General features: G+C 39.4%; 4 protein-coding genes across 4 annotated transcripts; 3 read left to right on the top strand and 1 right to left on the bottom strand.

The window, feature by feature from the left end:
* The first annotated feature begins 5908 nt into the window (after positions 1 to 5908).
* Positions 5909 to 10191, top strand: LOC131254143 (uncharacterized). Its single transcript, XM_058255148.1, has 6 exons — positions 5909 to 6538; positions 6859 to 7018; positions 7064 to 7188; positions 7255 to 7371; positions 8186 to 8701; positions 9139 to 10191. Exons 1-6 carry the CDS (start codon positions 5909 to 5911, stop codon positions 10189 to 10191), a joined length of 2601 nt encoding a protein of 866 aa, XP_058111131.1.
* Positions 10192 to 26126: 15935 nt separating this feature from the next.
* On the top strand, positions 26127 to 50996 carry LOC131253000 (coatomer subunit zeta-1-like). The gene is made up of 7 exons (XM_058253814.1): positions 26127 to 26282; positions 26393 to 26462; positions 30559 to 30718; positions 33963 to 34110; positions 34221 to 34298; positions 50029 to 50113; positions 50570 to 50996. The coding sequence occupies exons 2-7, from the start codon at positions 26460 to 26462 to the stop codon at positions 50627 to 50629; spliced, it is 534 nt and encodes a 177-aa protein (XP_058109797.1). The 5' UTR covers positions 26127 to 26282; positions 26393 to 26459; the 3' UTR covers positions 50630 to 50996.
* A 2003-nt stretch (positions 50997 to 52999) lies between these two features.
* LOC131253001 (protein ALP1-like) lies at positions 53000 to 91850 on the bottom strand. The gene is made up of 2 exons (XM_058253815.1): positions 91348 to 91850; positions 53000 to 54327 (listed from the first exon to the last, which is right to left on the bottom strand). The coding sequence occupies exons 1-2, from the start codon at positions 91478 to 91480 to the stop codon at positions 53279 to 53281; spliced, it is 1182 nt and encodes a 393-aa protein (XP_058109798.1). The 5' UTR covers positions 91481 to 91850; the 3' UTR covers positions 53000 to 53278.
* Positions 91851 to 97895: 6045 nt separating this feature from the next.
* LOC131254144 (uncharacterized) lies at positions 97896 to 99908 on the top strand. Its single transcript, XM_058255149.1, has 4 exons — positions 97896 to 98363; positions 98443 to 98671; positions 98753 to 98928; positions 99471 to 99908. The coding sequence occupies exons 1-4, from the start codon at positions 97896 to 97898 to the stop codon at positions 99906 to 99908; spliced, it is 1311 nt and encodes a 436-aa protein (XP_058111132.1).
* The last annotated feature ends 44271 nt before the right edge of the window (positions 99909 to 144179 follow it).

A 144179-nucleotide genomic window follows, 5' to 3' on the forward strand; every position in this document is an offset into this window, starting at 1 on the left:
ATGATCAGATGGCTGAGATCATTTGATACATTTGTACTTGGATTCCCAATCCTGGATGCTAGATGCCGAATGCCTGCCACCCCCGACCGCAGGAACTAGCTAGGTGGGGCCCACTATGATGTTATGGGAAATCCACCCGGTCCATCCGTTTTCTCAGCCTATGTTAGAACATGCCACAAAAAAAGGGCGGATCCAAAACTCAAGTGGGCCACATGATAGAAATAGTGGGCCCACCTACCTTTCAACCATAGGCATTTCCGCACCCTGCCAGATGTTATGGGCTTATGTCTTAAAATGACTTGGCAAAACCAACCCCACCAGATTTTGTTCTCGTGTAGCCCACTTGAGTTTGGATCCACCTCATTTATGGGCTCATGTCTTAAAATGACCTGGCAAAACTAATGAACAGGGTGGATCTCTCACAAACATCATGGTGGGTCACGCCTAGGTTCCAATTGCAGGAACCTTGTGCTTAGGCACTCATCAAGTGAGTCACGTGTGAAAATATTGGGCTGCTAAGAAGGAACAGCAATTGCTAGACGTTTGTCATACTCATGTGGGGCCCACCTATTGATAATCCATGTGGTTCCATGCCGCGGGCCCATAGTAAATGCAAAGTACCCCAAAAATACTTATTTGGATTTAGGGCTGAAAGTCGGGCAAGTTGGGCCGTGTTGGTGCTCAATCTTAACCCAACCCCAGGTTCCTATACCTCAACCCAACCCAACCCAACCCAACCCAACCCAACCCAAGCAGGCTTGGTCGGGCTAGTTGGGTGAATACATGCTAATATTTTTGTTATTATATTTCAATACACATCTTATTTTTTGTACCTATGATTTTATTAATTATATATGTAAATACTTACCATAAAAAACTTTATTGTTTTAAAAACAAACAAGCTAGAATATAGGAGCATTACTCCTTTACAAGTCTTGTCGTGTAGCACACAATTTATTTGGGAGAGAGAAATTATGTGCATCTTGTTAGCTTGAGTCATCGGAAATGATGCAGACCAATGAGGCTTGATAGCACTGTACCTGTGCCTTCAACACTGACAATCCGCATTCAATTATAATTTATAACTTATATATAGATCGGGTGCGGGTTGGGTCAGGCAACCCGGGACCACAACCTGATCCCGACCCAAGTTTTATCGGTTTGGTGTTTGTATAGCCCAAGCTCAAAAACAAACCCGATACATCCTGCCCAAGCCCAACCCAATGTCCGGTCGGTTGTTTTGAACCCGTTAGACTTTCAGCCCTATTTGGATTATCTTATCCGTCCAATATCCTTTTTTACATTTGGACTAATGGTTGCAGTTGAACATAACATATCTCCTAATGTGGGCCACCACCGGATTAGTAGCTTTGTGGAATGAGGTATTCTTTATGCTCGATAAAATTAGGTTGGCCCGACAAAAGTACAGGTGGGCTGGGCCTGTCCATCGGTGATCAAGCCGTTCATTGGGTGGGCACTATCATAGGATGTTCAATTCCTCAAATTCTAGCCATCCAAATGCTGGAATTTAAATGGAAAATTACGACCATCGCCCACATATGTTCGTTTGTCCTAGTAGGGGCTGGAAACTGTTGATAGGCTGATCAATCCAATGGGCTTTTAAGGCCCAGCCCATATATGGAGACCGGCCAGGCTGTAATTTGGCCGTGGCTGGTAGTTCCATAAGCCCTTGGCCCTGACCTAATCGAGCTAAGAAGGCCTTAGCCCTTAGCCTATAGGGCTGAGCCATGCTAGGGCAGGCCTTGTAAGGAAAAGAGGCTTAAAAGAGTTCAATTTGAGAAACTTTTGGGTCTATGCCCTCCATTCATGTCTGATCATTGAAACGTAAATCCAACGGTGTTTTTAAATTACATATATACAATTGAATAAGAACCGTTCAAAAGTGTTTTTAAATCACCCCTTCTTCTTCTTTTTTCTTCTTCTTCTTCTTCTTCTTCTTTTTTCTTCTTCTTCTTCTTTTTTCCCGTAACAACGGCATACTTGAAAATTGGACTGGGCCATCCATTATTGGCACTGTCCCAGCTGCCCATTCCATCCGTCGGGAAATGGCAGGGGAACAATTTTTAACAGTGGACGAATTAGAGCCGCTGTTTCCTTTGTGGGCCATTTGACTGTTGTATCTTACTCATTTTTCGGATCATGCTCCAAAATGTTCTAATAAAATAGATGAATGGTACAAATATATCATATACATTACGGTGGGGGTCTATATATTGATGTCAGCACTTTTGCATCAATTTTCAAGGTGAATTACTCTCACATTTTCAAACCAGGTTGGGCCTCTAGCCCGGAAGTTTTCTGTGTGGCCCACCTTGATGTATTTTTATTTTTATTTTTTTATCAAAGCTTGTACATTTCTTTTCTTAGGTCATTTGAAGGGAAATCGGATGGCGTACTGAGTTACTCAGTATGCTATTATCGTACTGAGTAAACTCTGTTGGGCGACCTTGAATGCATGTAATTTATCCACACTGTCCATCCGTTTTTCCATATCATTTTAGGGGTTGAGCCCAAAATTAAAGCATATCCAAAGCTCAAGTGGACCATACTACAGGAAACAGTGTAAGTATTAATTTCCACTTTTGAAACCTTTCTAAAGCCCACAGTGATGTTTATATGGTGGGCCCCACAATAATGGTAACACTCACTTGGTAGCCAATTAGGCGAGACCCGGATCCGCCGAGGTTGGTGGGACGCTGACTGCGGGGGACGCGGATTGCATCCTACCCCTGCCCGTCTCTAGCCCCGAACGGTCAGTTCCATGGGAGAGCCCACCGTGATGTATCTGTTTATCCAAGCCGTCCATCCCTTTTTCTCATATCATTTTAAGGCATGAATACAAAACTGACGTAGATCCAACGCTCAAGTGGACCACACCAAATAATAAACGTTATTGCATTAAATACACAAAACATTAAATGCCAGGTACATTAAATGCGAGAGTCATTTGTTGTGTGGTCTATTTGAACGTGGGATCTACCTCAATTTTCTATTAATGCCTTAAAATGATACGAGAATAGGGATGGACGGCTTGGATAAACAGATACATCATGGTGGGCCCGCCCACATAACCGCCCATTTGGGGCCAGAGACCGGTGGGGTAGGACGCAATCCGCGTCCGACACTGTAGGCATATCGTGATTACTTTTGCACACATGTCATGAGAGTCTAATCTAGACTATCCATGTGATGCGGAATCCCATGAAACCATAAGGGACCAATTTTCATCATGATGGAAAACTCTAGTAGGCCATAGCAAAGATAAATACAAATCAAGGGACAAAACATTTTTCTTTTTTCACAGCCCACCAAAGTTTTGGTTCAAAGTAAAAGTTGGGCCTTAGGGGTTTCATGAGTGCTGCATTACTTGAACCGTTCAGATTTCATACTTACATCATGTTTGTGGGCCCACCAAAAAGTTCTCACTGTGAACTGGTGCGCATGTGAGCATTCGGCTTTTATCCTAACCCCCCAAACCGGCAGTTCTGTGGGCAGGCTCACCGTGATGTATCTATTTATCCAAGCCGTCCATATCTTTTCTAATATCATTTTAATGAAATAAAACAAAAATGGGATAGATCCAATGCTCAAATAAATCACACTACAAATAACTCTTGCATTTAATGCAACTAAGCTTATTATTTAGTGTGGTCCACTTAAGCGTTGGATCTGATTCATTTTGTTTCCACGGCTCAAAATAATCTATGAAAAGAAATGTACGGCTTAGATAAAAAGATACATCACGTTGGGCCACCCACGTAACTGTCCGTTTGAGACTAGAGACTGGCGGGGGTAGGACGCAATCCGCGTCCTGAAATTGAACGCGGATTGCCTGTTGAGTAGAGGTGGGCATCGAGCTGAGTCGAGTCGCGGTGGGCTAAGCTCGACTCGGCTTGTCCATGATAGCAGTACAAACTTAGAATACGCACTTGGACCTCCTCGTACGGAGTCGGAGTTTTAGGACGAAAATACCCCTCCTTTTAACGAAAACGGATTCGGTACTCCCCCTACCACCAGCTAATGGCGGACGGTCGGTGGTCTGTGAACCCCACCATGATGTATACTTTTCATCCATGCCATCCATATATTTTTCCAGATCATTTTATTATATGAGACCAAAATTAGGTATATCCAAATCTCAACTGTACCACATTACAGGAAACAATTTTGAATGAGCGTCAACCATTAGAAACCTTTAGGGGGCCCATTGTGATGTTTGTGAGAAATCCTCCCCATCTAAGTTCATTCATAGGGTCACAAAGACCTGGATGAAGAGGAAAAACAAATTTCATAATGATCCAAAACTTGTGTAACCCCTAAAAGGGTTGCAATGGTAGACGTTCAATTCCCCACTGCCTTTTACAGTGTGGTCCACTTGATAGCTAGATCTGTCTTATTTTTCATCTCAAGCCTTAATACGAGTTCGCCAAATAGATGGACGGTTTGGATATAACACATACCTCATAATGGGACCCACAAAAATTGGTGGGGATCACAGTAGGAAAGGAAGAAAAAAAAAAAAGGAACCAGCGAGTTGGGGTCGACCGGGTTGGGACCCGGTCGACCAGGTCAGAGATGGGCCTATGGCTACGGATTTCGCACTGGGGACCAACTGGCAGATATTTTCACTAAACCTCTTTCATGTGACCAGCATGACACAATCATTTCCAAGCTTGGCCTTTTGAATATCTTTAGACCCCGCTTGAGGGGGAGTGTTGAAGGAACGCATCCAGCCAGCTCATCTACAGCAGAAATCTCTCCTCTATAATCTTGTAATCTTTTCTGTAATCTCTGTAGATCCTAATATTTTCTTTGTAATCTCTGTAGATCCTCCCCATTCATGTATAAATACTAGTTTTGTGCGGCTCTAAGAATAGAAGCCTCTTCTTTCCCAAATCTTGTTTTACAACATGGTATCAGAGCAATTCTCGACCTGGGCCAATCTTTGAGCTTCTTTTCTTTGAGCTTCTGTTCTTTCATCCATGACCAATCTTTGACTGCATCAAAGTTCTTACATAGAATGTCAATGCAACCCTCTACAAGCAATGAACCGATGGCATCAGATGCGTAACGGCAATGCCCTACTTTTTCTTCTTTGCTGAATTGTCTCCTGCCAAGAGCCAGAGTATTACCATCGATGATTGATCATCGCATCTTCCATTGAATCCGGTAGCAACCAGAACCCCTGCAAGCACTCCATCAGATTATTTACAACGATCAGGCCTACATTGTGAGGGTCCTTGATTTGGCCATGATCTGCAGTGGGCCTGTTGTTGGTATTATCCATCACCGTTGATCAAGCTATTCAGGGCCCACCATCAAAATTATGGCCATTTGCCATTGTTGCTGGTGACGTGGTGGCCCACTGCCTGCTTTTATAATTTGACGTATGCACCACGTAACAAAGTGAGGCCCACCTACCTCATTTGCTAGGCCATCTCTGTAGCCCAGATATAATTGGGTCATTCTACTTCAGTTGACATAGTGGCCCTTGCTAATCGTCCATACTGCCATGGGCCACGGTCGGTCCATCTAATTGTTGCTTGCACATGTATTGCTGAGCGAGGATTGCTGGTTTGTCTTGTTCAAGTCCTGTGGGCCTTGCTCGCTTGGTGGTCCAGTTCGCTGTTAGATCGGTACAGACTTACTATTTGGGCATGTTTTTTTTTAGGTTCGGTTTGTTTGGGCCTAGATTGTTTCGTTTGTAGTCTTATTCGCAGGTAAGCTTGGAGCTCATATTATTGTTGGTTCTTGCTCACTGTTTGTGGGCTGTTGAATTTTTTTTTCAAAAAAGAAAAAAAAAAAAAAAAGAGAGAGAGAAGAAAAGAGAGAAAAAAAAAGGGAAAAAAAAAGGGAAGGAGATTCCCCTAAGCCTTGCTATTTCTCCATGGCATCGTCCACGGTCTTTGACAATATTTCATCCTCTCATGATGAGGATTTCAAACAATCTGAAAATCCAGGACTGAAGATCACATCATCTCCTCTCACAGGGCCTAATTTTCTCCAGTGGCAACAGGCTGTCCGCATCTTTATTGGCGGCAAATGGAAACTTGGCCACATCACTGGGACCCTTTCATGTCTAGCCGATGGAGACTCCAAGAAAGTAGAATGGGAATCTGATGACATGATTGTAATGTCATGGTTATGGAACTCTATGGCCGACAATGTCCGAAGTGGCCTTCTTTTCTTAAAAACGGTAAAAGAAATATGGGACACGGTCCATGAACTCTATAGCGATGCGCACAACATGTCACGCATCTTTCAATTAGAGAAGGAGATCGCCTCTCTCCAACAGAACGACAAAAGCCTCACAGAGTACTATGCTAAACTCCGGAGTTTATGGGAGGAGCTCGCCTATCATGATGAGGAAGATACCTATTGTTCTCGAGATGTGATTCTTATCAAGAAACGTCAGGAGCGACGCCGGATCTTCAAGTTTTTAGATGGCCTTAATAATGAGTACGAGATACTCCGACAACAAATCATCCACAACGCTGAGACGATGACCTTGAATCAGGTTTATGCTCAGCTTGCAAGAGAAGAAAAATGAAAGCAGGTTATGATTCCACATGTCTCGATCACACAGTCTGCCTTACAGGCTGATGCTCCTTTTTCTGATAATAAGGGTCGAGGTCGTGGAACTCGAGGCCGTGGTCGTGGTTCTCTTTTTTGCACTCATTGCAAACATACCAACCATATGGTTGACAATTGCTGGATCAAACATGGTAGACCTCCCATGCGGGGAGCCTTTGCTCGTGGACGTGATCGTTCGTCAAGTGGCCGATGGGCCAATTTGTCTGTTACTGAATTCGAGGAGACCCCACTCCTGTGGTACAGATTTTCCGAGAAGAATATGATAACCTGATCGCCCAGAAGGCTAGCCTTTCAGTCTCAAAATCCATGGCTACTTCTAGTTCCCCAATGTCCATTACATCCACTCCTGCCTCCTCTTCCCAACCCTGGGTCATAGACACCGGGGCCACCGATCATATGACTGGTATGTCTCACTTTTTTTCATCTTTTCATCCCAATTCTACTTTAGGTTCAGTCAAGTTAGCAAACGGAAACCTTACTCCCATTACGGGGTCAGGAACTGTTCCTCTGACCTCTACTGTCTCCCTCGACAAGACCCTTCTTGTCCCGGGTCTTGACTCCAATTTGCTTTCTGTTAGTGCACTCACCAAACAATTTAATTGTGCTGCCATTTTTCTTCCATCTCATTATATGTTTCAGGATCTCAGGACGCAGAAGATGTTCAACCTCGCACAACAGCTCATCTTCTTTCAGTCACTCAGGAGGATTTTTTTCGATGGCACTGTCGATATGGTCATCCCTCTTTTTCCATTTTACGTAATTTATTTCCTACTTTAGTTTCTCACCAAGATGTTAAGATCTTTCAGTATAGTACTTGTGCTTTATCCAAGCAGAAACGTGTTTCATTTCTTTTAGTCTTGAAAAAATACTCTGGTTCTATGTTTTCTGTCATTCAATCTGATATTTGGGGACCTGCTCCTATTCCCTCTTATATGGGATTTCGGTATTTTGTGTCTTTTATAGATTGTACTACCAAGATGACTTGGATCTATCTTCTTAAAAATAAAAGTGATGTGTTTGAAACTTTTAGATCTTTTTATATTTGGTTGATTAATCAGTTTGATGCTAAAGTCAAGGTCCTTCACTGTGATAATGGTGACGAATACCTCTCAAATGTTTTTCTTTCCTATCTTCGTCAGCACGGTATCGAGTCAAACACCACTTGTGCTTCCACTCCTCAGCAAAATGGGATGGCAGAAAGAAAAAACCAACAATTATTGAATATCACTCGTTGCCTCCTCACTGAGATGCATGTTCCCAAACGTTATTGGGGAGATGCAATTCTCACTGCATGTTACTTGGCCAATCGACTGCCTCATTCTGCTTTGAACTTTCAGACTCCGATTTCTTTATTTAAGAAAGTTCATCATGTCACCGATATTCCTCTTCGAGTCTTCGGTTGCACTGCTTATGTGCATGATTTCTCTACATCTCGAACAAAGTTATCAGATAGATCTATCTCTTGCATGTTTGTTGGGTATTCACCTACCCAAAAAGGTTATAAATTTGTGGATCCGCATACCGGTCGTCGCTATGTCACTCTAGATGCGACATTTTTTGAGTCTCTCAGTTTTTTTCTCCAACGACTTCATCTCCTCTCTTATCCCCACATGTTACTCCTATCCCTTTTCTAAACTCACCGTCCCCTACCTCACCTTCTCCGCCATCACTTTCCACAACTCCACCACCGCCACCACGCCGCTCCACTCGTCCCAACTCTCGACCTCTTCATTTACAGGACTATGTTTGCACTCAAGCCTCATCTATCTTGCAGCACCGAAAAGGACGAGCCACCACATCACTGCCTCCACCATCATCCGACGCTCCGCGATCTGCTCCTGCCTCGGCTCTTTCTGCTTCTCCTAAGAAAGGTATTCGTACTTGCACGTTTCATCCTATCCAGCATTTCGTTTCTTATCAGTCATTATCTCCATCCTATAGAACTTTTCTTGCCAATGTTGATTCTGTATCTATTGCTACACGAGTAGATTTGGCTTTGGCAAACCCTCACTGGAAGCATGCTATGCTTGAGGAGATGAATGCCTTAGAAAAAATCAAACTTGGAAGCTTGTTGATTTACCAATCGGTAAACATGCAGTGGGTTGTAAGTAGGTTTACACTGTCAAGCATATATCTAATGGTACTATTGATCGATACAAAGCAAGCCTTGTTGCAAAAGGCTTCACACAGATTTATGGCATCGACTACACAGAAACTTTTACTCCAGTTGCCAAAATAAATTTTATTTGGGTTCTCTTATCTATGACTGCAAATTTAGATTGGCCACTGTGCGCGTCAACTCAATGTCAAGAATGCTTTTTTATATGGTGACCTTCCTGAAGAAGTCTATGTCCTTACCTCCCGAGTTTCGTCATAACGGGGAGGAACATAAAGTTTGTCGCCTTTGCAAGTCCATCTATGGTCTCAAGCAGTTACCAGGGGCGTGGTTCGACATATTCACTCATGCTATGCAGGTTGCCCATTTTTGCCAGTGTAGCTCCGATCATTTTGTTTTTTTGAAAGCGCATCACTAAAGGGCTTACGGTGGTCTCGGTCTACGTTGATGACATCATTGTTACGAGCGATGATTCTACTACTATATCTGACATTAAGTCTCATCTTGTTAGTACCTTTGAGGTAAAAGATTTAGGCTCCTTGTATTACTTCCTTAGCATTGAGATTGCTCGTTCTTGCTCTGGTATTTCCTTATATCAGAGGAAATATACATTGGATTTACTCAATGAGACGGGTATGCTGGGCTGTAAGCCTGTTGCTACTCCTCTTGAGATCAATCATCAACTCACCTCTCTCCTTGGTGAGTCTCTCTCAGATCCTGGTCCGTATCAGCGACTCATTGGCCGTCTTATTTACTTAACTATTACACGACCCGATATCTCTCATGCTGTGAGTGTGCTCAGTCAGTTTATGCACTCACCACGGGCTGCCCATTTTGATGCTGCCTATCATGTTCTCCGTTATCTCAAAGGTTCTCCTGGTAAGGGCCTTCTTTATTCCAGACATGGACACTTGTCTATTTTTGCTTTTTCTGATGCAGACTGGGCCGGTGCCAAAGATGACCGGAAATCTACAACCGGTTATTGCTCGTTTGTGGGGAGCAATTTGGTTACTTGGAAAAGTAAGAAGCAGCCGGTTGTTGCTCGATCCAGTGCTGAGGCCGAATATAGGGCTATGGCCCATACAACTTATGAATTACTTTGGCTTAAGAAATTTCTGACCGAGCTTGGCTTCTCTCCATCTAGCCCTATGCCGATGATGTGTGATAATCAGGCTGCCATTCACATTTCTACTAATCCGGTTTTTCATGAGCGCACAAAGCATATTGAGGTGGATTGCCATTTTATTCGAGAGAAGATTAAATCCCATGAAATTATAACTCCACATGTTCGCACTGGGGACCAATTGGCAGATATTTTCACTAAACCTCTTTCACGTGACCAGCATGATGCTATCATTGTCAAGCTTGGCCTTTTGAATATCTTTAGACCCCGCTTGAGGGGGAGTGTTGAAGGAACGCATCCAGCCAGCTCATCTACAGCAGAAATCTCTCCTCTATAATCTTGTAATCTTTTTTGTAATCTCTGTAGATCCCAATATCTTCTTTGTAATCTCTGTAGATCCTCCCCATTCATGTATAAATACTGGTTTTGTGCGGCTCTAAGAATAGAAGCCTCTTCTTTCCCAAATCATGTTTTATGTAAATATGTATATATAAGTATATAAAAATATTTTTCTATCTTTTAATTCATTTCTTTGTCTATTTATTTAACAAGCATATCTCCTAAACTATAATAATTTACTTAACTTACCACACATGATTTTGGGGTAGGAGAAGCTAATTTAGCCAATCAACTTAGTTATTTTACAAGATTCCATCGGGACATTGGTCGAAAATCCATTTCATTCAGTTCGTGGTCAATTTCAATCACTTCGTGGTCAAACTAGAAATTCAGCGAGGCAAACATGAAATTGAGCAAGGCAAACATGAAATTTAGCAGGGAAAACTAGAAAGAACTTCATTTTTGTTATATTTCAATATAGGACTTATTACATTAGTTTATTATATTTCAATTACGTGCTAATATTTTTGTTATTACATTAGTTTGTTATTTTAATTACGTGCCAATCCATTATGTGCTAATATTTTTGTTATTACACTAGTTTATTATACTTCAATATAGGACTTATTTTTGTTATCTATGATTTTATTAATTTATACGTGATTATTCATCATAAAGAACTTCATTTTTTTCTTTAAAAAACTAAGTTAAAAATAGGACTACTCCTTTAAAAAGTCATGTAGCATAGCACGCAGTCTATTTGGGAGAGAAAAATTCGGCATATCTTGTTAGCTTGAGTCCTTGGAAATGACATTGACAAATGAGACCCGACATTTGCCCTGTTGTTTTTCTTGTTTGCCACGCTCATATTTCAGTTTGTCTCATTATTTTTCTAGTTTATCCCGCTGTTTTTCTTGTTTACCCCGCTATTTTTCTAGTTTGCCTCGCTCATATTTCAGTTTACCCTACTGTTTTTCTAGTTTGCCCCGCTCATATTTCAATTTGCCCCACTGTTTTTCTAGTTTGCCCCACTCATATTTCTAGTTTGCCCATTGCTTTTCTAGTTTGCCCGCTCATATTTCGGTTTGCCTCGCTATTTTTCCAGTTTCTCCCGCTCATATTTCAATTTGCCTCACTGTTTTTCTAGTTTGCCCGCTCATATTTCAGTTTGTTCCGTGATTTTCTAGTTTGCCCTGCTCATATTTCAATTTGCCCCATTGTTTTTCTAGTTTGCTCCGTTGTTTTTCTAGTTTGCCCATTATTTTTCTAGTTTACCCCGCTCATATTTCAATTTTCTCATTGTTTTTCTAGTTTGCCCGCTCATAATGCAGTTTGCCCAAGCATTCTAGTTTGCCCATTGTTTTCATGGTTGCCTAACTCATTTTCATGTTTGTCCATTGAATTTCTAGTTTGCCTGCTCAATTTCATGTACGGCTGAAAGTTGAGTGGGTTCAACCCGACCGACCCGACATTGGGTTGGGCTCGGGCGAAATGTATCGGGTGAGCTTGGGCTATACAAACACTAACCCGATAAACTTAGGTTGGGTTTGGTTAGTCTTGAGCACCAACCCGAACCAACCCGCCCGACTTTCAGCCTAATTTCATGTTTGCCTTGTTCAATTTCATGTTTGCCCCGCTGAATTTCTAGTTTGCCCCAGTGATTTTCAGATCGCGAAGTGAATGAAATTGACCGCGAAGTGAATGAAATGGATTTTCGACCATCGACCCAATAGAATCTTGGAAAATAACTAGGTTAGTTCGCTAAATTAGCTTCTCCTACCCCAAAATCATATGTGGTGAGTTAAGTAACTCATTCTAGTTTAGGAGATATGCTTGTTAAATAAATAGACAAAGAAATGAATTAAAAGATAGAAAAATATTTTTATATACTTATATATACATATTTACATAATTATGTACTATAGAAAAATGTAAGGGAAATGTTCTCCATGTAAAAAATAAAAATAAAAAAATAAAAAGAGAAAAGAGAAAAAAGTGCATAGCACTACAGCTATGGCTACGGTTATAATCCGTAGCGATAGGCCAAGCTTTGACCCGGTCGACCGGGTCCCAACCTGGTTGACCCCAACTTGCTGGTTTTGTTTTTAAGTAAAATATCTGTCCTTGTAAACGTAGACTGATGGCTACAGATTATAACCGTAGCCATAGGTATCGCTAATCCGTAACCAAAGGTACCATGGTCCAGGGACCCAATCGACTGGGTCAGGTAGTTGGGGTCGACTAGGTCAGTTGTCTTGCCTACTTATTTTTTAGATTTGTCTCATTTTTTGTCTTATATCATAATGAGAGTAGTCAATTCATTTTTTTAGATTTGTCTCATTTTTTGTCGTATATCATAACGAGAGTAGTCAAAATGAATTGACATGAGACCCACATATCTTTCAATAGTAAGGAATTCCTACCCTAAGTTGTTGTGGGCAATCTACATCCCTCTAGATTATAGGGAATTCATCTAACCCTAGGTTACAGGCAAGTTGCATAACTTTTAGACAATTTAGTTTGTATATGGCTCAATTGAGTTTCAAAACTCAAGATAAACTCGACTCGACTTGAACCACTAGCTCGAGTCAAAAGCTTTGGCAAACAAGCCAAGCCTCAATGTTGAGCTCGAGGGCAAGTTCGAGCTCGAGCTCAAACTCGAGTATAGCATGGACGAGTCAAGCCGAGCTTGGCCACCTCAACTCGACTCAGCTTGATGTACAGCCCTATTTACAGATAATGTGCAATAGTTAGGCCTCAAGTCCAGTTTAGGCATGATTTTACTGGCATGTGAGTGGTGTAATCATGCATCAGTGAGCTATGCCCTATTCTCGGCAATAAATACTCGAACGTGTCCTATTTCACTCGGTATTAGATAGTGACATATTTGCATGCATGCTTAGCGGGCTCATCTAGCACTACAAGCTCTAGATGTCCTGCTTGTGTAATTCAGATAAGGTATGGATACGAGGAACAAGACATGTAAACTAGACATGACCCATTCATGATGGTTTCCTCCGTATCAATGACTTGGATAAATATACAGGGTCAGGTGGAATAGATGGTTCTTGTGAACTATTTTGGATGCTTAGCTAAAAGCATAGACTTCTTTAACTTAGTCACAAAATGTTGTGGTTAGACTTCTTTCGTTCGTTGGAATTCCTGAAGAAGAGTTTTAATGGATAATTAAAGTCTAAACATTGTAGACCCCATGAAATCAGATTTTTCAAGAAATCATTTTTTAAAAATCTATTTTATTGAAAGATCAAAACATCTCATTTCCCATTTCCCATTTCCCATGAAATATGAGCGAGGCAAAGTAGAAAATCAGTGGGGGAAACTAGAAAATGAGCGGGGCAAACTAGAAGATCAGCAGGGCAAGCATGAAAATGAGTGGACCAAACTAGAAAATGAGCGGGGCAAGCATGAAAATGAGCGGGTCAATCATGAAAATGAACGGGGCAAAGTAGAAAATTAGCAGGGCAAACTGAAATATGAGCGGGGCAAACTGAATTATGAGCGGGGCAAACTAGAAGATCAGCGGGGCAAGCATGAAATTCAGCAAGGCATGAAAATGAATGGGGCAAACTAGAAAATCGAGTGGAAACATGAAATTGAGCCGGGCAAACATGGAATTGAGCGGGCAAACTAGAAATTGAGCGGGCAAACTATAAAATCGGTGGGGCAAACAAAAGCGGGGCAAGCATGAAATGCATGGAAATGACCATAAAGTGAAGCGAATTGACTATGAAATGCATGAAATGACGGTGAAGTGAGACACACCCATGCCAGTACACATCCTCCATGTTAGCCACCCCCACTAGGGATCGATACCAAGGAAAACGTACCTAAATAAGACTTTAATTTCACTACTAAACTATGGAGGTGTCCTAAAAGAATACTTTATGGATCTTTTGAGGAATGCTTTGAATCATGCTCGAAATGTTCGTTTCAATAAGCACATTGCAGCTGTCTGGCTTCAATAAATGCCCAATGTGATGAATGTTGCTCTGGTTGCTTTGGTAGTTCACATGGTTGGAGTTGGTTATAAAGAGTGCTCCATGTAGAAACCTCTGCCATGTACTTCCTAAAAGCCAACCCAAATTCTTAGGAGAAGACTAAGATAATAATGGTGATGATGATGCATTTGTAAATTCATACACATATACAAACATACATACTTATAGAAATATATAGATATGCATATGCACATACAGATACAAATACAGGCATGCGGTTTTGATTGTATATGGCGATCACACAATGCAATTCTTGAGATTCCGGAGAAGTCCATCTTTTTCATAGCCAACAATCATGGCCACCTAAGACCTATCACTTGCCATGAAAGAGAAAAAGTCCTCAATTTATTTTCAAAATTGCAACAAACCCAAGACATCATTTCAGTAGCAATAGTGTAGGATACGATGTAAAGTAAAAACCCACTACACCTCGTGAATCAATGTAATTTCAAAATGAAATTACGCATGTATTTTGAAATTACGCAGGCATATAGGATTGATTTAGATAGTGGACTCAATCCAATTCCAAACAACACATTCCATCCAATTCCATTGCAAAATTCTTTTAAAAAATTCCGAATCAAGTTGAGAAGTATTAACAATATCCACTAATCAATGCAAAAATGATACCTATCAAGTTGAGATGTGACATGCCAAAGTATGCATATTACACCATAACTCTTTCAAGTTATTTTGAATTTTCAGTAACATTCCTCCATATTATCATGCAACAAGAAAGGCTTGTTATTTGATTAGTTGCTCTTGAATTTAACAGGGACTCAACGTTTTAATCATTTTATGAACATGTTTGATCACAAACAAACATTACTGTTGGGCCTAATATGGTTTCAACGGTGGAAATCATTATGCCCACTGTTTCCCGTGGTATGATCCACTTGATCTCTTGATATGCTTCAATTTGGGGCTCAACCCTTTAAATTAGATGGAAAAATGGATGGACAACGTGGTTATACTACATACATTCAATGTGGGCCCAACTAAGTTTACTCAGTACGATGGGAGCGTAATGACTAGCTCAGTACGCAATCCGATTACGCTTGCTACGCCCCACAATGGTGTTTTATTTGTAATATATCATGTTCATCGGATTATGTAATACCCCTCCATTTTCATCGCAATAGGTATACACCAAAACCCCATACGTGGAAGGGAACCTAAACATTGAGGGAGGGAACTTAGACATTCAGCTGAACAAACATGAAATTCAACGAGGAAAACATGAAATTCAGTGGGAAAAACATGAGATTCAGTAGGGCAAATCATTAAATTCAGTGGGGCAAACAGGAAAATCAGCGGGGGAAACTAGAAGATCAGCGGGGCAAACTAGGAAATCAGCGGGGTAAACTGAAAAATCAGCAGGGTAAACTGAAAAATCAGCGGGGGAAACTGGAAAATCAGCAGGGGAAACTAGAAAATCAATGGGGCAAACTAGAAAATCAGCAGGGCAAACTGAAAAATCAGCAGGGCAAACATGAAAATGAGCGGGATAAACATCAAAATCATTCTGCCTACCGTTTCTCATAGTATGATCCACTTGATCTTTTGATATGCTTCAATTTGGGGCTCAACCCCTTAAAATAGATGGAAAAACGGATGCCTTAGATATCAAACTTATCTGCCACATAGGCTCTCGTGGGGGTGTGTTGATGGGTGGCCAAAGTACTCGTGGACTTAGGAATTAATAATACAATTGCCTCTACATACTCGATGGTTACTATGGTGTGGTGGTTAGGATTTGATCCAGCATGTAGTGTTACCTGGTTTCTACTCCCAGCAACCCCTATAACAGCAATATCGATAATTTTTATTAGTATATACTGTAAAACACTTATATATACAATATTCATATTAAACTAATCAGGTATCCAATAGGTAGCCAATTGAAGTATTGTACCTGACCAAATTTACAGTGTTCTAAAAGTGATGGACCGAAATCCGACCAGATCTTTAAGCAGGTCTAGAAAGTGGATCTAGATCTGTTTAAATTGGGTTGGGTCCTTTAGGTACTTGAGTTCAAGGTAACTGCTGACAGCTGGGCTCTCTAGCATATCCTGGGCTCAAAGGGACAAATGCATGGAGGGGGCAATTTTTTGGATGATATCCTTCTGACTATGGCTCGAAGCAAAATAGGTAAGGCTATCCCTATCTGAGTGGGAAGAAATTTCAGTGAGCTTCAAGGAGTATTTTGCTCAAATTAAACCCCCAGGACAAAGGAGGTCAGCTAGAAGACCCAAAAAGCTCAGAATTTCATCGTGTGGAGAGGAATCGAAAACAACAAAGCGTGGGCGATGCAAACAAACTGGGCATAATCGCCGGAAGTGCAAGTTTTTCATATCTGAAAAATAGCATACTTTGTAATTTATTTAGTGTTTTAATGTATAGCATACTTTGTAATCTTGGTGGACGATAAATGAATTTTCTACTTTGTAATCTCATTCACAACCTCATAAATTTCATAATATTCTTCATCAAATTAGACCAATTAATCATGGAATATCATCCAATTTCATCCAAACAACAATTGCCTATAAAATTAGATTTCTATAACTAAGTTTTCAAATTGCTTTAAAAATCCAGGAGTGGCTACCATACAGGGCCTTATTCTTTTTTTATTTAATAGAAAAAGAAGCTTTGAACAAATCTTTCTCTGTGTTTTTGCAAGTTAAAAACAAGCCCATGTCTTACCAAACCAATTTTTTTTTTAAAAAATAAAGCCCTTGTTTTATCTTGACAAAGAAATGCATTCTGCCGTAGCAACCTCAAACAGGCAATTACTAGTTTACCTCGCTCATATTTCAGTTTATCTCGCTGTTTTTCTAGTTTGCCCTGCTCATACTTCAGTTTGCTTTCCTGTTTTTCTAGTTTGCCCCGCTGTTTTTCTAGTTTGCCCCGCTCATATTTCAGTTTGCCTCGCTGTTTTTCTAGTTTGTCCTGCTCATATTTCAATTTGCCCCGCTGTTTTTCTAGTTTGCCCCGCTCATAATTCAGTTTACCCTGCTCATATTTCCATGCATTTTACGGTCATTTCGCTTCACTTCAAGGTCAATTCAATGCATTTCACGGTCAATTCCCTTCACTTCACTCTCATGTACCCAAAAATGATGTAGATCCAAAGCTCAATGGGCCACATGATAGAAAACAGTGGAGAATGAATGCCCCATACTCATGAAATTCAGTTTTGGTGGGCCCCAGACTCAATGTACATGGTTTTGGGTAATATGTGTCTTTGGGTATGGGTTTAGAAGATGAGTAAGGTTTGAAAGAATACACTCTAAATGATATATGCATTCTTACGGCATCTTTTAACATAAACATCCTCATGAACATCAAACTGTTTCTGTGTTTCAATAGAACATCGTTCCACAAATGAGAATCAAAAGAGACTCATGAAATGTTGTTAGCAAAATCTCCTTCAAAGTAGTATCCTTGTGTCATGAGCTCGTATAAGTGGAGGCTATGGTCTTATGATCTAGAATGTTAGCCAGATGGGCTTCACTGTAGATGATCCATGCCCGGAAAAATACAAATAGGATGATCATGAACCTTATGACCATCGACCCGATGGAATCTTGAAAAATAACTAGGTTGGTTGGCTAAATTAGCTTCTCCTACCCCAAAATCATATGTGGTAAGTTAAGTAAATCATTCTAGTTTAGGAGATATGCTTGTTAAATAAATAGACAAAGAAATGAATTAAAAGATAGAAAAATATTTTTATATACTTATATATACATATTTACATAATTATGTATTAGAGAAAAATGTAAGGGGGAAAAAGTTCTCCATGTGAAAAATAAAAATAAAAAAGAGAAAAAAGTGGATAGCACTACAGTTATGGCTACGGTTATAATCCGTAGCGATAGGCCAAGCTCTGACACGGTCGACCGGGTCCTAACCCGGTTGACCCCAACTCGCTGGTTTTGTTTTTAAGTAAGCCGGCATATGGCTACAGATTTAGCGGCCTCTATGGCTACGGGTTATAACCGTAGCCATAGGTACCGCGAATCCGTAGCCATAGGTATGTTGGTCCAGGGACCTGATAAACTGGGTCAGCTAGTTGGGGTTGACCAGGTCGGTTGTCTTGCCCACTTGTTTTTTTAGATTTGTCTCATTTTTTGTCTTATCTCATAATGAGAGTAGTCAATTCATTTTTTTAGATTTGTCTCATTTTTTGTCTTATATCATAACGAGAGTAGTCAAAATGAATTAACATGAGACCCACATAGCTTTCAATAGTAAGGAATTCCTACCCTAAGTTGTTGTGGGCAATCTGCATCCCTTTGGATTATAGGGAATTCATCTAACCCTAGGTTACAGGCAAGTTGCATAACTTTTAGACAATTTAGTTTGCATATGGCTCAATTGAGTTTCAAAACTCAAGATAAACTCGACTCGACTCGAACCACTAGCTCGAGTCGAACTCTACTCGAAAGCTTTAGCAAACAAGCCAAGCCTCAATGTTGAGCTCGAGGGCAAGCTCGAGCTCGAGCTCAAACTCGAGTATAGCATGGACGAGTCAAGCCGAGCTCGGCCCACCTCGACTCGACTCGGCTCGATGTACAACCCTATTTACAGATAATGTGCAATAGTTAGGCCTCAAGTCTAGTTTAGGCATGATTTTTCTGGCATATGAGTGGTGTAATTATGCATCAGTGAGCTATGCCCTATTCTCGGCAATAAATACTCAAACATGTCCTATTTCACTCGGTATTGGATAGTGGCATATTTGCATGCATGCTTAGCGGGCTTATCTAGCACTACAAGCTCTAGATGTCCTGCTTGTGTAATTCAGATAAGGTATGGATACGAGGAACAAGACATGTAAACTAGACATGACCCATTCATGATGGTTTCCTCTGTATCAATGACTTGGATAAATATACAACTGAGTTTGAATAGATGGTTCTTGTGAGCTATTTTGGATGCTTAGCTAAAAGCATAGACTTCTTTAACTTAGCCACAGAATGTTGTGATTAGACTTCTTTCGTTCGTTGGAATTCCTGAAGAAGAGTTTTAACGGATAATTGAAGTCTAAACATTGTAAACCCCATGAAATCAGATTTTTCAAGAAATCATTTTAAAAAAATCTGTTTTATTGAAAGATCAAAACATCTCATTTCCCATTTCCCATGAAATATGAGCGAGGCAAACTAGAAAATCGGCGGGGGAAACTAGAAAATGAGCGGGGCAAACTAGAAGATCAGCGGGGCAAGCATGAAAATGAGCGAGTCAATCATGAAAATGAGCGGGCTAAACTAGAAAATTAGTGGGGCAAGCATGAAAATGAGCGGGTCAACTATGCTTCAATTTGGGGGCTAAACCCCTTAAAATAAATAGAAAAACGGATGGACAGCATGGATATACTACATACATTCAATGAGGGCCCATAATGGTGAAAGATTAGCGGGGCAAGCATGAAAATGAGCAGGCCAAACTGAAAAATCAGCGGGGTAAACATGAAATTGAGCGGGGCAAACTTAACAAATAATTTCATAGCTTGAGCTGAAAAAACATATCTAATGTTCAAATGGACCACACCACATGAAATTTTGAATTGAACTTCTAATGTTGATCATTTCTTAGGGGCCACAGAAGTTTTGGATCAAGCTTATAATTGTGTTTTCTATTAATCCATATCTGTATGATCTTATGAATAGGTTTGATAACAAACAAACATCACTGTTAGGCCGACTATGGTTTCGGCGGTGGAAATCATTATTCCCACTGTTTCCCGTGGTATGATCCACTTGATCTTTTGATATGCTTCAATTTGGGGGCTAAACCTCTTAAAATAAATGGAAAAATGGATGGACGGCGTGGATATACTACATACATTCAATGTGGGCCCAATTGAGTATACTTAGTACAATGGGAGCATATTGACTAACTCAGTACGCAATCTGATTACGCCTGCTACGCTCCACAATGATGTTTTATTTGTAATACTTCATGTTCATCGGATTATGTAATACCCTTCTGTTTTCATCGGAATATGTATACACCAAAACCCCATATGTGGGAGGGAACCTAGACATTGAAGGAGGGAACCTTGACATTGAGCGGGACAAGGATGAAATTTGACAGCTTTCAATCTGCATTGTTTTCTATCACGTGGCCCATTTGAGCTTCTTATTTTGAAGTGAATTTGGAGACATCATTTTCATCAATAGAGAAAGGGCCAGTTTCATCATCTAGTGGAGGATCTGAAGGGGAGGAGGTGGGCCACCATCTTCAAATTGAGAATCTTTATTTGCATGAAGGGGGAGGAGACAATAGTGATTTAGAGGGTATATTATTCCATGGGTTGATAGAAAACGGACCACTATCATCACCTGGACAAGTATTTCACGGTCAATTCCCTTCACTTCATGGTCATTTCCACGCATGAAATTGCATTATGTTAAAAATTCAAAATTAACTATAGAGGGAAAGCATATAAAAAATAAAAGGTGTTCTTACTTGTAGAGGAAGGATGCAACCACATACAGTGTACCGATGAGAACTTGATGCGACAACGGCGGATTCGATTCCTTGCGACATTGTATAGTATCCCAAACTACCCCAGGGATACATATAGAAATCATCTAACAAGTCCACCAGGTGAATATAATCCAAGTTGCACATGGTTTTTGGTTCGGTTCCCCTAAGAAAGCACTCTACAACTAGAAATAGGGCAACCTTCACGACGTCCTCATGCTTATTGGTGTCAACTAATCTCTCAAACACATCCATTAGGTGCTTCTTTAAGATTGGATATTTTTTGAAGTATTTGTCTCTTAATATACTCGTAGTGCAACGATTCTTCGGTACAGTAAGATCTCCAGTCTTAAGATCGGTAATGAGGGCGAAGTCCATCTCCGAAAACTGCAATCGCCTTCCCCTGATCTCAAATACTGAATCACCTTTGTATCTTAATAAAAGAACGTGAAATAGAGCCCCTATAAATCTAAAGAATATAACATGCAATAAAAACGAGAAAGGGGATTGCTTAAACAGATTTAGGCGACCATTGTGCTTCTCCACTCCACCCTTCACCTTGTCAAACCACCATGTCAGTGTACATTTGGATGTTGGGTTGGAGATTACGGCAGAATATTCGTCACCCGCAGAGATGAATTGAAAAACATATCAAATATAAAATTCACAAGATAAACATAGTGTACAAAATCAGACATAATTGAAAACAATGTAGCATTTCATTAATTTGAATAAGCTTCATATGAAATAGAAATAGAAATTGAGCAGAAAAATACCGAAAATTGTACGGAGACAAACTATCAACACAAGCTATAAATTGATCGGGGCAATCTGTAAATTGTGCGGGGCAAAGTGGATATTAAATAGGGCAAGCTAGACATTGACTGCTGGAAGGGCTGTTTTCAGTTTCCTTTTATTGATTATTGGAACGGCTGTTTTCTCTCAATTAGTTGAAGATCTCTCTTCTTAGATCTGTATCCATTCATTTTTAGAGGCAAAAACTCAATTAAGTTAATTAAGTACCATCATTTGCCCTCCCTTTTTGTTGTATATCAATCCCCATCTCAGTCAGCTCGTGGATAGTGTGATCTGCGCAATTTTTTCTTGATATAGATCTAGATCTTGTTAGCTCGTGGATAGAGTCTCATTTTTTACTGGATACTGATTTAGATTGTGTTGAACTTAGATCTGTATTACATTTTTCTTGAAGAGGTTGAATCTCTTAAATTATCTTCCTCCCAACAGGTGAAAATCTTCTTTTCTCTGCTCCAACATTTGGGATTTTTTCTTTTAATGGCTGCTAGTGATTAGAGAGAATTTCTATTAAATTCTATGGCAAAAAATTCTATTCAATGGGCCTTCTGTTTTCGTCGCTTTATTAAGGCTAAGGGGTTGGGTTTCTAGGTGGTTCATTGGTTTAACCTTCTGATAAAAAAGGACCAATTGAACAAGAGCATTAACAATTCTAAGGTTATGACATGGATCCTAAACTCTGTGGATTTAAATATTGGATTTACTCTTTATCCCTTTTCTAAAGCTGCTAAGACGTGGGCTCATTTTAAAAAAAAATGGTATCAACAAACAAATAAGACCAGTAAATTTCATCTGGATTGTGAACTCTCTCAATATACTCAGAGAGAGAGAGAGAGAGAGAGAGAGAGAGAGAGAGAGCTATCTGAGAAAAATGGATTTTTGGCCCTATGGACTAGAAAAGATTCCATGTTGGTTGATTCTACCAGTAAACATCTTCTACAGATGTTATTGAAATGCAAGCAGAATTTTCACATTTTCTTCATGAAATGGTCACAATTTCTTCATCAACCTATTTCTGTGTTTCAATGGAAGAGAGTTGCCCTCTTCATCCCTTTTCTAAGGCTGCTAAGACGTGGGCCCACTACAAATTGAGGAGGGCAAACTAGAAAATCAGTGGGGCAAACTGGAAAATCAGCGGGGGAAACCAAAAAATCAACGGGGGAAACTAGAAAATCAGTGGGGCAAACTGGAAAATCAGCGGGGGAAACCAAAAAATCAACGGGGGAAACTAGAAAATGAGCGGGGCAAACATGAAATTCAGCAGGGCAAACTTAAGAGATAATTTCATGGCTTGAGCCGATAAATATAAACGTATCCAATGTTCAAATGGACCACACTAAATGAAAATTTGAATTGAACTTCTAATGTTGATAATTTCTTAGGGGCCACAAAAGTTTTGGATTAAGCTTATAATTGTTTTTTCAATTGATCCATATCTGTATGATCTTATGAATAGGTTTGATAACAAACAAATATCACTGTTGGGCCTACTATGGTTTCAACGGTGGAAATCATTATGCCCCACTACTTCCCGTGGTATGATCCACTTGATCTTTTGATATGCTTCAATTTGGCGCTAAACTGCTAAAATTAGATGGAAAAATGGATGGACATCGTGGATATACTACATACATTCAATGTGGGCCCAACTGAGTTTACTTAGTACAATGGGAGCGTACTGAAAAATCAGCGGGGCAAACTAAAAAATCAACGGAGTAAACTAGACAATTCAGTGGGGCAAACTAGACAATCAGCGGGGCAAACATAAAATTAACTGGGCAAGCTAGAAAGTCAGTGGGGCAAACTAGAAAATTAGCGGGGCATGCATGAAATTGAGCGGGGCAAACTAGATAATCAGCGGGGCAACCTAGAAATTCAGTGGGGCAAACTGAAAAATCATTATGACCATTGTTTCCCGTGGTATGGTCCACTTGATCTTTTGATATGCTTCAATTTGGGGCTCAACGCCTTTTATATATATATATACACACACACACACACGCGCGCGCGCGGGGGCATGCATGCACATGTGTCGTGTGTATATATACATGTGTGTGGGAAAAGGTTCTATATGGTCGAGCTCATGTGAACTACCCATGAGGTCGAGTTGTGTGGGCACTATCATGAAGTATGTCAAACAACTACCCCATTAGTCAGATGCACCATTCCATGGTGGGCCTAGAGCTTAAAAATCAAGTTAATCTGTGACTTTTGTAGGCCACACCACATACAAAACTTGAGAGGGGTTACCTTCCATTAAAACATTCATAATTATTTTTTTGGCCCAACGAGATGTGTTTCACAAATCCAGCCCATCCATAATGTGTCCCACTTGGATGAGGGGTTAGACAAAGTTTCAAACACATCCAAATTTCAGGTGGGCCCCACCAAGTAATTTTATATGTTTTAGACATGTCTTCGCATGATTTTAGATGGTATGGCCCACCTAAGTTCCGTATACCGCTGATTTTTCTGCTATCCCATAATTTAAAGGGGACCCATCAAATTCACGGTGTTGATGTTCGACATACATCATGGTGGGGCCGACACAGCTCAACCTCATGGGGAGTTCCCATGAGCTCAACCGTATAGAACCTTTTCCTATATATATATATATAACCAAACATACATACATTAAATGTGGGCCCAACTGAGTTTAAAATATACCTGTGTTGCGTGCTTTCTTCACTCTACCGACCATTTTTAGAAGAAGACAAAATGCGATTGAGGGGGGCCTACAAAAAGAGTTTTTCGGAGTCTTTCTACGAGAAACGCAATGAGGAAAGGGGGTGAAAGCAACGGCAGTGAAAGCAACGGTGGAAAGGGAGAGGAAAAGCAAGCAGGGGAAATGGGAGAGGAAAAGCCACAGCCATTCAAGCCAAGTCAATCCGAGTTGACTCGAGCCGAGTCGAGCGAGTTTTTCGAGCTAGTTCGACTCGTGAACAGCCCTACTACTCAGTATGCTAGAGCACTGAGTAAACTATATAGGGTCCACCGGGAGCCATGAGTATGTGTCTCATCCATGTTGTTCATCCATTTTTTCCCACCCATTTTAGGGCATGAGCTGAAAATTGAAGCATATCCAAAGCTTAAGTGGGCCACACCACCGGAAACAGTAGAAATTGAATGCCCACCGTTGAAAACTTCTTATCCAGCTGATATTTGCGTGACTTATGAACAGGTTGGACGATAAATAAACATTTCTGTGGACCCTAGGAAGGGTTCAACGGTAAATTTCATTATACCCACTGTTTCCTGTGGTGTGGTCCAATTGAGCTTTGTTTATGCTCCAATTTTGGAGTAGTCCTCTAAAATAATTTGTTAAAACGGATGGACGGTGCGGATAAGACACATACATCTTGGTGGGCCCCACATAATTTACTCAGTACGCAATCAGCGTCTCCTGTAGTTACAATTCGACAGTACAAGTGCACTTATCAGAGGAAATCCGATTATCATTTTGAGTAAACACTGTTGGGCCCATTGTAAATGCATGTTGTTTATCCACGCCGTACATTCGTTTTTCCAGATTATTTTAGGGTTTATGTAAGGGCTGGTACGATACATGTCATCCGTATCGTTGTACGGTGTGCACGAGTCTCCGGAACTGATAAGTGGGATCGTTGTCAGGTAATCCAGACCGTTGGTCTGTTATTTCTTTCCTTCGATGGACCTTGAAGTAAACAGATCATGTATTTGTATCTTATTTTTGTTGAATGTACTGTTGTTGTAGTTCTCTTCTTTAGCCGTTTCTGCAGGCCACGGATCGGAAGGTTGAGAGTGTCTTAACGCTGAGATTTTTAGAGAAGGAGAGTACGTACGTTCTTGTATGAATCATATGAATGGTCTGGATTGCCGAACCATGTGCTCCACTTGAGGATTCATCTCGTCCGTGTTCGAGGTGGGGATTGACTTTGACAAGTACACCGTGACGTTCGTGAGAAATCCACCCGCCCATGCGTTTTGCCGATCATGTCATGACAAGGAGGTAGATCCGAAACTCGAGTAGGTTCCATGGAAGGAAAAATCAAGTAAGGAAATGGGTACCAATGAAACAAGTTCCCAAGAACATCTTGATCGATGGCCCCACCTAGCTTCCCATGGTGGTGGCAGGGGACGCGGATTTCCTTCGAAAGCCTGTGTGGAGCCCATTTAGATGTTTGTGAGAAATCCAACCCCTCTATCTGTTTTAGAAGCTCATTGTATGGTGCCAGACCAAAAGTGAGGAGGATCCAAAACTCAAGTGAGGAAACAGTGAATATTTAATGACCACCATGGAAACATTTATATGGCCATAAAAGTTTTGTAACGGTATGAGTTTTTGGTGTTTTTGCTTTATCTAAGTGAAAATGACCTTATAAAGGGTTTAGATGGCATCTAAACAGCAAGGTAGAGCCTAGGAAGGTTTCAACGGTGGGCATTCCTTTCCCCACTGTTTCATCTCATATGGCCCACTTGAGATTTGGATCCTCCTCATTTTTGGTAACATGTCTTAAAATGAAGTTAAAAAATGGATGGACGGATTTGATTTCTCACAAACATCGCAGTAGGCCTCACTAGAAATCTGCGCGAAAGGCTTTGGCAGGAAATCCGCGTCCTCAGAGAAGCGGAGCTGGTTTTCTCTGAATAAGGGCATTTCCGTAATTCCTCGTTCCCCGTCTTCCTGCAACTATAACTACGTTTCCGTTCTCTTTTCGTTTTCCATTTTCGTGCTTTCAACGAAGAACAGATCTCGCTCCAAAAACCCTAACCTTCAAAGGCAAATCTCTCCCTCTCTCGCTCTCTATCATCAGCTGTTCTTGAAGCGGAAAGGCTCAGTTTTAGGAATTTTGAGTGTCTCTGATCTGATGTCTTTAATGGCGTTTGTAGAATTGCAGGATCGCATCTCGATCTTCTCAATTTCTCCGTTTCTTCTCAGTATTAAAAAGCTTCAAAGATGGTATTTCTCTCTGCCTTTACGCCTTTCCCCATTTTCCTTATTCTTCAATCTGATCCGATCTATGTATATTTATGTATCTTTTCATGCTATTGTAGTTTGAATTTTCGTTCTATAAAAAAATGAAAACAAGATCCATTTTAGAATTCTATCAGATCTGCAGATGACAATTGCTGCCGCAGTCATGCATCTGCAGTCGCAAAACCCAGGCTGCGGCCCCGCATATGTGCAATCGTGCACTGATTTGCCAGATCTGGGACATTAATCTGGTAGGGCCCCACTTCTCATGTTGACTGCCTCATTAATTGACGGGCCTGCTCATCATTTGAGATTGCATGGATCACTGAGGACAGACATTGTATGGTCAGCATTTGATGTACATGGGCAGACAATCCCTTATGATCAGACTGGCTTGGATTTCAGTCCAGGACATGTTTGCAGTAGGACCTGGCCAGATGACCAGAATGGATCTGTTATGTGTTTGCTATGTTGGTGCTTGTGGGAGCAATGAAGGTTTGGTGATTGCATATGCTTGTCTGTGTGATCTCCGTTAAAGCAAGTGTGATGTTTAGTGATTGTTTCTTTGTTAGCTAGAGAATTTAGAATTCATGTATGAAATCCGTAATGTTTAATGAGCTCTGAACTTTAAGCTAAAAGTCAGAGTTGGATTACAGCTAGAAGACAGTGTGCAATGCTGCAAAGTACTAAATTGTGGTGATTCGTCCCCATTGCATGGGTCACCCTGTTGTTCATGGATGATAACTCGCCCATATATTAGATAGATCGGATTATCCGAACCGTCTGATATGGCCCTGTGGATGTGGATCACTTACCATTTAGTTTCTTCTGTTAATGATCAACAGTCAGATGGCTAAGGCCATTCAATTGGTATGATATCTGTGCTCTGCTCCATCCACTGTTCAAACAGTTCACATTGAAAGACATTGGTCATACCAATGAACATGTTTAGTGTTGTATCACCATTACATACAAATGAGGATGAGTGTTGCCAACATGAGGATGTTGAGATGGATGAGTGGCAAGACAAGGATAAAATTAGAAATGAATGCATTCAAGGGAATTTAGGAGTGGAACCAATAGGTACTAAGATGAGGGAAAGTAGAGTTAGATGGTTTGGTGATGTGCAACGGAGACCAAGAACTGTGCTGGTAAGGAGTGAGTTGGTACAAGTTGAAGGATGTAAAAGGGCAAGGGGAAGGCCCAAAAGGACATGGGTGAAGGTAGTAAGAAAAGACTTGAGGACCTATGGTCTAATTGAAGCTATGGCCCAATGGCAGAAAATGATTCATGTAGCTAACCCCAAGTAGGAGGGATAAGGCTTAGATGATGGTGATCATCATCATCATTACATATAAAATAGAGGTTGGGTATTGTTTTTCTTCTTTTCCATCAACAATGGGGCCCACAGTTTGGTTAGTCTAGATGTGCGTGCATGTACTTCATGTATATAGGATGAATTCTGTGATTGAGCAAATTGTGTTTAACACATGTGCAGTCTAATCCTTTGGATTATTACATCCGCGAGATCGTGAGAGAGCACATCAAAAATTTAATTAGATTTATTTTATTGATGGTGCAGAAACTGATTATAATTATAAATGGAGAGAAAGTACATGCTGAATAATATGGCAAGAGATTTGCCAGGTAGACTCGCCACCTTAAGCATGGGAGGTTTTCTAGAAAGAAGATGCTAAATGAACAATGAGATTGAGTCCCAAGTTCAATGGAATGAGCACTTCGCTTCAATCTTGAGATCTTGATTCTTGACGGCTTACCTACCATTGTTATCATCATCATTGTCTAACCTTTGTCCCAGCAATTAGGGGTAGGCTTTTAAATGGTAGATTGGTGAAAGTTCGCCATCTATTGATAGAATTGAGTTGGAAAATTTTAGCAAATATAGATCAATTTACATAGGGATTAATTGAAAAGGAAGGATTTGAGATAGATAAAGAATCAAATCAGTTCACTATTTACCCAACGAGGTTTGGGTGAGCAGCCTTCACTGTGGGTTTGCTCCCTACAGGTGTGGGTTCGACTACCCTCCTCGGTATTACCTGATACACGTTGTTGTGGGTGATTGCGTGTATCCGCAGGAAATAGTCTCACCTCAAAAGGGGCAAGGACACCTTGTGTCTTAAAAAAAAATCAGTTCACTATTTTATAACTTGTATACATCATAGCTCATGCATATAGAAATTCTAACAATTTCAATTAAAGTTTTCTATTTAATCCTATTTATATATAATATATTATATATACAAATATGAATTTATAGTTGTTTTGTTTCTCCATTTTTTAGTTGAAAAGGTATTAAACCCGAATTTTTTGGCAGAGAGGGGTCGATTTATACAATTATTACTTGAAAAGGAAGGATTTGCGGGAGCCAAAGAATGATACCAACTCATAATTTGATTACTTATATACATATTTATTGCTCATGTGTATAGAAATTCTAATAATTTTAATTAAAGTATTGTATTTAATCTTAGAGTTTTTTGCATATGGTCTCCTTTTTCCTATACTGTAAAAAACCTCCCCAGTTTTGCACATCAAAAAAAAAAAAACCCTTCCTTTTATTGTATATGTACAAACTAGACCCTTAGGTTTCTTTTTTATGATGGAAAAGAGTAATGCCATTATCTGACTTTTGAAAAGACCACTTTGTCTCTTTGCATAAATGGGCAAGTAAAAAGGCAGGTTCTAGGCTCCATAAAGGGACGAGTGAAAAAGATGATTTTTCCTGCACTTGACCGAATCCTTCGTTAGTGAAGGCATCAGATTGATGTTTTTAGTTGCCAAAATGGTGGGTCCCACATGTAACTAGGGTGGCAGTGGGGGGAGAGGGGAATATTTACATTTCATCAAGATATGTAAATATTCCTCATTTCTAGTCTGTTGCCAAGAGAGGGGAATATTTACATTTCATCAAGATATGTAAATATTCCTCATTTCTAGTCTGTTGCCAAGCCTTGTAACATGATCCATTAGCCTTTTGGATGTCCTCATGCAACCACTAAGGTTCCTTATAAGAATGGCTTTTCCTTCCAGATACTCAAAAACTTCTTTTTTCACTTTCTTAATGCACTCAGCCATATCATTCCATATGATATTAGCTTCTTCCTCAACACTCTGCTCTCTCTTTCATCAGTTTATTCCCAAATAACAATACTATTTCTTCTTTTAAATTCTACCATCTGCTTTCTCTCTTTCATCCGTTTATTCCCAAATAACAATACTATTTCTTCTTTTAAATTCTACCATCTGCTTTCTTTCTTTCATCTGTTTATTCCCAAATGACAATAATATTTCTTCTTTTAAATTCTACCATCTTCTTCTTGGACACCTACTTCTTCTTGGACACCTATTGTGGTTAAACCCTCTCCTGGTATTACCTTGCATTCTTTATAAAGTGATCATTCTATCTTTCTAAGTGAAATGAAGTCCATCTGATTTTATATGATCACCTTTTGAATGTTCATCATATATTCATCTTTCTTTTTAAAGTTTGTTTTACGGTTGCAAGTTTTTTATGCCATAGCAAAATCAAGGATAGCATCCCCGTTCTCATTTATGCTCCCAAGATCATATTCCCGATCTCATTAGTGCCCTTGCCAACTGTCACCCATTTCTCACTGCACTCGAGTTTTGGTGTAGTGTGACGCCTTCAGGGAACACCTTAGCCTGACCTTGAAATGTCGTGTTAGAATTCTTGAGAAAAGGATATGAGAAAAGTTTTACGGCGGCTACCTATGTGAGGACAACTTTCCTTTATTTGGGATTAGGACTGGTAATGTGCGCAAAAACTCACGTTGGGAGAGTTTAATAAAGTATACTCACATTGGCAGAGCTTATAAAGTATAATACTTTACTATTTTAAATCTTTGTGCATGCGGATATGTGTCGGCTCTGACTTTTGAAAGCCACCATTTCCAAAGCACACAGTGTCCAAATTACCTAGATGACACCATAATCATTTAAAAATTGTAAATTTCCCCAATTTCGTACATGTAATTTGAGACACTTTATATGCATGTATGTATATCCCTTAATTTTTTAATGCTCTTGTGTTATTCAGGATTCTTGTCCTACAATAAAAAACATTCTTCTTTTGGATTCCGAAGGGAAACGTGTAGCTGTCAAGTACTATTCTGACGACTGGCCAACAATAAGTTCAAAGTTAGCTTTTGAGAAATCAGTGTTTACTAAAACTCAAAAGACAAATGCACGGACTGAAGGTAACATGCATGCGTTTCTAGTTCTCTATTTTGAGCAATTTAGATTGTTCAATGACATTTCTTTGCATTATTTTAGTCATTTCATTTTGCTTGAGTCATGCTATCATTGGCAGATTAAAATAAGTTGTATGTGTATTGCTTTTGAATGGACTGCCACTTTGCTTTGTTAGTTCATAGAGGCACTGACTTTATATAGACAACTGAATCATGTGTGGAGGTTTGCAGTTTTTTGCATGCACATTGTGAAATGAGCATGCTTATATGATACAAGTAGCATTTGTTAGATTAGCAAAAGGGATGTTTGTCCATATGTTTCGATTTGGTTGTAGCATAATCTTACATTCCAACATAATGAAATTTAGAAGCTCAGTTCCAGATGTCATGTATTTTCTAGTATGCCTTTAAATTTTGCTACTGATACTGATAATTCTTTCTTCTTCTGAATCATATTTATTTTTTCTATAAACATGCAATGCCTTGTCTTGGTAAAGATATGTGAACTTGAGCAGTGTTGTTGACCAGGACAACCTGAAGGCCATTCTTCAAGATAACTTCAGTTAATCTTGCCGTCAAAGCAGATGCTGGTCACCGAATGCATTCTTTATGAATATGGCATCTGCATCATCATCATAACCTTGCCCCAGCTATCTAGGCATCGGCTTTACCTGTTTCTCCAATTATTCCTATCTGAGGTCCCATTTCTATTTAAGGCATCTTGCTTTGAGTAAATTGAAATGTGCCTTTTGAACACGAAAGGTCCGCAAGGGCTCTGATCGTGCTTTTGATTCCCTGGCGAACACCCCCAGGGGCAGTAGTCATTTATCCTCATTTGAATCTACTTCTCTAGGTTGGTGTTCTCTTGGAAAAGTATATCCTTAAACTCAATTTCTTGAATTTGATGGCCTTCTCTTATCGCTATACAATACTCAAGTATTCAATCTCCAAGGCTGTTTAATTGGTTTTTAGTGGCAAAAAAAAAAAGAAGTTTCAGCCATATGGTTTGGTGAATATTATTTGTGCTTTACACTATAAAGAAACTGTTTCATGGTAATATAAGCACTAAATTATAATGTTTGATCGTCAAGGAGCCTTCTTCCTGTATATGTTTCGCATTTTACTTGTGCATGATCTTTATATATTGTGGGCTTGTATAAATTCTAGTGGCACTGATCAAATCGATAGGATTAGCCCTAGGCATTTCTTTTCGATCAGTAGATAAATCAAACTGATTGATGACGACCCTTTAACATGTTTCCACTTTAGCCCTGAATGTTTTGGAGAAATCAAATGTCAGACCTTTTTCAGATTCAGATAATTTCAGATGAAAATTCCAAAAAGGTCAAGATTCTCCTCGGTTCCAATTGGTTCAAAATGTGTGCTTGATGAAAATGTTTTAGACATGTTTTTACTATGAAACTTTAGCTTGTAATTCTTCTCAAAGATGCTCGTACTGCTTTACCATATGTAATTTTTATACCTGCATTATCATGACTTTGCACAAAATCCATGCCCGTGTAGTTCAAGGTGCTACTGAAGCACCCAGGCTACCCAAGCTAGCCAATGAAAGATCAAACCCATCCAAGGGTCGTGATCAAGGAGGATCTAGACTATCCACTTGTCTAGATTGAATATTTGAACAACGTTGATGGTCTAGATTGATCCGATGGAAGAACAATGGTCGCATTAGTAGTCGTCTACTTAATCACTTAGAGTTTGGTTGAATCATTTTTCCTTTATTATTTTTGTCACATATTTAGTGGGCGACTTTTAGGGTATCAAACGAACGATGTCTAGATGACATGAAATTGATCCATTTGAAAGCTTATTGGGTTAGCTTTCAAACAAGCCGAAGATCTTGCCATTTTGATACCATTTGAGTGAGCCACAACCAAGTCACATAGGCCCTTTAGGGTTATGATAGGATTCAAGGATATTTTACTTATTTTTTATATTGTGTAAATAGATGGTTAGGATGAGAAGTAAATAGATAGATATGATTATATAGGATTTTCTATTGCTTTAAGAAAGAAGGGAAAAGGTTCTATGCGGTCGAGCTCATGGGAACTTCCCATGAGGTCGAGCTGTGTGGGCCCACCGTGATGCGTGTCGAACATCTACCCCATCAGTCAGATGCACCATTCCATGGTGGGCCTAGGTCTTAAAAATCAAGTCAATCCGTGACTTTTGTGGGCCACACCACATGCAAAAGTTGAGAGGGGTTACCCTCCATTAAAACATTCATAATCATTTGTTGGGTCCACTGAGAACTGGTTCACAAATCCAGCCGATCCATTAAGTGTGTTCCACTTGGATGAGGGGTCAGACCAAGTTTCAGACCCATCCAAATTTCAGGTGGGCCCCACAAAGTGCTTTTATATGTTTTAGCCATGTCTTCACATGATTGTAGATGGTATGGCCCACCTGAGTTCTGTATACGGCTGATTTTTGGGATATCCCTTAATTTAAAGGGGGCCCATCAAATGCACGGTGTTGATGTTCGACATACATCATGATGGGGCCCACACAGCTCAACCTCATGGGAAGTTCCCATGTGCTCAACCGCATAGAACCTTTTCCCAAGAAAGAATATATATACATGTAAGGAGGGAGGGGATTGATTGTGATTACTTGCATCACGCTTGGTAGATTGGTGTATATTAATCTATAATCCTTATTTTTATCTTTTTGTTGCATCCATGAAGAAAATTAATGGTTTGATCTTCAACAAAAAGGTATCTATCCAAAAATCCAAATCGATATTCTTATTATCCCATTCGATAACCAATACGTATCTGTATCCCAAGGGTGCGATACATTGTGCGATACTGATATTTCAAACACTGGAGCTGTGTATCAGGTGGAAAATAATGCATGGATCAAGTGATTGAAGCGTCAATCCGGTTAAGTATTAGGTGGACTGTTGATAAACACAAGTTGTTTCAGACAGTCATTGTTTTTGTTCATGCGTGGCCTACCTTATGGCTGACTCAATCTGAGTTTTTTACCAGAGTTGTGTGTGGGGTGTGCATTTGGGGCTAGCAAACCTTGTGTAGTTATATAATGTCATATTAAGCATTGATGGGTTTTGCTTATGGTCTTCCATTAATGTCTAGAAGTCTTAATTGAAAACTTTGAAATAATAGCTACAAGCTCCTGGTATGTTTTCTATTAGTTGCATGGAAAATGGCTAAGACTTTATCATTATTTGTACGTTGTTGACTGTGATGGTTATCGCCATTTTCAGCGGAGATAGCGATGTTCGAAAATTATATTGTTGTCTATAAGTTCATCCAGGACCTGCATTTTTTTGTTACCGGGGGCGATGATGAAAATGAACTCATCTTAGCTACAGTTCTTCAGGGATTTTTTGATGCAGTTGGCCTCCTCCTCAGGTCTTGCCAATCATACATTCAGCTTTTTGTGTTCTTTCATCACTGAAATCTTAATTCAAATCTTGAGACTTAATATGTCTATGCTATTTTTTGTGCATGCCCTTGTCCAGGGACCACACTGACAAAAGAAGTGCGCTGGAGAATTTAGATCTCATCCTGTTATGCCTTGATGAAATTGTTGATGGAGGGTATGGAGAAGATCCTTTTTGCATACTTCTAGTGCACAGCTAAGCCTTTACTTTTTGTCTGTCATATGATTTTTTTAATACTTTGCATGGATATCTTTACATTGGTGGTTAGAAAAGAGTTATGGGAAGATTGATAATTTAAGGACAATTGAACCCTTAAGAAAGAGTGTGTCTATAAGCTGTTAATAAACACATTCTCTTATCCTACTTGTGAAAATCACATTACCATGTGCTTAGGAACAATTTCCATATATGTAGGGAATTACCACCACATCACCACTGAGTGAAATAGGTACACGTCAGTATTGTATTTATCTGTTTCCTTTAACTTGAGGACCAACATGTTGTTCTATGCTTGCTAGTGAGGAAGTGAATCTCAATAGCTTATCTTGAGAATGAGTGTGTCTATAAGCTGTTAATGAACACATTCTCTCATACTACTAGTGAAAATCACCTTACCATGTGCTAGGAACAAATTCCATATATGTAGTGAAATTACCATCACATTACCATAGAGTAAAATAGATACATGTCAGTACTGCATTTATCTTTTTCCTTTAACTAGCGGACCAACATGTTGTTCTATGCTTGCTAGTGAGGAAGTGAAGCTCAGTAGCTCATTGTCCAAGCACTTTGGGGAAGATGCCAATGTCCTGATCATCAGTACCTTGATAAGTGGTTCTTATAATCTTGAGTTGACTCCATAAAGAAAGTGTGAGGCAATTTTGACTTATGGTTTTTTTTTTTTTTTTTTTCATAAAAGGAGTGGATAAAGGTAGCAATCATACGCTTCTTCTCTAAGTTATACTGTTTTGGAGTGATTGCCTAGCTTCCCAGTTATGCAAGATGCAGGGTGTAAGGAGTAGTTTTTTCACTGTTCGAGAGGTCAAAGAGACAGCTTTAGCTTCCATTAGGATAAGGTGCTTGGATGTGACGGTTTGGCCATGGCTTTGATTTGAGTTTGGGTGGAAATTTTTTAATCCAACCTTGTACTGGTCATGGACGAGACGAGTTTTACATTTGATACAACCCAGAAGCCATGGATTCTTTGATCATTAATCTTGTAGTTAGGATCTCTATTACAATGGACATGGTAACTCTTGATACCCAATATGGTCTTGGTTGGGCATTTGCGAGAATTGATGGATGCTTCATTCATTACTCCCATAGTGGGTTTGTAGACAGATTTAGGATGGGGTTGTGGTGAAAGAGACTATTGACTATTTGAGAGTGAGTTTTGAATGGTTTCTCCTTTTACTCAATCTGGTGGGTGCTGGAATTAGTTGGCTTCAGTGTCTTGGGGATTAATGGATGTTGCATTGGTGCATATTGATAGTTGTAGACACCCCAGATGACTCTAAGGGTCACTGAAACCATCTAATCAGTTTGGATAAGGAGGGTCTGTGATGTAAATCCGGTCTTTGAAGTATCGGTATCGCTACAAATTTCGCTGGCCGAGGATATAGAAACAATATTGATATCGTTGATAATATTGCCGATTACCGGAAATGCGGGGAAACATGGGAAAACGGTGGAAAGTTTCAGTGAAAGTGAAACTTCAGGAGATGCTAAAATACACATATTTGAATATTTAGGAATAAAAAATTATAAAAGGAATGCATATATAATAAGTTTCCATTTAATGGGGGGCTTAAAAGCATGTGTTATTGTAAGAAATTAGTCCAACCATCCCATCAATCTCATCTATCCATCCAACCATTCTCTACCTTCCATCCAAACATCCATCAGTATTTCATAATATTGAAAACATACCATATTTCAATGAGAAATCATCGACAATTGAAAAGGAGACGAAAGAATGTGGTCTCGATATTGGCCATAAAAAATTTGAAATGGAATTTTTTTAAAATTTTTTTTTTTTTGGCGACATCGATACATTGGCGATATTATTGAAATATCACTGATACACTGGCGATACAAGCAACACGTAGAATATGCACAGTAAAAAATATCGGCAATACATTGGAGATATCGATACATTGGCAATACAAGCGACACCTAGAATTTACATAGTTGAAAATATTGGTGATACATTGCCACTACCTGAAATTTTTTTATATTACCGGTGTTACCAGTATCTCTAAGATAGAGATAGAGATAATATCAGAGATATTTCGATAATATCGGGGATAATTTGAACAATAATCCAGGGTGGGATGCAAATGGAGCAAAGATAAGAAGAACAATATTGTGGGACTAAACCCAACAATCCTCTTGACGGATGTTAGAGATCACATAACCCCTCTCCAAGTCTCTACTGAATCAAAGAAACACCAAAGAAATGTTATTTCAAATCATCATATTAATCATCATAATAATGCATTACACATCCATAACAAAGACTTATATACTCTTAAAACAAATAGAGAAGCCCTAATAACAGAAAATGACCAAACTACCACTGAATCTCGTTAGTAACATATGGGCCTTGTGTAAATGGACCCTTACTCAAACGGCCTCGTAATTGCATGATCTTGGACTAGTTTAAAAGCTTACTCATGAGGCTATCAAAAGGGACCAATTTCGTGTCATTCAGACATTGTTTAGTGCCCCAAATACAAAAGAGAAATTTATTAACTAAATCATGACTAAATCTTACCCCAAAAACTAATTAAAAAAATAAACTCTATGAAATTGATGACTATACGATTGATCCCATGGGCCCCACAGTGCAAGTCGACTATTGATCCGATCCAATTGATCATCATAATGTTGATTTGGTCCAGATCATCATCCAAGACAATCTAACAATCGGGTTGAATAGGGTGCTCCTGGGCTCAATAGATATATTTTCTGCTATCTTGGCAAGGTGGGGGTAATGGAAAATCAGAGGAGAGGTTATGGAGGATGAGTGGTTTAGGCGGGGCTTTGGGTGTTATTGTTAGAAAGAAATGATTGATGATTCAAGAACAAGAAGGGGAAAGCGTCAGATGTCTTTAGGAGGGGTAAATCTTTTGTAAAAGAATGGGTTTTGGGTTCAGATAGGGTGTTTCCAATATTCGTTGGGTTGGTAGCTGTGTTGTTGCCTCTTGTTTTTTTTCCCTTCATTCTTTTTTTTTTTTTTTTTTGCTGCAACCTTTTAATGAAATTATCACCGTTCAAAAAAAAAAAAACAAAAACAGTCGGATTGAATAGATCTTAGATCAACCAACTTGTGTGGTCATTTGGTTGCATCAGTCGACCCCAACTCCTACTTCACAGGTATCTAAGCCAACCAGACCAACCTACCCAAATTTTTAAGTAAAAAGACTTCTTGTTCTTAAAAGATGCTGCTTTATCAGGCTACTAGGGCAAAAAGAAAAGTAAAAAAGAGCAGAGAATATATAAGCAAAAGAAAGAAAGAAAATACAAAGAAGCCATTAAGGCACCCATACTGATGAATTTTACAAATGAAGCCCAGAGCCGAACTACTTCCGTTACGATAACTTCGAGAATTTCTCTTCCCAAATTGCCTAAAAAACAGCGATAAGCATAACTCTCCACCTAGGTAGCTCCTTTTTCCCTAGACTGCCAAAATGCTAGGATCAGAAGAGGTCAGCTGTGGAGGCAGGCATGACCCAGAAGGTACTGAAGCCAACGAAAACACTAGCCCAGATTTCCCTAACAAAACCACAATGGATGAAAATATGGTCAACTGACTCCACGTCCTGATGACATAGAAGACATATTTGGCAACATCATACCCCTTTTGCGCAGATTATCAACTGTGAGGATCTTGTTTCAACCAGCCAACCACCTGAAAGTAGTGACTTTGGGTGGGGCCCCATAAAACCATTGCCAGCCAGTGGGGCTGCAAGACTTCAAAATTCAATTCCAACATAATAAAAGGGATGGGGACTGTTGTGATGCAACCTGGCCACACCTCAACCCCTTCTTTCTTTTTTTTTTCACAAAAGAGAGGTGGGTGGAAATCTGATGTTCATCACCACGTGTCAGCAGCCAGTTATCATCATCTAGCGAATGCAATTTTGTCAGTATTTCGTTTTTTTCCCTTACTCATAGCCTTTTTTATTCTCAAATTTTATCAGAAAATGCCATGTTGCTCCCCTTAGATTCCTACCCTCCAAACTTCCCAAAATTATCAAAAAACCATACAAGATCCTATGATGTTGTGCCATATGTCCCCCATGGATCTTTATCCTTCAAGCCTTCTATAAATTACCAAAAGGCCACCCAAACTCTATAAAATAAGCCTCTTTGCCTCATTGCAAGGGGCCTTTGGACTCTCAACCTCTTTTTACTCCCTCCCTCTCGCCTTGCTTCCATGAAAAGACTTAGAAAACCCCCATTCCCCAAGAGTTTGCACCTTGTGAGGAAGGAGAAGAGGAACAACTAAGCTTCAAGAAAGAGGAAGGAATCAATCTAAGATTTTAACACCCCGAACTTTTAAATACCCTAGTATTGAAAGTTCTCGAGTGTTATCATAAAATTTAACTTATTATGTACATGTGTACGATACCAATCTAGCTATCCTAACCTTACATCTGTTCTCTAACTCGAATCTGACCGTTGGGAATAATCTCCATCTATAGATCAAGCCATCTGACCGTTGATTTTGAGATAGGATCATTATATACCCAAGTATTCTCACTTGTCCATCATAACCAACCATTCAGTCAACTATCCACCGATAGGTAAAAATATCTGATCATCCACTTTGAGTTTGGGCCCCACATTTAAAGGGATACTCAATAGTGGTCCACCGAAGATTTAGATCTACCTGAATTTTTGGACCATGCCTTAAAATGAGTTGGCAAAACGGATTGATGGCATGGATATACAAATACATCGAGGTGGCCCACCTGGCCCACTAGTGGTCCACCTGAGATCTGGAATTACCTCATTTTTTTACCATGCCCTTAAACAAGTAGCCAAAACGGATGGATGACATGGATATATAATACATAATCGAGTGGACCCCACGCAGTGTTTAAATTGTCGGCGATATTATCGAAATATCACCGATAATATCGGTGTCACTGCAGTGGCGACACCGAAACCCCATTTATTTTCAAAATCTCGTCGGATTGTCGGTATTTTCAAAATCTCACTGATATTTCGTTGTTCCCACCAACCATGGGTGGGAACTGTAGCCAACAACCCACCTTTATCAATAAAAGGGGGTAGTTGTCGGTGATAAAATCACAAAAAACACAAAAAAAAATACATGTTTTTCGCCTGGATCAGGAGGAAGACGCGAATTCACGGCTGTTGAGTGCAGATCGGCAATTTCCGGTAAGATTCAACCCCAAAAATTTCTTTTTTCCATCAAAAAATCCTCTGCAACTTCTCGAATCCGCTTGCAGGCCGAGATCTTGTTGGAAAATAGAGTGTTTTTTTTTTGGAGGAAGACATGAACAACCTTGAGTGCAGATCGACAATTTTCATTAAGATTCAACCCCAAATTTTTTTTTTTTAAATTTCCGTCGAAAAATTCTCTACAACTTCTCAAATCCCCTTGCGGGCCGAAATCTTGTTGGAAAATAGAGGGTTTTTTTTTTTTAAAAAATTTTTTATTTGGGGTGAGGGAGAGGGATTTTCGAGTTGAAAATCTAGAGAAATTGGTGGGAAGGAGATGAAAATTTGAAATTTCTGGATGGGGAGAGGGATTTTCAAGGTTTTACGTAAATTAGGGATTGGGCGGGCGTGAAATGGGATTGCGTACTGAGTTACTCAGTACGCGCAGATCGTACTGAGTAAACTCCGTTGGGCCCACCTCGAACGTATATGGTCTATCCACGCCGTCCATCCGTTTTTCCATCTTATTTTAGGGGTTGAGGCCAAAATTTAAGCATACTCAAAGATCAAGTGGACCATACCATTGGAAACAGTTGGAATAATGACTTCCACTGTTGAAACCTTTCTAGGGTCCACGGTGATGTTTATTTCTCATCCAACCTGTTCATAAGATCACACAGACATGGATGAAGGGACAAAACAAATACAAGTTTGATCCAAAACTTTCATGGCCCTCAAGAAATTTTCAATGGTAGATGTTTAATTCACACGGTTTCCTATGGTGTGTTCCACTTGAAGTTTAGATTTACTTTGTTTTTAGGCTCAAGAACTAAAATTATCTGTTAAAATGTATGGACAGAGCGGATAAAGTACATAAATCAATTTGGACCCCACGGAGTTTACTCAGTACGCTTAGTGTACTGAGTTACTCAGTACGCAATCGGCTTGTGGGGCTTTGATGGTGCAGGTTGGTGCTCCATGGGACCCACCATGATGCATTTGTTGTATCCATGTTGTCCATTAATTTTAAAATATTATTTTAGAGCTTGATCTAAAAAATGAGGTAGATCTAAAACTCAGGTGGACCACACTACGGGAAAACAGTAGTGATTGGATATCCACCATTTAAATCCCCCTAAGGCCCACTGTACTATTTATTGGACATCTAATTTGTTAATTAGGTCATACAAACCTAGATGAAGGGAAAAAACAAAGATCAGGTTGTTCTTGGACCTTTATGGCCCCCAAAAAGTTTTTAATAGTCAAAGTTTATTCAACATTGTTTCTTATAATGTGGTCCAATTGAGATTGGGATATACCTCGTTTTTTTTTTTTTTTTTTCATATCATAAAATTATCTATAAAAATAGATGGACGGCACGGAAGAAACACATACCTCGTGGTGGGGCCCATAGAGCACGGTAGGGGGGAGTAGCCAATCCGTTTTCGCAGCGCGGATTAGGGACGCCGATTTCTTGCGGAAGCCTTTCCCAGTACTCCTGCGCTGCAAGCTTAGGTGGGGCCCACTGTGATGTTTGTGAGAAATCTTACCCGTCCATCCGTTTTGTGATTTCATTTTAGGACATGTTGCCAAAAATGAACCGTATCCAAAGCTTAAGTGAGTCGTACTAAAGGAAAATGTGGTTAGGAAAATTCCTACCGTTGAAACCTTCCTGGGTTCAACAGTGATGTTTAGATGCAATCCATATTGTTAATAACGTCATTACTATTGGGATTAACTGAAAACAAAAATATTGGCATGAATCAAAACTTCTGTGGCCCCACGAATATTTCAACTGTGGATGTTTAATTATCACGTTTTAGGCTCACTTGAGCTTTAGATACAACTCATTTTTGGCATCATGTCCTAAAATGAACTCAAAAAACGGATGGACGGGGAGGATTTTTCACAAACGTCACAGTGGACCCCACCTGAGCTTGCAGCGCAGGAAGGAAATCTGAGTCCCGCGGATGGAAGCGGATTGCGTACTGAGTAAACTCCGTGGGGCCCACCATCATTCATAAGTTGTATCAACTCCATCCATCTGTTTTATCATATAATTTTAGTGCGTTAAAATAAAAATTAATCATCTCCGAAGCTCTACTGGACCACACCACTTGAAACAGCGTGAATTGAAGTCTGCCGTTGAAAAGTTCTTGGGGCCCACATAAGTTTTAGATCAAGATGATATGTATGTTTTCCCTTCATCCATGTCTGTGTGATCTTGTGAACAGTTTGGATGACAAATAAACATCACTGGGGCCTTAGAAAGGTTTCAACGGTGGAAATCAATATTTCCACTGTTTCCTTTGGTATGGTCTACTTGAGATTTTGATATACTTCAATTTTACGCTCAACCCTCGAAATGATCTGAAAAAACGGATGGACGGTGTGGATAAACCACATGATTTCACAGTGGGCCCAACAGAGTTTACTCAGTACGATAAGAGCGTACTGAGTAACAAAAATATCAGCTTCTTCGGAAACTACTGTGGCCCCTAAGAAGTTTTGAACGGTGGATGTCACTGTCCCCACTATTTTCTATGGTGGGGTCCACCTGAACTTTATTATGGGCCACAAAAGTTTTGTATAAAGCTTATATTTGTTTTTTCACTTCATCCAGATTTATGTAACCTTTTCAATGGGTTGGATGGAAAATAAACATTATGGACACATTACGGTGGGTCCTAATAAGTGTTTAACGGTGGACCGTACAATCACAACTATTTCCTTTTGCATTGTCCACCTGAGACTATATTTGTTTCATTTTTTATCTAGTACTCTATAATTAAATACAAAAACAGATGAACGGCATGGATATAGAATAAATACATCAAGGTGGGCCCCACAATAAGGACCGCACTGTCGTAGACCGCAATGTGTATTTTTTTCAATTCATTTACTTTTACATGTCTTAATTGTTGTAAGCTTGCATTTATATTATATAAACTCATTTTGGTTACTATTTGAGTGATTTCTTATGACAACGCATGCCTTTTGGCCCCCATTAAATGGAAACTTCTAATTTAATGCATTCTTTTTGCAAATTTTTCATTCCTGAATATGTAAATATGTGTATTTAGGCATGTCCTAAAGTTTCACTAAAAAATTCCACCATTTTCTCCATGTTTCCCCCTTTTTCCCTCATCCATGGATCAAGCCATCCAACCATTAATTTTAAGATGATATCATCATACGTCCAGGTAAAACCACTTGCGATCATTTGTTTACAAAATTAACCATACACCCACCTATATATATATATATATGCCTAGATTACTAACCATCAATTTTTCCTATTTTAAACATGTCATATGACCATCCATTGTATGGTTTGAGATATGTACATTCTCTAATTAATTTGATGAATAACTCTTTATTCATAATGATTTAAACATAAGTTATTTTGTAAGAATTACTTAAAAACATGCTTATAACCATGTAGAACCATTAGATTTCCTAAAACTCTCATATTAGTAATAATTACGAAAATGCCATTAACCTAGACCCCTGAATTCTAAATCGCATGGTCCCCACAATTCGTTTGATGTGAAATTTTATACCATACCTATGTATTATAAATAAATTATACATGTCAAATTTTAGCCTTTAGATCATTGTAAAAGTGACCCAATTGACAAATTAGCCCCTTAACCGTTGATTTTGGTGTCCAATAAGTGAAGAAACCTCATGGGGAGTCATGGTAGGATATTTTCCTTCATATGAACAACTTGAATTTTCCATAATATAGACCAAGTGTGAAATATGAAAACCTCACTTTGGTATGCTTTTCCTTAGGCACGAAGTTATCCTTTCAAGGCTTATCAACTCCTTATAAATCTTATAAATCAGGTTTTTTATGAATTATATTCCACATTGTGATGATTACTACGTACGATGAGCCTAGCAAGGCTTATCAACTCCTTATAAATCTTATAAATCAAGTTTTTTATGAATTATATTCCATATTGTGATGATTACTACGTACGATGAGCCGCACACAGTTTGCTAGGCATGCATTCATATATATTGGTTGCGCATACTGATACCTCTCATAGTGGTGGAGTATGAGGCATATCAGAACCCTTACAATACTCTTATGAATCTCTTGAATTATTGTAAGTCTTAAAGGATAATGATGGGGACATCAGAGGACCTACTTGGATATATTAGAGACGGAAGATCTCACCTTGGGATGATGCATGTGGGCTGCTTAGGAGATTATTTTAGTCATACGATTTATATTTCGTGTCGATCCAACTGCTGGATCTTGTCAATTAGGCCATTGGACCACCATATCTTTTAGATCTGGGCCCTTTGGACTATGATATTGCTTTCTTTATTTTTTTGTTATTTTTAGGAGTTATTTGATGGTTGATATTGATCTTTTAGATCTGGGCCCCTTGGACTATGATATTGTTTTATTTATGTTTTTTGTTATTTTTAGGAGTTATTTGATGGTTCAGATTGATAATAAATGTTTTAGTTTTCTTATTTTGGATGATAGACAGCCTCACTAAATGAGTGACATAGTTGTAATTATGCTGGATTTTAATTCCGAATTTTTAATTATAAAAGCACAAAGGGGGTGAAATTCCAACCCTAGTGATGTTATTGAGAAGGAAAAAAAGAAAAGAAAAGAAGAGGGGAGCTCTCTTGTGTGAAGAAATTTTTCTCATTATTTTCTAGGGTTTTTTTGAAAAAACTCTCCCTTCCAATTAAATTGTGGAAGGATAGAAGCTTGTTTGGTGGTGGATTCCAATAAGAAGATAGTTTTACGACTTAGTTTTATTTATATTTCCGCTGCGAAATCGATAATGTAATAAAAGGGCATTTGATAATTTGTTGGATTCTTTTACTCTAATGAAATAATAAATACAGTCGATTTTATTCTCATGAATGGCTACCTTCATGAATGTAACTGGATGTGATCTAATAATAATAATAAAAAAGTTGCGATTTTTAAAGCATCTAACAATTATTAACACCCAGTTTTCTCGGGCACGAGTATAAACTCTGGCCGTGAAAATTTCGAGATGTTAACCCTTTCAATCTGCTTTAGAGCAATTGGCAAAAGGTACACGCCTCGACCTCTTGGGTCTTTAGAAATGGTTCCCAAACCATTCTAGTAGGAAGATACGAGAGTTCCCTAGATAGTCTCTGGCCATTCAATTGTTACATTTCCATCCTCTTTAAACCCCCTTGCTTACTCGCATTACTTACTTTAGAAGAGGAGTTTTTGCTTGGAGCTCTAGTCTCATAAATACTAAATCTTGCCAAGTAGAGAGCATGCAGATATGTGGGTGAAGAGCACTTCTCCATAACCAAGGCCCTTGATTGGAATCTTTAGAAAGCAAGACCACGTGGAGTTATCTAAACAAAATGTCTAAGCTTTAGCCTTGGGTTTTTTGTTCTATGGTAACTAGCCTTTTGTTGATCCGAGGTTTTTGGCTAGTGGTGACTTTAATTTTGCTTAAACTTTTCTGGCAATTTGCCTCTCTACCATAGTAGCTAACATTTTGATTATGATCAACGGGGTCCTCAAGAACTTTTTCTTGTCTCATGATCTTCACGATAGTCCTTTCCTCCCTTCCCCTTCAACCGCATGGAAAATGCACCTTGCATGATCCTCTAGTGACTTTCTTTTAGTAGTTTTCTTAAGGGAAATATTGTCGTGGATATTACACCATTTGTTGACAATGCGATTAGCTTTGCTGAAGCTTTGTTCAAGAAAGTTCAACTAGTAAGGTTCATTAACAACCCCTTTTTAGCTTGTCTTGCGGCAGTGTATTAGCCCCAACAAAGGACACTTTGCAAAATGAATGTAGATTGCCTTTTAGAAGTGGAGCTGGTTAAAGTGTTTTACTGCCTAGTGGATTGGTCATTCTTAGATTATATGTTGGGCAGGTTAGGATGTGGCCCAAAATGATGATTTTGGATTCAGACATGTATAAGTTCAGCAAAGTTCTCCATATTGGTGAATGGCTTACCAAAAGGTTTCTTTGCTGCTTCCTATGGATTGCAACATGGCGATCCTTTGTCGCCTTTCCTTTTTGTCACAGTGATGGAGGCCCTTAGTAAAATGTTACATAGAGGGGTTCAGGTGGGATTGGTAAAAGGTTTTGGTGTGGATAATACAAAATTTCAGATTTCTCATATACAGTATGCGGATGACACACTCTTATTGTGTAAGGGGGGTGATTTTTATTTTTATTTTGTAGAAAATCTCCGGTCGATTATAGTAAGCTTTGAGGTGGTTTCAGGTTTGAAAATTAATATATCCAAAAGTGAGATTTTAGGGTAGGCATCTCCAAAGAGAGTAACATACTTGGGGCTAACGTTATGATTAGGAAGGCTTTTGCAGAAGTGTTCGGGTGGTGTAGGGATGCTGCTTTTCCAACAACATACTTGGGGCTACCATTATGTTTAGGAAGGTCGGTGAAGCACGTGGGATGGAGTAATTGAAAGGTGTGAAAGCAAGATCTCTAAATGGCAGTCAATGTACTTATCTATGGGTGGGAGGTTGGTTATGATTAAATCATCTATGTTGAATCTTCCGGTCTATTTTATGTCTCTTTACAAGTGCCCAAAATCCATTTTGAATGCATTGGAAAGGCGAAGAAGGGATTTTTTATCGGAATGGTCGGGGGAGAAGCACAAGTTCCATCTCTAATGAAATGGGATGAGGTTTGTAAACCAACGGTAGGAGTGGGGATCTTAAAGTTGGAGGAGATAAACCTAGCTCTATTGGGAAAATGGGTCTGGAGGTTTGGGTCAGAGGGAGAGGCTAGGTGGAGGGAGGTAATAGCGAAAAAATATGGGTAGAGGAATGGGGGTGGTGGACGAAGGCTTCATCCTTGTATCAATGTTTTTATTTGTGGAAATCGGTGGCGCCTTTGAAAGAGAGGATGTGGGAGGGTTTAATATTTCATTTGGGGGATGGTAAGAGAATTAGATTTTGGGTTGATAGATGGGTGGGAGAGGTGCCGTTTCACGAGAGATTTCCATCTTTAGCAAGGCTAGCTAGGAAAGAGGGGGAAATGGTGAGCAATTCTTATTCAATAAGAGGGGAGGAAGTCACATGGATGCCGAGTTTTAAAAGAAATCTTTTGGATGAGGAATTCGAAGAGAGTTATTATTAAAGTTCTCTCCTCTTCTTACAGAAGCAGACTCCTTGAGATGGTTCAAGTCTAAGACAGGTTCTTTCTCAGTTAGATCATTCTTTCGTCTCCTGAGTGTGTTCGTCGAAAATGCAGAGGTAGCGGCAACAACTTTCCTATGGCACTACGGTGCTCCTTTGAAGGTGGCGGCGTTTGGTTTGCTAGTGAGCAGTAACAAAGTGCTAACGATAGACAATCTTGGGAAGCAGAACATGTGTCTCCCAAACGTTTGCTTGATGTGTTACAAAGACGCGGAATCTGCGGATCACTTATTCACTACGTATTTTCTAGGGAGGTGTGGGGTTTGCTCCTCCAATCTTTCGAGGTTTTATGGGTGTTCCTGAAGTCGATGAAGGAACTTCTCATAGCCTGGCATGACGGGGGGATATGGAAAGAAGGGAAAATGGAGTTGCAATTAAGTTTTTTAGCATCCCTATGGGCGATATGGTGGGAAAGAAACCAACGTTGCTTCAGGCTTCAGCAACAAAATGAGTGGACTAGTGCAAGTGTTCAATTGGGCAATTCTTAATATGAAGGATTGGGGGGCAGCTTAGATCTTTCAATCTTCCCTTTTGGCTTTTGAGGGGATTTTGTTTGGGTGTTGTACTTTTGTAATTTGTATATCTGTAGGTTCTAGCTTCAGCCTTTTATATTATATCATCATTGTTTAAAAAAAAGTTGAAGGCATATAATTGGGAGTAAGTGATGGAGAGCATTGGGAACTATTTGGCCTCGGATTTAAGGCTATGATGCATCTAGGTGACACAAGCTGGCTGATGAAGGATCGGGCCCATCAAAGGGTCGTGCTCAAGGAGGATTTAGACCATCTAATCATCTAGATTGAAGATGTGATTATTTGAATAACTTTTGAGGGTATAGGTTGATATAATGGAAGATCAGTTGTCCTAATGTGTTATGAACCGCATTAGTAGTCATCTGCTCAGTTGCTAGAGTTGGTTAAACCAATTTTACTTTATTATTCTTGTCGCATATTTGGTGGGCCATTTTTTGGGTGTTGAAAGATGTCTTAATGACATGAAGTTGGTCCCATTTGGGATCCTATTGAGTTAGCTTTCAAACAAGCGCAGGATCTTGTGATTCTGTTACTGTTTGAGTTGCAACCAATTTATATAGATAATGTAGGGTTGTGATGAGATTCTAAGGTATTTTGGTAAATTTTTAATATTTTAGTGAAATAGATGGTTAGGATTAGAAGCAATGGAAGGTTAGAATTGTAATAGGGTTTCCTTTGCCTTGAGGACGGGCATATATGCGTGTAAAGACTCTTTTCTAGAGAGTGATGTTGGTTATTTAAATACAAGTATTTTCCTTGGTATAAAGCATGAGTCGCGTGTTTTTTTTTTTTTTTTTGGGCAATATATTGCCTATGGTAGAAGAACAGAGGGGGACCATGATTACTAGTATAGTGGCTAGTAGACTGTTGGATATTGATCTATAGTTCTTTAACTTTGTTTTCTATTGCATGTGAAGAAACTTTGTGCTTTGATATACAGGAAACAGTTATTTGAATTGAGATTCTCCCTTTTTGATTTGGTTGTGTCAATTCTCGTATGGTAGCAAGTTCCATTCCTTGGGATTTGTTTTCTTTTCAGTTCCCTTTTATTCCCCAATTCTTCCCTGTCATCACCAAAACCTAAATTATTTCCAATTCCCTAACCCTTGGTTTACAAATTTTCCCAATTTCCTTCACCCAAAACCCTAATTTAGCTGAAACCTTCATATTTCCTCATTCCCAAACCCTAATTTTCTCAATTTCCCCACCCGACATCGCAAATCTACTAAAATCCCCAAAATTTCCAAATGCTAAAAAATTGATTTTGCAAAATCCCCAATTCTCTCAATTTCAACTCCCAGTATGTCAAACCCCTAAATTCCTATCTTCCCCGATTTAGAAAACCAATTTGAACCATAAATCCAAATAAACCCTTTACCCTCAAACCCAATTTTTAGAAAATCAAGTGACATGACCAAGAAGCTCTAACAGACAATAGAAGAATTGGATGTCGCAATGGGTCGGTAAGTGATATATTTAAAACAGAAGTAGCGGTGGATGGGAACGTTATTCAGATGATAACTGGTGCAAAAGGTCATGAAAACTTCGTATTAGAGAGAGGGATTACTATTTTCCGGAGTATGAAGAATACTTTTTTCAACAATAATCTTTTTACCTATTCCTTCCGAGAAAAGTGTTCTAAAGATGTATGGTGTAGAGTCACTCCAATGCCATCCACGATGAGCAAAGGAATACATGTAAATTCCTTAAGGATGGAAGAAAATTCGCAACTCCTGCTCTAAAAGATGATAGAAGAGTTGGATGTGAGTTGGATGTTGTGCCTCCTGAAACACCCTAAGTGATATATTTAAAACAGAAATAGCGGTGGATGGGAATGTTATTCAGATGATAATAGGTGGAAAAGGTCATGAAAACTTCGTATTAGAGAGAGGGATTACGAAATTGTTGCAATTGAGATATTTTCCGGAGTATGAAGAACGCTTTTTTCAACAATAATCTTTTAACCTATTCCTTCCAAGAAAAGTGTTCTAAAGGTGTATGGTGTAGAGTCACTCCAATGCCATCCACGATGAGTAAAGAAATACATTCAAATTCCTTAAGGATGGAAGAAAATTCACAACTCTAAAAGATGATAGAAGAGTTGGATATTGTGATGGATTGGGTGCCTGCTAAAACACCTCTAAGTGATATATTTAAAACAAAAATAGCAGTGGGTGGAAACTTGTTCAGATGATAATAGATGGGGAATAGTGATGAAAACTTTGTATCAGAGAGTGACTGAAAAATTTTCTCTTGAGATATTTTCTACGTATGAAGAACACTTTTGACAAGAATCTTTTTAACCTATTCCTCCTGAGAAAAATATTGTGAAGAGGTATGATGTAGAGTCACTCCTGTGGACCAATTTTACTTAGAAAACCATGGATACAACAGTGAAAGGTCATCCGCGATGAGAAAAGAAATACATGTAAATTCGTGAAGGATGGTAGAAAATTCACAATCAACCAGACCCATTTGCACCCCTCCTTGGACCAGGGTGATCTCTGCCATGGGTTATATCCATGTCAAGGCCCACCAGATGTAGAGGCCTGAGCGATTGACCATGCTACCACATTTATAGCAATGCAATGGACTGGGAATGGCATCTTATATTATTACTTTATGAAGATGAACTGTAGAGATGTCAAAATTCAGAAATTATTTGATCATATGAACTGTAGAGATGTCAAATTTCAGATATTATCTAACCATGATTCATGTCTTTCCTGCTCGATAGGAACATTCTTGAAACTGAAGCAAGTGTTATTGCTGGAAAAATTGTGACACATGGTGCAGAAGGTGCTGCCCCCTTGTCTGAGCAGGTGATTTACTACCCTCCATTTTCCCGACTGAGTTTATTGGCTTTATGAGCATTACTAAAGAGGTTATGAAATGTTCAGACAGAATATGCATTGCATGCTCTGCTTTCAGCTTGTACAAGAAAGGCTCATGGTTCATTGATCCAAACGGTTGATATTATGGGCCTCACTGAGGATTCCTTGTGCACTAAAAATATCATAGATTGGAAGTTCACAGCCGTCCTTTCTTGGGTTGAATGCATACCTCCAACGGAAAGGTTGACTACCTCATATTTCCACAGTTCTATGGATCATACAATGCTGTGCAGTGCAGTCCATTTATCATCTTGTTTGGATTATCGAACCATGGGCCTCACATGCATAAATACTCTGGTCTGAGTATTGTATGTACCTCTTCGTGGTGAAAACCACAACACAAGACATTCTCTGAAACTTGTTGATGCAATCTCTTTCTTGCAGACCATAACTCAAGCGCTCGCCACTGCACGGGAACATTTAGCTAGATCTCTTCTCCAATGATTGTCCTTAGAATTTTTTTTTTATTATTATTATTTTAAACAATTATCTTTTGTGCAACCAGTGAAAGAGTTTTGCATTCGTTTATTTCCTTAAATTTGATTGATGATGTTAAATTTCTACTGAGAAGACCTATCTTTGGGCATGGCTAGAATTGGATGAGCATCGGCTCTCGTCTTTAGATGGAGTCGTTATCCGTTGTTTATCATTTGGTGGGTGAGCTATAGTTCAACAATGGTCTTACTGCAGCCATCATAATATTTTATAATGGACACGGGGAGTAGCAGCGATGACCTAATGTATGACATTGGTAGATATATGTAATCGCAATTATGCAATTGTAGCTGGGCTGCAATGTCATTACATATGATAGGCAGGCACTGTTTGTATGTAGCGCTAAATGGCGTTTTGATGTCATTTGATGTAATTCAAATGGTGCTGCGAGCTTGATGTGGTTTGGATACTTCCCACCATATGGGACTGATTTTTTACTGGAAAATGAAACCTACTGTGGTGAATGACATTCAGCCCATGCCTATACATAAACACAATGCTACTTAAACTTGCTGCGACATTGGCCCACTCATAAACATCATTACATCCAATAGCCAGGCAGGTACCATTCTTCAGGTTGGTCACGTCCTCGGAAATGCCCCCCCTCCCCTCTTTTGTACATGTGTGGTCCTCATAATCAGCAGATAAGCCTGGATTTTGGACCCAGAAATCTACAATGGGACCCACCAGCTGTGTAGATTGTATCTCTCATGTGTCATGCTTCTCAAGTATCATAAGGCAAGTGCAAAAATAGCATACTATATTCGAGTGCAGCATATTCTGCCATAAGTAAATCTGGTTTGTAACTGCTACGACAGGCATTCTAACATGTTAAATTGGAAGATGGCATGGGAGAGCTGTAAGAACCGGAATATGGAGTCCATTCCACCCACCTAATAGGTTGCCGCCTGACGGCCACAATGAAAAGACTACCAATCATTTTTCTTCAGTCCCATCTTTTTTCACCTGTTGTGAATAGGTGATTTTCAAAATAAGCATACCGATTGGATGATCGTAGTAATCTGATCAGTAGCCTTTTCAAGAAAAGAAGTCGCAACCATCCAGTGTGGAAAGTGAAGAAAGCTGATTTAATGGTTTGTCCCAAGCGTTTAGGATGTAATTAAGATTTTGGTTAGTCCAAATTGATCCCTAACGTTTCAGTATAGACTAACGCCATGGAGATGTGAATTTCATGGATTCATCAACTGAGTATGCGTGATGTATAAGTCATTTATCAGGGATTGTAATTTCGATTGGTCAGAAGTGGATTGATTATTGAAAAAAGAAATCTCAGTAAACCCACTAAATAGTGAGGAACCAATGGGCCAGGCCGGACCAGTTTTCCTTGACAGATCCAGACGCTAATTGACTATTAAAAATAAAAAATAAAAAATAAAAATCCCTGAAAACCAATGAATAGTACCCAACTGGTTCAAAATCTCCTTACAGATACAGACCCTTTGATTGTTTTAAAAAAGAAAACAGCTGAATAATGACCCAACATGCCCAATCGGGCCAAAATCCAGGCAGAAGCCCACAACAGTAGGCCCAGTCCTTCAACAGTCCTGTGTACCATTGAACAATGAGGGCCTACTTGTACACTAAAAGATTGGAATTATCAGGCCAAGCATTTTTTTGTTTTTTGTTTTTTGTTTTTTTTTTGGTTTTGGGTTAGCTTGTTAGTACACACTCCACTGTTAGCCACCCCCACTACGGAATTGATACCAAGGCCTGAGTATTGAAACGAGGTACCTTCACTTAGTCTACCACTTGAGCTATGGAATTATCAGGCCAAAAGCATTGTATCATCATAACCTTGTCCCAGCTATTTGAGATCAATGGCCATACGTTTCTTGAATTGACCAAACTTTGAAGATCCTAATCTTCGGTGAGTGAACTCTCAACCAAACATGTGTTCTACTACCTTTTTTTAAGAGTGGGTCCTGAACTTACAAAGCCACTCCCTCTGAAGCGTGAAAAGTGCACAGATGAGAGCACACACATGCTTGTGCGAGCCCATGTTTTCTTTTCCACTGCTGTTTAGCCACCTCGCCGTGGATGGCGGCCCATTCAGAAAAAAACCTGGGAGATGGTGGCCCTAGCCCTTCACCAGGTGGAACACAGTTGGTATGTGCCACGGCCCAGAAAGAAAAAAAGCCGGTATGCACATCAGATGGGATGTATGTTGATTGTGGACTATCTTTCATACGTGCGGCCCACCTGATGACTTCACCGGCCTTATTTTTAGGCCAGTGCACATACAAAGTGGATCCCACCAGATGAACAACATCCATCCTCCCAGATGCCTACTCTCACGAGTGGCCAAGAATTACTTGAATATATAAAGCAATTCCATAGAGGTTACATCTCATTTCTCGAAGCCATTGCCTTTTCAACTGCACGAAGCCAATGCCGCCGTTGAATTCTATACATGCAGAGGAGATCACATCTCAACTGTCCCCCTCCCACAAAATCATCAAACAGTTTCCTTAAAAAACAGTTACCCAACAATCTATTTGTTACCCAACTCAATCGTTTGGACGATTGACTGCTGATCGATCTCCAGGGACCAGAAGTAACAGGCCGTACAGATTCATTTCAAGGTGGCAGCAATCTGCCTGACAAGTACTGCGAGAGTCTATCTCTCAAGAACACATTCTCCTTGTTGACGTCATCACAAATCTGCTGCCTGTAACCAACATCATGGTGGTGAGACAGGGGCATCTCGTCCTGAACTTCATCTTCCATATCGATGATGATGTTGTGCAGCAAACAGCAGACCAGAATTATCCTCGGTAGCTTGTGCTTGTCAGGCCGCCACATCACCCCTTGGACGATCTTCCACATCTCTTTCAATCTTGCCAGCGCCCTCCCAGCCACCATCCTAGTGGCAAAATGCCTCTTGTTGAATTCGGCTCTGGGCCCCACAAGGTCTTTCCCTTGGTAAGGGGTGAGGAGCCAAGGAAGCGGAGGAAAACCAACATCTCCGATTATGTATTCTCTCACCTCTGACCCTTCGGACAGCTTCAACTTCTTCCCATTCAACCTCTTCCCGTTCTCACAGAGTTTGAAAAATCCAGAGTTCCTGAGCACATCTGAGTCGTTCATGCTGCCAGGCCACCCAGTAACAACATCCCGGAACCTCATATCAGGGTCCACAATCGCCTGCAAGAGCATGCTGTGGTTCTTCTCTCGATCAAACCATACATTGTTTGATGGGTCCACTGATGGCAAACACATCATGATGTGTGTTGTGTCAATTGCACCACAGCAATTTGGGAGCCCCCGGATTCTCTCAAACTTAGATTTGATCTCCTTCATATCATCTTCTGTGGTGGGCCATCTCAGGTGGTGAAGCCCTCTTTCTTCCATCGCTTCCACAAATCGCCAAGTCACATGGGAAACGGTTGATTGGTTCATGCCAAATGATTCTCCTATGGTCACTAGTGACTCGCCAGAGCTCAACCTTCTCAGAGCAACAGCCACCTGATCGTTCACGGACAGCACCTTGCCATTTGAAGAGGTGAAGCTTGATTGTCTCGCCATCAGATCTTCCTTCACAAGCGAACATATGTAGTTGAAGGTCTTCCTCGAAACCTTGAAGACAGACGCGAACTTATCCGGACCATTGGATAGTGACAAGGGCCCTGCAAGGGAATAAAACAAGGCAATGTATCACTTGCCAAAAACAATCCTACGGATAACACTACTGTTGTATATTGTTTTGAGATATTGGAAGAAAAGAGAAGAATGGAAGTGTTCCTAAGAAAATGCATCTCCACAATCTCAACGTTAATCCATAAAAACAGATGAAATGAACTGAAAGAGTGTAAACAAGAACATAATCACTACTAAGCAAATAGAGAAATGTGAACCGGTGTCATGTAAGAGTGAACCACCATGGGATTCATGTCACGTGTCATGCATGTGTGAAATCCAAGCTGCTCATCAAGGGATACCCACCACCTAGATGCCCTCACACAAAAATCAGGTCGATCACCTCATCTAGCATGCCTTGTTGTGAAATTGAATGTGAACTGTTGTACAATACTATTTCACTAGTCCATTTCTTTTATATGAATATAGCCCCACATACTGAGCAAAACAGCTTCTTCTTTTTCTTTTTTGAACATTGGATCGTTTTATTACCAAAGGCCGCATCCAAACTATACAAATATACAAGGATACAGAACAGAGCCAAGAAAATACAGTTACAACCCAAGCCAACTATCAAGAAAATGAACTATTGCCTTCAATACAATTGCCCAAAAACAGCTTTTTTTTGGGCTAGCGAATCTACAATTTGGGTCCTGCCAGACAAGTGGTTTAGATCTCACATGCATCGCAGAAGGGGCAAGCCTCCAAGACCTATGAAAGTTCACTCGAATTGACCAGATGGTGGCCAATTCTTTTGACCAGCCCAGTCCATTTCTTTTGTACGGAGTACGCTTATGGGACACATGGTAAGCAAAATGGCTTGTTTTTGGACCAGCACATCTGCAATGCAGGGCCTGCCAGGTGAGTTGCTGGGATCTCACATGTGCCACGGAGATTTTGGGCCTCCAAGACCTGTTAAGATTCTTTTGAATGGACCCCATTAGCGGTGCTAAAGCAAATATGATGAAACCACAATCACAACGCACAAGGTGCACCCATCCATTTTCAAGAAATCAGTGACATGGTGCTATAATGTGCAACCCTTGATGTTCTATTAAGGAGAAATGCAAAGCCCCGTAATCTCAAATTTTCATATAACTGGTCCAACAAATTTACTATTGATTTTCATGTATTGACCACAATTTGGATGGTCTGGTATTGAGTGTGAAATATTACATATTTCCCCCTATTTATACCTTGGTTTTATAAACATGATAGTGCTTAATCGATTTAATTATGCATGTTTTCATGTACGAGGTGATTTTGAAAGCTTAAGGTGAAATTGATGTCAAAAGGAAGATTTATATTCAAAAAATTACTAAATGAAGATTTGAAGATTTGGAAGTCATTAATGAAGAATTCACATGCCAAAGATCCAAGAAAACTAAGTGAGGAATGAAGATAATAAAAATTTTGAAGTGAAGAAAATGAATCTTGAAATCGTCCTGAAAACAAACATATTCCTGAAATTGTCCCCAAAAAGCATATTCTGAAACTCTGAACCTATTTTAGAAAATTACACAGAGTGCATAAATTTGAGGCATTTTAAACTCCAAGTCTATTTTGAAAAATTACGCAGAGTGCATAAATTTGAGGCAGTTTCTAGATTTTTCCAACTCGGTGTGAAAGTTGGTGTTGCACAACTATAAATAGGACTCCCTAGAATACTCCAAAGCATCTTCTAGGGTTTTAAAAGGTCTCAAGAAGCATAGCATAAGGGTGAAGCAGCCGCCAAAGAGTTTTTCTTCTTTCCTAGTTTATTTTTCATGCTTTATTTAAGAGATGGTTTCAATCATGTCTATGGTTGCCTAAACCTCTTAGCTAGGGCTAAGAGGTAAAGCTTGTATCGTGTTTGGATGTTTATTTTTCTTTGATTCGTGTTCTTATTGAACTTCATTGATTTCTAGTTTGATATTAATGGAATATTTTCAACTTTCTATGATTTATTGTGACTCAAATTACAATAAATGTTGTGATAGCTTTAGATATCTTCTTTTCCTGTTTTGAGATAGTGAGATTGGTAAATCCCATTGTTCACCATCGTCTCCAGGGCATGGTAGGGTGATGGAATCCCTTCCAATCATCACAATTCTCCTCCATTGAGAATTGGGTTAATTAAAAGTTCAGTTTTGATTTAAATTGCTTTATCTTCCAATTGGATAGGATAGGACTCCAATTCCAATTGTGTTCCTTGAATCAAGTAAGGCAGCATCTTGATAGCTACAAGTGGATCCTTGGGCAAAACAGATCCGATCCGGTGGATCCGACCCGATCAGAACCAAACCGACGGTCTAAATCGGTTCTGATCGGGTAGCCCCATCCAGATCCGAAATCTTTTCGAGTCGGGTTTGAATTAGTTCTGATCCGACCCGATCCGGAATCCGATTCAAATGGATCCGATTCGGACCGTTTTGATCCGGACCGTGCCCAATCACCATGTGTCTGGTTTCGTTCAAGTGCATGGAACTAAAAATCCAAGCAGCAAAAGTTTTCAGAAAACATAAAAAGAACTTCAATTCCTCCTAACAGTCCCTCCAATATATCCTTTTACTCTGCGACCCTCTTCCATTCTCCTTCAAGTGTCATCGACAGGATGCCAAAAAAATAAAAAATAAAAACAAGGGCCCAACCGCACAAGAGACAAGCCACTAAATAGAAATCATATTAGCATATCATTGGAGAGAGGAGGCCTCGGCATAAGGCCGCCGAAACCTTTCAACCTGACCGATCTCACAAAGTGAATTCATGCAAATATGGCAAAGATGAGCACACCACTTTGATAGTAGGGTATGTACTTCAGTTCTCTGGAGGGTGGTACTGAAAAGTACCCAATTCTTTTTTTCGAAAGAGAGTACTTCTTTTATCCCTTTTCAAGAAGACAAAAGACTCGAAATGATGCCAACCGATCATTTTTGGCTGAGTGATGGATTCGTAAAAAATATAGAAGTCAGCAATTTTCACGTTTTGTGTGAGAAGCTCCACTGATTGTAGACAAAGTTTCATTTTGCACAGATGCTCCTTTAGGGTCACATCATCATTGATTTTGACTTGAAGTCTTTTTGTTACATGTACAAGATCACCCTATCAGTAATATATTTAATTATGACCGTCCATCTGGATTAATACTAGATGAATGGTGCCGATCACGGCCATCTGGCCATTTATAGCTGTGGGACCCGAGGACCATATTCGAATGTGGATGCGCGGGCTACTAAATTGTCCTTTCCTTCCTCTTTAGTTTCTTGTGTAGGTATTGGCTCATGTGCACGATCCGACACTCCACCGCCACAAGACCCAAGCATAGGTTTTCTAAACTCACTCTCGCGCATAGGGCTGATGCATATGTTAGCACAAGAACGGGATGGAATATATATCGAAATCCACACATCATGATGGCCCAAATATATTTTTATAATTAAAAAGAATAAAGTTCGGTCCACTTTTCATATGATCAAATTTTTTAGAAAGAAATCTAAATATTAAAATACATGGGGAAAGTTTTTAAGCTGTCCACATTTCTTAAACAATCGGGGCCCACCTGAAGTTTCAAAAACTATTTATAGATTAAATATATGGATTCAGTTGATTGACGGCTTGGATATTTCATATCCATACCACTCTGGCGTAGAGATGGTGTAGAATGGTGGGTTTTGTACACGCGTGTGGCAATCCTACCTCCATCAACAACAGTCAGTTTTAAATTATTCAAAAAGAAATATTTGATGCTCTCTTGGAGCGTGATAGATGATACTTACGCAATTAGAAATTACTCAAAATTGCTTAATTAGGATGCAAATAATTCAAATTAAACCGTCCAAATTACTGGAATTAATTGACATGTCCCATAAGGTCAGGATTTATTTCAATGTTTTTATCTCTATAATAGAATTCTCTATATTTATTGGACAGTTAGAAAATAGAAATATTCAATGCTCTTATTGCCAAAAAAATGTATCCACGAATCTAAAGTTACAATTATTAAAAAAAAATAATAATTTAAATTTAACTTAAATACAACAAGTATTATAATTTTAACGGTTTAATTTGTGTTAAATTACACCTCGTATGCCATTTCTAACTGCCTACGTATCAAGTGTCATACTCAGCTGGAGTATGAAATAACCCTCCTTATTTTAACCACAGTTGATCGTATATCTTTAATCGTATATCTTTAACTGAATCACAATTACTTTAACTAACCATAGTTAACCTGAGCAGTTTTTATTCACGACATCTCCTTCCAGCTTTCTTCTAAACGAGGAGATCAATAAATTTACCAGTTTGATAGAAATATTTGCATAATCATGGCAGCACTATGACAGAAGAGGATGGATATGTCTGGAACCTAGCAATTTTGGGACTTCTGCGGTTAAGTCCTTCTCTATGGTCAGAGAGCTTTTTTATCAGATGCAGCATTTCAGCCAACCAGGAAGGAAGAAAAGGACTATGGCCTCTTGTTCTCGTGGCTATTTTATTTTGGACCGACCCAAACCATGTCCAATCCGATCCGACTCGGTTTTCTTAACCGAATCGAGCTCGGATCGGATCAGGTAGAGTACATTTCGGATAGGTCCGGATAAGGTGACCCGGATTTGGTTCCGGATCGGATCAAGTTCGGGTCCGACGATTGAGATTTCGAATGTTCCTTGAATCAAGTAAGGTAGCATCTTGATAGCTACAATTGGATCGTTGGAAACATAATTCTCACATTTAAACTCATAAGTTTTAATAAATATTATTCACTATTACTCTCAATTATTTAGATTTCAATTTAGATCTTTTTGTAGTTATAGTTATAGTTATTTTCAGAATACATATACGTTTAGTCCCTGTGGATTCGACCTCGGTCTTACCGAGTTATTACTACATCGCAACCCTACACTTAGGGTTGTGAACATCTGGATTAATCTAATGTAGTGTCACGTGTGATGGGGATGAGTCACCACTATTTTAAATAGGTATTGAACTAACATAGTAGAAACAGTATAAAAAAAAAGAAGAGAGATTTCAGGTAGCATACGCTACTTGCACTACATGTTATGCAACACTACAAGCCCTGTAGCTTAAGCTACTAGGGAGCTATGCTTATGCAACATAGCGTTTTAGTTACGCTACGCAATAAGCACTACTGAAAACACTTCTCTGCCATTGAAGCTCACAATGAAGCTGATAGAAATGAGCTTCATCGAACATTACATGGCAGGGCACATATACAATGTGAAGTAGTGCCATAAGAAGTATATTATTCATGTTTGTCACTGTACCTTGCCAAAGAGATTTCCCATGACTATAGGCATAAGTTTCTTTTGATGGCTTTTATGAGTGTGAACATAAAAAATGCAGGCAACGCATCCAAGCCACATATCACACATGTCTATACACGTAGGGTCATAGGTAGGCCCTACTCTTTTTTTTTTTTTTTTTTTGAGAGGCAGGTAGGCCCCACTTGTTGTCCAATATATGATCTTTGGCCAAGGAGTTGTTCGATTGGACTCTAGGAGCCTAGTTAGTGGTCAAGTTGTATCGTGGGCATGGCAGTCCCCATCTGATGGCCTAAATAGTGGTCCAATTCAATTGGGGACAATAGTCCCCACCCAATTGCATGGTGTAGAGGCATGGTTGTTTTGGCAAAACTCTTTTTTAAATACCAATTATGGGTTCGTATTATATTTTGATGCTTCAAAAAACTAGTGGTGCAATGCCCTGGTTTTATCCTTTATCCAGTGTTATGATTCCTAGATTTATTCATCCATCTTTTCCAATTTCCTTTCTTCTTTAATTCATACAAGTTAATTTTCGCATTAGAGATTGCTACTTCATCATGTGCCAATTTTGGCTGATTGCTCTCTCTCTCTCTCTCTCTCTAAAGAGTGTTAGTGTATAGTGTGTGTGTGTGTGTGTGTGTGTGTGTGTGTTTAGTGACTCTTTTAATGGAAGTGCATGTGCACACTTTCTTCTTCTCCTGTAATGTACTATATGTTCTATTCTAATAAAACATTGTGTTAGGGCATGTTGGTCAACAAAACATTTTTCGAACTTTTTTCTTTTTTCTTCTCTCTCACTCCTATTTTCTCCACACCCTAATCATCTAATCATCTTCTACTTGGTATCAGATCCTATATCAGGCCATTCCGCATCATACAAGTTGAGAGGCGACACGTCAACTTGCTTACGTCAGTAGCCGTATGGCTAACGTCGGCGTTGTATGGACGCATGGACCCCATTTGAGCTAAAAGTTAAGAGGTTTGATAGATCTTGATTTTAAAAGATTTGCCTTGATTTTTTGAAAGTTTTTTAGACCTTTTATAGTGTTTTGGCGGAAATAGAGAGATTTGAAAACTAGCCTTCTAATTAAATTTTCTTCAATCCATCTTAAATCGGTAAATTTTTTTTCTAGTGTCTTTGCTCAAGATGGACCAAAATCTTCCTCCCAAGCTAACCATGGAAGATTTTTTTTATTTTTTTATTTTTGCTATAATTCGTGTTTAACTAGGTTTAACCCCCAAATGGACGTGCGGCCAAGCCGTTTTTCACTTGTTTGAGTCAGATCTGACTGCTTTTGTTGTTGTTTTGGAGGATCGCTAGTTGATTGGGGTTTATTTCTCATTCACTTGAAGGATTGAGTGAGAGAGAGTTATTTGAGTCGGTTTTTCTTTCTTGAAGTCCCCTATGGACGACAAAAGGCCCTCATCTCTAGGCATGGGCTCTCTTGAATCCACCCCCCTGCAGATTACCTCTATTAAGTTGAATGGTAACAACTATCTTAAATGGGTGCAATCTATAAAAGTGTTCTTAGGAGCCCGTGAGAAGGTATCGTATATTTTGGATAACCTTCCAAGATCTACAAATGCCACCTACAAGTCTTGGACAAAGGAGAACTATCAAGTTATTGCATGGTGGATTGGTTCCATATCTCTTTCTCCTTCCTTGTCATTGTCATCAGTCTTGCATGTGCCTTGTTTTTCATTAAACTTGTTGTCTGTTAGCTTTCTTACTAAATCATTGAATTGTTCCATTACTTTCTTCCCTTCTCATTGTCTTTTTCATGACCTACAGACGAAGGGAGTGATCGGTGAGGGGCATGAATGAGGAGGCGTTTATCTTCTCAATGATACACCCGTTGCTGCTTTTAGTACACTTTCTCTAGATTAAGAGTCCATGGCACGGTGACACTATCGCTTAGGTCACCCATCATTAGCTAGATTGAGACTTTTGTTTCCCTCCTTATTTGTCACTAAACTTTTATGTTGTGATATTTGTGAATTGTCTAAACATCGTCGCACTACGTTTTCTCCTAGCTCTTTTGGAAGGAAACCTCACCCTTTTAAACTGGTTCACTCGGATGTCTAGGGATCAGCCCCAGTTTCCTCCACTTTTGGATTTAAATATTGTCACCTTTATAGATGATTATTCACGCATAACTTGGGTTTATCTTTTGAAATCTATGAGTGAGTGTTTGATGTGTTTAAAGTGTTTTATCATGAAGTGTGTACTCAGCTTCAATATTCAATTAAAACCCTCCATTCTGATAATAGAGGGAAATACATGTCCACTGCTTTTGTATCCTTATAGGAGCATGGTATTTTGTCTCGAAAGTCGTCCATCCGCACACCTCAACAAAATGGTATCGCAAAACAAAAGAATTGTCATCTCCTTGAAGTTGCTCGGACCCTTCTCCTTGGCAGTGTTCGAAATATCGATATATCGGCCGATATTATCAGTATCGGGCCCTAGCGAGACGAAACTCATCCGATAACCCCCGGAAGATACCGAAAATCCAAAACTTCAGATATCGGCCGATATTATCGTCGATATCGCACCTAGGAGAGCATCATTATCCGAAAAAAATGAAAAAATAAAAAATAAAAGAAAAAAGAAAAACTTTCAACGGTAAATTTCGGTACCTGTAAAGAATATCGCCTGATCGGAAGCTGTGTTTGATGGGCCATTTGAATCGAAGCCTCTGATTTGGAGAGATTTGGCCGCAAAATCCACCGAAATTGTCGAAATAATCGGCATTTGGGAGAGATTTTAGGGTTCCAGACGCCAGAACCCTCTCTGCTTCGAAAAAAAAGGGCCCCGAGCCCTTATGCAGAAGAAGCGGACGGGCTGGTGCATCGCACGTCACCGACGTGTTGACGTCACCAAGTTGTGGGTCCCATCATGAGGTACATATTATATCCAAACCGTTCGTCCATTTGGCGAGCTCCTCGTAAGGCTTTATCCGAAAAATAAGACAGATCCAAATATCAAGTGGACCACACTGGAAAAAAGCTGCGGGATATTGAACATCCACCATTGAAACCCCTTTGGGGTCGCAAAAGTTTTGGATCGTATGATATTTGTTTTTCCTATTCATCAAGGTCTTTGTGACCTCATGAACAGATTGGATGGAAAACAAACGTTATGGTGGACCCTACGAATGTTATAACGGTGAGAATCATTGTCCTCACTGCTATTTGTGTTGTGGTCCAATTGAGGTTTGGATGTCACTCATTTTTGGGTTCGTGATCTCAAATGATCTCTCCAAATGGATGAACGGTGTGGATATAATAAATACATTATTGGTGGGGCCATGTAACTCTGATCTCCTATGAACTGTTTGTACAACGCGGACTACGGAAGCGGATTGCGTACTGAGTAACTCAGTACCCCTAGTGTACTGAGTAAACTGTGTGGGGTCCACTGTTATTTTTTTATTTTATCCACTCCACTAATCAAGGTGTCCCGTATCGGTATCGGTTGGCGTAACGGTGACCTGCAAAACCGATACGGATACGGGGGCGTAACGGCGCAAAAATTTTTTTTTGCTAAAAAAATATGAAAAAATATGGATTAAATCCGGAATATTCTAAGCATTCCAAATATGCATTCATTTATAAATTGGAACATGTTTGTGGTGGTGTAACGGTCCACTCTTTGGTGAGAAGTTGTATCGGACTGTCTGATGAATTTATGAACCAGATAACCTGAATTTGATTACAAAATTCATATATTTAATTTTCTAACTATCTACTATCAATGATAGATATATTAGAATGAATGTAATATGAAAATATCTTACATTTAGGTGTTTGCAATTATTTTTTAGGACCAAAATTCATGCGTAAATAGAAAAAAATATGAAAATATATATAAAATGGTACCCCAAATATGTAAAATGCACATTAACATGTTCTACTATGATTAACATATCATATGGCATCATTAAAACAGCAAAAGAATCATTAAAAAATGATTTTTCGAATTTTCAAAAAAAGGGCCGAAATAAATGCGTAAATAGAAAAAAATATAAAATGGCACCCCAAATCTGTAAAATGCATATTAACATGTTCTACTATGATTAACACATTATATGGCATCATTAAAACAACAAAAGAATCATTAAAAAATGATTTTTCGAATTTTCAAAAAAAGGGCCAAAATAAATGCGTAAATAGAAAAAATATATAAAATATATAAAATGGCACCCCAAATCTGTAAAATGCACATTAACATGTTCTACTATGATTAACACATCATATGGCATCATTAAAACAGCAAAAGAATAATTAAAAAATGATTTTTCGAATTTTCAAAAAAAGGGCCAAAATAAATGCGTAAACAGAAAAAAATATTAAAAAAATATAAAATGGCACCCCAAATCTGTAAAATGCACATTAACATGTTCTACTATGATTAACACATCAAATGGCATGATTAAAACAGCAAAACAACCATTAAAAATTGATTTTTCGAATTTTAAAAAAAAGGGCCAAAATTCATGCGTAAATAGAAAAAAATATAAAAAAATTATTAAATGGCACCCCAAATCTGTAAAATGCACATTAACATGTTCTACTATGATTAACACATCATATGACATGATTAAAACAGCAAAACATATTAAAAAAAGTATAAATACCTATTTTTGATGAATTTCTGAAAAATGGCCCACCGAGCTTTGATTCAAAAAAATCTATAATATAATGTGTTTTTATCTCAAATACCTAGCCAAAGTTGGTCGAAATTAGTAGTAGAAGGCGTGAGAAACAGTTTGGAAGCAATAGGTTTCAAAAAAATAGCAAAAATAGAGCTTAAAATGAAAAAAAAAAAAAAGTTACCATTATGGGCCCATTACGGCCGTTACACCCCGTAACGGGCCTGTATCGGCCGATACGGGTACAAAATCTCGTAACGGCCGATACGAGCCTGAAACGCATAACGGTTCCCACCGTTACCGTTACGTATCGGCCGTTACGGCCGATACGTAACCGTTTTGGCACACCTTGCCACTAATCCATGTTAAAAGATAATTTTATGGCTTGATCCCAAAAATGAAGCAAATTAAAATCTCAACTGGACCACACCACAGGAAACATTTTGATTGAACCTCTACCATTGAAAATTTTTTGGAGGCCAAAGAAGTTTTGGATCAAGCTGATGTTTGTGGTTTCTCTTCATCCATGTCTTTGTCATCTTATGAACAGGTTGGATGACAAATAAAAATTACTTTGGACCTAGGAAGGTTTCACCGGTGGAAATCATTATTGCACACTGTTTCCTGTGTAATGGTCCACTTGAGCTTTGGATTTACTTCAATTTTGGTATAAACCTCTAAAATTAGCAGTAAAAGTGGATGGACGGTGTGGATAAGCCACATACATTCACAGTGGGTCCAACTGAGTTTACTCAGTACAATAAAAGCACATAGTGACTTAGTACGCAATCTGATTTCGTGGACGTTGGGCTTCGCATGAGTTCATGCGTTGAAAACTTAGGTAGGGTCCACCGTGATGTTTGTGAGAAATCCACTCCGTCCATCCGTTTTTTGAACACATTTTACGACAAAGGGCCAAAAATGAGCCGGATCCAAGACTAAAGTAGGCCGAAAACGTGAGGATTGAAGGTCCACAATTGAAATATTCGTGGGGCCACAGGTTTTGAATCAGTCTAATATTTGGGTATTCAATTCATCCCAGTAGTGATGACGTAATGAACGGTATGGATGGAATGTAAACATCACTGTCAACCCAGGAAGGTTTCAACGGTAGGAATTTCCCTACCCACCTTTTTCTTTATTGCGACCCACTTGAGTCTTGGATCCTACTCAATTTTTTCCTCAAGTCTTAAAATAATCTCACAAAACTGATGGATGGAGTAGATTTCTCACAAACATCACGGTGTGCCCCACTCCTGCGAAAGGATTTAGTAGGAAATCCGCGTCCCATCTTGGCACGACACATGCCCATACTTTGTATGGTACACCAGCCAATCCACACCCTCTATCCATTTTCATAAGTAATTTTAAGGCATGAGTCCAAAAAGGAGATAGATGAAAGATCAAGTGTACCATACTACAAGAAAATGTGGTGGCAATGATGTCCACCATTGAAGCTTTTTAGGGCCCACCGTAATGTTTATTTGCCATCCAATCTATCCATGAGGTTTGACAAACCTGGAAGGGAAAAAATATTAGCTTTATCCAAAAAAATTATAGGCCCAAAATAGTTCAATGGTAATCATTCAATGAACACTATTTTTTGTGTTGTGGTCCACCTCAGATTTAGATCTACCTTATTTTTCGGCCCATGCCCTAAAATGACATGTTAAAATGAATTCCAATTGATGTTTGGATGTGACTCATTTTCATACATATCTTTATACATTTATAAATGGTATGCATCATATTTAAATATATTTACCTTAGTTTAATCAGATAACACATAACTTAGTACCTTATACAAAGGAAATTTATTATGTGCACTTCTTTTTTGATATTTTATGATTTAAAAGTGTGCATTAAGGTCTTTTTAAATAATCCCCAAAGTTTCATAAAAAAATTCAACCATTTTGCTAATGTTTCCCCATGTTTCCCAAAAAGTGCGATAAACTATGCGATACAAACGATATATCCCGTGCGATAACCGATACGTATCTGTATCCCAAGGGTGCGATACATTGCGCGATACCCCAATCTATTGATAACCAGCAAACAATCAACGATGGTCATTAAATGGTCAAAAATACGTACGGATCGGGCCGACCTAAATAGAAAGTATTCTCAAACCTAGCCTGGCCATTGCCTCAAGCGTCTACTTAGTTTGTGGTGGGGGGGGTCTTTGTACATTTTGCAGTTCTTCATCGACTCCCCATCATTTTCGTTTCCCCCCCACCCGGAATTTTCTCCCTAAATCTTGTTCTTCTCTTTCTTTTTTAATTTTTTTAATATTCTCTTCCTTTTTTCGAGGGGGGAGGTTTACCTTTTTTTACGGTGCCTTTTTTTCCCTTTAATTTTTATAATTTCTTTGAGAACCCTTTAAGTGGGTTCCTTGTTAATCTTTTATGGTTTTTAAATTTTAATTTAGTATATAAATATGTATCTAAATTGCTAACCGATACGTATCTGTATCCCAAGGGTGCGATACATTGTGCGATACCGATATTTCGAACACTGCTCCTTGGTATGCACCTACCTAAACTTTTTTGGGTTGATGCCCTTCTAACAGTCACTTTCCTTATTAATCGTATACCCTCACATATCATTTCTTACAAATCTTCATTTACTATGTTGTATTCTCATGACAATCCCTTTCCTCTACAACCTAAAGTTTTTTGTTGCACGCGCTTTATTCAAATTTTGGATGAAAGTAATGAAAAACTTAGCCCCATGACAACTAAACATGTCTTCTTGGGGTACACTCAGAGTCAGAAAGGATATAAATGTTATGACCCATCGATTCGCAAGAAATATGTCTCTGCCGATGTAACCTTCTTTGAGAATGTTCCACTTTTCTCAGCTCAAGGTTGATCCCTCTGTGATCCTCTTGCGAGTCAGGGGAAGAATGACTCTTATCCTCTCTCTTCCCACTAGTGATCACGGAGAAACTCCTCTCCCCTCCGTTCAGTATTCTATTGGTGATTTAGGTGACCCTAAACCTCTGCGGGTGTATCATCGTCGAAATAAATCTTCGCACGCTCAACCGTCCACCCTTTCACTCACTTTGGATGTTGGCTCAGGTGATTCTCCTACCTCGAGTCTAGATCTCCCCATTGCCTTGTGCAAAGGGTCACGATCTTGTACTAAACACCCTATTAGCAATTTCATTTCATATAATCATCTTTCATCATCCTTTCAGTCATTTGCAGCTTCCATTTCGTCACAGACTATTCCTCAGTCTCTCTCACATGCTCTTCAATATCCTGACTAGACGAAGGTAATGATGGAAGAAATGTTAGCTCTTGAGAAGAATCATACTTGGGAGCTAGTTCCTCTTCCTTTAGGGCACAAACCTGTTGGATGTCGATGGGTTTACATATTCAAGTTCCTTCCAGATGGCTCCATTGATCATTATAAAGCCTGTCTTGTTGCTAGGGGCTATACACAGACTTGTGGCGTAGATTACTTCAAGACATTCTCTCTCGTAGCTAAGCTTTATTTAATTCCCATTGTGATCACCTTGGCCGTCAATTTACCCTGGCCCTTTGATGCAGGACGGATGCATGAACTAAGTAACATGTGAGATTAGATAACCGAATTAAGATATTTAACAAAAAAAACACAAACGTTGCTATATCCATCACAAATATCATGAAAATCAAAAGAAAATCATGCGTAATCCTGGCCTAAGCTACGAACATTGTAACATAAGATCATTTAAAAAAAAAAAAAAAGGAAACTAGGATCTAATGGATGTAAGGACATCCAATTAGCATAGAATATAGTCTATTTCAAAATAGGAAACCTCAAACAACTTAGGGTGAAAATTAGGGCTTTGGTAATTTGGGAAAGTAGGAAATTTAGGTTTAGGGTCAGGGTTTTGGTGATGGAATAAAGGGGTTTTGATATAATGATGGTGGGAAACCAAAATGGGCAGGTGGGTTTCACACGTGTGGCCGTACAGTCACACGTGTGGCATAGGAGGATGGGTTTAGATTGGTTAGGGTTTGAATTGTTGATGGGTATGGAAAAGTTGGGTTTGAAAGAAGACGAAGATTTGGGATGGGAGAGATAAGAATTTGAAGAAAATATCTGGATGGGGAAGAAAAGAAAAGATGGTGTGGGGATAGATGGAGACCTCGCACCTCCATTGATGAAGTTAGCCTCACACCAATCTTCCTTCTAAATCGCATGAAAGTATCTTCAAATCGCATGAAGATGGGAAAGGAAAGCAAGAGCTTTTCTCTTTTTTTATCACGAAATTCAATGAGGGCGAGGTCACACACCCTTCTCTTTTTATAGATCCAAAAAGTTTCAAAAATTACAAAAATCCCCGTCTTGTGAGCTTTAACGAAAATAGCCCTAGTCTAAATAAAACCAACCAAAACATTCATAATGTGTCCAAATATAAAATAATCAAAAGATAAATCCTAAAATATGATAAAATTTAAAACTGACATGGACGATCAACGATCAATGGCCCGATCATGTGATCCATGCGATCCAATGGTCCGATCGTCGCATCCCTCCAATCCAACAATCTAAATAACTCCGTAAAGCAGCCCATGTGCATCTTCCCAATGTGGGGTCTTCCAAATGCTCGCACATGCACATGGGGTCTTCAACACGATCACGGGTACTCGCCTAGTAATAGGGAAAGTCGTGCGGCCTGCCTCCTCTAATACGTACGTAAGGGTGTATGTGACGTGACGTCCTCATCACCCTTGTTTCAACTTGATGTTAAGAATGCATTCCTTCAAGGAGACCTTGCAAAGGAAGTCTACGTGAATCAACTTCCTGGCTTTATTGCTTCCCACAATCCTACACTTGTATATTGGTTGAAGAAGGCTTTTTATGGACTCAAACAGTCCCCACGTATATGGTTCGAAAAACTTAGTCAAGCTCTCATGGATTTCGGCTTTGTTCGTAGTAATGCCAATCATTCCCTCTTTATATGTCATCGATCAACAGGCATCATGGTTCTCATTGTATATGTGGATGATATTGTTCTGTCCGGCAGTGATTCAGTTGGAATGTTCTCATTGTATATGTGGATGATATTGTTCTGTCCGGCAGTGATTCAGTTGGAATGGGAGATGTCAAAGAATTTTTGAAGACTAAGTTTGAGATCAAGGATCTTGGTCTTCTTCGCTACTTCCTAGGAATTGAGGTTGGTCGCTCCTCATCCGGGGTGGTCTCATCCCAACGAAAATATGCGTTTGATCTTCTCATGGAGACTGGCATGTTAGGATACAATCTTGTTACCACCCCCACAGATATTTCGCAGAAGCTTCAGCCAGATGATGGTGCTCTCCTTTCTGATATCGGGATGTATCGACGCCTTGTAAGCCGGCTCATTTACTTGACTATTACTTGCTCAGATCTCTCCTTTACGGTGGGCGTTGTTAGCCAATTCATGCAAGCTCCCCATTCTTCACATCTCACGGCTGTATATCACATACTTCAATATCTAAAATCGGCCTTGGGCTTTGAACTCCGCTTTCAGTCTCATGGTCATCTTCATCTTTCTAGTTATTTTGATGTCAATTTGTAGATTGTACCTATGATTGCCGCTCTAAGTCCGGCTTTTGTACCTTCTTAGGTAGCAATCTTGTCACGTGGAAGAGCAAGAAGCAACAGGTTGTTGCTCGGTCCTCGACTGAAGCAGAATATGATGCTATGGCTCATGCGACGGGTGAGCTCGTGTGGCTTCACACCCTTCTTGACAAACTTGGCTATTCTCCTTCGGCTCCTATTCCTCTTCATTGCGACAACCAAGCAGCCATCCATATTGCTTGTAACCTAATTTTCCATGAGCGCACCAAGCACATTGAGGTTGACTGTCACTTTATTCGGGAGAGTTGCTTCTATGGAAATCATCACCCATTTTCTTCAATTCAGGGATCAGCTTGCTGATGTTCTTACAAAGTCTTTAAGTCGAGATGCTCTTCATCATGTTTGTGACAAGTTGGGCATGATCAACATCTATGCTCCAACTTGAGGGAGAGTTTTAGTGTATAGTGTGTGTTTAGTGGCTCTTTTAATGTAAGTGCATGTGCACAGTGTTGTCATGTGCGATCGCACATTCACATATCTGGATCCATAGGGGCTAATATAGTCTTCCGGCCGTCCTTGACGAAGATATATATATATATATATATATATATATATATATATATATATATATATATATATATATATATATATATATAAAATGAGAGTCTAAACACTCCTACATCCACTCAAAGTTCAAACTCTCTCTCTCTATCTCTATTTTCTACTCTCTTACATAATTTCAAGCCTCAAGCTCCACTCCATCCATATTTCTTTCAAGTTTGAAGTTTCAATCAAGGGACAACTACAACTACAACTACAAGGATTCAATAATCAATATTCAAGAGACAAGACAACCAAGCTCCATCCATTGAACTCTCTTTCTAATTTTTCCAAGTTCTAAAGATCATAAATTCGTAATCATATTCATAATCTATTAACTTAGGAAAATCCCCCCTACTTGCTTATATTTTATTCATTTTTTTCTTAATTTCTCCCCATTTTTCTGATTTTTTTTATTTTTCAAAATTAATATATATATATATATGCGATTGTGCGATTGCATATCGCATATGCGATTTGACGACATTGCATGTGCACACTTTCTTCTTCTCCTACAGTGTACTGTACGTTTTATTCTAAAAAAAATTGTGCGTTAGGACATGTTGGTCAACACACAACATTTTCCAAACTCTCTTCTTTTCTCTTCTTCTCTTTCTCACTCTTCTCCATCTAATCTTCTACTCTCTCTCTCTCAATATGAATTCTTCAAAATTAGAATATACTTAATATTCTTGTCAAAGTATTCTCTGATGGAAGAACGTAATTATTGAAAAAGACATTACTTTGAATTGTGTTTTTTTAAAAATTAATAAAAAACTCATTTTTCTCAGATTTTTTAGGAAAATATCTTGGCAGGAAGCAGCAGGCACATGTATTTTTGCTTTTTATTTTTTATGTTTTGGGACGTATTGCTTGTGTTTTGGTACTTGTATTGTATGATGAATAATATGAACTCTTTTTAGATATAGTTGCATCACTTCTGTCATAAAAGCATATGGTTTAGGACCCTATACAAAAGAAACTTATTATGCATCTTCTTTTCTGCAATGTTTTGAGTTGTGTGTACATGCCCCTTTTAACGTCTCCTAAAGTTCCATTGAAAAATAACATCATATTCCCAATGTTTCCCTCAAAAGGGATACATGCTTCCCTTGTGATGCCGATATGTTTTTGCATCCCAAGGGTGCAATACATGCATCGATATGCAAATTGAAAACGGCAGTAGGATTGTCATCAAAGGTGACAAAATTTTGTTGAGGAAAAAAAAAAAAGAAAAAAGAGAGAGAAAAGAAGAGGTTGGTAGAAGGTGTTCAACTATGATAACCAAAACCAAATACTTCAAAATGGATGAAGTATCGGCACATCCTTGGTAATTTTAATATTGAAGTTGTCCTCACACCATATCCATGCAGTATGCATACCATACCTGGGTATGATTTTTATTTTTATTTTATTTTTTTATTTTTTTTATTATTTTGAAAGGTATCATAACTGGGTATGATAGGGTTTGGAATGTTAATGTGAGGTGGAGTTCTTTTAATCATAAGAAGAGCAGTTTTATTTATGGGAATATCTTGAAAGGACGAGAAGGTAGCTGAAAAAAAACTACATGACAAACAAAAAATAAAATAAAAAATTCAAAGTTTGGTAGGATGGAGTTTAAAGTGGCATATGTGAGTACAACCATTTCTTTTTGGTACAAGTGTTTCTCTATACGGGAATTTTCTCCAAAAAGAAACATTCAATTTTGAGAAAGGTATCCACTTGGGAAAGTTCATATGCCAGTAGAGTATCATTTGGGGGAAGTTTTAAATTGGAAAGTTTAGGTCAGCTAAGCAAGTTATGGTCGTGATTTTTGTGTGCATAAGGTTATGTAGTAGGATTTAAAGGAAATACATAGAAGAGGATTGGGATTTTGAAGTACATTTTATCAGTTTTTTTTTTTTTTTTTTGGTTTCAGTGGGCGTATTATGTCGGGATCAAAATTAGTAGGATTTGACTAAAGATATGTAATGATCAGGTTCATGATCTATCATCAATCTAAGGAATGTTTGGGCTTTCACATATACCCTAAACATAAAAAGTAACAGGTAATAAACAGCAGGTGACATTCTCTAATACAACCATACAAATAAAAGTATGCGAAAATTAAAATAACTAAATCTATAATATATAAACAATTTTAGATTGTAAATTCATCAAGAATCCTCTTAAAGAAAAAATCATCATCATTATCATCCTTCCAATATCCTCCCAACTCCAAAATCACACCACTGACGTCCTCTTGATCCCCCTCTACTTATCTCTTGCATTTCCTTCAAGTCCTTTGGATCAGTTTCTTCAACCTCTATAATGCAGGGGCATTTTCACACTTGGCTCAAGTGAGGTTGCTTGTGGGATGCATGGGCACACTCGGGGTGGGTGGCTTGTGTGAGGCAGTACCCATGTGATGTGGGGCCCACGAGGGGGGTTCGGCCGAGGTCCTAACCCATGAGATGTGGGGCCTGGGCTATGAGATAAAGAGATTAATTCGTCATGCTTTATCAGTTCGAGCTTTTAGAGTAAGTGGTTAATTGTCCTACATCAAAGTGGTATCAGAGCAAGACGTCTCGTGTTTGAGACTCCTCACTGGGGGTAATTAATGCAGGGGCATTTTCACACCGAGCTCGAGTGGGGTTGCCTGTGGGATGCAGGGGCACACTCGAGGTGCGCGGCCCGTGTGAGGCGGGCCCCATCCGTGTGAGGTGGTACCTATGTGATGTGGGGCCCACGAGGGGGGTTCGGGCGAGGTCCTAACCCATGTGATGTGGGGCCTGGGCTATGAGATAAATGGATTAATTCGCCATGTTTTATCAGTTCGAGCTTTTAGAGCAAGTGGTTAATTGTCCTTCCTCAGTCTCCCTTGTCTCTATCTTTCCAACTACTTGGTTTTTTAAGTTGTCCTAGGAATACCAACATCTAGCAGGGTTAGATAATCACCTTGAAGACTTGCTTCAACTCTGTCATCCACTAGCTTGTCTCATCTAGCTCATCAAGGAAAATGGAACACGGCTTCATGAATTTCACAAACACAGATTTATTCAGCCTCATTTGCTCAAGCCTATTCATTTCCTTTGCATAGATAAAAGCAAACAAAGATATGAATGAATAGATTTCTATATAAACTAATACAATGTTCACGACAATTGCATGCTTGCTTATTTGAATTTAAGACGAAGAAATAGACTAGAATGTCTAGTTGGAAGCAAAAACTTACAAGATTGCATGTGCTTTAGAATGTTCGTTTTTTTTTTTTTTTTTTTTTGTTTTAAATGTATTACAAGCCCTTGGATCTTAAAATCTAGGACAATATTGGGAGCAATCACTGTTCCACCAATCAGCTAAAAGTGAAAACATGTTCTAAGAGAATATATGCATGTCACTATTTGACCCAAGTCAAACTTAGTCATTAACAAAAAAGGGATGTGACGGCAAAAGAAAACTTCTGCCATCACTTCTTTGTGCTTTGTTGATAGCAATCTCCTTGCCAAATGCTCTCAAGAGATTTTCTAGGGCTCCATCTCTCTTGAAATTCTTTATAGGAGATTTTAGTCTTTAAACTATCTTCTCTAAGCAATCAATGAACCCAACTTAAATCCATAATCATTATCATCAAGATGGCTTTCTTGGGTAGAAAGTGCGAAAAAGAAAGAAATCCACGTGGATGTAAGGTTAGTAGAGTTACATTTCCAAAATCTATCAACAATCTCCTATAACAATTTCTTCTTCATCATCATCATCATAAGCTTTGTCCCAGCTATTTGGGGTCAGCCTTTTCATGATTTTATTGGCAAAGATTTAACTGCTGTAGTGTTGTACACCTGGGTTAGGAACTGGTTGACGTGCCACAACTGAGTCGGGTTATGTAATCTCAAATAACAGTTTGTCCCTTCTTCTTCTTCTTTTTTTTTTTTTTTGTTTCTAAAGGCGGGGTCCATATCCAGTCCTTGTCCGGACCATTACCTCATAATCCAAGACAAACTTCTCATTGCTACCAAACCAGTCGTAGTTGAAGTGGTCGGACCTCCTTGAGTGCAAGAACCCTCCTTTTCAAAACTGGTGCTTCCTTACTCCAACAAAATCCTTGCCCATGTAGCATAACAAAAAAGCCTAATAGCAAGGATTATTTACAAGGGCATGCACCACAAGCTCCTCTCTATTCTCCACCGCCAACTCGTCAGGTAACTGAAATAACACTCATACTTCATGTCTGTTAGCCTATTTATTATATTTAAAAAAGGATTTTGATTATCTTTCAAAAAAAAAAAAAAGGATTTTGATCATGTCCCACATTCATGGGGACATTAGCAACATTCCCAAATCTGTTGAAAGACACATGGAATGCCCAATTGTCAATTTGAACTGTCCATGCTTTCAGACTACTAGGGACAACCGGACAAGCCATGGAGCAAAAATCAAGCCAATCGGATGATCCTAGCACCTGATCAATAGCATGGAAAATGGAGAGTCAAGATTGAGTGGATAAACAAAATTGGTCCAATCATCATCTTGAAGCATCTATCCGATAGATCCGATTTTTTATTGGTCATGATTCCAAAATAGCACTTTGGTTTGATGAAAGTGCTTTGATGATTCTAACCACGTGATCTATGCATTGTAAAAAAGAACAGACGTTTATATGCTCCCAATGGTACATGTCATTCAAAAGCTTTAGGGGCATTGTTAACAGGCCCATGAAGGTGGGGATGTTAGCAAAACCCATTTAAAAACATTGTTCCTTTGGGACAATTGTGTTAAAATTTATTGTCAACCTTACATATATAATCCATCCAACACTATGAAGCTAGCATATTTCTTCAATGTTGTATAAGTCTCGCTCTTTCTCATGAGAGCATGAATGTCATTCATTTCTCTCAATGATGGATCCTTGATTCATGATAAGTGGGCAATTGCTGGTCATAACCCAGGCCAAATTATCAAATAGCTTTAACCATCACCTTGAGAAAATTCAACTTTAGTAATTAAATGCAAAAGCCACCTGTTAAAGCCAATGGATAACATAATAATTAAATTATGCATTATCCACCTTGTCCAACTCATGTCATCTAAACCTTTCCCTTTTGTCTTGAAATCAAAATATCTTCTAGATTAAGCCTACAGAAGATATCAACATCCCTTCATGACAAGCCTTTGCAGGAAAATTACTATTTTCATCACAGATTTGCCAGTGTTGTGCCAGTGTTGATGGGCCCACTAGAACCCTCGCACCACCCCCATCACTGGTTCTACTCTTTGATTCTTGAATACAGAGAAGCTATTCACTTCCCATTACCTTAAACCCTAAAGGCACTGAAAAACTTGAAAAGGAGAGCTGGCAAGGCAATGGATACATAAAAGAGTTCTAAATATGGCATCCTTTGCAAGACTATCTTTCAAGGAAGTAGGCTTTCAAGCAATAAGGGTCTAGAATATTGTTTTTCCCTTGCCCCAAAAGACATATTCAAACCAGACAATGACTATTTAATCTCATTAACTAAGAATCATACTTTCACAAAGCAGCTGAAGAGGCCCACACACTTTCTTTCGACATGTCAACCTTGATGATAATTGGCCCCCCAAAAGCAAATTTTCCATTCTAATGGCCTCCAATTCCACACTACTTGAATCACCATGAACTCCTGGACTAGAGAAAGCAAGAAGAATCATGCCACTAACATCTTTCAAGACTAACCCCATTCCTGGCAAGCTAGCATTGCCAATGGAAGGATCGTCAATATCTTACTTCCACATACTAGGTAGAGGCACCTACCTCTCCACTTTCTTAGGCATGGGCCAAAATTCCAGCAGACCATGCTCCAGCTAGAGAGGAGTATGGTTTTTTCCCTAGCCTAATGGATAGAGAACACCACACCATAAATAAAAAATAAATAAATATATATTTTTTTTATTTTTCCTTTAGTATACCATACAACCACAAGAGGAAGCAAATTCCATTTTGTCTACGCGTGTTGCAAGGCGCAAACAGTCTCCCCTTCATAACATCTTCAGTACTTTTAGGCTGGACCTATTTGATTTCCAATAGAGGAAAGAAAATTGACCACATATCCCACGCCATACCACAATGATAAAAAGATGATTAACATATTCGACTTCATTTTATATTCGCAACATGTTATTTATGCTACTACGCACATTTCCATATCCAAAAAGCTAATACTCCTATTTTGTCATTATTTTGGGCATCTAGATTGCAAAGGAAATTATATTTCCAACCAAATCCAATATTTTTTTTTTTCACAAATAATTACAGCTACTCATGGATATCAATAATATATATATATATATATATATATATATATATATATATATATATAAAACTTCAAAACAAACACCAAAAAATGTCATAAAACCAAAAATAAAAAAGTAGAAAATATGAGTTAATAATATAGGCAGAAAGGTAAATTTGTGAAATTAGGAATTTCGCAATGCTCAATTGTTGGTGCGGATGGTATTGATTGTTCTCCTCTAGCTCTTTAATAGCTCAATACAGCTTACAACCTTCATGTTGGAAATGAAAACAATGTGCATGACATGAATCACAAAGAAAAAGAGCCTTGATTGACATGTGGCTACAACAACGATTTGAAAATGAACAACAAAACAAAGATGAAGTGTTAGAGTGGTCCAATGATCCGCAATCCAAGCACCACAGTAAGCAAAGTCAATATTCACTCATATCCAATGGTGTAGATAGTAATGGGGAGGATCGGCTTTGATCGACGGATAAGATTAACTGGGTGGGCACAATTTTCTCTCCTCTCTTTTTATACCTTTCTCTCTCTACATGACACATATAAGGGGCTGTAATTTCTCTTCAAGGTTTTCAAAAAGAATCCCTTCAGATTTATATAGTTTGAAAAAGTAAGAATTGGAATCTAATCCAAAAGAAAGAGGAAGGAGGTTCTTCCCAAAAGAGGAAAGGGAGAGTAGGAAACAGACAATTAGGATGATACTTGTCTAAGCAGGTCATGTCTCACATGTAATCAAGCAGGGCCCACCCACTCAAGACCGCACAATTGGGCCCCATAGTGGCCCATATCCAACAAACAGATCTATCTGAAATTTCCTCAAAAAAATATAGAAAATTATTTCAATTCAGTTTGGAATAAATTGATTAATGGGTGATAAATCTGTTTTATGCGGGCTTGGGAGGTAAAGATCTTTTTCTGTTTACATAAGGGCAAAGGACACTATTAACCTCAAAACAAAAGCATTAGGTTGGAAAACGTGCCATGGTGGCTTGATTGGGAGGTAGCTTAAGCATGCTTAAGTGACGGATTGAAAACATAGACAGTCTCCTAGGGTGTCTACCACTTGAGCTAGTCTGAAGCAAGCTGGGCCGCCAGTTTGAAGCAAACACCAAGTCACCTAGGCTGACACTTTCAACAGCTATGATTACTATATTGTTCTTCATTAATATGCAGTGTGGATTGGGCATGCCCATGCACACACAGCGTCACACACATACAGTATATATTGTAGAAGCATATAGGAAGTTATTTAAATTATAGATTTGAAACCAGAACTTATCAGGTTTGCAATCCTGCCCACATAGAATTATGATTTTGTTGCTGTGAAATAATGATATGGAAAATTAGGAACTACAATTTGGTTGCCCAATGGTTAGCGAATCTCTTGTGGTAAGGTTGATAAATATTGGAAACCCAATTCTTGAAACTTTCAGATATGCTTTGAGGACCCATCAACATCAAGTTGTGAATATGTTGAGATTGATTCATGAACTCATTAAGATCCACTAGTGGGTATGGTATGTGCAACGCACATGGCGTGAGGAACGAGAGAGAGAGAGAGAAAGGTGTGGACTACATGCAAAGAGATATGAAGGGTTAGGGCTACACAGAAAAAGAGGGTGGCTGCAGGCTATATGCAGAGAGAAAGGGTGTGGGTTACAACATACGGGCTACTCGCAAAATTTTAAAATGCTAAAAATACCCCTATGTGGCTAAAATCGGCACTGTTCATGGGGCAAAGTAGATAAAATCTAAACCGTTGGTTAATAAGTACGCAAACACATCGAAATTGCCTAATTGCCCTTCCCTATATTCAAAATCCCTTTCCATGTCCATTAAACCCAAAGTTCACAATCTTCCAAAGACTAATTGCATGGGTAAAAGCATCCTTCACTAATCATGTTATATAGAGTAGAGATTCACAAATCAATTGGTAGAGAACTTTCTGTGTTGCTGGCTGCCATTTGTTAACACTGACTTGGGAGCTGACTGAGCTTTTTTTTTTTTGGTTAGCTTGTTAGTACACCCACTGTCAGTTCACACTTCATTGTTAGCCACCCCCACTAGGGAATCGATACAGACCTCAGTGTTGAAACGAGGTATCTTTCCCTCAGTCTACCAATTGAGCTTCATCATTGGAGCATGGATCGTGATCAATGGTATGATACCCTCTACAGTAGAATCCCACTTCTAAGATGCAAATATATGAAACTTTTAAATAGTTAAGGACAAACTATCCTGATAGCTGAAGCCAACTTATCAACCAATATGGTATATTAGTGAGACCAACACTAAGCAACCCCTCCAAGTCTCATCAATCCATAATGAGATATCTTATTTCTAATCAATGTACTGATCAGAGTACAACATGGGCAAAGAGGCTTTTGATAAGTGAAACCATCAAAATGCACTGTATATAACATGGAGCATTATCCTTCCAGAAAAGAAAGAATATTTTGCAAAAACAATGTTAAACCTATATTATGGAGGATTGTGCCAAGGTTGGCTTATAAGATGCAAATAAACAAGATCCATCAGACCTAACAATAAAATAATCTCAAGAAACTATGGAATTAATCAGACAAATGTAACGTACAAATGTCCCATCAACAATCAGAACATCTGAATGTTGAGTCAACTAACTTCTACATAAACTATATGGAATTTAGACTTAAATATAGTACATCTATTCTAAGAGAATATTTTAAGGGGCAAATAACTAAAGGTTCTGGGTACATTTGAGCATGTGCACTTTGCAGTTAACATGGCCAGAAGGATCGAGGTTGACATAAGAACAGTCTCGACCACAAATTGGGGAGGAAAAAGCGAGACCACATTTCATCTTACCTGCCACTCCAAACACTCCACACATTAGCTATGTTTGGAAAATCTTACAACGACAATTTGGCAGTATTCTCAAACGCTACTTAAAATATGCGCATAGGTACAAATAAAATGAAATTATATATTAGAAAAATAGCATAGAACCTTTTAGTTTCCCCCACAAGTTCCAAAGAATGTCAAACAGCATGTGAGAACCATTTAGGTTGACCTTTGTCAAGGAATTCATAAGGGATACCTATGTACTCTTCAGTCAGACCGTAGAAGTATTTTAACAACACTTACGGTGATATTAGTAGAGATGTTATTCAAACCATTCCTTTAAAATAAAATAAAAAAATCCATGTAGGCATTTCTCATAGAAGTTAATATATTGGCAATAGGCTTCCTACCCATGACGAACTATGATTATCGGTGCCTTCTAGTTTTTATATAATTGACAGGTTCTATTTTTTATGCAAATTTTTTATTTGTTTATATTTTATGAATCACTAAAAGTATATGTGTGAAACGTGTGAAAATATATGTAATTTTGTATGTGTGGGTGTATGGTTGTCATGTATTCTTGTGGAGCATTGTAACATTTCCTTCAATTTAATATATATGTGTGTGTTTGTGTAGGTCTTTTTGGACACACACAACAGAGCAAGTTGCCCTAGCCGCTTCTCCCTCTCTCTCCTTTCTTCTCTACATTTCTTTACTTGATTTTATTTTCCTACTTGGTATCAAAGCATCCGATCTAGGATCTAACCGCAACCTAAGGTAGTGGGGCCCACTGCTGATGTCGCCTGTACGCAAGATGATGTCAGCAGTGTATGGCTGGTAGTTCTTTTTGGAGCACAAAGCTGGGATCTAGTAGATCTTGATTTTAGAAGAATAATGGAGATTTTTCTCCATATTTTGGAGTAGTTCTTGTGGTGTTTCAGAGAAAATGAAGAAAAATCAGAAAAGTCTAGATTTCATGATTTCTACTATAGTATTTTTCTAAAGGACTTTTGAGCAGATCTTCTACAAGGGTTAAGTGTGGTTTATCAAGAACAATCACGAAATACAAGTCTCACAAAGTTTCATCAAGATTCGAGTACTATGGCGTGTTTCGTGAGGAGCGTGTACCGTCGCCCCTTTGTTTTTAGATCCTTTATTGGGATTTCTTTATTCCCTTTTTCTTTTTTTAATGTTATGGGGTTGTGATGTAATATCATGTTGCTAGGATTGCTAGTACCATGCCTATAAGTATCATACACACACAAGGTGTTCGACGAAATGCCTTACTCAACTTCATATGGGAGTTTCTTTACAAATGGCAGATCCTTCCTTGTAAGTTCATCTTCCCTTCCTTTACTAGGCTTGTTTATGGTGTGAGTGTTCCTCTACCATGTTGTTTATTGCGAGTGTAGTTCACTCACTTTGTGTTGCACGTGATGCACACAAGTCTTCACATGCTATTATGTGTGTTCTCTAGAGTGTTGTGTGTGATGCACACTCATTTATTGTGCAAGTTGCACTTGTTTGTCAGAGAATTTGCATGTGGATGACAAGTTTGTGACTCGATGGTTTTTGAGTTTAGTTATAACCACGTACTTGAAGAGAAGATTCAACGGATGAGAGAAGATTCAAGCTACAGTCTATATCCTGCCATATTGTGTTTAAGGGGGAGCATTGATCCATACTCATAGTTACTATCTTATTTGTATTACCCTGTTGTTTGTTGTGAGTGTAGTTCACTCACTTTGTGTTGCACGTGATGCATACAAGCCTTCGCATGCTATTGTGTGTGTTCTCTAGAGTGTTGCATGTGATGCACACTCATTTATTGTGCAAGTTGCACTTGTTTGTGAGAGTATTTGCATGTGGATGACAAGTTTGTGATTCGATGGTTGTCAAGTTTAGCTATGGCCGCATACTTGAAGAGAAGATTCAACAAATGAAAGAAGATTCAAGCTACAGTCTATATCCTGTCATATTGTGTTTCAGGGGGAGCATTGATCCATACTCATAGTTACTATCTTCTTTGTATGTATTCCAAGCTGGGCACGATCATTATACATGCTCCAACTTGGGGGGGGGAATGTATGTAATTTTGTGTGTCCGTGTGTATGGTTGTCATGTACTCTTGTGGAGCACTATAACATTTCCTTCAAGTTAATATATATGCATGTGTTTGTGTTCGTCTTTTTGGACATACACAACACAACAAGTTGCCCTAGCCGTTTCTCCCTCTCCTTTCCTTCTCTTTCTTCTCTACATTTCTTTACTTGATTTTATTTTATTACTTTCTCTAAAAGCTCGAGCCATTAGAGGATGGCATGTGGAGTGCAACAAGACACAATCTACTAATTGATCTAATACCATGTCAAACAACCACTTTTACTAAAAGGTCGAGCTGTTAGAGGATGGTGTATCAATGTACATCAAGGGACTTTAACAAAACACGATCTACTAATTGATCTATTTCAGACACCCTACTATAAAATATCATAATCTCATCCAGTAGCATTTATAACACCTCGAGAGGTAACAAGAATATTTTAGCGAAATTCAACTATCTCAATTGTTGAGCGATCACTCCAAAAACTGGACTTCCTTTTGGATTTCCTTCTTGATCAATGACAACCGCTGCATTGTCATCATATTGTATTATCATGCCATTGTCATGTCTTTCTTTCATTCTTTTTTTTTCTTTTCTTTTTTTTCTTTTTCTTTTTTTTCTGTGGGAAGGTGGGAAAGAAAGGAATTGCCTCAGTCTCAACTGAAGACGATGTAGGATATCCCTTCACATAATGTAAGAAGAAATTTTCTTAATAGAATGGCATATGCTGCTATGTGTTCAACTTTCCTTGCAATTCCAAATTATGCTATGAAAGCTGCACTCTAATCAACAGAGTTTAAGTTTGACATCACCACAACGAAAACCTCACATAATGAGACAAGAAATCTCTCGAATAAAAGAGGGGGGGCTTGATATTATTCTTCCGTGTTTCATTGGTTTGCTTATAGACCATAAAATATGACTTTCTTAGTGAAATACAATCCTGCATTGGATCATCTATTAATAAGATTCACCGTTCAATATTATACAGACATAAAATTTTATATAGAAAGCAACTAAACAAGCATGCCTATTATTAGCAACACTCTACATGTATCGCTTCTACAACTCGCTCCCATTAAATCGGCGATCAGCCAATAAATATATTGCTAAACATATCATCATTGCTAAACCTTATCGCAATTAATTGGCGTCTGGATATTGCTAAACATATGACAAAAGAAAAGTAGAGCCTTGCTAAGCTTACAACCCCTCTAATGGGCACATGCCATCGTCACCTGTGTGTGGGAAACCCAATCATTACATCATATTGGACCCAACATGTGCTTGTCCTGGCCCAGACTGGCCAAGCAGCCAGGTGGTCCTCACCAGTCATGAATGAAAATTATGGACGGTTATAAGAATTGCCAGTGGTCCACATTTACACACATGACCAGCCTGATGAGTGGGCGAGCCTGACTGTGAGGCCAGGTCCTGCTAGGGCCCACTGGATCACAGCTAAGTTCACCACAGATGCCATGTTGGCACATATAGACACACGTAAAGGAGCATGCAAGCCATTGGACCACGTAGAACTCCAGAAAGTAATGCGTCATTGAGACAAGATCCTAACGGTATGAATGTAAACTAACTTCAATCGTTTGTAGCAAGTCACTTTTGACTTTTTCTCGTCCATTAGCCTCCTGTTATTTAACCATTAACAGGAGCACTAAATGCTTTAACATTAACAGCTCTGTTATCTCTAAAATTTCTAGATCAATATCTTGCTTATATAATATAGAACTCCCAATAATCCTCGATATATATAATTGTATATATAGAACTCTCAATATTTCAACTACTAGTACTCATCCAAGATAATTAAGCTCTCCCAGGATATCAGCCACAAAGGAGAGTATGAGCAATGTGGTTTAGAGTGCGTGAAACAACATTTTCTGTTGCTTTCAGATGTATAGTTCAAAAACCAGAAAACTCAACTCGACCCGATGTCCATTGGGATCAAGTCAACTGAAAGACAGGTGAATCTTCATTTGACTTAACATTTAATATTTTTAAAAGACATTTGACTCAACACTTAATAACCAAATAAATATATTTAAAATGAGAAGGTCCCAAGTCCAACCAGTTGGACCATAAGTTACCATCCGCCCCACAGATAACTTCTAACCTTTCATGCGCGTACAGCAACCAACCTATCCAATAGGTTGTCCACATCATTAGGATCAACCTAGAACAAAAATCAGTCACATCCGCTCGTCGAGTGGACCACCAGTATATTTTGTTATTTATCAATGTCTAGACATTGTTTTCTACAGTGTGGCGCAACTGATGAGTGGATGGGGCTGATATTTGCACAAGGCGATCCTCATGGTGAGGCTAACCTATTCGTGATGCAGGGGCATCCAACTCAAGATTTATGGGCCCATTTTGCTGTAGCTCAGGCTCAAATGTACAAGCTCAATCAAAGAAGCTACTTTGGAGTTATGAGCTATCTTGGAAGTTGATCTTGGGAAATTGCACTCTTCTAGTTACTTGCTACCTAGTTACTTGTAGAAGCATTTAACCTAGTCATTACCAAGGATTATTCAATAAGAGCATTTAATGCCTATTTAACCACGGGGATAGTCCTTGCAAGAAATCAGTTTGGAATTCAAATTGCCCCTCTTGCCAGGCTTTCTTAAAGCCTATTTCTCTCTCAATATTCTTGGTTGTAATTGATAGATGCAGCCCTCTTCTTTGGCCTGCACCAAGTTAATATCAAATCAGGTTAATAACTATCTTATTCATCCTATTTTCTCCCTCAAAATTGCCCCTCTCTGCTACGATTTGTGCGATGGCTGCTCGAGGAAGAGGAGCAGGTTGTGGTACCCGTAATGCTAATGGAAGAGGACATCGCACCAACAACAACCCTGAAATTGAGGGTCGAACAACTAGAAATGATGCACCATAGAGTTGAAAATGATGACATTGATGATGAAGAAAGGCGACTTGTCCTTTGTCGATGGAATTATCAGGGCATTCGAGAAAAGTCAGACAAATTTGAGTGGATGTTCCTGAACTTTTAGGCCATTTATAACCCAATGATTTCACTGATTGGTTAGAAAATATTGAGGTTTTCTTTGAATGGAAGAGTTTGCCATACCTACAAAAAAATTCAAGACATACTTTGATTTGGTGGAAAACTTCACAAGAAAATTGTGAAATGCAAGGAAGACAGAGAATCTCTACTTGGAGGCGCATTAAGGCTGACCTTGAATTCAAATTCCTACCAACCGTTTATGGCCAAACATTATATCAACATCTTTATCATGTTAGGCAAGGTACAAGACTGGTTTCCGATTATGCTAAAAATTTCTATGCATTAGTAAGTTGAAACAAACTACGAGAAACAGAGCAACAACTTGTATCTCGTTTTGTTTCCAGATTGAGAATTCAAATCTAAGATGAAACCATCATGATGGAGCCTAAAACATTGGATAAAGCGGTTCAATATGCTTGGAAAGCTGCAACTAAGCTAAACCGGGTTTTGGGAAGGTGGACTGCAATCTCAATTAATAAAGGAAATACGGCTACGACTTGTTCAAAAATTAGTATCTAAAATGTTAATCAAACTTCCCCAAATGCCTAAAATCAACCAACTTCAAATTTGGGCTACATAGTTCGTCCTAATGTTTGGTTCTTCACTAGTATGGGGAGTTCATCCAAAATCCATCCACTTTCAAGTGCTTTTGATGTGGCGAAAGGGGACATCAATCTTACGAGTGTTCTAAGAAAGGGAGTAGCTTGATGGACCCAGCTAATGAAGGATTTGCAAAAAAAAATCAAAAACTAAAAGAAGTCTTGTTGGTTGATCCAAGGCTTGATGATGTCATGCCCAAAAACATGGAGGATGTCTATCCCAATGAAGGAGATTTGGTGGTGATGCAATGCATGCTAACTGCTGAAATATCAGAACGTAGACAATGACTACAATCAAACATCTTCTGAACCTGTTGCACCGCCCAAGGGAAGGTGTACACTGCCTACCATCATCATCAACTCTGGTAGTTGTGGCAACATGGTATCCAAAGAGATGGTTTAAAAACTCGAACTTCTATGTGAAAAGCACCACCAACCCTATCATATCTTTTGGTTCAAGAAAAGTAATGAAACTCTCGTCACTAACAAGTGCTTAGTTAATTTTTCCATTAGAAAAAGTTATGAGGATGTATGGTGCAACGTGTTGCCAATGGATGCATGCCATATCCTACTTGGCCAACATTGTCAATACAACCAGAAAGCTATACATGATGGATTTATGCCATATCCTACTTGGCCATATCCTAAACCGACACAACCCAACCAAACCAGACTGAACCACACCCAAGTACCTGTGATTATGCCCAACATAACATAAACTGACCCGGATTTGGTCAACCTGAACCCAACCCGATTTCAAATTGGGTTGGAGTTTTCCAACCATAACCCGACAACCCAAACTTGGATTGCAGCCCTAGTTATTATATGCCAATGAAATTGAACATAGACCAATGGCTATCTTTTAAATGTTTGAGTTGTTAGAGAATCCATCTACCATTTTCCCTTGGCCCGGTGATGGATGGATTTTAAAATATCTACAACCTAGTTATGACCTCTAAGTCTGTAAATACACTTTGCCACTCCAGTTCATCCATTCCCTGACATATTATTCTTCTAAGCTACAGAAAGATGCATTGTCACAGCAGGATAATATACACAATCCAAACCACAAAATAGAAATCAGAACCTTAGTAGCAATCGAAAGAACAGGAGAAGGCTTTAGGCAGAGCAGGTACTTGCATTCCAAAACAAAATATGTTTAGTTTTGTAGCAGATAAATCTTAAATGACAGAGAAGATCAAAGAGTCATATGGATACAAGACATAAGACCAAACACCTTAAATGTCAATAAATACTTACGCACATGAAACCAACAATAATGAAAATGCTTTTGTTAGGATTGTCGATGGGCCCAAACCAGGCTTAGCAAAACTAGTTATTGAATTGGCCTGGCCCGACCAATTCAAATTCCTGGTCCAAACAACCCAAGCCTGGCCCTTTGACAGCCCTGATCACTTGGAAGAAGCAACCAAGCACCATCCGGGCACCTAAGTCTTGTCCACCCACATCCAAATGTGGTACGTTAACGTGAGACATCGCCAGGAATTAACATGTCTACATGGCTATAACCATGTCTTTGATAGGCATTATATATATCCGCCTCAATCGCATAATCCACCAGTTAAATATGAAGAGCGGGCTCAGTGCTCTACAGCTTATGTTTGGCATTATGGTGATCCATCCAAGGTGGCATTTGGATGGTTGGTGGGCAGGAAGAAGGTTCTCACAGTTGACAATCTTCAGAAGCGTGGCATGATAATCCCAAACATGTTTATTATGCTATAACAACGAGTTGATTGATCATTTATTTATACATTGTTCTTTTGCATCAAAGATTTGGAATGGTTTTTTCAATCTCTTTGGAGATCATTTTCTTTTGGCTTGGAATGGATGGGCTAAAGTTGGGAGACGAATCTGGCATCTATGTTTATTAGCAGGTATTTGGGGAATATGGATGGAGAGAAATAGTCATTGTTTCAAAAATCGCAGGGGCTGTCTGATGGGAGCTTTCAATCGGGCAAAAAAAAATGTTATAGAATGGGTTCATGCAGCTAATATGTTGGGTATCAATCAGTTTCCAGCTAGTCGGTTAGAGTTGTAAAGCTTTTTGTCTTGTTTTTTTTTTTGTTTTTGTATTTTTTTGGTTTTTGGCCTTTTCTTTTCATAAAATTCGTTATATTATTGTTTAAAAAGAAAAAAAAGCACCCTCTTTTGCAATAGTATAAGATGATGAGGATTTTGTAATATGGCCCATCAAAGATGATCAAACAATCAAATGCTTCCACGTTTCTACCGTGAGGAGTGATTTTGCCAGATTTCAAGATAATCACATAAACCAAATGTGCTTTGCTCAGACCATTACTGATTCATCCTCAGGACTGCATGTGAGGAGAGCTTTTTATATTTTATTTAACGATGATAAATTATTAATGCAAGCCGAAGCCACATATTTACCAGAACGCAAGCTCTCAAAAAAGAATGAAATTTACAACTTCGACCAATTATCTGGAAATCGAACAATAATCTTTCCTGCAATCACCCATTGAATCACATGTGCTCTAGCCCTATTAAATACTTCCACAACTTGCCCCTTTTGATTTCTAAAGCATCGATCATTCCTTTCTAACCATAGGAACCATAAACCTGCTAATAGACACATGCCCCAAACTTTGTTCCTCATCATCCCATTACATCCTCCATGCCACATGTAGAATAAGAGATCTATGGATTTTTGGCATCACCGATGATATCCCAAATAGCATGAAAAAGCACTCCCACGTCCTCTTAGCGAACACACAATGTATAAAAAGATGATCCATTGATTCCTCATCTTGATAACACATCAAACAAATATTTAGAAGAATCACATTCTTTTACGAAGAGTGTCAACTGTTAACACTTTCTTTTTACCCACCATCCAAGCAAAAGCCAATATCTTTGGAGGAGCACCATATCTCCAAACGAAATATGCCGGACTAACCCCTTCTCTAATATTTCCCCCACTTAAACAATTGTATAAGGATTTGACTGAAATTTTTTCCAGATTTGTCTTTCAACCATTTCATCGAGTTCAGCTTTGAAACTATTGGGCGCATTTTGGACAGCATACCAAGTAGACTAATGTATCCTTCTATCTCTACATCCTCGAGATTCCTTCTACATAGCAGAGCCCAAATCACTTCTTGACCATGAATTGTGAAGCATTTATTAATGCAGGGGTATTGTCATACTAGGCTCGAGTGGGGTCGCTTGTGGGATGCAGGGGCACACTCGGGGTGGGTGACCCATGTGATTTGGGGTCCATGGGGGAGGTCTCATGTTCGAGACTCCTTACCAGGGGTGATTAATGCGCATTTCACACCGGGCTCGAGTGGGGTAGCCCGTGGGATGCGGGGACACACTCGGGGTAGACGGCCCATGTGATTTGGAGCCCACGAAGGAGGTTTGGCCGAGGTCCTAAACCAATGAGATGTGGGGCCTGGGCTATGAGATAAAGGGATTAATTCGCCATACTCTAACAGTTCGAGCTTTTAGAGCAAGTGGTTAATTGTCCGGCATCATTTATCCATTGTCAAATCTGCCTCTAGTGCTAACCTCGCCAAACGTGGAAAAACTATCCTTAGTTTTTGGTCATCCATCCATTGGTCCTCCCAAAATCTGATGCTCCTCCCATCCCCCAGCGAATAGCCTATTCCATCCCAAACTTTATCTTTTAATGATTTCACTGATTTCTATATAAAGGATGCCCTATACGATGATGATGATTTTGTCCATCTACCCCTTTCTTCCACCCACACTTCCTCACTACCACCTCTCTCCATATTGGTCCCTTCGATGCAAACCTCCATACCCTTTTTCCTAACAAAGACAAATTCATAATTTCCAATTTTCTCAAACCAGCTCCCCCTTGATCCCACGGTTTACGTACATCCTCTCATTTTATGAGGATAAAATTTGTGTTTTTCTTCCACTCCTTTCCACGAAAAAATCCCACTTGATTTTTTAACCTGAACAATATTGATTGTGGACATTTGAAAAGCAACATAAAATATACTAACAAATTACGCATTGCTGATTTGATCAAAGTTAGCCTTCCTCCCAAAGATGGCAGTCTATACTTCCACTGGGACAACCTTTTTTCGAAACGCTCCATCACTTCCGATAGTTGTTTCGACAACCTACCTATATTAAATGGGAACCCGAGATATAAAGTAGGGAAGGAACCCTCCTTGCATCCGAAGATAGATGCAAATTTCCCCACCTCCTCCTAAGGAATACCCACATCCAATATCTCATTTTTTCTGATATTTACTTTTAGACCCGATACCACTTCAAAACAGACTATGATCAACCAAAGGTTTTCGACCAATTCTTCTTCTACCTCACACAACAATAGTATATCATTTGCATAATGCAGATGTGAAACTTGAAATTCCAAACTATCTACCTTGAAACCCTTCACCAAGCCCCCGCTACCCCTTTGTCTATCATTCTACTAAGTGCCTCCATTACCACTAGAAATAGATATGGGGAGAGAGGATCTCCTTGCCTCAAACCTCTAGAGGCTACGAAGTAACCATACGGAGATCCATTTACCAGAACTGAGAATCTTGCAGAACTTACACGTGCCTGAATCCAAGACTACCACTTTAGCCCACAACCTATTCTTCCCAACATGTAATGCAGGAAATCCCAGTCAACATGAACATATGCTTCCTCAATATCTAGCTTGCACATTAACTTTTTCAACCCTTTTCTAACACACGAATCAATGCATTCTTGTGCCACAAATACATATTCACAATCTGCCTCCCTTCCACAAATGCCCCTTGGAACTATTCAGATAAAATAAATGTCAAGTTTAAACATGTGCAAGGAAATCATTCTTCAAGATTTCTCTTCCATGATCTCAACATAAAACACTTTTGACCTCAGATTCCACTCTTTAGCCTATCAATGTGAAATATACAACGACCTAACATCTTTCTTGAATAATTCAGATGAAATCAAGACTGTTATATAAAATGAACTTGAGAAGCTGATAACGGTCAAACTGCATTTGGATGCAAGCGAAATGAATTGCAAAAATTCAGTCACAAACACATACAAAAATTAATCGTGTTTCCAAGTATCTATAATCACAAAGTTGCCCTCAACTCCCAGTTGAATTCCTTTCAAAGTCCAACTTGAAGGTAGCGTAATTGCAATTTGGGTTTTTCCACTTTAACAGGCTAATAATTGCAATTCAAGTGGAGAGTGTGTCCAAACACACCATATAAAGTCGGTCATATTTCTCGTTGTTAAAAACATTGAATCCAACATGAGGACATTGGATTCAATCCAAAACTACTAATACTTCCTAGTATCCATAATCATGAAGCAGCCATCAACTTGCAGTTGAATTCCCTTCGAAGTCCAACTTGAAAGTAACGTAATTGCAATTTGGGCATTTCCACTTTAACAGGCTAATCAACTCAAGTAGATTGTGCATCCCAATGGACCATATGAAGTCAATCAATATATCTCATTGTTAACAGCATCAAATCCAACACACTGATATTATATTCCACCCATATCTAATTATATTTCCTGGTATCCATAATCATGAAGTAGCCCTCAACTTGCAGTTAAATTCCCTTCGAAGTCCAAGTTGAACGTAACGTAATTCCAATTTGGGTATCTCCACTTCAACAGGCTAATAATTGCTATTCAAATGGTTATGGGTCCAAACGCACCATACGGAATCAATAATATATCTCATTGTCGACAACATTCCGATCCAACACACTGATATTGGAAGCTAAAAATAACTAACAAACCACATTCACGTAAAAGCCGGGTTCTGTCGCAGACATGTAAACTTAGCTGATTGGAAACTATTCTAATTAGCAGATGAAGAAGAACCATTGAATGAAACGTGTAGAATGAAAGATCACGGACCCTCTTTCTATAACAAAACCCAAATGCATTTCTGAAAGACGTCCTTATCCAATCCAATTACAAAGAGCTGACCAAAACCCATGTATCGAAATTCCTCATGAAAGAGAAAAAAACCCAAAAATCATATCAACCATAACCAAAAACATCGATTCTTAATACAATGGAAATGGACAGTAAAGGCAGAAAAACATGCCTGTAATTCTCCTCGAGAAATCATCCCACCAATCGGCAGAAGGCTGCTGTTGGGACGCGGACGACGACGAGATGCCGTCTCTTTCAGCCTTCCTCTCCCTCCTCTTCCTCTTGAAACCTCTCATGGGCCCCATCAGAAAATCCAACAAATCAAAAAGATTTCGAAGCTTGGGAAGCTTACCAGAAATACCCAAGAAAAAGAATCAAAGAGAGGGAGTTGGATTCAAAGAGCAAAGACCCAGATGAGCAGGTGGGGGTGGGGAGCACGTGAGGGGCATGTGATCAGGAGAGAGAAACGGAGGAGAGTGGAAGAAAGCATGCACAGACAAATATGAGAGAGAGAGAGAGAGAGAATGCTACTTGAAGCTTTTATACAAACAGAGAGAAAGCATGCAGAGAGAGATAGAGAGAGAGTTCATAGAAGATTTTAAAAAGTTCTGAGAAAGAGTAGAAAATCTAACATGTGGGATTGATGTTTGTTGAGCAGATGGACATTGCTCTCTCTCTCTCTCTCCAAAGCCCTCATGAAAGGACAAGATCGTGTGATATTTCATCACCATTTTCAGAATGTACGGTGATCTCGACCGTCCAATTTGTGGGGTTCATCGTGGATGTAGCAATGCCTGAAAATCTCACCGTCTAAGGTTCTTGACCGTCCAAATGATAGTTAACGAAATGGATGGTTGAAAGTGTAAGATGGTCAGTACTGTAGACTCAATGTGGGTGAAATGGATGGTCAAGATCGTCCACATCTAGTGTTGTGTTCCATATACTGTGCGGCCCATAGTTTAGAGAGCTTGGATTGCTCTGAATTTATGCCTTTCGTACGGTGTATGGTGGACTAATCACCACCATTTTGAAAAGTAGACTTGCCTATCACTGGTCAAGCCCGAGCACGTGTGAGATTGAGCATTTTCACCTTAGCACACGTGTCGAGACGTGGCACGTGCCTATGTGGCCATTATGAAAATGGGATGACCAAAATATCAGTTTGATCCTCTCATTAGGTGCCTCACATGTGTGCGTGGACACTTGAGTGTGGACCATTTGCTATGTTTTTCTAAACTTGCAGATGATGAACTGACCACCCTAGGTATTTCACCAACGGAAGGATGGCATGGATGCCACTTGATGAATGGCTTGGATCTCGCACAAAGATAGCATGTTTACCTTGTTCTGCGAAGAAACCTTCAGTCTCAAGCGCGTGAAATCCTTTTGAGAGACGAAGACTCGTCGCCGGAGAGGAAAATGACGGATAATACCCCTGACTCATCACCTGAAACGTTGGCCGTGTGGGGACCGTCCAATCAAAATCAAGCTGAGATGGGAAGTGGGCCACCTGGTTTGGAAATGGAAGATTAGGTGGGCCAGCCATACAGATCTTTCCAGACCGGAGCATGATCCGGTTTGCAACGCCCATAGAAAACCATCCTCGTTTGCTGTGCCCATAAAGATCGTTTGATGATGGGAAGTGGACCACCACAGGTTGGAACGTGAGATGTTTACGGGGTGGTATTAAAAAGGAACGGATTGGCTACTCCCCCTGACACCAGCCCCGTGGCCGGTGGTCGGTGCTCTTTGAGGCTCATAATGATGTATGTGTTTCATCCATTCCCTTAATCTATTTTTAAAGATCATTTTATGGCTTGATACAAAAAATGAGACGTAAATAAATCTCAGGTGGAACACACCATATGAAAACATTAGTGATTAGATATCCACCATCAAAATCCTCCTAAGGCCCACTGTACTGTTTTTTTGACATCCAATATGTTGATTAGATCATACAGGCCCAGATAAAGGGAAAAAACAAAAATCAGCTTGATCCAAAACTTTTATGGCCCAAAATGTTTTTTAATGGTCGACGCTCATTCAACACTGTTTCCTGTAATGTGGTCCACTTAAGATTGTGATATACATCATTTTTGGTCTCATATTGTAAAATGGTCTGTAAAAATAGATGGACGGCATGGATGAAACACATACATCTTTGTGGGGCCCACATAGCACCGACCATCAGCCATTGGCTGGTGTCAGGGGTAGTAGCCAATCCGTTTCCGTATTAAAATGGTCATTTCGCTACGTGACTGGGGCTGTGTGGGCCCACAAAGATGTCCGTGATAAATCCACCCCGTCCATCTGTTTTAAAATACCATAATAGATTAGGACTCTAAAATTCAGGCAGATTCAAAACTTCGGTAGGCCATACCACACGAAACAGTGGAGATTGAGCGGCTGGGTGTGACCAAAATTTTGTATCAGGATGATGTTTGTGGATACAGTTTATCTGAGTGGTAATAACCCTATGAATGGTTTCGATGGCTTATAAACATTATGGTCAGATCTAGGATGGATGGTTTCAACGGTGGACGCTTCTTTACCAATGTTTCGTTTGGTATGGCTCATCTGAGTTTTGAATCCGCCTGATTGTGGTCTTTTAAAACATATGGACGGAGTGGATTTGTCACGAACCTACGTGTGGGTCCCACACAGCCCCGGCACAGGTGTATCCCTGTGCCAATCCGGTCTCTTTCGCTGTACCCTCTGGCTAACATCAAACGGTTATGAGCTTAGAAGGTGGTGCTTCCATATTAGGAATGTAATTCCAAACGGTTATAAGATTAGAAGGTGGTGCTTTCATATTAGGAATGTAATTCATCTATGTTTTGGTTGACCTGAACCGGTCAAGAGCCGCGTGGGGCTAATTTTACGTCATTTTTAAAAGATGAGATACGTGCATTTTGATTATTTCTTATTATCAATTCTTTATCTTTTCCTTTTTGTTTGTAACTCACATTATTATTACTGATAATATTAAGAAATGTATCTTTCTATCTTCTTCTTCTTCTTCTTCTTCTTCTTTTTGGGTTAGCTTGTTAGTACACACAATCCATGTTAGCCACCCTTGCTACGGATCAATACCAAGACCTCAAGTGTTGAAACGAGGTATCTCCACTCAGTCTATAAGTTGATCTATGGATATAGGTGTTCTATCTACTTCTCTTTGTTTGTAGCTCACATTATTATTATTGATAATATTAAGAAATGTATCACAGAGCCTTTGGATAATAAAAATTTACGACACCAAATAAGTTATTTTTTCTACTTAAAAGTAGTAAATACGTAACTTACTTGAAATAAATAAGCTTGGTTTATGATCAATTATAAATAGCTTTTTTATTTAAATTTATTTAATTACTTCAGTTTAATAAGTAGAAATCAAGATAAGCTACTTAAGATATAAGTAACTTATTTTAAGTTACTTCCAATCCAAATTCTCCCTTAGTATCTATCCTAAACATTTATTATACTACATTATTAAAATGTTGACAAAAATGAAGTAGGTTTAATACTTGGGGGAGCCACAACAACTATTACTAATTATATTAAGAACTCATGTATCATGGAGCCTCACACTAATAAAAATTCTACTTAAAGGAGTAAATACGTAACTTACTTGAAATAAGTAAGCTTGGTTTATGATCAATTATAAATAGCTTTTTTATTTAAAAGTATTTAATTACTTCAGTTTAATAAGTAGAAATTAAGATAAGCTATTGAAGTTATAAGTAACTTCCAATCTAAATGCTCCCTCAGTGTCTATCCTAAACATTTATTATACTACATTATTAAAATGTTGACAAAAATGAAGTAGGTTTAATACTTGGGGGAGCTACAACAACAATTACTAATTATGTTAAGAACTCATGTATCATGGAGCCTCACACTAATAAAAAATTAGTATTTATTCTAAACATCTGTTACACTATCTCATGTTTGAATGTTGATAAAAATGAAGCAGGTTTAATATTTAAGCGAGCCATAGGCTACAACGGTAGAGATTTCATAAGAATAGACTCCCCTGTTGAAAGTATTTCATGACCCTACATACAGTTATTTAGGGAGTGTTTGTTTGTTTATTTATTATAAATACTCATAAATATAGATAAATGATGAGACCCTACATGCAATTATACTCTTTTATTTAGGGCCTGTTTGGTTTTCTGCAATACCGACAATTGGCGGTAAAAAAGTAATAATTAGATCTAACGCTTGTTTGAAAATGGCTGCATTCGGACGCTTTTACTGACCTGTCCGATATGACGGTAATCCGGCATAAAAGAGCTGCCCGATGTAATATCTCTATGCAGAATACAGAGATCGACAGTCGATGTAATAAGTACCTGCAACTGAGGTGACGTGGTCCGCAGGAGGACGGCTGCAACATTCAAACCGGAATAGCCGATCTTAAAAACGAAACCCTCTTCATTTTCATTGTCCGAGGCCAAGACACCGAACCAGTCACAACAACTGAAGAGTGACCCTACTCTTGTAGCAAACGTGTGAAGGTAGACGACGATCATTATCCTGGCTTTGGGTCCACGCATCTGATCTTTTATTATCTTGTAGGGATTTTTTTTCTTTTCTTCTCATTCCTCTACTCTGTTTCCATTGTCAAGCAGTGAGGGGTTCGGAGCTTCTCTCATCGGCAGATTTCGCATCACGTCGATCTGATTGCAGGTACTTTTTCAGCTTGATTCAGATTAATCACTGCGCTTGGATTCATCTTCTTCAGTTTTTATTATTTTGTATGAGGTAGACAAAAGATCCGAGCTTACATGTTATTCCATCGTTCTTGCCATCTATGATATTACATTCTGCATGAAGTAAGCAGCCTTGCATGTTGTTGGAATCTCGTGTATTCCATTTTTTCATCTTTGTTACCCCTTGTTGTACATGTTTCCTCTCTCCATCAGCGGTTCTCTCTGCTGTCTGGGAGTGACATCTTCTCCAAAACCCACGGCGAGTCCATAACAGGTATGAAATCTACCTGACTATGGCTGAAAATTGCTTATTCCACTTTCTGAAGTCTTTACCATTTACGGAAAATGTTTTCCGCTGTCATGCAGCGATCTTCTCTGCTGTCTGCGATTGACATTATACTGACGTCCCCCCCATCCACCAGCTACGGCAACTTCAGAACAGGTAATCTGTTGTATTTAATGTCTTCATACAGTTATGAGGCCTAATGTGGTTAGTGAAAAGAGAAGAATCGTCCTGTTCTGGATGTGGTCAGGCACACGTAGCCCACATGTTTGACATTCATTCTTCTACAAAAGAATTGTGGGCCATCCGATGTCGTTATAGGGAGTCGTCATGCCTTTTCTTCGTCTTCACCCATTACTTTTACTATGACTGTGCTGCTGGAAAATATCCAGCCTCCATCCGATGGGTTCGAATTTCTCTCAATCATTGAATTACCACATCCCGGTTGGATGTCTCCTTTCCATGCTAATTTCCCAATCCAATAGCCCTATGGGACCCATGGTCAGTTGTGAGTGTACCTATCATTTGTTAAATTTACTTAAACAAATATCATTGGGTCCACCAGACGACCAAGGGTGGAACGATACTCTGTGTTTTTATTTATTAGCCCATCTGATGACCTGAGACGCGTCTGATCAGACCTGTGTATACAAGGCACGCCCCACCTGAGTTGCATTCGCACACAGAGCTACCCAGTATGTCGAGAATGATAATTTACTGTATGAATTATCTGCTAAATGTAGACTAATCTGCTCAAATGCTTATGTTTGGACATTCAAGGCTTGGGTAAGACACAAACATAAGGTGTATTAGAGTGACTTGTCCATATTGTTTAATCTGGTTTAGATAGCCAGTTAATGTATACTTCCGATCATTATGTTTACATAATATTAAAATGCTTTGAAGTGCCATCAGCATTGTCACATGCATGTTCGTGATTATTTGGGGCTTTGATTTGTTAAATTATCTGAAGGTGGTTATTGTTGGGTCTTATGTACAACTAACGGTGGGACGTATCTCTGTTGATTTTATTTTTTCGCTCACCTGATGACCACTGAATGATAAGTTACAAATAGAATAATCATAGGCTCAACTACTTATGTCTGTATTATTGTTAAAAAGTCAAATTGGTATATTGTTCTTGTTCTTATTATTTAATTATAAATGTGCTCTTGACCAATAGAAAATGTTTAACCACTGAATGTGCTTCTTCTATGTGTATTATTATTAGGATAGACTGTTTTATAAATGCACCCGTTTGTCCATCCTATGTATGTTGTGAATGATACGTAGAGTGAGCAGCTGAGATCAATGCTGATACCCCTCTGTCTGATTCATGTAATATGAGAAATGACTAATAACTACCTTGTTGAAACATTATAAACCACTCTAAACTCCTTCTGTTTACAAATGATATAACACCTTAAAATAGCAAACAAAAAAAAAGTGAAAAAAAAAATTCTCATATTGAACAACGTCATGGGTTGTTCATTTCGAATAAATCAGAAATTTAACAAGGGAGAAATCAGAACATATAGGATTCCAACTATTAATCGAAAGATTGAACTTCGTATATGTTGAGGAACATTTGAAAATTTTCTTCCAATAATATGGAACTGTTGCTGAATATTGATGTGAATGATGCTGCTTAATCAGTTTCACTCGGTGTGTTATACAACAAAACAAGATAACACGAATGGACATGGATGGACGGAGGAGGAAATGACTGCCTTTGCAGCTACACTTACTGCAGCAACGACAACAATTGCAATCGAAGAATATTGCAATAATATAATATTTAAATCACCTTTGAGGTTCGGGAACTATAAAAGAAAGAAGATAATAAATGAGATTATTAGAGCAGGTAATAATGAGTGTGTAGCACAACTCCAAATGAACAAGACCATATTCTTCAACCTATGCTTAGTTATCAGAGATAGAAATCTCCTTCCAGACGGCAAACATATATCTATGGAGGAACAACTTGTCATTTTCCTTCATACAGTTGGGCATAATGTTAGAAACCGTGTCATCGGGCATCGGTTTATAAGATCTGGTGAAACAGTAAGCCGATATTTAAGTAAAGCGGTGGATGCCATTGTCGGATTATATCCAGAGTTTGTGAAACTCCCAGATCCGGAAATACCAGTCGAGATCCTAGCCAATCCCAATTGGAGTGATTACTTTCAGGTATGTTCAAACACATTATGCAATATTCGTAAATGTCATATATTATATTTGTTTTCCTAATTATTCAAAGTGAAATTAGGATTGTATCGGTGCAATTGATGAGACTCATATACCCGCCTACGTACTGGCATTGGAAAGTGCAACATACCGTAACAAGAAAGGGGTACTCTCTCAGAACGTAATGGGTGCATATACATTTAACATGAAGTTTGTATATGTACTTGCCAGATGGGAGGGATCAGCCTTTGATGCACGCGTCTTGCAAAATGCTTTGACACATTCCATCGATCGCTTTACTATCCCCACGGGTACTTCGTGTCTATATGTTTCATGCTGATTACGCTGATTCTTTTGGATTTAGATTGATAATTCTTCGTAATTAATTGTAGGGAAGTATTACGTAGTTAATACTGGTTACGCTCATTCTCCTGGATTTATAGCTCCTTACCGTGGTGTAGAGTACCACCTCAATGAATATCGCACCGGTTGCAATCCTTCCAACAAGAAAGAACTATTCAACTATCGGTATGCTCAACTACGAAATGTTATAGAGAGAATATTTAAAGTATTGAAAGCTGCTTTCCAATACTGAAATCTGCTCCACCCTACAACATTCAAACATAGGTAAATATAGTCATCGCATGTTGTGTCTTATACAACTTTATCCGTATATCTGGAGGAGATAACTTGGTAGAAGATATACTTACATCTACAGATGTAACGAAGAGTATAAATCTATCACCTTGCGATACTATTGTTACACAACGTGAGAAGGACGAATGAGCAATTTATCGAAATAATATTGCAACTAAGATGTGGAATGAATCTCATCTTGTGAGTCGTATCGTTTGATATTTGAATTGTAAAAAGTCATTTTGTAGTATGTAATACCATCACTTGAATGTACTCAGATGCCCTACAAGGCTTGTGTTAGAAAATATTTTATTTTTGGATGCTTATACGAAGATGATCATTACCCCCAAATGTATATACCATATTACGTATTTGCGTATTATATTTCAAATTTAGTAAAATATTGCATTGACATGACCTATATGTTTTGTTTGTGGTTGACTGTACTAAATATATTCATTGTACTAATTGTAGATTATCAAAGTTAATAGTGACGACGAAATGGATCCGAATAGGCAGGACAACCGGACTACACCAACGAAACAACCTGGGCAAGGCCGGTGCATCACACCACGAAGGACACCACGCAAATACAAATCAAAATCGCTTGATAAAAAGGCTATATCTGGTGGTGTAATGCGTTGGACAGATGAAATGGATGACTTTCTCATCGATACGTTGATGGATATGGTTGCAAACTACTGGAAGAGTGCCAACGAATTCAAAAAGGAGACGTATAAAACAGTCGTCGAAACAATGAAAAGTGCACTAGGGATATCAGTTCAGGAGAAGCATGTTGGTAATCGACTCAGGACACTGAAGAGATTGTATTTTGAGGTTCGAGACACCCTAAATGCCAGTGGGTTTGGTTGGGACGATGGGATGATGTCTGGAATGATTACATACAGGTGAGATTGGTAAATTAATTCATTTATATTGTCCAAAACTGCTCGACTAGTGTTAACTAATCAAAATTTTTCTATGTCATTTTCAATAGTCACATCCCTATGCGCAACACGTTTGGGATAAACCTGTGCGAAGGTATGATGACCTCACATACTTATTTGAAAATGATTGAACTACTGGATTGCGTGCTTCGACGGAGAATATGGGATGTAAGATGCGTTCAAGACAGTCTCGCTATGGCGATGTTACACCGACAGCGTCGGTTGATCTTAACGACGATACACTTTTTTTATCCAGTGAGGAGTTAGGAGACAGTGGGCATAACATCCAGTGGTCATTTCAAAGTCATGACGGTACTCATGTTGCAAACCGTAGTCCGAATTTCAATGGCAACCACTCCATGAACACAGGCAGCACAAATAGTTCTAGGAAAAGAGCCAGATTGGAACGCCCCTGCGACGTCATTGGCAAAGGGATGAGTGACATTGCAGAAGCTGTCAAGTCACTAGCTATAACCATACACAAAGGGAAGGACATGATACGTATGGAGCAGATTATACCTGCACCGGAGCAGATTAAAGGTCACACAAGTAACGAGATCTTACGCGCAACAAGGATCCTATCGAAAGATGAATAACAATCTACCTCATTCATTTCTCTTCCTAAGCACAGGAGGCTGGACTTTGTGCTGATGCTGCTTACATCAGATCAGTCTTCTGACTGATCATAGATTCTCTACCCTTTTTTGTTGGTAACATGCATGATATGGCTGGACAACCATTTATTTTTTTAGACAGTACTATATAGTTCTGCTGCTAGTGAAGCATACTAGCTCTTGATATATTGATATTTTTTTATTATATAGGTTTTTTTTTTTTTTGGATATTGAAGTTCGATCTCTTCTTAATCATTCGAATGACTGTCAACCTGCTTATAATCTCCCTCATATTAATTGCATATTTGATGTTGTTGACTGTGATGGTTATATATACACAACGAAACAGATACGTACACAGGTATGTCAATTTTAGTTTCACTCCATCTTTCAGGTATTGAATCATCTTTACATAATTGAAGAAATGCTTATATACTTACATTGAAATTTCGATTGCTCATATTATTATGTTACAGTGGTAAAACCATCTGTTTGATGTTGTTTATCATAATTTCGTTATAGGTGCAGATGGGTAAGAAGATATATGTTGTTTTTAATGGACGGTGACTAGGCATCTACTATACATGGGAAGAGTGCCGGGAGAATGTCGAGGGTTATTCAATGGCCCGCTTCCGGGGATACAAATCAACGTCTGAGGTTTTCTTTCAGTGGACATCGTATTGCGAGTCTTTAGAGCGAAGAAATGCACCTGAAGCGGTTGTCGAGTAGGAACAGGACAATGATATGGTGAACGATGGACTAGGTTCTGCTTGCAGTTACCCGATGCCTCCGATGACTGCCCCAACATCATACAGTTTCCGGCTATTCAGCGATTACAACGGGAAACGACAAGCTATGAAAGATACACGAGAGTCATTTGGGACACTAATTAGGCTTATTGTTGGTTACCTGGTTTTCATTATCACCTTTCAGATCATGTATTGGCGTTAACTAAATTGACTTGTTTGATATGGATACTTTTAAATTTCTGTTTTTGTTTTTCTTTTTTTGAAACTACTTAAGATGTACTATTTTGGACGTTATCTAGAACGTTGAAACTGCGTCCTAATGTTTGTAGGGAGGATTGTGTCTTCTCTATTTCTGTTTAACAATGATCAATAAAGGGATGGACTTTTTACCTTGCTTGTAGTGGGGTAATTGGGTAGGTAGATGCGCCGGTGTATTATCGAGTCCTTCATGGGATTAGGTGAGATGTGGGACTAGTCCGAGCTGCTCGGACTATCAGCTCTATGTATATTATGCAAGTATGATGTTCATGCATTTTTCTGGATCAAATCCGTCTTTGACATGGGGTAGATTCAAATATTAGGTGGATCAGACGGTAGGAAGATGTGGTAATTGATCGATAAATGATCAAAGAACATATCGGCATTGAAGCAAATATTTGTTTATAGTTCGTTTATCCAGGCTTAGGTGATTGACGAATAATCGGTCATTAAAGATTTGTTTAAGTTTTTTTTAAAATTGATAAATTCGTATGTACGTTAGTATATCATGTGTGGGCAGAAAAATGCATACATCCAGATGGACCCCACATGTACTGCCGCACAGTCTGTACTTGGATTCATCTTAGATAGTGGGTCCCAGCATGTCATGGTGACCGCAGTCCACAAAAAATAGCTTCTGTGGCAGAAAATAGTACGCATCCATGGTACATACTGCTGTGGAAATCAAACAGTGGTATGCAGTCGTTGTAGAGCTGAAGTGTTGGACACCGTACCATTAATTTGTGATGACAGGATTACAACACCACACGCACAAACACAGGATTATATAAAGACTGTCTATTACACTATTACATATCAGGAAATCGAGCGTGGGATAGCAGTCAACCGGATTTCACCTAATCATTGCTATTACATGTAAATTGTAATTAATGCCCTCTTTATCGCCAACTGCCGGTATTTCGGAAAACCAAACAGGCCTTTAGGGATTGTTTGTTTATTTATTATAAATATCCATAAATATATGTAAATGATGATAAGGTGTCATAATGACTTGCTATGCGTGTTTAAGGAGGGAAACAAAATTAAAAGAGGCAAATGAAATGCTTGAAAAATACTTATTTGAGCATGAAGGAAAATATTTAGGTCCCACGATGATGTTTCTCATCCGCATTGTCCATCAATTTTATCAGTTTATTTTAGGGCATGAGCCTAAAAACAAGCTAGATCCAAAGCTTAAGTGGACTACAAAAAGAAAAAAGAAAAAAAGAAGTCTTATAGTACAGACATGAATACAAGCTTTCAAATCCTACTATTTTAACTATAAGTGTTCAAATTCTATTATTTCTTATGGTGTAATCCATTTGAGCTTTGAATTTGCTTCATTTTTTGAGGTAATGCCCTAAAATGAGTTGGTAGAATGGATGGACGATGTGGTTAAGACGCATACATTATGGTGGGCCCTAGAGTTTTTACATGCCCAAATTGTATCTTTGCAAACACACTACTGGCAGCATCAACATTGAAAAGGATGCTAAAGTTGCAAGCCTAAATAATCATGACCTATCTGCCTAAGATTAAAATGGCAAGTAAACTATGAAATCCTTATTACTTCAACATATCTCCTAGTGAGTTTTAACCAAGTTATATGAAATAAATATAAAATCATCATATGTTTTGGAAAATAGGCTCATGAGGTGAACTCTATTCTATATAATGTTTATGAGTATAATTGTCCATGCATGCATTAAAAATATAGTCCTCATTAAAATAAAAACAGTTAAATGCATGATATTATGTATTAGTTTTCTAGTTATTTTAGCTAAATTCAAGTTGGTCATTTAGAACCTTGGGTTGACATATTGATTTGGTCCATTGTTGCCTTGAACTCTTAGCTAACTCTCTTTAAGGTTGGGTTCGGCTTGGGTTAATTGTCAACCCAACATACGATGGGAGTGGATTAGGTGTTACTCTATGGTGAGTATTTTTATTTTTATTTTGGCCGTGGAGCCCAATTTGATATATGTGTTGCATATCTATGTTGTTGATCAACATTTTCAACTCATTTTAAAGCATAGTCCCACATCCAAATCTCAAGTGGACCACATGATAGGAATTGAACGCGTGTCATTGAAAAGTTTTTAGAGAGTAGAGAAGTTTTGCATGGAAAATAAACATCATGGTGAGTTAAATGAAATTTTTTATGGTGGCAGTTTAATAACCAATGTTTTTTTTTATAGTGTTGTGCACTTGAGAATTGGATCTACTTTGTGCTTTTTGGATTATGCCATAAATGAGTTGGAAAAATTAGAAAGATTGGATATAAAACACATATATCTAATGAGTACCATCAAGAAAACAACTAGATAACACCTAATCGGTGGAAGTGGATTGGCTGGTGTGCCACACACCAGCTATATAACTGGTGTATTAATTCAACAAGTTTTGTGGGTCCCATCATGAGGTATGTGTTATATCCAAACCAGCTATCCATTTGGTGAGCTCGTCTTAAGTCTTGAGCTATAAAAAAATATAGATCTAAAGATCAATTGAACCACACTGCAAAAAGCAGTAGGAGATTGAACGTCTACCATTGAACCCCTTTTAAGGGTTACAGAAGTTTAGGGTCAATATGAAATTTGTTTTTCCTCTTCATCCATGTATTTGTGACCTTATTACCAGATTGGATGGAAAGTAAATGTTTTGGTGAGCCTTACGAATTTTTTAATAGTGAAAATTATTATCTCATTGCTATTTTGGTGTGGTCCATTTGAGTTTTGGATATGATTCATTTTTTGTCTAATGCTCTAAAATGATCTTAAAGAATGAATGAACTAGGTGGGTATATTAAATACATCATTGTTAGGCCAAGTAACTTTGATCTCATTTAGACCATTCGTACAAACCCGGAGCTCGAGGAGCATCAGCGCTAAAAGCGGATTGGCTGGTGTACCACGCATCAGCTATATAGCTGACGTAGGTACGTACGTGTCGTGCAAAGACTAGCATTGACGCCGAGCTCGCATTTGCAAACGGTTCGAAGGAGATCAAAGTTACATGGCCCTCCAGTGATGCATTTATTATATCCACACTGTTCATCTATTTTTAAAGATCATTCTAGAGCATTATACAAAAGATGAATCATATCCAAAGAACATCCGGACCAAACCACAAATAGCGGTGGAGATAATGATTTTCATCGTTAAAAAATTTATAGGGCCCACCATAACATTTACTTTCCATCCAATCTGATAATAAAGTCACAAATACATGGATGAAGAGGAAAAACAAATTTAATATTGATCCTAAACTTCTATAACCTTTAAAAGGGTTTCAATGATAGACGTCCAATCTCCTACTGCTTTTGCATTGATAGTTAGATATGCCTTAATTTTAGTCTCAAGCCTTACTACGTGCTCACCAAATGGATGGAGGGTGTGAATATAACCCATACCTCATGATCACACACAGACTTGGCTGACGTCAATAAAACAGCTACATAGCCGGTGCGGGGGTACACCAGCCGATCCGCTTCTGTCGGCACTCGTCTTCGCACGATACGTATCTACACCAGCTATGTAGCTGATGTGTGGTACACCAGCCAATTCGCTCCCCCGCATAGCAACAGCGGGCAGGAATCCTAGAGCATATTTGGAAACGGGCTTTCAAAAAGGGATTCCTAAAATTGCGGGAAATCTGGCCACTTGTCCTTGGACGGATGAATTAGGCGTACGGTAACTCAACGTACCCGATCAAGGACGTGGATTAGCTACTGACGGGTCGAGTAACCAGCTGAATGTGACATCACCAAGTTATATGAGCCTTACTATGATATATATGTTGTATTCCCACTGTCCATCATTTGAATAGATCATTTTAGATCATGAGCCAAAGAATGAAATACATTGAAAGCTCAAGTAGACCCCACCATAGAAAACAGTGGGACAATGACAACCACCGTTGAAACCTTCCTAGGGCCTACCATGATGTTTATTTGAGGTCCAATCGGTTAATAAGTTAAAAAAGACATGGATAAAGGTAAAACACGATTATAAACTTGATCGAAATCTTATATTGCTCCCAAGCAGTTTTTTATGGTAGGAGTTCAATTCCTACCATTTTCCATGGTGGGCTCACTTGAGCTTTGAATCTGCTTTATTTTGTCTCATGCCATAAAATAATCTCCGAAAATGTATGGGCCGCATGGATACAAAACGTACATCATGGTGGGCCCACGTAACTTGGTGACGTCCCTACAGTAGCAACATCGGTACTGACATTGTCAGTAGCTAATCGGCGTCTCAATCATGGCTATTTTATTTTGAGGGCACTATGGTCTTTTCACAGGGGTATAGTCGCCACTTGCACGTGCCTTCTCGTCAGTTTAGAGAGAACTGTTCCCATGCAGGTTAGGTACGACAGCATCTGGTACCGTAAGATCTTTCCCGCCAAGATATCTCGTGTGTAGGAACATCAGTACCATAAAAACGGTAGGGCACACCATGAAGATCATCTGGGACAAAACATAGGCGGTTCGATTCATGAGATGGGCCAATCCATTGGATTCAATGTACAACCAACAAAATCAATATACATGTGTGTCTCACCTACAGAAATGATCAGATTGATTTCATAGGATGGTTATATTCATGGTGGGGCCTACTGTTTTAACGGCACGGATATCTTACGAAATTAGCATGTTATTGGGAAAGATGGAACAGTACCGAAAGTTGTGGTACAACTGCTGGATGTGAACAGTTATTCAATTCATAAGCTTCGAGTTCGTTGGTTAGAGGGTATCATGCACTGGAATAGTTAACGCTGGTATACCATGACCATCTATGCACCCACGTGCAGTTATGGTACCCGTGTCATGTATCTAACTTAATCCAGATCGTCTGCTCATTAATTTGTCGAACACAGACCGTTGAATTTTATGTTAAGAATTAATTGGACCGCTACCATTCCGACGTCAGATCAACCGTTCATTATACTTTCCATATATGAGCCATTTATATAGGACCAACAATTTGGACGGTTTGGATTGAGGTACCTGTTTGGCAAGTGTACAAGTTGCGTATGGAGATCACAGTCTGATAGAGTAGATCCTAGTATCAATACACGGGCGTAGGCCATATTACCAAAATAAGCTTGAAACCAGCCTAATCTATTCAATGTGACTTACCGACTTATCTTCCTTGAGGGAAAAGATTTCCAGTCCAACCGGTTGGATTAAAAGGTACGGTTCGTCGAGAAGATAACTTCCAATCTGTTAATTGCACGTAAAATCCAAACCTTCCAATATGTTTTTCCCACTATGATCATTCAAAAATCAGTCCTATCTAATCATTAGGTGGGAATATAGTATTTTTTTCACATGGGAGTCATCATGATGGATCCAATCTATTGGATGTGTCGGATGTCGTATACACATCAAACGTTGGAAGTTATTCACCAGGTGGACTGTGACTTACAGTCCAACCGGCTGTACTTAAGACCTCTATCTGAGGAGAGATGCTCCTAGCTGCATTTTGAAACTTAGGCAGTTCCATCCACTGGTCTAGACTATCCATTAGGTTCATCGCGCATATCATGGATACTATGCAAAAATATCACAAATCTGACAAAAATGAACTATTTGATCAGTGGTCTTTTAGATGGACGGTGAATATCATTTACACAAAAACAAGTCCAATCAATAATTTCATCCATCTATTTGTTAGGGCCATCATGTATTGCTTATTATTATTATTCTGAATATAGCTTTTTTAAGGCAATTGTGAATGCCCCATCGAACGGATGGCTGTGAAAAATAAGTCCAAAACAAATATGGATGGAATCTTCTGGTCCATCCGAGGTTTCAAGCTAGCTTATTAGATGTTTTCTGGACTTAATGGACAGTTCAGATCGATCAAATGGACAGTCCAGGTGAATCAATACAATTAGGAGCACCATAACTTATGGTACTCCCATAGCACTTTTGTAACTGTGGGAAAACTTTTCGCTGTAAATCTCACATTTCAGCTACTGGCTTTCTCAATGCTCACTAACTTTACTTTCCAATACTAAACCGTTGTCTCTCTTTAGATGAAAATATCCCTGTATCTATATTTTCTATTCATCCATGTCTACGTTATCTTATGAAAAGGCTAAATGACAAATAAAGCATCATTGTGAGGCCTAGCAAGGTTTCAACAGTGGGAATGATTATCCCAACTATTTCTTGTGGTATGATCCACTTGATCTTTGGATATGCTTCGCTTTTGGGCTCAACCCCTTGAATTAGATGGAAAAATGGATGGACGGATAGACCGCATACATTCATGTGAACCTTGATCAATTTCATGTGATGTTCGGTCAATTTTATGTTAGGCTCGATCAATTTCATTTGAGACTTATTGAATTTCATGTGAAGCTCACTCAGTTTCATGTTAGGCTCACTTAATTTCATTTGAAGCTCGCTCAATTTCATGTTAGAATCGCTCAATTTCATTTGAAGCTCTCTCAATTTCATGTTTAGCTCGCTAAATTTTATATGAAGCTTGCTTATTTCATGTTAGGCTCGCTCAATTTCATTTGAAGCTCGCTTAATTTTAAGTTAGGCTTGCTTAATTGCATATTAGGCTTGCTTAACTTCATTTGAAGTTCACTCAATTTCATGGTAAGCTCACTTAGTTATTTGTAATTGTATAAACATTTCACTACAAAATTAATGGCTACGGATTAGATCAATAGTTATAGAACTAATGGATACGAATTTAATGAAGTAATGATTACCAATTACTACGGAATTGCTACAGTTATAATCCGTAGCCATATGTATTGTACCTACATCCTTTGACCCATTTTGGTAGTGGACGGTGTCACCGTGATTTGTATTTTTGTTTATAAATAGTTAATCTGCACATCAATAATTTAGTTACGGAAAGTAAAGTTTGAGTGATTCAGAAAAGCCGGTGGGTAAACAGTAAGATTTATGGTGGGAAAAATCTCAAAAACATCTACTCTGACTGAGTCTAATAGATGACATGCAGGCGCTTAGGAATGTGGATGTGGAATGGATCAAACTAGACCTTCTGATATGGTGGGCCTCAATTTAGTTATTAGAACAGTCGTTGCACCAAAAGGGTGCTTAAAACAGTCGATCAACTGATATTTATGAACAACCTACATGAAAAATAATTAACGGATCAAATTCAACAAGCAGTTTTCGTAAATCAGATATTATGACCATTTAATTAATTAATATTATTATATGCTTATAAGCTACCTGCATTAGGCCACATGAAATGGACGGTTTAATTTGAGTTACACAAATGCCATGTGTCAAATGTAAGTGCCTGCTTATCATCCATCACACTCTGCCAGAGTATCAAATAACTAGTATGATAAGATGATTTGGCTAAAAAAACATACGTGGATTTAGCTAAGTGGCTAAGATAATTTTTTGTTCAAGCCTTCCATGGGAAGTTGGTGATCTCGGATGGGAAGTGGGTCTTCTCTAATATTTTTAAGCAAACCCAAAATGTGATAAAATATAGGACGAATTTAAAACTCAAGTGAGTAGAATCATATGGAAATTTGGGGAAAGAAATGCCTATCGTTGAAACCTTCTCAAGATAAAGTGAAAAAGAAAAGGAAAAAGAAAAAAAAAACTTAGCCTGATACAAAAGTTGTGTCCATGTGAATGTTTCAACGGTAGTAACTGAATCCCCACTATTTCCACTCTAATGGCCCACTTGGGTTTTGGATTTGCTTCACTTTCGGACTAAAATAAGCTCGAAAAATGGAGGGATAGATTTCTCGTGAAGAACTGTACTTGGACAATTGATGAGCCCCACCAGTGGATCATCTTTTGACCACTAGGCACGGTGGGATAGTCACTGAGGCCCACTACGATGACCGGTCCTCGTGCAAGTAGATTCGGTCAATTTAAGGTTACACCGAGTTTAGTCAGGCCATGAACATGGGGCCCACCTTAATACATTGTTGTACATTCATATTGTTTATATGTTTTGCCAGCTCATTTGGCATAGGCTAAAAAATGAACTAGATCCAAATCTTAAGTGGGCACATAGGAATCAGAGGTGATTGAACACCCACCATTAAAAACTTTCAAAGTCATGAGGCCACAAGCTTAAAAGAAAAGCTTATAGCCTATGATAAGTTTTTATAGTTAATCACCTTGCTTTTTTGTGGTGTGACTTGCTTGTGAGCTAGACTCACCTGGTCATGTGCTAGTAAAATGGATGAGCTGCATATATGTTTGTATATAAGGAAATGGTACTATGAGGTCGACCCCATGGAAACTTCCCAAGAGGTGAGCTGTGTGGGCTCCACCGTGATGTGTGTCGAACATCTACTCCATCAATCAGATACACTATTCCATGGTGGGCCACAAACTTAAAAATCAAGTCAAACCAAGACTTGGGTGTGCCACACTGCATACAACAGTTAGTAGGAGTTACCCTCCCATTAAAAAACTCATAATCATTTGTTGGGCCCACTGAGACGTGTTTCACAAATCTAGCCCATTTATTATGTGTGTCCCACTTGGATGAGGGGTTAGGCCAAGTTTTAGCCGCATCCAAAACTCATGTGGGCGCTACCAAGTGCTTTTATATGTTTTAAGCATGTCTTCACATGTTTTTAGATGGTACAGCTCACATGAGTTCTGTATAGGGTTGATGTTTGGGATATCCCATAACCTAAAGGGAACCCATCAAATGCATGGGATAGTTGTTCGACACACATCACGTTGGGGCCCACACAGCTCGACCTTATGGGATGTTCCCATGAGGTGGACCTCATAATACACACACACACACATATAAATTCTTCACCTTTAGAAAGCCAGAGTGAGAAAATAAGCTGATTTAGATTCATTATGGCTAACTAATATAGTTTAATTATTTGAATCAAGATCTTAAAATATAAGATTTATTTGTTCTTATCATTTGTTAGAATAGAATTTTTCTTTTTTTAGCAAATCAATCATGAATGTTTTTACAACAATATTAAAGATCCTTTAAATAACTTAGATTAGCTTGCTAAATTAGATATAAGATAAAAAACGAGTGTAGTTACCGTTGCCATAACATATATGGTTGGATTGACCAAGAAAAAATTACTTAAATTAAGGAAAGAATTAATTAATAGAAATAAATTAAACTAAATATATTAAGCATAACAAAATTTCATTCTTCTTAATAATTTCATTATTATTAAATTGAAAAAAAATTAATTCTCAAATGAGAATAGAAGAAATCATACCTTTACAGGTGCATTGCACCGCTTATATCTTAATTTAATTATAGATAATGAGATTTTATAGGTCTTGTCATATGTGATGTAAATGACCTGATTGCTTTATATTGTGAAGACCTTGCGTGGCATGTGATCCAACCAAATCTCCACAAGAAAATTAAGGTCTCACCCTGGTGCGGTTTTCATTAGGTGCTTCACTCCTCACCCACACACTATGGTGCTTGGCATGGAGGCGCACCTATTGTGATTCATTTTTCCAGCTTAATTTAAGGCATGAGCCCATAAATGAAGCATATGCAATTCTCAAGTGGACCACCCGTGGTGATTTGAAGGCCCGTTGTTAAAATATTCTTACGGCCAACTGTAATATTTAATTGCCATCAAACACGTTGATAAGATTACACAGACTTAGATGAAGGTATAAAAAATATTGGCTTGATCCAAAACTTTGGCAGCCCATGAGAAGTTTTTAATGGTCAATCACCACTGTTTCCTGTAGTGTGGTACACCTAAGATTTGTATCTGCTTCATTTTTTTTGCTCATTACCTAAAATGAGCTGGAAAAACGGATGCACGGCATGGATATACTGTACATACATCAAGATGGGCCCCATTATCAGGGCTGCACCGTGTTGGGTGAGGCTGGTGCCGCACCTAATCCGCTCCCCACCCAGTCCAGTCAGTCCGATGCATCAACCTCAAACAAGTTTGAAGGAGGATTGCCAATTTGCCATTCCCAGCCCGAAATCGGATTGCGTACTGAGTTACTCAGATTGCTCTTATTGGACAGAGTAAACTTTGTTAACCCACCTCGAATGCATTTGGTCTATCCACACTATCCATCCATTTTTCCATCCTATTTTAGTGATTGAGACCAAAATTTAAGCATACCCAAAGATCAAGTAGACCATAGCATTGGAAACAGTTGGAATAATGACTTCCACTGTTGAAACCTTTCTAGGGCCCATAGTGATGTTTATTTCTCATCCAGCCTGTTCATGATTTCACACGGACATGGATGAAGGGAAAACACAAATACAAGTTTGATCCAAAACTTCTGTGGCCCCCAAGAAATTTTCAACGGCCGACGTTTAATTCACACTGCTTCCTATGGTGTGGTCCACTTGAGGGTTCAATATACTTCGTTTTTAAGCTCAAGCCTAAAATTATCCGTTAAAATTGATGGACGGAGTGGATAAAATAAAAGAATCACGGTGGACCCCACAGAGTTTACTCAGCACGCTTAGTGTACTGAGTTACTCAGTACGCAATCCCCTTCCTCCCAGCCCACATTCAAAGTGCACCACACCTGTCCACGTGGCATACGTGTGTGAGATCTATGATGTTAATCAGACGGTCCACAGAGAATGCATAATAGCAATAATTGAGCCAGCGAACACATCATGTGGGCCACGCATTTATCTCGAGTTAGCTATCCTTTTCTTCTACGAGAATCACACACTTGATTGGTGGACCAGCACGCTCTTAGGGCTACGGAGCATGCGCAATGATACCTGCATGATGAATGGTCCAGATCTTACACACATCTGCCATTTCAGTGGGGGCTGCTGATGTTCGGCATGTTAAGATGTGTGGCTGCAAATACCGTTCCTCGTAATAGGGTCAAAATCTACTTGACCGTTGGGAAAGGTCAGTCGGGCCTCACAAATGCATATATCCATTCTAAAAAGATAAAGAACATCCGATTTGGGTGTGTACCAAACGGCTATATTTGTGCATATTAGATTCCAGCCGATTCCATATTTAGAAATTGCATAACCGTTGGTCGATCCATATATTGCAGATTTAAGCGGTTGGGATATGTCGTTGATCCAAGTACCTAGTCATCGTTCATTTTTGTATGATATCAGTGGTAAGGAGATTAGGATCTCCCTCGATCCAATGCTTATCATGGCGGGCTTCCGCTTGTTTTTGGTCATATGCGACTTGTGCAGCTGTGCTGGTGTGTTAGAACCAATTGTATGGTTTGATGCAAACTAAATAACTGGCCTTCGGAAGCTAGAGTAGGCAGATATGTCATATGTGCGCATATGACTAAGATATGAGAATATCGATTATCCATTCAGCCACTCACAATATGATTATAAGATGAACAAATGATTTTGGAATACTAACCATCAGAAATAATCACAAAATTCAAAATATAATAATTAAAAAAAAAAGAATACTCACAATTAATCCAGGACAAGACTTCAAGGAACTTTTTAATGAAAACTTGTTTGCATTGAAATAGAAATAATCCAATGCGAAAGCAGAAATTGAGATTATAACTATTCATAAAATAAATTTATTATATTGATTTTCATTCTATTTATAAGTTTCCCTGCCATGCAAATACTTTGCATCCATTTCTATTCTATATTTTCATTGTTATGGCAGCTAAATTGTTGAGACGTCAATATTTCAGATCCTTTTGACTCTTTGTATTCTTTTATTTTCCCTGGACTGCATTTAATCTCTTGAATTTTTTGACCACACCCTATCACCAAATGACATATACCATCCAATTTAGTATTAGCTATGCTTTCGTAAAAAGTGCTTCAAATATCTTCAAATATCTTTTCACATGCTATATATTTTCCGTACAATGACATGTGTCATTCTTTGATTGGTTATTCCAGGAATGGTAGTTCCCAAATTACATCATAAGCCTTGCTAAGCCCACGTTGTGTACAAGCAGCTCATACACACGCACCACATAAGAGTGCCAATGTGGCGCATTGGTATGGGATCTAACCCGTTTATTGGGGACATACCATTATGTAGATGCTCTTGCCAAATAATCATTTTAGTTCACTTATTAGGTGGCCCACAACTAATGGACCAAATTTATTTTTGGGTAAGAATATCTGCACATTGGGTCCTTACTCATGGAAGTGGTAGACTCATGGGAGTCCCAACACCAGGTCATGGGTTCTAGTATCCATTGTGGTAAAATCCCTATTTTGGTGCCAGTGCATGGGTGTGTGTGGGGCGTGAGAGTGTGTGTGTGTGTGTATGGAAATGGTACTATGAGATTGACCTTATGAGACTTTCGGTGATGTTAAATTGTGTGGGCCCCACCATGATGTGTGTCGAACATCAACATCATGCATTTGATGGGCCCCCTTTAGCGGGATATGCCAAAAATCAGCGCTACATGGAACTCAAGTGGGCCATACCATCCAAAACCATGGGAAGACATGTCTAAAACATGTAAAAGTACTTGGTGGGCCCACCTGAGGTTTAGATGCGGCTGAAACTTGGTCTTACCCCTCATCCAAGTGGGACACACAATGGATGGTCTGGATTTGTGAACCACATCTTGATGGGACCAAGAAATGATTATGAATGTTTTAATGGGACGGTAACCCCTCTCAACTGTTGTATGTGGTGTGGCCCACCCAAGTTATAAATTGAGTTAATTTTTAAGCCTGTGGCCCATGGCCCATCATGGAATAGGCATTTGACTAAGGGGGTAGATGTTCGACACACATCATGGTGGGGCCCACACAACTCGACCTCATGGGAAGTGTACCATTTCCCATATATATATATATATATATATATAGAGAGAGAGAGAGAGAGAGAGAGAGAGAGAGAGAGAGAGAGAGAGAGAGAGAGAGAGAGAGAGAGAGAGAGAGATATATATATATATATATATATATATATATATATAGAGAGAGAGAGAGAGAGAGAGAGAGAGAGAGAGAGAGAGAGAGAGAGAGAGATGGACTGGTCGTGGGAACGAGGTTTGCTGCTTGGCCCCTAAACTTGGGGCACGGGCTGGGCCATGACTTGGTTAGGCCTGGTGCCCAGGCGGCTCAAGCCCAGGCCCAGGCTAATGATGAATGGGCAGGCCTGGTTCATTGGCCCGGTCAAACAATAAAGCGGGCCACCATTATATAATAAGAACGGATGGTTTAAAAACTCCGGTAAGCAATTCTCAATCACCATACATGTCACAGTCACATTCACATTCAAATCCAGATCATTTTTCAACTGTCTAGACTGTCTATATGATGGAATTTGTGGTAGTTATAGGAGAATAAAGAAAGGTAAAAAGATAAAAGATTAAAAAACAAAAAAAGAAGACTACCAGTGCTTTGGATGGTAGACCATTTATATATCTCTCCTTATCAGTGGACGCAGGCTTTGTCCGGCCCCAAACTGCCAGGACCTTTTCAGCCCAACTAGTACCTGACGCGGCCAAGACCAGGGCTCAAGGGACTAGGGCCAGGGCCAACCCTAGCTCAACCCATTGCATCCTTAGGGGTTGTTTGGATGCCCGTAAACTTTTAAGTTTTAAACATTTTATACCTAAAAAGAGTTTCATTGTAAACGATTCACATGCTATTCCATTTGGCAAATAGAGTATATGTTTGGTTAACTTGTAAAATGTTTAAATGTATAAAGTATTCATATTATAGAGCTTCGACCATAAAATCTTTCAAAATTTAAGAACTTTTTTTTAAAAAAAAAGTCCTAAAAGAGCATTAAAGCATACACACAGGATGGATTGGATGTCCCTCACCCATCATAGTGGACCCATATGGAAGTTTTTAATGGTGGATATGTCATCCTTCCCTTATGTGGTCCATTTGATAATTAATGAGTTTTTTTAAGGTCATAAGAGAGCATCAAGAAAAGTACATGCTAGACATATTGGATGTACCATATGCATTATAGTGGGTCCCACATATTATGAGTATATATCAACCATTGTGTTCTATTATATAACAGCTAGAAGCTATAATGTGTTAATAGCCTGTAAAGCATTTACAAGAAAATACAGGTATCCAAACAGCCCCCGTAATCCGATTACTCGTAATCCCTTTACAACTTAGGGCCTGTTTGGCAGGGTGGATTGGAAGGGATTGGATGGTATTGGAAGGGATTGGAAGTTGAATCCCAGGATTGGCCGGGCGTGCCAAACAGACTGGGTGATCTGATCCCTCGATATAGCAATCCCATAGATCTTAAGACAATCCACTGACAACACCATCATTACCTTTAAATCCCATCCAATCCACCCTATCCGTTCAAATTTGCCTGGGACGTGTTTGGTTCGAGAGATTGGAAGGGATGGGAATGTTTAATCCCAGGATTGGCCGGGCGTGCCAAACAGACTCGATATAGCAATCCTGGGATATAGCAATCCCATGGATCTTGCACCAATCCACTTACGCAGCCATCATTACCTTGAAATTCATGCCATCCTCCCTAATACCATTCAATGCCTTCCAATCCATCCGGCCAAACAGGCCCAGGACTTCACTGGCATCCAAAGTACCCCTTAGGTTAGAACACTTACTAACAGCTTGCATATTGCACTTTTTGGCGAAGATAGTACATGTAGTAGCATACACACAGAGATGGTAATCAATTAGCTATGAGTTGGGTCCTTACTCTTGCTCCGGTGGTAGACTCTAAGGAGTTTCAATGCCTGGTCAAGGGTAGGAGTACCTATAGGTGGTGAAATTCCAACTAGCGTGAGTGTGTGGGGGTGTGTGTACGTGTAAGAAAATTTTTTAAAAAAACCAGCTAAGGAGTTAGCCCTAGCTCCGAGCTTCTCCCTTTAAACCCTGTCTATTACCATATTTGATCATAGTGTAGTAACATTTAAAATAAAAGGGTAAAGAAAGAGACAATTCCTAAAAGAAATAATTTTTTAATTACTAATTTTTCAATTACAGCTACATAATTTTAGCTGTTACCCGGGTAACAGCTTAGTGGGTGTTATCCTAACTGTGTGGGGCCACCTTGATGTAGTTTTTATATATCCACCCGGTCCATCTTCTTTTAAATCTCATTTTAGGATGCAATCCAAATCATCAGAAGCTCCAAATATCAGGTGCACCGTACCAATAGAAACTGTGATGAACAACCATTAAAAACTTTTTACGGGCTAAAAAAGTTTTGGATCAATCTTATATTTCTATTCTACATTAATCCAGATCTTCTTGAAATTATCAACAGGTTGGATTTCAAATAAACAATAAAAAACCATGGGCCCTTTGGATTTTTTTAATAGTGAGGCACTCAATTGCCACTTTTTCTTGTGGTGTGGCCCACCTAAGATTTGGACATGCATAATGTTTAGTATCCTATCATAAAATGGGATGTAGAAATGGATGGACGGTGTTGATATACAACATATCATCAAGGTGGGCCCTATGGTAGGGGTAACACTTAAAGTTGTATACAAACCGCGTTATCCCAGTTAACTCGCTCAATTTGACTCGACGAGAAAGCTCTATTTGAAATTGAGTTCAAGCTGAGTCAAGCTGATTTTTTGAGCTTGCCGGAGCTCAACGCAACTTGGATTGAACCTCAACTTGAATAAACTCAAATTGAATCTGCTCGATGACTCAATTATTTTAAGATTGATGCTGCTTGCCAAGTGTTTGTTTCGGGTGCATGTGTTCTCCATGGGATCAACTAGTGGCAAGGAAAGAATAGATATAAAACAAATCACTACAAAAAAATACTTCACGGTATAAAATTGCCCTCAAATCATGATTTTGATGTTGCGTACCCAATATTTGATGAAATAACTCTCCGTTGTTATTAGTGTTTTGCATTCTGTAAAAAATTGAAGATGCGCTGCATGTGTTTGAGAAAATGTTGCATAGGATTGAACTCAGTTCGAATTGACCCGAGCTACTGATTGAGCTGAGTTGAGCTAGCCAGTTAGGCTCGAGGATCGAGTCGAACTGAGTTCAAGCTAGGGTTAGCTACTGGCCGGGCCGAGCCGTGTCAAGGTTGACTCGTTCCACTCGTATACAGCTCTAGTACCACCCACTAAGGCGTCCATGCCCGCCACTTCGTTTAGCATGTGAGAACATTGACACGGTCGCAGAGTGGTCATTTGCACTAACAATGTATACATGAAACATATTTACCTCAATCCAATCCGTTAATTTTGTGGGTCCATATATGGATGGGTCCAATACAAAAATTTCACTGAAAACAAATATTGTGACGGTCAGCAATCAAATGGATATTTTAATGGTCCAAATTCTACATGAAATTGTGTCCTTTAATGTTTAGGATCTTCAATTCTAAAAGAAAATCTATCCTGAATATACATCTCATAGAGATAGGTACCATATCTTGGACAGTTAGGATTGAAGTAATAGAAAGTCATGCATACGATACACGCGTACAGACAATGGTATTCTGCCAGCGGATAAAATAACCCCTCCGCATACGGCAAGCGGATAAAATAACCCCTCCGCATACGGCAAGCGCCTGAATCAGTGAAATGTGAGACGCATCCAAGAGCGAATACGAACGAAAAAAAAAAGAAAAAAAGAAACCTCTGTGTTGGACCCACCATGGAGTATATCATGCATCAAACCCGTTAACCAGATGTAAATCACAATGATAAAGAGAATAACAAAAATCAGCCTGAGTTAATATACATTGATGACTAATCCTCTAACTACTTGAGTCAAAGAGAAAATAATGTTTATCATGATATCAATATCAGAGCAAGTGTGTTTTAATATACCATCCTTAGTTAATATATTCTCCTGGGGGACCTCGGGCGTAAGCCCAGCCTATTTATGGCGTGAGTATGAATCTCCCTCCACTCAATCCATTTATGTTGTGAGCCGTGCGTTCCTCCACCCTTGCCCCTGCACATGTGAAGGAGTGTTGGAGTGTTAAGTTCTTTGATATACACGGGTAAATTTCTCTTGATTGGGTGGTAGACTCTCAGGAGTTCCAACACCCGGTCAAGGGTTCGAGTACCAATACGTGGTGAAATTCCACTAGCGTGAGTGTGTGGGGTGTACGTGCATGTGTTAAAAAAAACATAAAAATAGTTCCTTAATATACATAGGGTCCTTACTCTTACTCCGGTGGTAGACTCTAAGGAGTTTCAACACCTGGTCAAGGGTTCAAGTACCCATAGGTGGTGAAATCCCACTACGGTGTGTGTGTGTGTGCGCGCAGGTAAAACTTTTAAAAAAAAAAAAGAAAAAAAAAAAGAAAGAAGAAAGCTCCTCAATATACATTGATATGCCATCCTTTTAAAAACTCCAGCTTCTAAATCAAGTGGTGATTTGACATAGATATCCACTGTACTTGATGAGTTTATTTAGTTTACTTTTGGTACATTATTTTCATAGTGTGCGCTAAACTATGAATGGCTTGGATCTGTGACATGTGTGCCATATGTTTACCATGTGCCAGAACCCACTTGGGCAAGCTTAGTTCAACTTGCAGTCTTGGCTTGAACCTCTTATGCATGGCTTCATTAATTTTCAGGTTGGGCTTGGGCTCAAGTCATTTTAGCTTGATCGGGCATGGTATGATCAAATTTTAGGTCGAGCTTGGGTCTAAGCCATTTTAGCCTGACCAAGCGCGGTGTAAGTCAACTTTATATAATGTAATTTGGCTAGCGACCTCAACACTAATCAGCTAGGTAGTGTCAAAACTATGTGGGCCCCACCATGATGTATGTGTTTTATCCACATTGTCTACCATTTTTCCGACCCCTTTTAGGGCATGAGCCCAAAAATGAGGCAGATCCAAAGCTCAAGTGAGCTACATCATAGGAAACGGTGGGGATTGAACTCTTATCATAGAAAACTTTTAGGAGCCGTGGAAGTTTTGGATCAAGTTGATATTTGTGTTTTCACTTCATTCATGTCTATATTGTTGTTAAAAAGGATGTCTTAAATATGAAAAGTTCTGGAAAAAGTTTGACTAGTCGAAGCAAGTTTGACTTGAATTTCAACAACAATGTTTTTGAAATTTTCAAGGTCTTCGACTAGTCGAGGGACAGGCTCGACCAGTCGAGGGGGTCCTTCGACCAGTCAAAGCCCAAGCTCGACTAGTTGAAAGTTACGCAGATGGTGCGCAGATTCTACGCGAACTGCGTAAATTTGATATGGTTTCAAAGAGGGACGTAAGTGGAGTTTCCTAAACTATAAATAGGAGTCCCTAGGGCCATTTTAAAGGATGCTAAGGCTTTCTAAAGGTATTTTAAGGGTTTCTGGAAGGGGTTCTAGGGTTTCAAAGGGTGTAGCAAGGGTGAGATTCGAGGTTGTTCGAATTGGGTAAGTCCTCTCTCTTTATAATTTATACTTTCATAGTGGATTTCTGTTGTTTTGTGCCGTGGTTTTTTCTCGAAAGGGTTTTCCACATTAAATCATCGTGTTCTCTTGTGTTTGATTGGTGCTCTTGGATTACTATTCTAGGCCCGAATCTGTGTGATTCTGCAGCACAAATCCTAACAAGTGGTATCAAAGTAATCGTTGGGGTACAGATCTGAATCTGCAGGATTTGCAATAATGAAAAACATTAGGTATGATATTGAGAAGTACTTAGAGAAAAATAACTTTGAGTTATGGAAGATCAAGATGATCAGTTTCATAATCAAGTAAGGTGAAGATGGTGCTCTTGAGGAGCGAAAGTCTACTATGATTGATGATGATTGGAATACCCTTGACAAGAAAGCCTTATCCTCGATTTGTTTATGTCTCACGGATGAGGTTCTCTATAATGTCATGAGGGAGAAAACTGCGGATAAGTTATGGGCGAAGTTAGATGATGTTTATGTGAAAAAATCCTTTGAAAATAGTTCACGCTTAAAGCGTCAGTGGTATAACTTCAAGATGACAGAGGGTGGAGATCTGGAGGCTCACATCAATGACTTTAATAAATTGATTTGCAAATTGCTGGATATGGAGAAAGTGATGAAAGATGAGGAACAAGCATGTATGTTGCTGAATTCTCTCCCGGCATCATATGAGTCATTCAATGACCAATGTGCACCATAAATAAAACTCCAAGTGTTAATATCGTTATCTCGACCCTTTAAAGGAAGGCCATGAGAAAGCTAAACGACGACCTGAGAACATCTTCTGATGCACTGTTTACGAGGGACAGGAATTCTGAACAAGGTGTAGGTTCTTCAAGTTCTAGATTCAAATCCAAGGGCAAGAGCAAAGGCAAGATAAAGTGCTGAAACTGTGGGATTGAAGGACACATGAAGAAAGATTGTACAAATTCTAAATCTAAGAGAGAAGAATCTGAGGCTTCGTATAGGGAGGCCAATTCTGCCACGTCAGATGGATCGAGTGGATGTAATGGTGATGTATTGTCTATGTCAACGATTAGACACCCATACAATGATCATAAGCGCGAATGGATTCTAGGCACATAGGTGTCTTTTCACATGACTCCTCATCAGAGTTGGTTCACCAGCTATAGAGAGTGCGATGGTGGACAGGTGTTTATGGGCAATGACATTGCTTGTAATATTGTGCCTGTTGGTACGGTGCGCATCAGGATGTTTGATGGCATGGAGCATACCTTGACTGATGTCGGGCACGTTCATGATATGAAAAAGAATCTGATTTCTCTTGGTATACTTGAGGCAATGGGCTGCAAGTTCACATGTATTGATGGGGCTCTAAAAGTATATAAGGGGGCATGGGTAATCATGAAAGTGCAACGACTCGGTAATCTTTACAAGTTAATAGGGAGCACTTCAACAGGAAGAGCTGCATTGGTTGTAGCGGATACCACCTCTGCACGTGTGTGACATGCTGGGCATGGCCTCATGAGTAAGCATGACATGAAAGTTAAGATGTGCAGGCAGAGATACAGAGAAAGTGGAGCAACCACCTGTGAAAAGAATCACAAAGCATAAATCGCAGGTTATCGACGAGGTACATAATCGATTCCAATATCACATATGCTCTCGTTACAGATGAGGGAGATCCGTCTTCTATTCAGATGGCTCTAGGTGAGCCTAGTATTGAGAAGTGGAAGGTGACTATGGACGATGTGATGGACTCGTTGTACCAGATCAACACATGGGAGATGGTGGAGCTTCCAGTGGGCAGGGAAGCTGTTAAATGCAGGTAGATCTTCAAGATGATATAGTATAGATATAGAGTGTGGCTGGCAGTGAAGGGTTATGTTGAGAGAGAAGCAATCGACTTCTCAGAGATATTCGCATCGACGGTATAACATGTGTCTATTAGATCCGTATTGGTACTAGTTGCCTAATGCGATCTTAGATGGAACGGATGGATGAGGAGACTGCACTTCTGCATGAGAAATTGGAAGAGCAGTTCTTCATGAAGCAACCAGAGCGGTTTGAAGTTTAAAAGGGCCGAGAAAAAAGATTACAAGAGGTCATTGCACGACCTATTGCTTAGGTAGCGGTATAAAATTTGATTCCTTTATGGTGATTCAGGAATTGTATGTTGATGACATGTATATCGCCAATCATGATATGTCTGAAATCAATGTACTAAAGACTTGATTAAGTGGGACATTCAAGATGAATGATCGAGAGGTTGTAAAGATGGTTCTCGGCATTGAGACTGGAAGAGGAGTAGGCTCTGGTAATCTCAAGAAGAATACCTTGGGTAAGTATTGATCAAGTATGTGATGGACCAGACAAAGTCAGTGAGCGTTCCCTACGCGTCTTACTTCAAGTTTTTCTCAGGACATATCCCAAAACAGATGAGAAAAAGAAGATATGTCTCATGTGCCTTATTCAAATGCGGTTGGTAGTGCATGCCATGGTTTGTGTTAGACCGGTGATTTCACGGGCAATCGGTGTTGTGAGTAAATACCCCGGTTAGCAACATTGGGTGGCAGTGAGGTGGTTACTTCGATACATTCGATGTACGAAGGACCACTTCTTTACTTTTGGGAAGACAGGAACAAAGTTGGTTGGATATGTGGATTCAGATTATGCAGGCAGTGTGGATTTCAGAAAGTCGACTTCAGGTTACTCGTTTGTACTAGCGGGTGGAGCAATTGGTTGGATGTCAAAGTTTCAGTCCGTGATGGCTCTTTCCACGATCGAAGCTAAGTATATGGCAGTGGCGGAAGCATTTAAGAAAGGTGTTTGGTTGAGAGGCATGATAAATCAGTTGGGGCTTCAGTAGGAAGCCGTGCCGGTTAATTGTGACAGCGAGAATGTTATCAATTTGGTTAAAATTTCTATTTATTACTCATGCACTAAATACATTGATGTTCGTCACCACTTTATCCGACAGGTGCTTGAGGAAGGAAGCGTAACAGTGGAGAAGATTCACACCAGCGTGAATCCGGAAGACATGATCACCAAGCTCGTTCTTGTAGAGAAGTTTAAGTTCCATGCAACTTCTCTAGGCTTGGCAATGGCATAAAAGGAGGATGGAGTGTGCACGAGAAGTTATGATCTGATGGAGAGATAAGAGAAGAGGTCAAAAAGCTACATGTTTGAAGGTTGAAGACATGATGGAGATTGTTGTTAAAAATGATGTCTTAAATCTGAAAAGTTTTGGAAAAAGTTCGACTAGTCGAAGCAAGTTCGACTCGAAGTCCAACAACAATGTTTTTGAAATTTTCGGGGTCTTTGACCAGTCGAGGGACAGACTTGACCAGTCGAAGGGGTCCTTTGACTAGTCGAAGGTTACGCAGATGGTGTGCAGATTCTATGCGGACTACGTAAATTTGAGGCTGTTTCAGAGAGGTGCGTAAGTGGAGTTTCCTAAACTATAAATATGAGTCCCTGAGGCCATTCTAAAGGATGCTAAGGCTTTCTAAAGGTATTCTAAGGGTTTCTAGGGTTTCAAATGGTGTAGCAAGGGTGAGATTCAGGCTTGTTCGAATCGAGTAAGTCTTCTCTCTTTGTAATTTATGCTTTCATAGTGGATTTCTGTTGCTTTGTGCCGTGATTTTTTCCCGAAAGAGTTTTCCACGTTAAATCTTCATGTTTTCTTGTGTTTGCTTGGTGTCTTGGATTGCTATCCTAGATCCAAATCAGTGTGATTCCCCAGCACAAATCCCAACATATATGACCTTCCCAACATATATGACCTTAAGGTTGGATGACAAATAAATATAATCGTGAGCCCTAGGAAGGTCTTAACTATGGATGTCATTGTCTCGCCCTTTTTTTAGTGTGAAACACTTGAGGTTTGAGTCTACCTCATTTTAGTATTCATGGTGTAAAAATGAAATGGAAAAGTGGATGGATGGTGTAGATAAAACACATACATTGTGGTGGGCCCTACAAAGCTTTGATACCATCCAACTGGCTATTGTTGGGGTCACCAGCCAAAGCGCCTCCCACTTTATACCTGCATGTGTCATATCCTACAAATATGCCATTCCAATCCTTAGTGAGGCAACCCATCCATCTTGAACATAGACCATAGATTTTATTCCTTCAAATATCTATTTATTTCTTTGTGTATGACTAAGCCTGAGCTCAACCCGACCTAACTCATTTAAATTTATTGAGCTTGAGCCTGACCCAACCCATTTAATTGTAATCGGGTCAGACTAAACCGACCTAACTTAGGATACTAAGTGTGCTCAACTGCAGTTTATTGTTACTCCCTTGTGTCTAAAGCATGTGGTTATTGCTTTCTCATTGGTCCTTCATTGATACACATTGATCTTGACTTGAACAGGCCTTGATTTTCTAGCTAAAAAATAGGGGCTCAGCCTTGGTTTGATCCGGTCCAAAATAATAGTTAGGTTCTCTCTAGATTTGGATGTGATCAAAATTATTATTTTCATTTTCTCTTATATGACTAGGGTCATTTGGCCCAGCGGATGGATCCAATATTTAAATGGGTTTTGTTAGGTTAACCCATTTATCTAATTAGGCTAATTGTTTGACTCGAGCCTGCCCCACTTATCGGAACCTGGCTTAGAAGCAAGCAGGTCAATCAGTTTACGGACTACCCAACATATTATTGTTTACACCTGATGCAATTTACATTAAGCGAGAAGCCACTACGTGTCGGCACGCTCATACGAAAAAGTAAAAAATATTCATAGTAGAAAACAAGTACCTATCCATATAAAACACATATCCCACTTAGAGGTTTACACAAGTCGAACCAAGTCGAGCTTGGCATAGCTCGATTCGGCTCGGCCACTAGCTGACCCTAACTCGAACTCAACTCAGCTTGGTCCTCGAGCTTGATTGGCCAGCTTGGCTCGGTTCAGTTAGTAGCTCGGGCTAGTTCGAGCTGAGTTCGAGCCAAGTTTGCCTATGCAGCATTTTCCCTAACACATGTACTACACCTTCAAATTCTCACTGTATCTAAGGTTTAATAGGTATTTCATCAAACACCTTGTAGGCAACATCAAAATCAAGAAAAAAAATGGTATTTGTTTTATATACATACCTTCCTTGCCACCAGCCGACACTTCATGGAGTCATTTCATCAAACACTTGGCGAGCAAAATATCAATTTCAAAGTAACCGAGTCATTGAACTGGTTCAATCCGAGTTCAATTCGAGTTGGGGTTTGATTTGAGTTGAGTCGAGCTGAGCAAGTTCGAACTGGGTTCGAAATTTTTTCGAGCTAAAAAATCAGCTCAAGGAGGCTTGAACTCAGTTTCAAACCAAGTTGAATCGAGCTTTTTCGAGCCGAGTCGAGCGAGCTAACCGAGCTAACTCGGTCCGTGTACAGCCCTAATGTCATGCCCCAAATTCGAAAATCGGACTCATAGGAATCCCGATTGCCGAATCCGGTGCCGACAGCCTCCGTAGTACCTCGGCTCCTAGCGTTCATACGCCAGATTTCGATCCTGGGATCCTACAAGGAGAATTTTTTTTTTTTTGTACATTTAACTCATAATAAGCACAACCACAAGATTACCCAATTCACAAGAGCAACATCATCATCACATATCCACTAATATAATCATTTGAGTACAATGCTGAAAGGGAAAAACATAATTCTAAAATCAAGCACCAGAAGACCACCGCACACTCCAAGCTCAACATTGCTACAACTTAACATCACCTGCACGCATCTATCGTGCATAAGCTTATAGAAAGCTTAGAGGATGGTGTGAGTGTATGCACAAGGTAAGTGCTAAGTATTCAATATCAGAGTAATCAGATTAAGCGGAAGTACTAACAAGTTCATGGATCATATAATATCAGGGTACACAATACAAATTAACTATGCAAATGAGGAGTCAAAGCGAGCCAAATATTAGATGCCGAGGATACAATGCCATAAATCACACAATATCGAAAGTACTAGTAATCCATAAATTGTATAATGTCGAAATAAGCAGGAATACTGACAAGAGCATGAATTATCATAGTAAACGGAATATTGACAAGATCATAAATCATACGATAACAGAGTAAGCGAAAATACGGACAAGTCCATGAATCAATCAATGTCAAAATATACAGTGTAGAACAACTATGCAGATAATGAATCATAGATAGACAAATATCAGATGCAATACAACATACATTCCTGATGAGTAACACAATAGCGTCAGCTGTACCTTGGCCATATAAATGCAGAGACACAATAACCCAAAATGTCGTATGCCGCGGATGTTATGCAATATGCGGTGCGAATGGAATGATCATACTGGCGTGTGAAGTCGGGATGATAGTACGTAGTATCGCAGGCTATAGGGTCCATCACAAGGGACTTCTATCCAAACCAGTCCCATATCTAAATTTGGATAGTCAGACTCAATGTGGTAAACTCCTGATCTCAGGTTAGTCGCGCGCCCCAACAGAAATCCTGCCCATTGCGAAGGCACACGTAACAAATAGTTACGCACCACCAACCCGAGTGGATAGTGAATGAATGAATGCATGAATGAGTATGCAACTCCTGCTCACTAAATCCACATATTAGTACAGTTCATCTCTGGGATCATCACCGGGGTCTATTACACTCTACGCCAGCTTGCCGCCCCTATCCGAGCGCACAACTGGGTAAGTGGAAGAGACATCAGTATCCGCCTGCCAATATCGGGCCCTGCTCGTCAATAGCAGATCCATTCCTCAAGCTGGTCAAACTCAACCTAAACATTGCTCCCTCACTCAGGCGGGTAAGGTCACACCCCTTCCCAACCGATCATGACACAGTGGGAGACGCAACCTACCGGTATACGGCCCTCATGCGCTCATATATCCACTCGGTCTCGACATTAGGGAGTCTGCTAGCCACGGAGGTTTAGAAATTTTCACCTAGGGACATCTATGGCGCCCATATGCTAGAACCAAACATTTCCGGTGTCCCATTTGGCCATCCACGATATGCCTGTGGAGGCTAAGGCCCTGATGTCGCTAGAGCGTATAGTAATCATAATGTGAGATGCATGAGTCATACAATCCAGTCATACATCAATCCTGTGTGTACCACGTGCTCAAGTGAGATAACCTTCGCCTACCAGGGAGTCTCATAACAACATGTTCAATGACATATGCAATGATCAATCACATCTCATAACCAACATGCAGATGATGCGTATGGGCATATATCATGATGTTATGCTGTCACATACTCATAATCGGTATCAATAACCAGCATCGACCATCAATCACAATAATGTGGACATTTAACCAACATTGTCCCCCAAGGAATGACCCACATAAAGCCAAATATATAATGGGCCCACAACCTTACATAAAGGCCCAATATACAACACAATAAGCATTACTCAAGGGTCACATATACGCAATAAGTGGGCCCTGCTCATGGGCCTCAAATACATGATATATGGGCCCTGCACATGAGTCTCGAATACATCAAATAGGTCATGCATCATGGGCCTAATACACATCACAATGGGCCTTATTACATAGACCTCCTATTCATATTAGGCCTTAAACATGGGCTGCATATACATTACACAGGCCGAATACACATCTCATTGGGCCTCAACTACGGGTCGCATATACATCATAAGGTCTCGACAATCGAAATCGGCCTTAATAATCGGATTCGACACTCGGAACTGGCCTCGATACTCGGCCTTGGCAATCAGAATCGGCTTCAATAAATCGGCCCATACAATAGGTATCGATGAGGATGGTTCTAACTAGGTTTAAGGAAAGGTCACCATGTGGGCGTTTAACCATCATTACCCAAAAATGTGGACATTCAACCAACACTGCTCCCAAGCAGTGGTCCGCATAGAGTCGAACATAAGGTGGGCCCAAATATCCAATAAGTGGCCTTAATTAGTCATCACAGGTGGGCCTTACACATGAAGCACATGGGCCTACACATCACGGCGGGTCGATACATTGGGCCGTACCAATGGGCCTCATATACAACAAGTGGGCTGCATTAATAAGCCACACTAATGGGCCTCATATCCAATAAGTGGGCCGCATCAATGAGTTGCACAAATGTACAATAGGTAGGCCCTGCACATGCAGCAGATAGGCCCCACCAGATGGTTAGTGAGGACATAGAATGCATACATCTAGTTGGTCACACATCTCACGGACGGTGTGAATAAAACATATATCGAGGCTAGTCCTATATGACCTGGATGGTTAGGGTGGAACATATGAGGTGGGCTCTGATCAAAATGAATATGGGCCTAGACGGACTACATGCTACAAGTACGGGCCTATTAATGGGCCCTAGGGAGAGAGTGACAATGTGGACATTAAACCAACATCATCCTTACAATGTGGACATCAAACCATCATTGCTCCCAAGGTATAGTCCACTATAAAATCAACATAAATACCATAGTGGAATCACACTACAATGGGCCTTATATACGTCCTATTGGGCCTTGACCTATGGGCCTCCAGTACATCAAATGGGCCTCATACATGGGTCTCGTATATACTTATCAAGGTGGCCTCATTATATGGGCCGCACCAAAAATCATTTCAATAGTTGCAGATATAACATGCGTATTACTCCACTCATGTCCCACGTATGATGATCAACACTATCCAAACATATCCATGTAAATCGGCACCAATCAAACATTGTCCAGCACTATCCCAACATTATGGACGGTGTGGATACAAAATACGTACATCTAGGCGGGCCGCACAGGTGGACAATATGGGTGAAGTACACACAGCATGGTGGGCCTGTACAGTGTAGGCGGGCCCAGCACATGCAGCAAGCGGGCCCTGCGCCATCAAGACGGGTAGACAGTGCGGATATAAAATACATACATCGGGGGAAAGTCCCACCATCCAGCGGGCTAAATGGTGCAGATATACAATACATTTATCATGGCGAAATCACACATTGAAATGGGCCTTATATACATCATATTGGGCCTCGACCCATGGGCCCTAAATACATCTAATGGGCCGCATCACACGAGCCTCAAATACATAACAAGGTGGGCCTTAACAATGGGCCATAAATATGGTAAGTGGGCCACACCACATGAGCCACATGAATATCAAATGAGCCACTCTCAAATATAAGTGGTGATAATGATTTCCACTACTAAAATTTTTAAGGCCCGCCATAACATTTATTTCCCATCCAATCAAATCATAAGATCTCAAGGATTTCGAAGGTAGCCGTTCAATCCTCACCGTGCACTATGATCCACTTGATGAATAAATCTGTCTTATTTTTGTCCCAAACCTTAAAATCATTTTCCAAAAATGGTTGGACGGTTAGATGAAACACATGCATCATGGTGGGTCCCATAGGGATGGAAGGTATAGATAAGTCACATATTTCGTGATGAAGGTCCACAATTGTGGACACAACACATACATAAATGGGTCTTAAGTAAGACCCACCAAAATGTTTACTTTCCACCCAACCTAGGGCCCAACATACTATCCATCCAAACTGGGGCCAACATGATGTTTATTTTCCATCCAAACTGGTCATAGGGTCACATGGGCCTAGGGCCCACTGTAATATTTATTTGCATCCAACCTGTCGATAAGGTCATATAGACCTGGGGCCCACCATAATATTTATTTCCTTTCAAACCTGTTGATAAGGTCATACAGACCTGGGGCCCACTACAGTAATTTTTTTTTCCCAACCTGTTGGTAGGGTCACACGATCATGGGACCCACTGAAATGTTTACTTGCATCCAATCTGTTGATAAAGTCGCATGGGCCAAGGGCCCACTGCAATGTTTACTTGCCATACAACCTGTTTATAAGGTCATGTGGGCCTTGGGCCCACTGTAATATTTATTTTCCACCCAACCTGTTGATTAGATCATATGGACAGGGAGCTCACTGTGATGTGTTCCACAAATCCAGTCCACCCATTATGTGTGTCCCACCTGTCTGAGGGTACAAACCAAGTTTCAATCGCATCCAAATTTCAGGTAGGCCCCACCAAGTGTTTTTGTATGTTTAAGCATGTCTTCAAATGATTTTAAATGGCGTGGCCCACCTGAGTTCCGTATACGGCTGATTTTTGGGGTGGCCTCCTGGTCCGAGGGGGGCCATCCAATGCATGGAGTTGATAGTCAAAACGCATCAGGGTGGGGCCCACAACTGGGGCCGTGAGGCCCTGCCAGAACGTCCGCTCGCTAGCCGCAGGCGCTACCTGTGCATACTGACAGTGGCAGCGCTACTGCTGCTTTACTGTTTTTTTTTTTTTAAATTTTAAATACCGTTTTCTCACAGCTTTTCACAGGTGGGGCCCTCATCAGAAAAATCTGCCCCACTCATTGGCTTCCATATCCCAAGACCATCCAAACAAGCCCAATATGTAGCATATTTTTGGCGAATAACAACATCTAGGCGGGTTTTAACGGTAAACATTACTATTTCTTATAGTATGGCCCGCTTGATTGTCAGATCAGCCTCGTCTTTTGGCTCAACGCCTAAAATGGGCTGAGAAGTGAAATGGACGGCTTGGATTTTATACATACATCAAGGTGGGGCCTGCATGAGTGGCCCACCCCAAAGTACTATTCTTTTTCCCTTTTATTTTTTTAGCTTGTTAGTACACCACCATGTCAGTACACGCCGCTCCCTGTCCAGCGTCCAGGGACGCTGGACATCATGGATATAACATAATCATCATGGTGGGTCCCACGTGTAGGTGGCCCACGTGTCATCAGGGTGGGTCCCACATGAAAGTGGCCCACCATTCTTAAATCAATTTGATGTTTGTGTGTTTCCACCACCATAAGGTAGGGTCCACATGACTTGGAAGGTTTGGATGAAACGTACCTCAAGGTGGGGTCCATCCAAGTGGGCCACACATCACACACAAAAAAAGAAAAAAAAGAGAAGGAGAAAGAAAGGAGCACCCACCTCAAGATCTCTTCGTCCTTCTTCCGCCAACATGATCTAGAGCTCCAAGGGGACGATTTCAACAGTCGAGATGAACTTTGGAGGGTGGGGATGAGAGATAGGAAGGTGGGCCACACCAAGGTTCTCCATGGAAGCCATGGACGTTGGAGTTGCTTGTCTTTGGAGAGAGAGAGAGAGAGAGAGAGAGAGAGAGAGATATGAGTGATGGGAGAGAGGGATGGTGGAGTGACATGAGAGGTAAGGTGCTTGTTGACTTTTTTTTTGGGTTGCTTTGTACTTGGGCATGGGGAGAGTAATGGGTTGAGTGATGGGTATACTTTTGACAAGTGATGTGATTGAGGTGATGGATTTGATAGATTCTCTTGAAATTTGTAACGTGCAATGTTTTCCTCAAACTAAACGCGGGCCCACTCTTCTTGGCACGGGTATTGCCTCGGCGAGCGAGACAAGGCGTCGGAACCGCGACCACGACGCGGTCGCAAGGGTATAGGTCTCGGGTCGAGTCGACTCTGAAAAATGGGATACGAGTCAGGGTCGCGCGCAACTGCTGATTATAGGTCGCGAGCTGCCGGAATTCGAACGAGAGAACCGCGGAAGCCTACAGAACGGTACGAGTTAGGATACGGGTCTTACACCTAATCCCCAAAATACGGAAGTGTTCAAAGTGGTATTTCGATTGATTTGTAAGATGATCGAACTCGTTGCTACCCCTAATTCTTATAATTAGCAGTGCCACTTAAGATTGTACAGCAATGGACTAGAGTCATCCTCATACCAATTAGACCGTTGGTATGATGGCCCATTGTGTGGAGGAAGGACACACCAACATTCTTCTAAAGCCCAAGACCCCGGCCGTCAGATCTTTCTGGTCCATCACCGTTAAGGGGGCACATCATTGCTACATAATTTTTCAAAGAGAAAAACTTTGATATTTTGGCAAAGTAATTAAGCTGGATAATACGTGCATGTACTTATAGATTAGTTAAAAATTGCACACGTGGTATACACTAAAAAATTAAACTGTCCAAATTATGGGTCCCACTTTATAAGTGTCATAATCAAAATTATGCTTATTTAATTATCTTACTACCAGATTGGTGGACCTTTACTGGACGGTTAAAAATGAAATAAAATTCAGTTATATTTCAACAAACAAGTGTCCAAGAATGAAAGAGATTGGCATGATTTCAACATTTATGATTTTTTGGGTTCGTTACCTAGGGATCGCAATTTCCACAATTTTGGTGGTTTAATTTGAGTTAATATATGCCACGTGTATAATTTTCTGATCGCCTATGTATTAGGCGTCACTGGCCGCCAGAGTATCATATAACTTTACTGCTTTAACGGCGTCATAACGGTTACACAGTCTGGCGTTGCAATGCTGTAACAGAACTCAACATATTGGTGGAATGGTGGGCTACAGGTGGAAATTATTATTCGGTAGTCCCATGAGCTATCAAACTACACTCGAGGCAGACGTAAACGGGTCCGTCCAGATTCGGGTTTGGAATTTAGGACGGGCCCGGCCCACTGTAGACGTAGCTGAGCCCAGATTAGGGGCTCGGACCACATGTTGTGAGTTTTAAACGTGGCCCACCTTTTTTATGATCTGAAAAATCAGGTCCCGGCCTGATTCAGTGGTCCAAAGATAAAAGCAAGCTCAGCCCTTGGTTGGCTTGGGCAGAGATCCCAACGGGCGAGATTGGCCCAATGACTGCCCGACTTCATGCCCAGAAACAACCCCATTTCCCTCCAACCTCAGACTCCCACTGAAATATTCCTGGGGTCGTTTGGCCGGTCGGATTGGAAGGGATTGGATGGTATTGGAAGGGATTGAAAGTTAAATCCCGGGATTAACCGGGCGTGCCAAACAGAGTTGGTGATCTGATCCCAATCCCATGGGTCTTAATACAATCCACTGACAACACCATCGATTACCTTTAAATCACATCCAATCCACCCTAATCCATTCAAATTTGCCTGGGACGTGTTTGGTCCGAGGGATTGGAAGGGATGGGAAGGTTTAATTCGGGATTAGCCGGGGGTGCCAAACAGACGGAATATAGCAATCCCATGGATCTCAGGACAATCCACTGACAACGCCATCATTACCTAGAAATCCATACCATCCACCCTAATACCATTCAATCCCTTCCAATCCACCCGGCCAAACGGGCCCTTATTTTCCAATCTCACCCGTCCAAAACCATCATTTCCTATCAATCGCTGCATTTCCTGCGATACCACCTGATTCGGTGTTCCACGTGCCAACCTACCCTTATAATTCTCCCTGATGGAAATCGAACCGCAGGAGATCAGCTGAATCAACACCATAGAAGCCTTGGTCCGCCCACTTGGATGACTACCGTCCGTCAGATCTTTATCCTTTGCTTCCCCAACATCGATCAAGCCGTCGATCTTGCTCCTATCGGCTTTGATCAGCGATTTTAGGGTTTCGGGACCGGAACTCGCTACCAACGACAAAATCTCGTCTTCTAAAATCCGCCGTAGGATTGTCTTAACGGCAGAAATTTCATCCGCTTCTTTTCTAACATATCCCTGTGATCGCCACTTACCATCCGTTTGTGTGGACGCATCTGTAGCTTTTCCATAGATCTCAACCGTTGATTCACTGTTACGGGCCTTATACTTGGTCAGATCACGTCAACCGTCCGATCCAAATATTTCCATTATCCTTTCACAATCGGTTGACGTGGGGCCCAAATAAAGTCCTGTAAGCTCTGATCCTTTAAGAACGTAATCTTGGCCATTGGACGGATGGATGAGATCCTCATCAGAGAGATCTTGCCACACAAATCCATTCTTGTAGCTCCTGGGCAAAATATAAACGCTTAGGATTGAAGGAAATGAAAATTAAGTAAGGCCATGTTTGGTTGCACCAAATTTCATGAAAGATAATGAAATTAGGCACAAAATCAGACTGATTAATAATGAAATTTAGTGCAACCAAACGCACCCTGAAGTAAAAGAAAACGAAAGAAAAGCCACCTTTTCGATGACCATGTATACATCCTAGTCATCCCTCTTCCTCTTAGGAAATCCAGGCGGTTTATTACATGTGAGAAATGACTAGTTAGAATGGAAAATCATGGTACAAAATTTACGGCAATTTCTATCTTTTGTTGAAGGCGCGTTTGGATGCACCAAATTTCATGAAAATTTGCAAGCACTAAGACTAAGGGGCCGTTTGGCATCTTTACTAATAATAGCTTATTTGTTTATTCTAAAAAAATAAGTCTTTATTTAGAAAATAGGCTCTTTGGTAAAATTTTAATTTTATTAATTAATTTATTATAAATTAGTTTAAAAGCTTCTAAAAAAAGGAATAGAAAGGTTACTTATTTTTAAAAGCTTATTTGGCTTATTTAGATAGTCATTTTTAATAAATCTTTGAACAAATTTATCCCTAAACTTTTAAATTAATTCTCATCTTATCCCTTTCTTTCTTTCTTTTTTTTTTTTTTTTTTTTTGCCCTTTTTACAATCAAAGGTAAGTCCACATGATGAATGACCCATATTTAAGGTGGTACCCCACATGATTAATAGTCCACATCATGGTTGGCCCACATAATACACGATCACATTGAAGGTAGACCCGACATGACGGATGATCCACATCAAAGTGTTGATGGATTATCCACATCAAGAAGACCCCACCTAATGGACGGTCCAAGTCAAAGGCGCGACCCACATGATGGATGGTGGACATTGAATGTGAGACTACATGATCAAAGGTTGACATCAAACGTGGGCCCACATGATGAACCACCTATATTGAAGGTTGGGCCGTACATGATGGATGGTCCATAGCAAAGGTGGACCCACGTGATGGACAATCCATAGCAAAGGTGGACCCATGTGATGGACAGTCCATAATAAAGATGGACCTACATGATGGATAGTGGACTTCAAAGGGGGGTCCCATATGATTTACAACCCACATCAAAATGTGATCCCATATGATGGACTATCCATATCAAGTGGGTCCCACATGATGGACAGTCCACAACAATGGTGGGACCCACATGATTGATTATGGACATCAAAGGTGGCTACAACATGATGGATGGCCTAGATCAAAATGTGGCCCCCGCATGATGGACTATCCACAACAACTCCCCATATGATGGATAATGGACATCGAGGGTGGGCCGATAATGAAGGTGGGGCCTCTGGGCCCACATAATGCACGGTTCACATCAAAGGTGGGACCCACTTGATGGATGGTTGACATCAAAGGTGGGCCCGCATGATGGTGACCCATATTGAAGGTGGGGCTCATGCAATGAATGATCAACATCAAGGTAGGCCCACATAATGGACATAGCGGGCTTCACATGATGGATGACCCACATCAAAGTGTGGCCCCTCATGATGGACTGTCCACATCAAGTGGGCCCCACCTAATGGAAGGTCCACATCCAATGTCTGGCATGATGGACAAACCATATTCAAATTAGTGACCCAACATGATGGATGATCCACATAAAAGGTGTGCACCACATAATGGATGGTGGATATCAAAAGTAGACCCCACATGATGGACAATCCACTTTGAAGGTGAGGCCAACACTATAGACACATCAAATTTAGATTCCGTGTAGGAGGTACACCAAGTCCAGTTGGCCTCAGCTCCACTCGGCTCGGTTAGAAAACACACTAAGCTCATGTTCGACTTGGCTCAGTGATCGAGCCACCCTGTTCAGCTTGACTCGGCTTGGTTAGCAGATCGGATTAGTTCGAGCTAAGTTCGAGCTTCAGCTTTCGAGCTGAGTTCGAGTAGAGAAAGTGAGAGGCTAGGGTCATTAGTCGAGCAGAGAGAGAGAGACGTTGTAGGGTCACTGGTCGGGCGGGTAGGGTTGTTTTCAAACAAAAGGAAAAGGGTAAAGTAAGGATTTAGGGGTTTTTTTTTTTTAAAAAAAATTTATTTTTATTTTTTTATTTTATACTACTTGACGAGTTGAGTTGAGTTCGAGCTATATATCGAACCGAGTCGAGTCAAGCTCGGGCCAGCTCGAACTTGGCTTGAACTCAGTTTCAAGCTCTAAAAACCAGCCCGACTTGGATCAAACTCAGTTTCAAACCGAGCTGAATCGAGCTTTTTCGAGCCGAGTCGAGCGAGTTGACCGAGGTAGCTAGGTTCGTGTACACCCCTAATTCCACGTGATGAGGGATGGGTGATTGGGTAGTGAACAATGAGGGGCCCCTCATAAAAGAAAATTAACATTAATGGTAGGCCCCATTTGATGGATGACCTACATCAAGGTGGGCCTCACATAATGAATGGTCTATGTCAAAGGTCAACCCCTAATGATGAATGATCCACATCCAAGACGGGCCTCACATGATGAACAACCCACTTTGAAGGCTTGGCTCACACGGTAGACGATCCACATTAAAGGTAGGCTCCATAATGAATGTTCCACATCCAATATGCAACATAATAGATGGTCTAAATGTCTTAAAATATGAAGATTATAGCCATTCATTCTTTTGTCACTTGGGGCATGGTTCATCAATGGTGAGATCCACTAAAATAATCATCTAGATTGTTCTTATAATAAAGTTGTTGTAATATATAAAGATAATGTCAACTATTTCTATATAAAAAAAAACTTTGATTTGAAGGTTTTACCAAACGTGTTATTTTAAACAAGAGCTTTTTAAAAAATTTAATGAAAAAGTAATTTTACCTAACAAACTTATTTAAAGCAAGAGCTAGAACAAAAAGAGCTTATTATAATTATATTTTGAAAAGCTTCGTTTGAATTAGAGTAGAGATGCAAAATAAGCGCTTATTAATCATGAAATATTAAGAAATTTCAATATTTGGTGAAGCCAAATGCACCCTTAACTAAATTGTTGCTGAGTCAACTTGAGCCTGATACATTTAATACATGGGCTGCCCAAACCTAATCCATGATCCATTACCCCAACGCCTTACTTGACCAAAATTTGATGGCTTGTTAGAATCGGATGCTACTCAACCGAGTCTACTCAAACTAGTCAATTCTATTTTAATCTGACACTACGAGTCAATGTTGAGAATATTGTTTAAGTCGACACGGGAACCCAACCTAACTAATATCACCATGCCTTAACCCACCCGATTAAAAGGTAATCACATTAGTAGTTGACCCCATTCGCCCTAAAAATCAATTAAGTATTTACAACACTTATGGTGGTAGAAGCGAAATAGATTTGTGGTTGGGAAGGTTATTTGAGACCTGTATTAGGTGGGCTCCATGGTATCTTCGGTTTAGATTTGATTACTAGATTATATTAATTGAGAAAACAAATAGATCCCATTATGATAGTGATATTTACAAATGGTTTTAGGATGGTACTTTTAAACTAAGTGCCATTTGATAAATAAAAAAATGAACTTTGAAAATTAAAGCAAGTTCTGAAAGCTTAAAAGTACTGAATTTTAGTTTTTATGAGTACTGAAAAATCTATTTGATAATTTGTCTGAAAAGGATTCTAATATAAGAATATATATATATATATATATATATATATATATATATATATATATATATATATATATATATATATACAAAAAAATGTTTGATAAACACAAATCACAAATACTTGTAAATTGTCAATTTATCATATTTGCCCTTATTGTCTTAAGTTTAAGACCAAACTAGTTATTGACATGCCACCAAATTTAGCAGACGTGCATAATTTAATGAAATTTTAATAATTTTCTCACCAAATAAAACCAAGTAGAGGAATGGCTTGGATTTTTTATATTTGCCATTTATAGTAACGTGAATTGATACTAATTGGATGATTTTAATTCATCTGAATTAGCCTATTGATGTTGTACCTCGACCAATTTAGTTTTAGTTATTCATTTGACAACCATATTGAATTGTTGTGGCTATAATTCATTTACATTAGGACCCACAACTTCAATGGTCTAGAGAAGCTTAAAAAATCTCTCACCGCATTCCATGTTAAGTGTTAAGTCAAGTGAGAGAAGCTTAAAAAATAACCCACTTTTTCAATGAAAAATCCACTTAAGCATTTAATTGTTCGGATTTTTGAAACAATTTAAGTAAGAAAAAATCACAAAAAATAGCCAATTTCAATGATCAGTGCTGAAAATAAGTTTGATCACGCATGCCCTAATCTTTTCACTAGCATGTATAGAAACCCTAATATCATTGAAGGGTTTTCGAAAGGGCATAAGGTGTGGAAGATCAAAGAATATTCTCATACATCTATGATAAGAATTTTATGACTTCCCAATTAGATATATATTTAATATATTGTATTTTATTTGTTTGATCTCATTGATTGATGCATAAATCATTCCATGATTCTGCGATTAAGTCTAACAGGTCATGGTAGCAAAAGCCACTAGAATTTGTATTTTACACATAAGAAGAATCCATTTTGTTGTTAAAGAAAGATTGATTCGACATAAAAACTACAAAAATTAGAGCAAACATATAATAATAGATTTAAATTTTTAAACAAGCATCCCATTTGAAAATTTTGTGAACTTTAGAAATGATAAAGGTTCAAATTTCTCTATCCCCAATTTAAAAGAGAACCCATTTTACCCCTTAACTATATATTATTTTCCCCTCTCCCTCTCTCATGTAGAGAATGATAACTCTAAAAAGGGGATATATATATATATATAGGGCCCCAACGTGATGCGTGTCGAACATCTACCCCATCAGGCATTTGCACCATCCCATAGTGGGCCACAACCTTAAAAATCAAGTCAATCTAGGACTTGGGTGGGCCACACCACATACAAAAGTTGAGAGGGGTTATCATCAAGGGGATATATATATATATATAGGGCCCCAACGTGATGTGTGTCGAACATCTACCCCATCAGGCAGATGCACCATCCCATGGTGGGCCACAACCTAAAAAATCAAGTCAATCTAGGACTTGGGTGGGCCACACCACATACAAAAGTTGAGAGGGGTTATCATCCCATTAAAACATTAAAAACTCATTTGTTGGGTCCACCGAGATGTGGTTCACAAATCCAGCCCATCTGTGTGTCCCACTTGGATGGCGTGCCAGACCAAGTTTCAGATGCATAAAAATTTTAGGTGGGCCCCGCCAAGTGATTTCATATGTTTTAGGCATGTCTTCACATGATTTTAGATGGTATGGCTCACCTAAGTTCTGTATAGGCTGATTTTTGGGATATCTCATAATTTAAAGGGAACCCATCAAATGTACAGTGTTGATGTTCGACACGCATCACGGTGGGGCTCACGCAACTCGACCTCATGGGAAGTTCCCGTGGGATCGATCCGCATAGAACCATTTCCACATATATATATATATATATAGTAAGGGTTAGAAAAGATAAACCTATTTAGTTTCTAACTTGGTGGGGAAAACCAAAACCATTTGGTTTGCCCAACCAAAAGGTTATTTCACCAGTCTCCCTGAAAATGAAAAACAATATAAAATTGTATTAGGAATAAAAAAGATGCATGTCCAAGGAAATGATCGTTGCTATGAAGTGTTATAAGGGCTTGTTTGGGAGCATGGATTTGGAACCTCCTGGATTCAGAACCCTGGGATTAGAAATCGCCTGGATTTGCAATCCTCCTGGTGTGTTTGGTACCCGGGAGTGTGAATCAACTTTAATCCAAAAGTACCTATTCATGGTATATTTACAGGGGTTTGAATTTAATTACTAAATCAATTTTAATATCTCTAATTAGTGAGATATGTAATTTTTGACACAATGGTTGTGAAAAGCCTGCTGAAATATGTGCTTTGCCCAAATGATGAAATTCCAAGTCTCGGATGGGCCACAAGCACAAGATCATGTCTAAGTGACTAACCAACTATTTTTAATCGTTGATTTACATGGACAATGTTTGGATGATGCTAAACAATGTTTGGACGGTGCTGATCATCATTAGTGGGCCATGTACCCAATAGAATGATAGTGTATAGTGACACATATGTTACACCTGCAACTATTGAAATGATTTTAGGTGTAATCTAAGCTCTCACAGTGCATTACAAACCCCCTCAAAGAGGGGATTGGAAAACCCGGGGTATGAAACCCCTGGTTACTTTATGCTGTCAAACAACCTGGGGATTTGAAACCCCTCAAATCCCCTCCAATCCCCTACCCCTAAGCTTTTTAGCATATGAGAATCAATGCTTTTAACTAATTTATTTCCAGTTAGGTTGGGTCACTGTTCTCAACCTATATGAGTGGGTTCAGTGGCTATCCATTTATTTCAATGGGCTTCCCTGTCTATACCAAACTTCATCCCCTACCTATTTGGCATGGCCTTGGCCTAGTTCGAAGATGGTAGGATTAATTGACTTTTATCCTATAGTTAGGTAGGGTTTACTCCTTTCAAATGGATGATAAAAATAAAGCAGTGTTTTATAGCTATGGCTTGTTACTTTCAAATGGATAATAAAAATAAAGCAGTATTTTATTCACTAAAAGTAGAAACTTCATTCCTTTACCTTAGGGATACTGCAAAATTCCTCATAAATTAGGATTTTACTAAATAGTGCGTATGCGAGCCGAAAGGCAAGGAAAGTGCTTTTTGAGCACTTTTTTCTTTAGAAAGAGGTAAAGTGGAGCATTTTAGAGCCCACACGACATTTTTATGATATCCTACCTATCTATAAATGTAATATGCCATGATGTTCAAAGAATAAAAAATTTGGTCCATTGAAACGTAAGACGATCAGCTACAATGGAAAGAAAATGTTCACTATTTAAAAGCATCAAAATGCACATGCAACCCATTTGGTGTTCAATCATAAAAAATTTGTCCCTGTGATTATTGCGGTTTGGTGCGGATGCTTTGACGGACATTCACTTTATTACTTTTTAAAGAAAAATAATATAAGAGGTTCTTTATTCAGTAATTTCCCTTATCAAAAAACAGTACGAAGTATTTTGATTTGTGAAGGAATATAAATTTGTATATTTGGGATTTATATATGAGGAATTTTTTTCATGTGAAAAACCCTTTTTTATTCTTAAAAAGTTACTTCTCGTAAGTGGATTGCCCGGTATCCCGGCCACCAGGGGTACTATGGCATCGACTGTGATGTATGTGTTTTACTTATTCATTTGTTTTGCCAGGTAGATCCAAAGCTCAATTGGACCATACATTAGGGTTTTCAAAGTTACTCTAAGGTCTTCTTTTTTAAAAAAAATTTATTTTAAAACCGTCACTCTCAGTCTACATTTCACATGCTTTGTTGAGAAAGTCATGATAATTGGGTGACCTCAAATTTTAAGTCAATGGCATGCAAAATGGATGAATAATATTATTCTTAGAAGATAGGTTCAGTTGCAAATGCTTAGGACGATTAGATTAATGTGAGTTTTTCATGCTAGACCTAATGGAGGATCTGGATAGGTGATAGTGGATACTGATTATTCCAAATGCAACTTTTTTTTTTTTTTGCACTCACACTCCACATGCTGACTCACACCCTAGTGAGATTTCACCACAGAGGGGTACTTGAACCCTTGACAAGGTGTTGAAACTCTTGTGAGTCCACTATTGAGGCATGAGTAGTAAGAATTCTATAAGGTGGGCCTTATTGATACTAGTGGGCCTCACTAAGTTGTGATACACCATCGACAGAAGCTTGAGCCCCATCATATCTTCTCTAAAGGTATTAGGAAGGGAAGACATCAACATCCCTACTTATAGCAATTGCATCACAACAAGGTAAGCCATTTACTTATCCAGATCTCCAAATCCAATGCACAAGAAGGTCCTTGGGCAACTCCGCATTATTAGATCTTACATGAGTAAGAACCCAAATGTAACTAGTTGCATTGGAAGGTTTTCATGCACCGAAATAACTTCATAATTTCATTTATTTTTCAACTTCTACAAGTGGAGCCCATGGGTCCCAGTTCAGATGGGCCATGATGCTTCCTGGATTTATCAAAACTTTTCGGTGGGTGCTCTGTGGGCCCCAACATGATGTATGTGTTTCATCCATGCCGTCTATCTATTTTTCTAGATCATTTTATAGTATGAGACCAAAAATGAGGTACATCCCAATCTTAAGTGGACCACATTACAGGCAACAGTGTTGAATGAACGTCGACCATTAAAAACTTTTTGGGGGCCATAAAAGTTTTGGATCAAGCCGATCTTTGCTTTTTCCCTTCATCTGGGTCTGTATGACCTAATCAACAGATTGGATGTCAAATAAACAGTACAGTGGGCCTTAGGAGGATTTTAATGGTGGATATCCAATCACTTTTGTTTTCATTTATTATTATTATTATTATTGTTATTTTAAAAATTTTTTAAAATTTTTTTTATGGGTTAGCTTGTTAGTACACACCCATGTCAGTACACACACTCCATGTTAGTCACCCCCTGCTGGGGATAGACACCAAGACCTCAAGTGTTGAAACGAGGTATCTCGATTCAGTCTGCCAGTTAAGCTGTGGATCTGGGTGTCACTATTGTTTTCATGTGGTGTGGTCAACCTGAGATTTATATACCTCTCATTTTTTGGGTTCAGGCCATAAAATGATCTGTAAAAATGGATGAACGGAGTGGATGAAACACATACATCATGGTGGGCCCCACAGAGCACCGACCACCAGCCACGGGGCTGGTGTCAGGGGGACTAGCCAATCCGTTTCCAGTCCTGGTGGGGTAGTACCCAATCCGCACCGTCTGCCAACTCACCTATTAGGGTCAGCTATTTAGTGTTACTCTTGGGACTCATCCAAAACAGGGGCCACAATCCATGCAGTTTAGCAAGAGTATCAAATTTGTCTCATTATTCAATTAGATTAGATTGTCTCCAAAAATCAATGCATTCTAGCGCCCACTAGATTGACGGTCCAGATTCACTGATTATACAGCCATGTGCACTGTACGTTACAATGAGCCATGAGCTTTGTTGGGGATTTGTGCTGCAGAATCACACAGATCTAGATTTAGGATATCAATCCAATGGTACTAAGCAAACAAAAGAGAACACACAGATTTAACGTGAAAAGTCCTTTTGAGAAAAAACCACAGCACACCACAATGAAATAGAAATTACAAAGAGAGAGGACTTACCCGATTCGAACAACCATGAATCTTACCGTTGCTACACCTTTTAAAAACCCCAAAACCCTTTTAAGAACCATTGGAGCCCCTTTAGAAAGCCTTAGAATTGGTTAGAAAAACCCTAGGGACTCCTATTTATAGTTTAAGAAATACCCCTTCCACACCTTTGCAAAACCGCCTCAAATTTACGCAGTCCGCGCAGAATCCGGGCACAATCTGCGTAACCCTCGACTAGTCGAAGGACGGCTTCGACCGGTCGAGCGGACCCTCGACTGGTCCAGCAGTAAAAAACACAGCCGCTAGACTTTGAGTTGAGCGGGCCTCAACCGGTTGAGCAGCGCGGTCGCATACAGATTTAAGACATCTGTTTGCAACAATCTCCACCATGTCTTCAATCTTCAACTGTGTAGCTCTTTGACATCTTCTCTTATCTCTGCATCACATCATAGCTTCTCGTGCACACTCCGTCCTTCTTTTACACCATCGTCAAGCCCAGAGAAGTTACACAGAACTTGAACTTTTCTGCAAGAACGTTCTTGTTGATCACGTCTGCCGGATCTAAATCCACATGCCCAACCACTTTTGCTCATTTCTTCCCAAAAGTAAAGACGTAGTCTTCTTACCATCCCACTGCTATCCAATATTGCTTGTCGAGGTACTTGCTCACAACACTGATAGCCTGTGAAATCACCGGTCTAATGTAGACCATGACATACATTGCCAACCGCATTCGAATAAGGCTCATGAGATATCCTGCTTTTCCTTATCTGTTTTGGGACATGTCTTGAGGAAAACTTGAGGAGAGACGCGTAGGGAACGCTCTCCGGCTTTGCATGGTCTATCACCTCCTTGATTAATACTTACCCAAGGTATTCTGCCCGAGATAACCAAAGCATATTCCTCCTTCAGTTTTAATGCCGAGAACCATCTTTGCAGCCCCCGATCATTTATCCTGAATGTTTCACTTAACCGAGTCTTCAGTACATTGATTTCAGACATGTCATAATTGACGATCTACATGTCATCAACATATAATACCTGACCCACCATGAAGGAATCAAACCCTTGCCTAGGCGATAGGTCGTACCACGACCTCTTGCAAAGTCTTTTCTTAACCCCTTTTAACTTCAAACTGCTCTGATTGCTTCATGTAGATCTGCTCTTCCAATTTTCCTTACAGAAGTGCAGACTCCACATCCATCTGTTCCAGCTCAAGATTACATTGGCCAACCAGCGCCAGTCACGGATCTGATAGATACTTGTTATAC

Source organism: Magnolia sinica, chromosome 8, assembly GCF_029962835.1.
Source record: "Magnolia sinica isolate HGM2019 chromosome 8, MsV1, whole genome shotgun sequence".
Taxonomy (NCBI): Eukaryota; Viridiplantae; Streptophyta; class Magnoliopsida; order Magnoliales; family Magnoliaceae; genus Magnolia; species Magnolia sinica.

Bases quoted from the DNA above. Each gene is read 5' to 3' on its own strand.
- LOC131254143 (XM_058255148.1), top strand. From the start codon at position 5,909: ATGGCATCGTCCACGGTCTTTGACAATATTTCATCCTCTCATGATGAG. The intron at 7,019-7,063 runs GTATGTCTCACT...ATTCTACTTTAG, and splicing joins GGCCACCGATCATATGACTG to GTTCAGTCAAGTTAGCAAAC. The intron at 7,189-7,254 runs GTTAGTGCACTC...TATATGTTTCAG, and splicing joins TTGACTCCAATTTGCTTTCT to GATCTCAGGACGCAGAAGAT.
- LOC131253000 (XM_058253814.1), top strand. The intron at 30,719-33,962 runs GTAACATGCATG...CGCCATTTTCAG, and splicing joins GACAAATGCACGGACTGAAG to CGGAGATAGCGATGTTCGAA. The intron at 34,299-50,028 runs GTATGGAGAAGA...CCTGCTCGATAG, and splicing joins GATGAAATTGTTGATGGAGG to GAACATTCTTGAAACTGAAG.
- LOC131253001 (XM_058253815.1), bottom strand. From the start codon at position 91,480: ATGGGGCCCATGAGAGGTTTCAAGAGGAAGAGGAGGGAGAGGAAGGCT. The intron at 54,328-91,347 runs GCATGTTTTTCT...ATTCCCTTGCAG, and splicing joins TTTCTCGAGGAGAATTACAG to GGCCCTTGTCACTATCCAAT.
- LOC131254144 (XM_058255149.1), top strand. From the start codon at position 97,896: ATGACTGCCTTTGCAGCTACACTTACTGCAGCAACGACAACAATTGCA. The intron at 98,672-98,752 runs GTACTTCGTGTC...AATTAATTGTAG, and splicing joins TCGCTTTACTATCCCCACGG to GGAAGTATTACGTAGTTAAT. The intron at 98,929-99,470 runs GTATTGAAAGCT...TACTAATTGTAG, and splicing joins TTATAGAGAGAATATTTAAA to ATTATCAAAGTTAATAGTGA.